This window comes from Coregonus clupeaformis, chromosome 3, assembly GCF_020615455.1.
Source record: "Coregonus clupeaformis isolate EN_2021a chromosome 3, ASM2061545v1, whole genome shotgun sequence".
NCBI classification, from domain to species: Eukaryota; Metazoa; Chordata; class Actinopteri; order Salmoniformes; family Salmonidae; genus Coregonus; species Coregonus clupeaformis.
The window spans coordinates 38002783-38146961 of record NC_059194.1 but is presented as its reverse complement, the minus strand read 5'-3'; the positions used below and the strand labels follow the sequence as shown (position 1 = coordinate 38146961).

The 144179-nt window shown below is 43.9% G+C and overlaps 1 pseudogene; it reads right to left on the bottom strand.

Moving 5' to 3' along the window:
- Window positions 1–63379: 63379 nt before the first annotated feature.
- Window positions 63380–124879, bottom strand: LOC121545559 (annotated as a pseudogene).
- Between the last annotated feature and the right edge of the window lie 19300 nt (window positions 124880–144179).

The following is a 144179-nucleotide window of genomic DNA, read 5'->3' as shown; positions in this document are numbered from 1 at the left end:
AATCTGTTACTACCCAACCCTGCTCATTCTTTCATAAATAAATAATTACTTAAACGTGTACATTGTCATTAAGTCCCCCTCAATTCGTCGGGGCATGGACTCTTTAAGGTGTCGAAAGCGTTCCACAGGGATACTGGCCCATGTTGACTCCAATTCTTCCCACAGTTGTCAAGTTGGCTTGATGTCCTTTGGGTGTTGAACCATTATCGATACACATGGGAAAAACCCAGCAGCACTGCAGTTATTGACACAAACCAGTGTGCCTGGCACATACTACCATACCCTGTTCAAAGGCACTTACATTTGCTCACCACCAGTCTCCACGTGTTCCTGCAGAGCCTTAAAGGAGCCTGACTGACGTGGTTCATGTGGCCTCTCTTGGTCATCCTGGAGCATCCGGTACACATGAGACTCCTCGATGGAGGACAGTGTTTTAACACTAGGGAGGGAGAGGAGACAGGACTTTTACCATATGGTACCTTTTTCTGGATATCCTCTGGCTTTCACTGTAATGTTATTTGCTTGAAATGTGAGCAGAGGTGGTTCCATTTGTAACTAAGTGATAGCAAACACACACACACACACACACACACACACACACACACACACACACACACACCACTCCTATGATTACCTTACAGGGACCAGTTCCTCTAGTGAGGCGATCTGAGCCAGCTGCTGAGCGGCTGAGACGTTGGCCGCAGAGTACAGGTTAATGGGAAAGTTATACTGAGCACTGGGAGCCAGGGGTTGGTCTAGGCCGAAGTTAGCAGACAGGGGAGGGGGAGAGGGTGACCACCATCTGATGGCCATTTCCCATCAGGTCATGCGGAGGAGGGCACTCGCTGAGGGTGGTGGTCAGTGATAGCAAAGCCAGAGGTAGTGCAAGGAAAAGGTCAGAAGGAACAGATTTGCCCAAAGAAGAGACAAAACAACACAGGAAAGAATGGAAAAGATGAAAGATGAGGATTGTTTTAGAGATATAGCAGCTAAAGTGGGATCCTAAATTATTGACACCCTTAATAAAGATGAGCAAAAATTACTGAATAAAATAAATGTGCTCTATTTTCATGTCATCCAACAAATGTGAACGCCTGGAGTTTGCTAAATTGGATTAGAACCGGTGCTTTGTTCAGATGACATGTAAATAGAGCTCTTTGGCCACGCACACCAGTGGTGGGTTTGGCGTTGAAATGAGAATGCATGAACAGAAAATAAGCCCATCCCTACTATAACATATGGTGGTGGAGCTTTGATGTAATGGGGCTATTTTGTTTCCACTGGTCCTAGGGCCCTTGTTAAGGTCAACGGCATCATGAACTTTACCCGGTACCAGGACATTTTAGGAAAAAACCTGGTTGCCTCTGCTAGGAGGCTGAACCTTGGTCGCAAGTGGATCTTACAGCAAGACAATAATCCCAAGCACACATAAAAACCCACAAAGACATTGATAATTGGCCATAAAATCAACATTTCAACAAGTCTCCGGACTTGTAACCACAGATGAAGGATATAAAGGATCTGGAAGGATTATGTATGGAGGAATGGTCTAAGATCCCTCCCAATGTGTTCTCCAACTCATAAAACATTTTAGAAAGGGCTCAGTGCCGTTATCCTCGCAAGGTGAGGTATTGAAAACAGGGGAGTAAATAATTTTGACCAAAATACATTACTTGTTGAACAAAAGCTCTTTCTCTGAGCAATTGCATTAGTATAAAATAATATCATTTCCAAATTTTCTTGCATACAATATAGCTCAGTATTTCAATAATGTATTTTATACAGTAATTTTTGCTCATCTTTCTCAAAGGTGTCAATAATTTCAGACCCCACTGTATATTGAAATATTCCACCCAAAATGTAAAGGTAAGGATAAGATAATTTACTCTATGACTGAATAATACTGCATCAGTAGGGATATTTTGAAAGTAGTGACCTGCTTTGGCCTGCAGGTATGAAGGGCTATTTTAGCTGTTCAGTAGTCTTATGGCTTGGGGGTAGAAGCTGTTAAGAAGCCTTTTGGACCTACATTTGGCGCTCCGGTACTGCTTGCCGTGCGGTAGCAGAGAGAACAGTCTATGACTAGGATGGCTGGAGTCTTTGACAATTTTTAGGGCCTTCCTCTGACTTGGGGTGACCACTACTTGGTCTCAGACCTGCAATATATATATATATATATATATATATATATAGAGAGAGAGAGATTCCATGGTCAGTCAAGCCACGATATAAAGCAGCCTTCCTTCCTGCCATGAAATAATAAATACAGATCAAACATCAGCCAGAGAGCAGGCTGCTTAGCATTTTGGCCCGACCATGACCTTGCTGCGATCGTAATTCACATCATCAGTTCAAGCATCTCTGACCCCACTCGACTCTCTCATACTGTAGAGTTTCATTAGGTTATGAATCAAAGAGATGGAATGCAGCACAGGCCTCTTGACTGAGCGCTGTGCACAAGGCAAACGCATGGAAACCATTCATAAAGGCCTAAAAAGCTCACTATAGCTCAGCCACTGACAGACCGTCTTTCCTACTACTTTTTATATTCTGTTAGGTTGACCATGGCTTGAAAGAAAGACAAATGAATAACTGCTAGATTTCTTAAGGTGTGTATCTACAGTGGGGGGAAAAAGTATTTAGTCAGCCACCAATTGTGCAAGTTCTCCCACTTAAAAAGATGAGAGAGGCCTGTAATTTTCATCATAGGTACACGTCAACTATGACAGACAAAATGAGATTTTTTTTCTCCAGAAAATCACATTGTAGGATTTTTAATGAATTTATTTGCAAATTATGGTGGAAAATAAGTATTTGGTCAATAACAAAAGTTTCTCAATACTTTGTTATATACCCTTTGTTGGCAATGACACAGATCAAATGTTTTCTGTAAGTCTTCATAAGGTTTTCACACACTGTTGCTGGTATTTTGGCCCATTCCTCCATGCAGATCTCCTCTAGAGCAGTGATGTTTTGGGGCTGTCGCTGGGCAACACGGACTTTCAACTCCCTCCAAAGATGTTCTATGGGGTTGAGATCTGGAGACTGGCTAGGCCACTCCAGGACCTTGAAATGCTTCTTACAAAGCCACTCCTTCGTTGCCCAGCCACGTTTCATCTTCAATGCCCTTGCTGATGGAAGGAGGTTTTCACTCAAAATCGCCCCAATCATTCATTCCTTTACACGGATCAGTCGTCCTGGTTCAATTTGTCTGTCATAGTTGACGTGTACCTATGATGAAGATTACAGGCCTCTCTCATCTTTTTAAGTGGGAGAACTTGCACAATTGGTGGCTGACTAAATACTTTTTTCCCCCACTGTATCTTTTTTTGTTGTTGTTGGTAGATCAGCTTAAATATTGCAGATAGATTGTTGCTTCCATCAATGTAACTGTCTGCATCATTTCCAATCCCCCATATATATTTTTTGAATATATATATATTTTATTTATATATATATTTTCCTTTATTATTTCCCCCTAAACCTACCACACCTACCCTAATTGCAGTAAACTAATGGACAACAACACTTAGGCTTCTACTTCCAGCTCATACATACTATATAAATTTTACGGACACAGTATATTTTACGTTATTTATCTTTTGTTTGATTTTACTCCCATCCTTCAGCTACCCTCAACCCCTCCCATCTATCTCTGAAGACCATCCTGTTTTTATTTCTATTTGCCATATATTTTTCAACTGTGCTGTTTGAAAAAGTTCTGAACCTACAGTATATACATTTTACGGACACAGTATATTTTACATTAGTTATCTTGTTATTTTTAATCCTACCCTTCAGCTCCACTCAACCCCTCCTATCTATGTCTGAACACCATCCAGTTTTTATTTGCCATATATTTTTCAACTGTGCTGTGATGTTTCACACAAGTTCTGAACCTTTCTATTCTCATAGTTTCTAAAGATTGTAAATTAAAGATAAACATTTTTGCAAAGAGTTGATCGATTGACTATGACTTTTCAAATCACCCAGCAGTGCTATTTGAAGAGTTAGCTCCAGACAATTCTTCAGCCATTCCTGAACCTGCGACCAAAAACAAGCTACATATGGACAGTACCAAAACAAATGATCCAATGATTCTATCTCTTCTAAGCAAAATCTGCAGAGTTGGGATGGTTGTATTCCACATATATATATAACATTCTATTGGTTGCAATTTTTTTAAATAATAATTTAAATTGAAAAACTCTCGTTTTGAATATGGTGTTGGTTTGCATATCAGTTCATAAACCATGTGCCATGGAATCAGTATATCGAAAATCTCTTCCCAACTATTTTGCAATCTATATGGCACAACTGTAAATGTTTTGGTCCTTAAATTAAACTGGTATACTTTTTTATTTATTCAACATTTTCTTTAACCAATTTTGGTATTTAATTTAGGGCCGACCGACAAGTTCCTTACTTTCTCCCCCTTCCACTGGCCTCTTCCATTTTTGCGGTAATGCTGCAATTAGTTGGTTATAATTTTGAGTAGAGCAGACATTTCCATATATTTTTTTTAGCTGCATGTGTGACATAACTCCACCAGTCCTATTTATGAAATAATTTACAAAGATTATACCATAAAAAATATTTATTTTGTAATATTTGTTCTGTCTTTTCTGGTGGATTAAACTGAAATTGCAACCAACTTTCTATGACTTCTTGTAAAAATAGCGATATTTTTTAGATTATTTCATTTTCAAATAACCGGAAGTGAGAGGCTGTAATCTGAGTAAAGGGAAAAAAGGCCATTCTTGAACATGGGGTGAGACAGTCTTACTAATCTGCTAGAGAACCAGTTCAGATTTAAGTATACCTTTTGTATGACTGAAGCCTTTAGTGAGAGGTCTAATGCTTTAATATTTAATAAATTCTGCCCTCCGAATTCATATTCATTAAATAAATAGGCCCGTTTAATTTTGTCTGGCTTACCATTCCAACTAAAATTGAATATTTTTTGCTCATATAATTAAAAAAACAAGTCGCTAGGTGTAGGCAAGGCCATAAGCAAATAGGTGAACTGGGATATGACTAAAGAGTTAACCAGGGTGAATTTTACACATATAGACAGGTATTTACCTTTCCATGGTAGCAAGATCTTATCTATATTTTCTAACTTTCTATTAAAATGTATTGTAGTGAGATCATATCTTTCTTTCGGGATATGAATACCGAGTATGTCCACTTCACCGTCAGACCATTTTATTGGTAAACTCCACGGTAATGTAAAAGTTGTATATTTTAGTGATCCAATATGTAATACAGTAAGTACATTTGTCATAATTTGGTTGTAATCCAGAGAGGTTAGAAAAATGCTCTAGTCCCTCTATGAGGCTGTAGAGGGATCCAAATTGTGGATTTAAAAGAAAACATGAATCATCAGCATATAATGACACCTTTGTTTTTAAACCCTGGATTTCTAGCCCCTTGACATTATTGTTGGATCTGATTTTAATAGCTAACATTTCGATGGCCATAATACATAAATATGCCGATAGTGGACAACCTTGTTTTACTCCTCTTGACAGTTTAATACTTTCTGAGAAGTAGCCATTATTTACTATTTTACACCTAGGGTTACTATACATAACCGTAACCCAAATTTTTTACCAGGGGCCATTATTCTCTTTGTAGTGCACCACTTTTCACCATAGCCCTAAGGGCCCTGGTCAAAAGGAATGCACTATAAAGGGAATAGGTGCCATTTGGGACGCAGGCCCAGTAGTTCTGCTCACCTACCGCTCAATCTTGAGGCCAAGTTGGTAGGTGGAGTCTTTGATCTTATTCTGGGCCTCACTGTGAGTCATCCCCTCTGTACTCACACCCTCTATGGTCAGGATGATGTCACCGGGGCACAGGTTGGCCAGCGAGGCTTTGCTGCCAGGAGTCACCTAGGGGGAATTCTGACCCAAGATAAGCACGCGTAAATGGAATGCTATTCCCTTTTTATGCAATTTTCTCTCTACGCATATTCTGACCTTGAACTTAAGCACGAGAATAGCAAGCTTTTCACCTGCTATTCATTTCGGGTGGAGATCAAAGAAATGAAGGTTTGTGGACACCCCTTCAAATTAGTGGATTCGGCTATGTCAGCCACACCCGTTTGCTGACAGGTGTATATAATCGACCACACAGCCATGCAATCTCCATAGACAAACATTGGCAGTAGAATGGCCCGTACTGAAGAGCTCAGTGACTTTCAACTTGGCATCGTCACATACTTTTGGCCATGTAGTGTAACTTGCAGAGATACAATTTGGAGACCCAAGCTATAGGCTTCTTAAGCCATGTGCAAATGATAGTAGGCTATGGCGCCAAACTTCTCGAGTTGATTTATGATTTCTAGAATGTTTTAATTAAATGCCCAGACTTTTCACAGTTTTTTTCTTTACAATTTGTATCGTGTTAAATATTTGCCACTATAGGTAGACACCGTCAGTTACACCCACATACATTTATAACTGTCACTTTATTTACATTCTGTGTGGGTGATGTGTCCATCACTGTGTGGTGTAAGACTACAGTACAGGGGATAGGGGTCTACACTATTGACAGCCTGCTGATCTAACTGCTGTGGCATCCACTCGGCCTCCAAGCCTAGAACCCCCCCTCTCTTTCTCTCTCTCTCTCTCTCTCTCTCTGACATCATCCCTCACTCCTCTCCTCCCTGGCCAGTGTCATTCCAGGTTCTTATCTCAACACTTCACCTTGAAGGTACCTCTCCACCTGCCCACACGTCCTTCTCACCGCCCCCTTCTCTCAATCCTTTTCCTCCCCTGTTTCTCTGTTGAAAAGGCAGATTAATGCAGACTGAGGTAATCTATCTGGCTATTTATGGTTGGATGATACAAACAACTCGATAACAGCTGTCCCCTTTACAGTATGTTCCTGTTTCATATTACTCCTAAATTGAACATGTAGTACAAGTCCTAACTGCAATAACCTGTATGATATTAGTAGCCCTGTGTCCCCCGTATCAGGTCACACAAGGCAGATTGCTGTCTGCTTGTGGTTTCTATAGCCAACGTTTATACCTGATTCTAACACGCAAACCTTTGTCCTGATCTTGTCCACATTCTGATTGTGCCCACATTTCTAGACAGGGTTAGGTGATTGAAAGACGCATTGTGATCTGATTGTGATCGTCAGGACAAGATCAGGACGATTAGGGTCAGGTATAAACCAGGCTTAACAGACATTTGGTATTACTGAGTGAGAATCAATCAGAGATGATTGCTGAGGGAATGGCTCCCACTGGATTTTAAATGGGCACAATGAATGCAGATCAGATTGTTCCCATGGAACCACTCTGGCAGGCACATGGTGATGCGTTAATGTGTTGTTTTGAATGGAAGAGCAAAGCTAGTCTGTGTCTTGGAACTCAGTGCCTCTTTACACCTCTCACACAGAGGAACGGCCATGACAGGACAGGGAAATAAGAGCCACGCAGGACTGGAGGGGCTTACAATACCTCAGCCACACACTCAATCTCAGTTACACACTAATACACGTACTCATAAATCACATAAACACTCATACTATTCAAATCGATACACAAAGGGCCCGATTCAGATTTCAGTCAGATTTCAGATAAGTAGACTTAACAATAAAACATGGGCTTAAGTCAACATTTTTTTAAACGTATCTCAAGTCTAAATAGGGCCTATACAGAACACAAACAGTAATACCAGTCATAAGCACACATTGTTACAACAGAAAAGCAGACATGCATACAGGGAGTACAAACAGAAGCAGACTATATGCAGTTTTATCACATACTGGAACACCTGTTTCCTGCGTAGACATAGGCATCAGTAATGGCTTTGAGAACGGTGTGAAAAGATAAACATGGTGACATATAGACCCAGAGGCACCTCTCAGAGAAAATGACTATACAAGTGAGGACATGCTACCCACATGAATATACCGCTACCAGCCAATTCCCAGCACCTTATGACCAATCATTTTCAGACAGATGGGGCTCATATTATGACACTTAAAGTGGAACTGACAGCGTTTTAACTACTTTGCAGATATGAAACAAACAGAATCATAGTATCAGTCAAAAATATACAATTCCCAGTTTATGCTACAAAACCAACTTCATAAGAGGTTTTCAAAATAGGTTCTATTTGACTCAACATTCCATGACGTACACTAAGACATTGTTGGCAGAATAGATGGATGCAGTTCAATGCATGATTAATATAATTCACCAATAAATATTGCTATCAGATTTTAAATCACAGCTGGCCTGGTACATTGGAGGATGTCATGTTATGTCATTGGAGGAGTGGGTGAGTCAATAGCTGCGACGTCATCTCTCAGGTGAGTGACTGACTTTTTCCCCTCATATTGTTTTTCGTTGGCAATACACAGCTAGCGATGCAGGTGTCATTTGGTTAGCTAGCAAGATCTTGAACGACTATTATCCAGTTAGTATATCTCTTGCGTTTGCAAATTCACTCTGGCTATCTACTATGATTTCGGAGCACTATTGTCTGAGTGTGCCAGAGCGTAGAATAACTGATGAATTTAGGAACGCGCAACACCGGCTGAATATGACCGGTGTCAGTAAACGTAGGCAAAAAAAAGTAATAGTTAGTCACGAACGCTCTAGATAACATGTAAACAGCCTAGCTAACCAGCTCTAATAGGGTGAGTAAAATGGTTAGAGTGAGGTGTTCTGTCATTTGTGTCTGGAAGTAGCTAGCTAGCTAGCAAGCTAGCCAACTTTAGCCACTTAGCTTGGGTGCTTGGTTGCAGGCAAGCTGCAGAAGGATGAGTAGTCTGCAATTCCCCATCATTTACAGTGGGGAAAAAAAGTATTTAGTCAGCCACTATTTGTGCAAGTTCTCCCACTTAAAAAGATGAGAGAGGCCTGTAATTTTCATCATAGGTACACGTCAACAATGAAAGACAAATTGAGGAAAAAAATTCCAGAAAATCACATTGTAGGATTCTTTATGAATTTATTTGCAAATTATGGTGGAAAATAAGTATTTGGTCACCTACAAACAAGCAAGATTTCTGGCTCTCACAGACCTGTAACTTCTTCTTTAAGAGGCTCCTCTGTCCTCCACTCGTTACCTGTATTAATGGCATCTGTTTGAACTTGTTATCAGTATAAAAGACACCTGTCCACAACCTCAAACAGTCACACTCCAAAGTCCACTATGGCCAAGACCAAAGAGCTGACAAAGGACACCAGAAACAAAAGTGTAGACCTGCACCAGGCTGGGAAGACTGAATCTGCAATAGGTAAGCAGCTTGGTTTGAAGAAATCAAATGTGGGAGCAATTATTAGGAAATGGAAGACATACAAGACCACTGATAATCTCCCTCGATCTGGGGCTCCACGCAAGATCTCACCCCGTAGGGTCAAAATGATCACAAGAACGGTGAGCAAAAATCCCAGAACCACACGGGGGGACCTAGTGAATGACCTGCAGAGAGCTGGGACCAAAGTAACAAAGCCTACCATCAGTAACATACTACGCCGCCAGGGACTCAAATCCTGCAGTGCAAGACGTGTCCGCCTGCTTAAGCCAGTACATGTCCAGGCCCGTCTGAAGTTTGCTAGAGTGCATTTGGATGATCCAGAAGAGGATTGGGAGAATGTCATATGGTCAGATGAAACCAAAATATAACTTTTTGGTAAAAACTCAACTCGTCGTGTTTGGAGGACAAAGAATGCTGAGTTGCAACCAAAGAACACCATACCTACTGTGAAGTATGGGGGTGGAAACATCATGCTTTGGGGCTATTTTTCTGCAAAGGGACCAGGACGACTGATCCGTGTAAAGGAAAGAATGAATGGGGCCATGTATCGTGAGATTTTGAGTGAAAACCTCCTTCCATCAGCAAGGGCATTGAAGATGAAACGTGGCTGGGTCTTTCAGCATGACAATGATCCCAAACACACCGCCCGGGCAACGAAGGAGTGGCTTCGTAAGAAGCATTTCAAGGTCCTTGAGTGGCCTAGCCAGTCTCCTGATCTCAACCCCATAGAAAATCTTTGGAGGGAGTTGAAAGTCCGTGTTGCCCAGCGACAGCCCCAAAACATCACTGCTCTAGAGGAGATCTGCATGGAGGAATGGGCCAAAATACCAGCAACAGTGTGTGAAAACCTTGTGAAGACTTACAGAAAACGTTTGACCTGTGTCATTGCCAACAAAGGGTATATAACAAAGTATTGAGAAACTTTTGTTATTGACCAAATACTTATTTTCCACCATAATTTGCAAATAAATTCATTAAAAATCCTACAATGTGATTTTCTGGAATTTTTTAACTCATTTTGTCTGTCATAGTTGACGTGTACCTATGATGAAAATTACAGGCCTCTCTCATCTTTTTAAGTGGGAGAACTTGCACAATTGTTGGCTGACTAAATACTTTTTTTCCCCACTGTATCAGTGCAATTTTGACGGCCAACTAGCTGAAAGGGTTTAAGAGGGTTTATCTAATGTTCCTTCATTAGATTTGAGCTCATCTTGCTCTGGCTAGCATTATTTTAGTGTATTTTGTGGCTTTTGGCGAATGCGTTTTAATGATCTAAAGTTGTGCTGTTGCAACTGCCTGTAAACACACAGTATAGTTCAAAGTTAATGATAGTAGGCCTTTGTGGCAAATGGCTTGTTTGAATAAAGGCCTACTGTAGCTCTGGTTGGCTATGGTGCACCTGTTCTGTGTAGACTCCGGTGCTGATAGACAGATGTTTTTATTAGGTTTTATTTACTGCAGTGTCTATTAATTGTCCAAACGCATGGCCGCTTTCCCACTCTATATTGCTATAGAATTTTCACAAATGCCTTGGTATATGTAATTCCCAAACGTTCTAAGAATTTATGAAAATGACCATAACTAAGTGCTCGCTTGTCAGAAAATGTTTTAAAAAGTGTAATATTCTTCCTGGAGTTCCTGAGGTGTATATGAACACATTTTATTTAGATTTAATGTTGCTAAAATGCTGTCAGTTCCTCTTCAAGCCCTGTTTATACCTGCCGTTAACATGTGTCCTTCGTCCTGATCTTGTCTTTTTACTAGGGCTGTCAAATGATTAAAATTTTTAATCAAATTAATCAGAATTTTCAGTGGATTAATCATGATTAATCACTATTTGCAATTACACCTGAATCCTAACCATTTTTTTTCTGAAATGCATACCAAAAGATAAATAACAGGACACAGATACATAATTTTCATATTATGTCTGTTTATTAACACAGCCAAATAATGGTGTTTTAAATCAAGCTGAAACATACTACACACCATAATATTTGTCTTTGTAATGTTCCATCACTTCCTCTTTGGCATTCCTCTTAACCAGGATGTACAATTTACAGTATTCAATTGAACAGAAAGCAATAAATGTAGTCAAATCATAACAGTGACCTACCACATTTTTGCACAATTTGAGTCATCTGTGGAAAAAAACATTTTCAATAAAACTTTTAAATCAAACCAAAGAACAATCTTTTACCTTTTCCTCCATTCTTTAATCCAGTTGCTCAAAAATCCAGTTGCTAACTACTATAACATGTTGCACTGAAACTGGTCTTTTTGTTTGAACATCACCTTTCAAATCTACTGAGCTTCATCATCTTTCAGCCAGTTGCTGAGGCAAACTAACTTGTTCACATTTTCTGAAAGTAAAGCTGACCTTTTCTTGTTCACAATGTGACCTGCAACTGAGAAAAGTCGTTCACAGGGAACAGTGGTTGCAGGAGTGGCTAGATATCAAATTATCTGAGGTTGATTTTGTTAATTGCCTGCAAACATTCAGCGTGGTCTGGCGCAAACCACTTGCTGAATCTGACGGCCCAGCAAACGCATGTTTGGCGTTGACATGGTACTTCAAGCTTGAACAGCTCCGGTGAAATTGAAACTCCTTCTTACAAATCTTGCAAATAACCTTGTACTTGTTAACTGTACCATCATCATTCTTTTTATATTTGAATCCGTCAATAGGCCCACTTTGCTCACCTTGCTCCATCTCGCCTCTAGCTCCCAACCACTTTCCTGACCTGAATAATTTGTCACACTGCGCATGCGTGAAATGCGTTAAAAAAATTGACGTAATTAACAGCAAACAACTAATTAACGTCGTTAACGCGCTATTTTTGACAGCCCTACTTTTTACACATAAGATCTAATCACAATCAGATCACAATGCGTCTTTTAAACGTCTACACTTGTCTAAAAATGTGGGCATAATCAGAATGTGGACAAAATCAGGACAAAGAATGCATGTTAGAACTAGGTATAACAGGGCTTCATAGTGTATCCCAAATGACACCATATTCCCTATATAGTGCACTACTTTTGAACAGAACCCTATCGGCCCTGGTCAAAAGTAGTGCACTATTAAATGAATAGGGTGACATTTGGGACACAACCCAACAGTATATAACCATGGTCTTCCGTTGCTTATCAGTTATTTTAGTATCAGCAATATACCAAATATGTACATTGTAGGGTTGTTGATTATAATATAGTTACAGCTGGGATTTGAGCAGTAACAACATTGTAACCTTAAGAATGTTCTTGTTGGTTGATGTAACAAACCTAATCAGCAGAGAAAACAATTAGGCATCATTGAAACATCCATGGTTAAAGGAACACTCCACCCCAAAACTATCTTTTGGTATTTGTTTCATTAGTCCATTGTTGATATAGTCCCAAAATGTTTTCAAGATATATAACTTTCAAAATACAGAAATATAGACGGTATGATGCATTGCATTATATGATGAAAAATGCATCATACTGGTTGTATTTCTGTATTTAGAAAGTTATATATCTTGGAAACTTGATTGCTGTCATGCAAATATTTTGGGACTAATGAAACAAATACCAAAAGATAGTTTTGGGGTTAAATTGTTTTTTAACATAAGACACAGTTGGCCTCAGTTGTAGATCACTATTGTATTTCCAGACCAGTACTATGCCATGGATATGCTTTCTGCTTGGTTTTGATCTTAATGAGAATTTAGGTTCTGGTCTTTAGAGGCTGGTTTTACTGACAGGCAGCCCAATTCTGATCTTTTTCCCACTAATTGGTCTTTGACCAATCACATCAGATATTTTCACCTCAGATATTTTTCAGAACTGATCTGATTAGTCAAAAGACCAATTAGTGAAACAAATTATTGCGCTGCCTGTGTAAACGCAGCCAGAGTGATGGTTAGCAGGAGCCTGTGTCATTATGGGTAATTTGGACGTTAAATGTCATATCTGTCTCTGACTCTGGACCACTCTTCTTTCCCATAGTTCCTGTTAAAGATAGCCAGCTAATTATTATTCAAAACCTCCAAGAAGTAGCATTGCAACACAATAGTAATAAGGACATGAACATTTGACCAAATTACTCTGGGTTACAATGCTGAGTTACATTATATACTATAATGACACTGGATGAGACCCAGATGCAGACACAGGAGGCGGATGGTTCGGTTCTCCGAATATTTATTAACAAAGGGGCAGGCAAAAAAAGGCCAGGTCGAGGGCAGGCAGAGGTTCGTAATCCAAGGCAAAGTCAAAAAGGGACGGAAACAGGAGACAAAGGGCTGTGAGACAGAGGTTTAATCTTAGACACATGGAAAGTGGGATGCATACAGAGGGTGCGGGGCAACAGAAGACAAACAGCAGTGGGTGGTGGGGGTTGGCAGAGACGAGGCAACGAAGAGTCGTCTCCAGGTCCTGATTGGCACGCTCCGACTGGCCGTTATATTGGGGATGAAACCCGGAGGACAAGCTGGCCGATGACCCAATCAGGGTGCAGAATGCCTTCCAGAACCTGGACGAGAACTGAGGACCACGATCGGAGAGCGTGTCAACCAGAAGTCCATGGATCCAGAAGACGTGCTGCACTATAAGCTGGGGCGTCTCCTTGGCTGAGGGCAACTTGGGAAGGGGAATGAAATGTGCAGCTTTGGAAAACCTATCCACAACCGTAAGGATGGTGGTGTTGCCATATGACGGGGGGAGACCAGTGACAAAGTCCAGGGATATATGGGACCAGGGGCGGTGAGGAACAGGGAGTGGTTGAAGAAGGCCAGCCGGAGCTTGCAGTCTTGTTCTGTGCGCACACAGTGCAGGCAGCGACGAATGCGGAGGTGTCAGGAACCATGGTGGGCCACCAAAAAGATTGTCGGATGAAATCCAGGTTTTGGGATGACAGGTAAGTTTAGCGGAATGAGCCCATTCCAGGACCGGGGACCGGGCCGAATCAGGGACGAACATCCGGTTTGGCGGCCCCCCCTGGGGTGCGCCTTGCAGACCAGGCTCTCGATACCCCAGACAAGTGTAGCTGCAAGACAGGAGGTAGGGAGGATGGTCTCTGGGTCAGAGGGTGTAGCCGTAGAACTATACAGGCGAGAGAGGGCATCAGGCTTAAGATTCTTGGACCCAGGGTGGTAGGATATGGTAAAATGGAACAGAGTGAATAACAGAGCCCAACGAGCCTGCCTTGGGTTGAGGCGTTTGGCGGTGCGAAGATATTCTAGATTCTTATGGTCATTCCACACTAAGAATGGGTGTTCTGTCCCTTCAAGCCAGTGCCTCCACTCCTCCAGGGCCATCTTGACCGCAAGAAGTTCCCGATTACCAACGTCATAGTTCCTATCAGCGGGATTAAGGCAATGGGACAGGAAAGCGCAGGGATGCAACATTTGGTCCTGGGCAGAACGTTGGGACAGAACAGCCCCCACTCCAACGTCCGAGGCATCGACTCCACCACGAACTGACGGGATGGGTCCGGATGGATTAGGATGGGGGCAGTGGTGAAACGATTCTTAAGATCCAAAAACGCCCGGTCAGCCGCTGGGGACCACGTGAACGGAACCTTGGGAGAGATGAGTGCAGAGAGGGTGGAAGCCAGGGTGCTGAAGCCCCAAATGAAGCGGCGGTAGAAATGTGCAAATTCCAGGATACGTTGCAGCTGCACTCTGGATGTGGGTTAGGGCCAATCCACCACCGCTCCCACCTTGTCAGGATCCATCTGAATGTTCCCTGCAGCGATGACGTATCCCAAAAAGGAGATAGTGGAGTGATGGAATTCACATTTCTCCGCTTTGACAAACAGCTGGTTCTCCAGGAGGCGCTGGAGGACTTGACGGACGTGGAGGACATGCTCTTGTGCCGAACGGGAAAAGATAAGGATGTTGTCGAGGTAGACGAACACAAACCAGTTTAACATGTCACGGAGCACATCGTTAAACAGGGCCTAGAACACTGTGGGAGCATTGGTCAGTCCGAACGGCATAACCAGGTACACGTAGTGTCCGCTAGCCGTGTTGAAGTCTGTCTTCTACTCGTCTCCTTCCCGTAGCCGTTCCAAAGGTCCAACTTCGAAATGTTACAGTGATGTCATTGAGGCCCCGGTAGTCGATACACGGGAGCAGGGTTTTGTCCTTTTTTTCCACAAAGAAGAACCCTGCGCCGGCAGGGGAGGCAGAAGGACGAATGCTCCCTGCAGCCAGAGAGTCCTTAATGTACTCCTCCATGGCCTTGGTCTCTGGGCCAGACAGGGAATAAAGCCGCCCCCAACGCGGTGTGGTGCCTGGGAGGAGATCAATAGCGCAATCGTAGGGACGTACTGTGAGTGACCCTGCCAATGGAGTGTCCGTCCAATGCTCTGGTGTCCATGGGAATAGAGAGGAGGTGTGTGGAGATACCCAGCTCAGATACCAGGTTAGCGTCCATGAAGCTCTCGTCAGCCCCAGAGTCAATGAGCACCCGGAGAGATTTAGACCGGTCATCCCACATCAGGATAGCATGGAGAGGAGTATGAGTAATGGGGGTTTGGAGTACTCGTACCTACAGATGAGCCTGGTCTTTTACTGGACAGGTGGATATATAATGTCCTGTAGTACCACAATACAGGCAACTGTTGGAGCTCAGCCTGCATAAACGTTCATTAGGAGACAATCTATCCCTGCCCAGCTGCATGGGCTCTGGAGGAGATGAGTCGCTAGTCCCCGATGATGCCCGAGGGAACTCGGGTGACTTTGGATTCTCACGGGAATGCAGGCATCGGGGACTTCTGGGGTTCTTCGGAGGCGAGGGAGAAACCGTGGACGAGCGAGTGTGGCCAAAACAGACCTCCTATTCCTCATGCGTTCCCGCAGGCACCCATTGATCCTTATGGTCAAGGCTATGAGGGAGTCGAGGTCCATGGTAACTCCCGAGCTGCGAGCTCGTATTTAATTTCCTCCGATAATCCATGACTCAACCAGGGACTCCAGGTTCCAGTCACTCTCGGTGGCCAACATGCGAAAGTCTACCGCGTAGTCTGCCACATTACGGAAGTCTTGACGTAGTTGAAGTAGCTTCCGAGCCGCCTCTCTCCCTGGTCATGGCGTTCCGCCAAGGTATGGAGTCCTTCCATAAGGTTCTGAAGTAGCTCCTTGTGTCTTCCAATGGTGGCTCCTTGCAGGCAGACAGCGTTGTGGAGCTGGTCCGAGTCTGCTGGGTCACTCATGGCCAGGTCGTACTATAACGACACAGGACGAGACCCAGATGCAGACACGAGGCGGATGGTTCAATTCTCAGAATATTTATTAACAAAGGGGCAGGCAAAAGGGCAGGTCGAGGACAGGCAGAGGTTCATAATCCAAGGCAGAGTAAAAAAGGGACAGAACGGCAGGCAGGGTCAGGGCAGGCAGAAAGGTCGGAACCGGGAAGACTAGAAAACAAGAACTAGAGAACTGGAGAAACGGGAAACATGCTGGTAAGACCTGACAAAACAAGATGAACTGGCAACAGACAGACAGAAAACGCAGGTACAGTTGAAGTCAGAAGTTTACATACACCTTAGCCAAACACATTTAAACTCAGTTTTTCACAATTCCTGACATTTAATCCTAGTAAAAAGTCAGTTAGGATCACCACTTTATTTTAAGAATGTGAAATGTCAGAATAATAGTAGCGAGAATTATTTCTTTCAGGTTTTATTTATTTCATCACATTCCCAGTGGGTCAGACATTTTCATACACTCAATTAGTATTTGGTAGCTGATATAGAAATTAAAATATATACAGGTTAAAAGTAATGACTAAATGTTCCACCCTTAAATATAGTTGTGAAATGTTCTTGTTTTAAGTATGATTAGTACTTTCTTAGTAGTGACTAATTATCACACTCCGAAACTGTGTGAGATGTGTTAGAATCTACTACCTGGTAATGTGTGAGTGTAGGATCAGTAAAGATTATGACATTGTGTTATTATTTAGCAATGTGAGTAGGAGTTAGACCGGACGGCGAAGAAGAAGGAGAACTGTTAAACATGGTGCAGAATATTGTGAGAACGGCGATAACTGAGGAATTTAGGGAGGAAAGAGACTATGATAAGAAAATGTATGTGTGTAAATGTGTATATGTGTGTGTATATGTGTGTGTATGTATGTGTGTGTGTGTGTGTGTATGTACAGTGGGGAGAACAAGTATTTGATACACATTGTATGATAAGTAATTAATTTGCATTTTATTGCATGACATAAGTATTTGATCACCTACCAACCAGTAAAAATTCCGGCTCTCACAGACCTGTTAGTTTTTCTTTAAGAAGCCCTCCTGTTCTCCACTCATTACCTGTATTAACTGCACCTGTTTTAACTCGTTACCTGTATAAAAGACACCTGTCCACACACTCAATCAAACAGACTCCAACCTCTCCACAATGGCCAAGACCAGAGAGCTGTGTAAGGACATCAGGGATAAAATTGTAGACCTGCACAAGGCTGGGATGGGCTACAGGACAATAGGCAAGCAGCTTGGTGAGAAGGCAACAACTGTTGCCGCAATTATTAGAAAATGGAAGAAGTTCAAGATGACGGTCAATCACACTTGGTCTGGGGCTCTATGCAAGATCTCACCTCGTGGGGCATCAATGATCGTGAGGAAGGTAAGGGATCAGCCCAGAACTACACGGCAGGACCTGGTCAATGACCTGAAGAGAGCTGGGACCACAGTCTCAAAGAAAACCATTAGTAACACACTACGCCGTCATGGATTAAAATCCTACAGCGCACGCAAGGTCCCCCTGCTCAAGCCAGCGCATGTCCAGGCCCGTCAATGACCATCTGGATGATCCAGAGGAGGAATGGGAGAAGGTCTTGTGGTCTGATGAGACAAAAATATAGCTTTTTGGTCTAAAATCCACTCGCCGTTGTGATGTCACGAGCGGCTACACAGCTTTCAGCGGGATTGCTCAAGTAGTGCAAGGAGACCAGGTTCAACCAAAACAAGGATTTTATTAAAGGTCTTGGGAAACTAACGAAAGTATAACACAATTCTGTTCTCTGGTGGCTCTTAAGGGTTAACAGTTCAGGGATGTCTCTTCCACATCCAAAATCATAACTCTCCCTCGCTCAAATAACTTTTCCCCAGTCTTACTGTATTCCACGTTGCAGCTAGTGGCCAACCCAGCAAAACGTCCTTCCAAATGTCCCACACGTATTTCCACAGGTGCATATATCCAAAGGTGAGTATTCCCCAAAGGTAAGTATCTCCAAATCCTTATATTCCTCATGGAAGTGGACGTGCAGCACTCTTGTCCTCCAGAGAGCCCAGCTTGGAGACCGTGTCTCTTCCCTTCAACAAACCTTCAGCTCATCAGCTCCTCATTTGTTTCAGCTGCGTGGGAAGATTGGCCATAGAGGGGTGGAGTTCCCGACCATACCAGCAGATGGACCCATAGCTGTCTGGGTTTGCAGCCACCTCAGGGGGATGTAACGTCCCTCCAGGACACAGCCTCTCGTGACATCACACATCCCCCTCCTCGGGACCGACGTCCTCGTCGGGGTAAAGGCAGCGAAGAAGGCATCACGCCGGGAGAGGGCGTCCGCATTGCCGTGGTGCTTGCCAGACTGCTCTCTCTTCAACTCCTCCAACTCTAGGACCAGGGACTCAGCCTCCTGTTGTCTCTCCTTGAGTTTCTTACTGAACGCATCAGCCTTGGTTTTAGCAGAGTTTAGCTTCTGTTGAGCAGCTTTCAGTTCCTTCTCTCTCTCTGCCTCCGCATTCTTCATCTTGTTCTCCAACACCTTGTACTTCTCCTCTGCCTTCTTCTGGACCTCCTTACTACTGCGCAGGGGTCTCCTCACACTCCTCGATGGTCCTGCGCAGCCTCTCCAGCTCCTCCTGTTGCTTAGGGAAGGAGCTCTGTTGGAGTTTAGCCTGGAGGATATCTAACTCTTCTGTCTTCATGTCTAACTGTTGCTTTAACAAACGATACCTCTCAGCGGTCCCCTTCAGACCAGACAGTTCTTTGTCCAGATTCTGTAGCTCCGTCTCTGTGTCGGTCTGGGCACCTGCCATCCCTATCAGAGCCCGGGCGGGAGTGAGTAACTCGGAGGATTGCACCGGAGCCTTCCCAGGATGAGTCTTGCCTCTCCGTTTCCGAGGTACTCGGGTTATCCTCTCCTGAGACTCTCTCCAGAGTGGGTAAAAGGCTGGGCAGTCTCGTCCAATTAGGACAGGGACGGGGAGGGAATCAACCACCCCCGCCGTCGTGTGTATGGTTCCCCGTGTGCTGGTCATTGTAAGTTCAGTAATGGGGTATTCTCTGGTGTCCCCATGGACACAGGAAACTGGGAGGACTTTCCCGGGGGTCAGACACGTTGGGCCCACCAAATCCTTACGCACCAGGGTGGCCCGGCTACCAGAATCCAGTAAGGCCTCCACATCATGGTGATTCACAGTTACCGGGCAGGTGGGGGGTCGATCTGGGCCGCCATCTACGACTCCCAAGAGCGAGGCAACACGGTGTGTGGGTGCTGAGCTGGAGGACTCCGCAGTGGGCATAGGTTCATCGGCTGGTTTCCCACACTGCCAGGAGATATGTCCCATCTCCCCACACCGGTAACACTGTCGAGTTTCCCCCTCCTGGTGTACTCTTCTTGGACCCGCCTGGTTTCTGGCTCCCCCTGGAGCCGGGATAAGTCCTGACGTGGCTGGGTTCGAGACCTTGGGGTCCTTTGGACGGGTTCTTCCCATTTGTGGTGGGGCCGCACTCCTGGGGTCTTTTCGGGAAGCATTCAGCATCTCCGCTGTGGCCTGGTACTTTTCCACAGCTTCCACGGTCAGATCAGCCGTGGTCAAGGCCTGTTGACTGATGAACCGTTTTGCCTCATAAGGCAGGGCGCGTAGGTAACGATCCACCACAACGGCCTCCACCACCGCCGCTGCTGTATTCCTCTGCGGATCCAGCCATTTCCTTGCGATTCGGACAAGTTCATGCATCTGCGCCCGAGGAGGTTGGTCTGGTTGGAAGGTCCAACTGTGAAAGCGCTGGGCCATACCAAACTTTGTGAGTCCATATCTGCTGAGGATCTCAGACTTCAGGGCATCATAGTCAGTAACCTGGTCAGGGCCCAGGTCCCGGACAGCATTCAGCGATTCCCCGGTTAGAAAGGGGGCTAACAGACCAACCCACTGTTGCTTGGGCCAGGCTTCCCTAGTGGCCGTGGCCTCAAATGCATGCAGGTATGCCTCAATGTCATCGGTAGCTCCCATCTTAGATATAAAGTCACTTGCCTTTATTGGGCGGGTATTTTGGACAACCATCTGTCTCTGCAACTGCAATTCCTCTGCCTTCAGAAGGTTGGCTTTCTTTTGCTCCTCCAAGAGAGCCACGTTTGCTTGCATCTGGGCTTGCTGGCCAGCAACAAGGGCTTTCAATATGTCCTCCATTTCAGTCGGCGGGGAGCCTACGGCCAGCTTGGAAAACTGGGTGATCAAACCTTCGGTATCCTCCTCTGACATGCACTATTAACGCTTGAGCGTGCCTGTATTCTCCACCATCTGTGATGTCACGAGCGGCTACACAGCTTTCAGCGGGATTGCTCAAGTAGTGCAAGGAGACCAGGTTCAACCAAAACAAGGATTTTATTAAAGGTCTTGGGAAACTAACGAAAGTATAACACAATTCTGTTCTCTGGTGGCTCTTAAGGGTTAACAGTTCAGGGATGTCTCTTCCACATCCAAAATCATAACTCTCCCTCGCTCAAATAACTTTTCCCCAGTCTTACTGTATTCCACGTTGCAGCTAGTGGCCAACCCAGCAAAACGTCCTTCCAAATGTCCCACACGTATTTCCACAGGTGCATATATCCAAAGGTGAGTATTCCCCAAAGGTAAGTATCTCCAAATCCTTATATTCCTCATGGAAGTGGACGTGCAGCACTCTTGTCCTCCAGAGAGCCCAGCTTGGAGACCGTGTCTCTTCCCTTCAACAAACCTTCAGCTCATCAGCTCCTCATTTGTTTCAGCTGCGTGGGAAGATTGGCCATAGAGGGGTGGAGTTCCCGACCATACCAGCAGATGGACCCATAGCTGTCTGGGTTTGCAGCCACCTCAGGGGGATGTAACGTCCCTCCAGGACACAGCCTCTCGTGACATCACACCGTGTTTGGAGGAAGAAGAAGGATGAGTACAACCCCAAGAACACCATCCCAACCGTGAAGCATGGAGGTGGAAACATCATTCTTTGGGGATGCTTTTCTGCAAAGGGGACAGGACGACTGCATCGCATTGAGGGGAGGATGGATGGGGCCATGTATCGCAAGATTTTGGCCAACAACCTCCTTCCCTGAGTAAGAGCATTGAAGATGGGTCGTGGCTGGGTCTTCCAGCATGACAACGACCTGAAACACACAGCCAGGGCAACTAAGGAGTTGCTCCGTAAGAAGCATCTCAAGGTCCCGGAGTGGCCTAGCCAGTCTCCAGACCTGAACCCAATAGAAAATCTTTGGAGGGAGCTGAAAGTCCGTATTGCCCAGCGACAGCCCCGAAACCTGAAGGATCTGGAGAAGGTCTGTATGGAGGAGTCGGCCAAAATCCCTGCTGCAGTGTGTGCAAACCTGGTCAAGACGTACAGGAAACGTATGATCTCTGTAATTGCAAACAAAGGTTTCTTTACCAAATATTAAGTTCTGCTTTTCTGATGTATCAAATACTCATGTCATGCAATAAAATGCAAATTAATTACTTAAAAATCATACAATGTGATTTTCTGGATTTTTGTTTTAGATTCCGGCACTCACAGTTGAAGTGTACCTATGATAAAAATGACAGACCTCTACATGCTTTGTAAATAGGAAAACCTGCAAAATCGGCAGTGTATCAAATACTTGTTCTCCCCACTGTATACAGGGAGGGGTGATTCCAAATGTTGTGTGAAACTGTTTTGAATTATTTGTTATATTGACTTGTTATATAGAAGAGGAGGCTATTTGGACAGTTAAGATCACTAGAAAAGAGGGAGAACCCATTTCTGTTGTATGAGACTGTCAGGAATTGTCAAGATTACATTTGAGGGGATAAATTCCTCTGTAACGGTATGAGATAATTCTGGGGGACTAGTCAAGACTACCTATACAGGAAGGGGTGATTCCAATTGTTGTGTGAAACTGTTTTGAATAACTTGTTATATAAAAAAGGTGGCTAAGGGATTTTTAACGGTACCAGCCATGGGAGGCAAATCCTCACAAGAGGTCACAGAATTTACTGGGGACGAGAAATACATGGAAATGCGAGACAAACGAAATGTGTATTATGGACCTAATTGAAAAAAAATTAATAATAATGCATGTAACTTGTGGTACTGCTCTAAATTAAACAGAAAAGATAGTAATTAAACTAGAGTCCATGATTAAACAAATGATTGTAAATTGTGGTAATGATCTAAAGAAACAGAAAAGAGAGGGCTAGATACAGCCAAGGTGTGGCCCTCTGAGTCTCGATTAGGCCTGGAGGGAAAATCCAGACAATTAGGTAGTGGTGGTGAGGGGAAAGGTGCCACAGCAGGCTGCCGTTTTGGAGTTTCCACCCCCTTACCAGAACCAAGGGGAAGCTGAGGGAGCTCAGAGGGGGGTTTAGGATAAGGCAAAGGAAGATAGTACAGCTGAGGTTCTAACAAAATTTTTGGAACAACAGCAGCAACCCAATTGGTCATTGCATAAATTAGAAAGAGAGAGAGAGAGACGGAAAGAGAAGGCTAAGAAAGTAACTAGAGTACTAGGATACAATAGGGGGGTCAAGGGACCGAAGGGTGGAAGACCCAGGTCCCTGAGGAGACTTGAACCCCACAACAAAAGTCCAGTTAGGAGCGGAGCTCAGGAGGGAGTCAGTATGAGTCAGGAGATGAGAGAGTAGGAGGGTGCCAGTACCCACTGATAGCCTTACCTAATCTATTGGCAGGGAATGAAGGGGCCCCAGCAACCTTAGATGTATACAGGCCATGAACACAGAGGAACATGGCCCGAGAGGTAGAAGGAATTACCCACCCCAAAACAGGAATAGTAAGGTTTGGGCTGCCGTTAGAGGGCAGTGGGTTTCAGGGGATGCCCAGAGGGCACTTTTGCCATGGGCCGATCACAGAGAGTATGTTGTGAAAATAACTGAATTGTGTAATAGCCTCAGAGAACATTACCATCATCATGCAGATTTCTCTAAAGTACATGAGTGTAAACAAGAGGATAGTGAGACTGTCAGCCAGTACTTAGAGAGGCTTAAAGATGTGTTTAATGCAAACAGTGGCATACCCGAGCCAGATCAGAGACAGGGGAATGATACGCCCTACCTAGCAATTAAAAATATAGCGTTCCTCAGTGGAATGAGACCAGAGATAAGCAGGACCATTAAAATACTTTGATAGGGTGGAGAAAAGCACAGAAACACATATTGAGGTTAAAAGGTATGCAGTTTACCAAGAGCAGATTGGGAGAGAAAAGAGGAGTAATAGAGACCTTAAGGGAGTGCCAACTCTCGGGGAGATAGTGAGGCCAGAAACAAAGGGGCAGTGTCCTGGAAATCACAGTCTATTTTGTTTTTTTCAGTTCTGCTGGGAGTATATTTGATGATGGGGATTTGTGTTGAATGAGAGGCTAGAGACTTCATAAAATAATAATTGGAATAATAATTATATATTAACTTGCTCACCCAAACGTAGACATACGTCATGGGTGAGAAAAATTGATATAATATTGTACAAAGCCAATTTAGGGTTTCCATTAAGGAACGTCAATCACTACATTGGATATTAATACTATGGAGATAAATTCAATATATGCTGGTCAACTACGGCATGTGGTTGGTGTTATTTGTAGCCTACTTAGAAAGGACAGTAACCTATATCTGCTGTATTCTAAACAATGACAGATTGGGGGTTTCATAAGAGGTGGCTATAATTTTAGTTGATAACAGAGGTAATTAGATTTGAGAAATGTTGAAAAGTAATGTTAGATGGAAAGTCAGCAATAGAGGATAGAGATTGTACAGGGTTTCCTGTGTGAAAAAAGTAATAGAAATTGGGTGATGAGAAATGTTGAATTGCATTGTTTAAGCAAGAATGGCATTAAATTCATGCTTTCTAGTTATGTGTATGCAAATATGTTATTTGTTTTTGGTGGTGTGTGGATAGAATGTACTAATGCCAGGATTTAGTAAACGAAGCAGAGAGATGTAGTGAGAGCAGTGAAAGGGATACCCCACCCTAAGACGGGGGTACACCAGTTCAGAAGAGATATGGAAGGGCTGACCGCCAGCTTTAAGCTGAATACAGGGGAACTAGAGAGGGCAGTCAGACAGATAGTGTTGAAGGACTGGGCGGCAGTAAGGGGAAACTGGGTTCCCGGAGATGGGAACTCGCCGGTGTTAGAGTGGGAAGAGAAAGGGGCTTATGGAGATAAATTGGCACAACTCTGTGATAATCTGAGAGAATATTATCACAGACATGCCGACTTCTCCAAAGTCCACGAGTGTAAGCAGGGAGACAGTGAGACTATTAGTCAATACCTAGAGAGACTGAGAGATGTGTTCAATGCAAACAGTGGATTTATTAAACAATTGTCATGGGCCTCTCACTCCACCGGGTTACCACCTTAATTTTCTTCCACTCTGCTCACCACTCTCTCTACTCAGCCTAACTAGCTCCACCTGTCCCTGCTCTGCTCTGCTCTAATTACTCTGCCAGCTGCGCTGCATTACCCACTACCTCTCCCAGTATTTAAGGCCCTGTCTTTCAGCTCTCCGGTGTCAGATCGTCTGCAAAGCTCACACCCGGAACCTGTTTGCTCGCGCTTCTGGCTCACCCTGGTTTTGTGACCCCGGACCTGCCTGTTTTTTGGATACTCTTCTGCCTCAGGAGATCCAGACCTGCTTCTGCCATTACGACTCCTGACTACTCTTCAATCCCGGTAACTCTGACCAGCCTTCTGCCTTGCTACTACGTATTTTGGATTTCCCTTGAACTGTACTGCTGCCTGGTTTCATTCCGCCCTGTTGTGTCTGTGTCTCCCCCCCAGGACTTCTGGACCACCCACCACCGGCTTCATAGGACGCATCGCTGCCACTGGGGGGCACAGACCCAGCGCATTGGACGGGATCCCTGTTACCCCTGGAGCCTTCATTCACTCCCTACTTCCCTTTTCCCTTAAGTTTAATAAACTTTCTGGTGTGACGCAATTGTGGTCCTCTGGTCGTCTGTCTGAATCGTGACAGTACGATCTGACCATTATGGACTCAGCGCACACTTTCCCCGACATGGAAACCGATGAGCATGAGCAGCAGTTCCAGCAGCAGCAACAACAACTCGCCATGATCATTCAACTCCTCACCAACCTTACCCCAGCCAGTCTGCCCACCAGCCCAGCCCCCGAGTTACCTGCCCCGGTCATTGCAGCCGCTGCTCCGGAACCCAAGATTGGAAACCCCGAGCGGTTCAACGGCGATTCAACCCAGGTCCGGCCATTCCTGACTAGCTGCCGACTTCAGTTCTCCTTGCAGCCAAGGACCTCCGCCTCTCTGACTCAACTCACACCCTGGCTGCTCTGGTGGATTCTGGCGCCGAAGCCAACATAATGGACATCAAGCTGGCACGCCAACTGGGACTGGAGAACCTCCGTTTGACACCTCCTATTCCTGCCCGGGCACTGGACGGACACTTACTCGGATCGGTCACTCATGTCACGGCCCCGGTCTCGATGGGTCTGTCCGGAAACCATCAAGAAACTATCCAGTTTCACCTGCTCCCCTCTCCAGGCCAACCCCTCATCCTGGGTTACCCATGGCTCCGCCCCGGCACAACCTCAGCTCGACTGGGTGACCGGGGTGATCAGGGAGTGGGGAGAGGACTGCCACCGTACCTGCCTGCTTGCTGCCGCACTACCCCTCGGCCAGTACCTACTAACTCCGCTCCTGACCTCTCCAATGTCCCAGAATGCTACCATGGTCTCAGAGAGGTGTTTAACAAAGCAAGAGCCACATCTCTGCCCCCTCACCGACCGTACGACTGTGCCATCGACCTCCTCCCTGGAACAGCTCCTCCAAGGGGTCGTCTTTATTCGTTGTCTGCTCCTGAAAGAAAGTCCATGGAGGACTACATCAATGGCTCTCTGTCCGCAGGATTAATCCGTTCATCTTCATCTCCTGCTGGTGCTGGCTTCTTCTTTGTGGGGAAGAAGGACGGATCTCTTCGCCCCTGCATCGACTACAGGGGACTCAACGACATCACAGTGAAAAACCGTTACCCTCTGCCTCTGCTCACCTCTGCTTTTGAGTTGCTCCAGGGAGCCACTGTTTTTACCAAGTTGGATCTCAGAAACGCTTACCACCTAGTGCGGATCCGGGAGGGAGATGAATGGAAAACCGCATTCAATACACCAACAGGCCACTACGAGTATCTGGTTATGCCTTTTGGCCTCACCAATGCTCCTGCTGTGTTCCAGGCTCTAGTGAATGATGTACTGCGGGACATGTTAAACAAGTTTGTCTTCGTTTACCTGGATGACATCTTAATTTACTCCAGAAACCTGTCTGAACACACCCGCCATGTCCAGCAAGTCCTTCATCGTCTTCTGGAGAATTCCCTCTACGCCAAGGCAGAGAAATGTGAGTTTCACGTCAAGACAGTGGCCTTCCTGGGGTACATAGTGGCAGAGGGAAGTATCCAAATGGATCCTGCCAAAGTATCAGCAGTCACTTCATGGCCAGTTCCGGAGAACAGAAAGAAGCTGCAACAGTTTCTGGGGTTTGCTAACTTCTATAGGAAGTTTATCCGGAACTACAGTACCGTTGCTGCCCCTCTCACTGCTCTAACCAGCACCAAGCAACCCTTCACCTGGACCCCAGCAGCCGACAAAGCCTTCAGTACCCTCAAGGTGAGGTTCACCTCCGCTCCCATCCTCCAGATGCCTGATGTGGACCGGCAATTCATTGTGGAGGTGGACGCCTCGGATGTGGGAGTTGGTGCTGTGATTTCTCAGTGGGCTGCGGAGGATAGGAAGCTCCATCCCTGTGCCTTTTTCTCACGTCGGTTGTCCCCCCTCTGAGTGCAATTACGACATAGGGAACCGTGAGCTGCTGGCTGTGAAGCTTGCCTTGGAGGAGTGGCGTCACTGGCTGGAGGGGTCCACCATTCCATTTCTCGTTTGGACCGATCATAAGAACTTGGAGTACATCCGCACGGCCAAACGGTTGAACTCCAGGCAGTCCCGCTGGGCCCTGTTCTTCACCAGGTTTAATTTCACTCTGTCATACCGGCCTGGATCACGCAACACCAAGCCAGACGCCCTCTCCCGTCAATTCCAGAAGGATGACACCCTCCAAGGACCCTGTGTCGATTCTGCCAAGTCCCTGCATCGTTGCAGCTCTGACCTGGGCTGTTGAGGAACAGGTGCTGGAGGCTCTCCGTAACCAGCCAGGTCCCAGCACTTGCCCAGCTGACCGCCTTTTTGTCCCCGAAGACCTGAGGTCCCAGGTCATTCAGTGGGGACATGACTCCCGCCTAGCTTGTCACCCTGGCTCCACCCGCACTTACAACCTGCTCGCCCAGAGGTTCTGGTGGCCCTCTCTGAGGAAGGATGTACGGGAATTCGTCCAAGCCTGCCCCATCTGCAACCAACACAAGTCGTCCTGCCAGCCCCCCAGCCGGATTGCTGCAGCCCCTGCCTGTGCCCAGACGTCCCTGGTCTCACATCGCCCTTGACTTTGTCACGGGGCTGCCCCCTTCAAGTGGCATGACCGTCATTCTCACCATCGTTGACCGTTTCAGCAAGATGGCACACTTCATTCCCCTCCCCAAGCTCCCAACCGCCAAGGAGACCGCCCAGGTGGTCCTGGAACACGTCTTCCGGATCCACGGACTGCCAAAGGATGTTGTTTCTGACCGTGGTCCACAATTCTCCTCCGCTTTTTGGAAGGAGTTCTGTCACCTGCTGGGAGCCACAGTCAGTCTGACTTCCGGATTCCATCCCCAATCCAATGGGCAGTCAGAGCGGGCTAATCAGGAGCTCGAGAAGGCACTGCGATGCATGACTTCACGCAACCCCCACTCCTGGTCGCAGCAATTGACATGGGTGGAGTACGCACACAATTCTCTGACCTGCTCTGCCATCGGTATGTCCCCTTTCCAATGTGTTTATGGATACCAGCCTCCTCTATTTGCCAGCCAGGAGGAGGAGGTTACTTGCCCATCTGCACTTGCTTTTGCCCGTCGATGTCGCCGCACCTGGTCACAAGCCCGAGCCACACTCCTCAGGTCCGTTGCCAGCTACACTACCGGGGCCAACCGTCGGAGAATTCCTGCTCCCACCTACCATGTTGGTCAAAGGGTGTGGTTGTCATCGAAGAACCTGCCACTCAGGGTGGAGTCGCAGAAGCTGGCACCTCGGTTCATTGGCCCATTCCCTATCATAAGAGTGATTAGCCCAACTGCTGTCCGGCTCCAACTGCCTAATTCCCTGAGGGTGCACCCCACTTTCCATGTGTCTAAGATTAAGCCCATCCATGAGAGTCCGCTGGTCCCTGCTGCGCCTGGTCCTCCTCCTCCACGGCTCGTCGATGGTGGTCTGGTTTACACCGTCCGCCGCCTGCTTCGGTCCAGACGGAGGGGTAGGGGTCTCCAGTACCTCATTGACTGGGAGGGCTATGGACCTGAGGAAAGGACCTGGGTGCCAGCTAGTCGGATTGTGGATAGGACTCTCATCACCGCTTTCCACCAACGGCATCCTGATCAACCTGCAATCCGTAGGGGCCGCCCCAGAGGGGTCCCTAACCGTCCGGCCCGCTCGGCTTCCTGTCCTGTGCCTGATCCTGTCTCGGGACCTGTCCCATCTCCCCGACCACGGCCCTCCGGCTTCCTCCGAGGATGAGGACGTTCCTCGGGACCGTTCGGAGGAGTTCTAGCCCTCCTCCGGCTCCCCTCCTCCCGCCCGGCGTGGTGTTGCTCTTGGGACTTCTGGGGCCGTCCCTTGGGGGGGGGGTTCTGTCATGGGCCTCTCACTCCACCGGGTTACCACCTTAATTTTCTTCCACTCTGCTCACCACTCTCTCTACTCAGCCTAACTAGCTCCACCTGTCCCTGCTCTGCTCTGCTCTAATTACTCTGCCAGCTGCGCTGCATTACCCACTACCTCTCCCAGTATTTAAGGCCCTGTCTTTCAGCTCTCCGGTGTCAGATCGTCTGCAAAGCTCACACCCGGAACCTGTTTGCTCGCGCTTCTGGCTCACCCTGGTTTTGTGACCCCGGACCTGCCTGTTTTTTGGATACTCTTCTGCCTCAGGAGATCCAGACCTGCTTCTGCCATTACGACTCCTGACTACTCTTCAATCCCGGTAACTCTGACCAGCCTTCTGCCTTGCTACTACGTATTTTGGATTTCCCTTGAACTGTACTGCTGCCTGGTTTCATTCCGCCCTGTTGTGTCTGTGTCTCCCCCCCCCCCCAGGACTTCTGGACCACCCACCACCGGCTTCATAGGACGCATCGCTGCCACTGGGGGGGGCACAGACCCAGCGCATTGGACGGGATCCCTGTTACCCCTGGAGCCTTCATTCACTCCCTACTTCCCTTTTCCCTTAAGTTTAATAAACTTTCTGGTGTGACGCAATTGTGGTCCTCTGGTCGTCTGTCTGAATCGTGACAACAATAGGTTTATATTTTAATAAATTAATGCAACAGGTTTAAATCAGTAGATTACCGGAATGTGGTTATGGGCTTGTTATTTATAGGTTTAGTGAATTTAATGAAACATGGAGTTATCCATGTGTTCTGAGGGGGGAGTTTTTAGTTTTTTGTTAGTTTTTTCTTTATTTCCCAGGACTGAGGAAAATCCCCTACAGTATATGTTAAGGGACAGTAGGAGACAACGTATCAAACATTTTTTTTAAATAGATACCTGGAATAAAATATCACTGCTTACTTATATGAAGTAAGGCATTACATTATATTGACAAATGAGTGAAATATGACATTAAGAAGGGTGACAGGAACATTATACGGGAAAACAGATATTTCCTATGTTCTTGATTATATTTTACATTTTGGCCATTTGGCAGACGCTCTTATCCGGTGCGACTTACAGTTGGTGAGTGTATATTTTTTCATACTGTAAGAAAGGAACAATCCTACGAGATAATGTCTGGCATAAGGATAAATTATTACATTTATTAAAGTCACTGTTTTGATATGCGGAAATATTGACACATTAAAACAATGTGTCAATAGGGGGGATAGGTTAGATGGTAGAGCAGGTTAGGAAACACTTTGTGGCCTATGGTATAACGAATTACAAAAATATATATATATATATATATATATATACAGTGGGGAAAAAAAGTATTTAGTCAGCCACCAATTGTGCAAGTTCTCCCACTTAAAAAGATGAGAGAGGCCTGTAATTTTCATCATAGGTACATGTCAACTATGACAGACAAATTGAGAAAAAAAAATCCAGAAAATCACATTGTAGGATTTTTAATGAATTTATTTGCAAATTATGGTGGAACTTTTGGGGGACTGCATCATCATGTTAACCATATTATGGATTAATCCAGGTCAACCTAAAACAGGGAAATGATGCACTGATTCGATCTCGTAGAAATACTGAAACCAAGAAAGACTATTGGGGGAATTATTATTTTAATAGTTAAAGTCAGATTAGGACAAGATGGGGGATTCAAGATACCAATCGACTTCTCCCATGAAGAGATAGGAGGTTTTGGGGGCTTTGGTAAGAAAGCTAGGTCCTAGAAGGTATGGTAAATACATTTGCACTGGGGAACGCTCATGTCCTTGGGCAAGGGTGTTTAAACATACCTGGGTAACATATTTTGAGAAAGGAATGGACGCAGCACACCGATGGGGAATTAAACAAACCCATGAAAAAGGTAAAACGGAACTGGTGATAACGGTAAAGTCAATTATGCAAGATGACATAGCAAGGAACTATTGGGTCTGTGTTGATGATGTCGAGGCAAATATATACAGTGGGGAGAACAAGTATTTGATACACTGCCGATTTTGCAGGTTTTCCTACTTACAAAGCATGTAGAGGTCTGTCATTTTTATCATAGGTACACTTCAACTGTGAGAGACGGAATCTAAAACAAAAATCCAGAAAATCACATTGTATGATTTTTAAGTAATTAATTAGCATATTATTGCATGACATAAGTATTTGATCACCTACCAACCAGTAAGATTTCCGGCTCTCACAGACCTGTTAGTTTTTCTTTAAGAAGCCCTCCTGTTCTCCACTCATTACCTGTATTAACTGCATCTGTTTGAACTCATTACCTGTATAAAAGACCCCTGTCCACACACTCAATCAAACAGACTCCAACCTCTCCACAATGGCCAAGACCAGAGAGCTGTGTAAGGACATCAGGGATAAAATTGTAGACCTGCACAAGGCTGGGATGGGCTACAGGACAATAGGCAAGCAGCTTGGTGAGAAGGCAACAACTGTTGGCGCAATTATTAGAAAATTGAAGAAGTTCAAGATGATGGTCAATCACCCTCGGTCTGGGGCTCCATGCAAGATCTCACCTCGTGGGGCATCAATGATCATGAGTAAGGTGAGGGATCAGCCCAGAACTACACGGCAGGACCTGGTCAATGACCTGAAGAGAGCTGGGACCACAGTCTCAAAGAAAACCATTAGTAACACACTACGCCGTCATGGATTAAAATCCTGCAGCGCACGCAAGGTCCCCCTGCTCAAGCCAGCGCATGTCCAGGCCCGTCTGAAGTTTGCCAATGACCATCTGGATGATCCAGAGGAGGAATGGGAGAAGGTCATGTGGTCTGATGAGACAAGAATAGTGCTTTTTGGTCTAAACTCCACTCGCCATGTTTGGAGGAAGAAGAAGGATGAGTACAACCCCAAGAACACCATCCCAACCGTGAAGCATGGAGGTAGAAACATCATTCTTTGGGGATGCTTTTCTGCAAAGGGGACAGGACGACTGCACCGTATTGAGGGGAGGATAGATGGGGCCATGTATCGCGAGATCTTGGCCAACAACCTCCTTCCCTCAGTAAGAGCATTGAAGATGGGTCGTGGCTGGGTCTTCCAGCATGACAACGATCCAAAACACACAGCCAGGGTAACTACGGAGTGGCTCCGTAAGAAGCATCTCAAGGTCCTGGAGTGGCCTAGCCAGTCTCCAGACCTGAACCCAATAGAACATCTTTAGAGGGAGCTGAAAGTCCGTATTGCCCAGCGACAGCCCCGAAACCTGAAGGATCTGGAGAAGGTCTGTATGTCTGAGGCTCAATTTTCAGGAGAGAAATGAATCTTCCACTCCCGAGACAGAACAGCAGGTAGATCTAATATTATCACCAGAGGTATCAAAAACTAGTCTAATACCCCTTGGAAGGCGTTCAGACCACCAAATAGCACTAAACCACCAAGGGTAGAATATTTCCTCTTGCAGGAAATGAACCAAGGAGAAGTAGAAGGAATTTCAAATGAGAACTTCTGGGTAAGGTGGATGAACTACACAGCTAGGGTGTTGGGTCAAACTAATTGTTATGCCTGTTCAACAGGTAGGCCAACCCTTCTAACTGCACCTATGCCTCAGACCATGTTCTCTTGTGTGATAGATTTGGGATCAAACCAAACCTCACCTAATTGTTCTGATATTAAAATAACCACTCTTAAAAAGGATAATACTAAGGCACCCCAATTCACCATGACCCCCGGAGATTATCAATGTAATAGACACCAAAGTAATGCGAAAGGGTTTACAACAACTTTTTTCTGGTGGGTTACAATTGATAAAAATGTTGACTGGATTAATTACATCTACAAAGGTTTGTTAATTAGACAGGGGATGCAGTGAAGAGAATCTCAGACCAACTACCCGCCACCTCACTCATGATCTGACAGAATAGTTTGGCTCTCTATATGCTTTTAGCAGAGAAGGGCGGATTTACAAGATGATGGGAGGTCATTGTTGTATGTTCATCCCCAACAATACAGCCCCAGATGGTACAGTAACTAGAGCACTGGCAGGTCTCACTGCATTAAGTAAAGAATGGGCTGAGAACTGGGGGTTGAATACGTCAATGACTGGTTGGTTTGATAACATGTTTGGAAAATGGAAAGCTATTGTTTCAACTGTTCTGGGTGCAGCTATAGCTTCTATGGGTATGTTTGTTCTTTGTGGATGTTGTCTTATTCCCTGTGTCTGAGGGTTGGTGAGCAAGGCGTTGGAGAATGCAGTTTCCCAACAGATGGTGAGATACGGCCCAATCCCGGACTTCGACCTAAGGAATTAAGAATATGACCTGCCAGGCTTGGTGGAGGACGACGACGATTCAGATAGTTTGAGACTGGATGAAACTTTTATTAGTTCTAATGTGTGAAGGTTGCAGTGAAAATCTAACGGAGAACTGTAACTGGATGTTTTCCTAGAACTATAAATCTCTAGTTTAAAAGTAATTGTAATGATTTTCTGTGTATTGAAGTGTGGATAATTTTTTTTATTTATGTATATATATATATATTTTTTTTTTTTTTTTGTATATATTTTGTTCTTTTTTTCTTTTTTTTGGAGGGGGGAATGGATCAGCTTAATATTGCTGATATATTGTATCTTCTATCAATGTAATTGTCTGCATCACTTCCAATCCCCCATGTTTTTTTTATTTTTTAAATGTTTTTATATATATACTCCCATTTATTACTTTTCAACCCCACCATCCTTTCCCTACTTGGAGTAAATTAGTGAACAACAATGCCCAGGCCTCTACTTCCGGTCTATACTCACTATCTACACCTTATGGACAGAGTTACTTTTACAATAATTATATTATTTATATATATATATTGTGATGCCACGAGAGGCTACCGCTTCCAGCGGGGTTGCCCAAGTAGTGCAAGGAGTCCAGGTTCAACCAAAACAAGGATTTTTATTCAAGGTCTTCGGCAACTAACGAAATTATAACACAATTCTCTTCTCTTCCAAACCCACTCTTCAGACCGTGTCTCTTCCACATCCAAAATCATAACTCTCCCTCGCTCAAATAACTTTTCCCCAGTCTTACTGTCTTCCACGTTGCAGCTAGTGGCCAACCCAGCAAAACGTCCTTCCAAATGTCCCACACGTATTTCCACCGGTGCATATATCCAAAGGTGAGTATTTCCCCAAAGGTAAGTATCTCCAAATCCTTATATTCCTCCTGGAAGTGGACGTGCAGCACTCTTGTCCTCCAGAGAGCCCAGCTTGGAGACTGTGTCTCTTCCCTTCCCAAACCTTCAGCTCATCAGCTCCTGATTGGTTTCAGCTGCGTGGGAAGATTGGCCATAGAGGGTTGGAGTTCCCGACCATACCAGCAGATGGAGCCATAGCTGTCTGGGTTTGCAGCCATCTCAGGGGGATGTAACGTCCCTCCAGAACACAGCCTCTCGTGACATCACACATCCCCCTCCTCGGGACCGACGTCCTCGTCGGGGTAAAGGCAGCGAAGAAGGCATCACGCCGGGAGAGGGCGTCCGCATTGCCGTGGTGCTTGCCAGCCTGCTCTCTCTTCAACTCCTCCACCTCTAGGACCAGGGACTCAGCCTCCTGTTGTCTCTCCTTGAGTTTCTTACTGAACGCATCAGCCTTGGTTTTAGCAGAGTTTAGCTTCTGTTGAGCAGCTTTCAGTTCCTTCTCTCTCTCTGCCTCCGCATTCTTCATCTTGTTCTCCAACACCTTGTACTTCTCCTCTGCCTTCTTCTGGACCTCCTTACTACTGCGCAGGGTCTCCTCACACTCCTCGATGGTCCTGCGCAGCCTCTCCAGCTCCTCCTGTTGCTTATGGAAGGAGCTCTGTTGGAGTTTAGCCTGGAGGATATCTAACTCTTCTGTCTTCATGTCTAACTGTTGCTTTAACAAACGATACCTCTCAGCGGTCCCCTTCAGACCAGACAGTTCTTTGTCCAGATTCTGTAGCTCCGTCTCTGTGTCGGTCTGGGCACCTGCCATCCCTATCAGAGCCCGGGGCGGGAGTGAGTAATTCGGAGGATTGCACCGGAGCCTTCCCAGGATGAGTTTTGCCTCTCCGTTTCCGAGGTACTCGGGTTATCCTCTCCTGAGACTCTCTCCAGAGTGGGTAAAAGGCTGGGCAGTCTCGTCCAATTAGGACAGGGACGGGGAGGGAATCAACCACCCCCGCCGTCGTGTGTATGGTTCCCCGTGTGCTGGTCATTGTAAGTTCAGTAATGGGGTATTCTCTGGTGTCCCCATGGACACAGGAAACTGGGAGGACTTTCCCCGGGGGTCAGACACGTTGGGCCCACCAAATCCTTACGCACCAGGGTGGCCCGGCTACCAGAATCCAGTAAGGCCTCCACATCATGGTGATTCACAGTTACCGGGCAGGTGGGGGTCGATCTGGGCCGCCATCTACGACTCCCAAGAGCGAGGCAAAACGGTGTGTGGGTGCTGAGCTGGAGGACTCCGCAGTGGGCATAGGTTCATCGGCTGGTTTCCCACACTGCCAGGAGATATGTCCCATCTCCCCACACCGGTAACACTGTCGAGTTTCCCCCTCCTGGTGTACTCTTCTTGGACCCGCCTGGTTTCTGGCTCCCCCTGGAGCCGGGATAAGTCCTGACGTGGCTGGGTTCGAGACCTTGGGGTCCTTTGGACGGGTTCTTCCCATTTGGGGTGGGGCCGCACTCCTGGGGTCTTTTCGGGAAGCATTCAGCATCTCCGCTGTGGCCTGGTACTTTTCCACAGCTTCCACGGTCAGATCAGCCGTGGTCAAGGCCTGTTGACTGATGAACCGTTTTGCCTCATAAGGCAGGGCGCGTAGGTAACGATCCACCACAACGGCCTCCACCACCGCCGCTGCTGTATTCCTCTGCGGATCCAGCCATTTCCCTTGCGATTCGGACAAGTTCATGCATCTGCGCCCGAGGAGGTTGGTCTGGTTGGAAGGTCCAGCCGTGAAAGCGCTGGGCCATACCAAACTTTGTGAGTCCATATCTGCTGAGGATCTCAGACTTCAGGGCATCATAGTCAGTAACCTGGTCAGGGCCCAGGTCCCGGACAGCATTCAGCGATTCCCCCGGTTAGAAAGGGGGCTAACAGACCAACCCACTGTTGCTTGGGCCAGGCTTCCCTAGTGGCCGTGGCCTCAAATGCATGCAGGTATGCCTCAATGTCATCGGTAGCTCCCATCTTAGATATAAAGTCACTTGCCTTTATTGGGCGGGTATTTTGGACAACCCTCTGTCTCTGCAACTGCAATTCCTCTGCCTTCAGAAGGTTGGCTTTCTTTTGCTCCTCCAAGAGAGCCACGTTTGCTTGCATCTGGGCTTGCTGGCCAGCAACAAGGGCTTTCAATATGTCCTCCATTTCAGTCGGCGGGGAGCCTACGGCCAACTTGGAAAACTGGGTGATCAAACCTTCGGTATCCTCCTCTGACATGCACTATTAACGCTTGAGCGTGCCCGTATTCTCCACCATCTGTGATGCCACGAGAGGCTACCGCTTCCAGCGGGGTTGCCCAAGTAGTGCAAGGAGTCCAGGTTCAACCAAAACAAGGATTTTTATTCAAGGTCTTCGGCAACTAACGAAATTATAACACAATTCTCTTCTCTTCCAAACCCACTCTTCAGACCGTGTCTCTTCCACATCCAAAATCATAACTCTCCCTCGCTCAAATAACTTTTCCCCAGTCTTACTGTCTTCCACGTTGCAGCTAGTGGCCAACCCAGCAAAACGTCCTTCCAAATGTCCCACACGTATTTCCACCGGTGCATATATCCAAAGGTGAGTATTTCCCCAAAGGTAAGTATCTCCAAATCCTTATATTCCTCCTGGAAGTGGACGTGCAGCACTCTTGTCCTCCAGAGAGCCCAGCTTGGAGACTGTGTCTCTTCCCTTCCCAAACCTTCAGCTCATCAGCTCCTGATTGGTTTCAGCTGCGTGGGAAGATTGGCCATAGAGGGTTGGAGTTCCCGACCATACCAGCAGATGGAGCCATAGCTGTCTGGGTTTGCAGCCATCTCAGGGGGATGTAACGTCCCTCCAGAACACAGCCTCTCGTGACATCACAATATATATATATATATATATATTTTTTTTATTTTTTTATTTTTTAATTTTGCTCCTGAACTTCTTCTACTCTCAACCTCTCCGATCATTTTCATGATGTCCATCCGGTTTGCTTCTATATGCCATATCTTTCTAACTGTGCTCTTTCCCAAAAGCTCCCAACATACAACCTATATACTTATTATGGACACAGTATGCTTTACATTATTAGCTATCTTTGTTATTATTGTTATTATTTGTTATTATTTGTTGTTATTTGTTATTAGTCCCATCATTCAACTCTATTCAATACCTCCCATCTATCTCTTAACACCATCCATATAGGATTTCTATTTGCCATATATATTTCAACCGTACTGTGATGTTTTACAAAAGTTCTGAACCTTTCTATTCTCATTGCTTCAACAGATTGTGAATTAAAAATAAACAGTTTTGCTAAAAGTATTATTATATTATTGATTGATTGACTATGACTTTTCAGATCACCCAGTAATGCTATCTGCAAGGTTAGTTCCAGGTAAATATTGCAATCCTTTAGCCATTCCTGGACCTGTGTCCAAAAACAAGCTACAAATGGACAGAACCAAAACAAATGATCCAATGATTCCGTCTCTTCACAGCAAAATCTGCAGAGCTGGGAAGATTGTATCCCCCATATAAATAACATTCTATTGGTAGCAAGAATTGTATATAATAATTTAAATTGAAAGATTCTAATTTTTTGAATCCGGTGTCGTTTTGCGTGTCAGTTCATAAACACTATGCCATGGGATCGGTACATCAAAGATCTCTTCCCCAACTATTTTGCAATCTATATGGGACGGCTGTCAATCCTTTGGTCCTTAAGTGAAACTGATATATTTTTTTATTTATCACAGTTTTCCTTAACCAATTATGTTCTTTAATGCAAGGCCGACAGACAAGTTCCTTACTTTCTCCCCCTTCCACTTTCCTCTTCCATTTTTGCGGTAAGGCTGCAATTATTTGGTTGTAATTTTGGGTAGAGCAGACATTTCCATATGTTTTTGTTAGCTGCATGTGGGTCATAACTCCACCAGTCCTACCGATGATATCATTTACGAAGATTATAACTTTTTTAAACATTCTGTCAAAAATAAAGGTTTTTTGTCAATTAGTATATTTGAATTTAACCACAATATTTGTTGCATTATTTGTTCTGTCGTTTCTGGAGGATTAAATTGATATTGCAACCAACTTTCTATGGCTTGTTTTAGAAATAGTGACATTTGGGAGATTATTTCCTTTTCAAATAACTGAAAGTGAGAGGTTGTAATCTGAATAAAGGGAAAAAGGCCTTTCTTGAACATTGGGTGAGACAATCTTACTAATTTGCTTGAGAACCAGTTCGGATTTAAGTATAACTTTTTGTATGACTGAAGCCTTTAGTGATAGGTCTAATGCTTTAATATTTAATAATTTCTGTCCTCCGAATTCATATTCATTATATAAATATGCTCTTTTAATTTTGTCTGGCTTGCCGTTCCAAATAAAATGGAATATTTTTTTCTCATATAATTTAAAAAACTGTTCGCTAGGCGTAGGCAAGACCATAAGCAAATAGGTAAACTGGGATAATACTAATGAGTTAATCAGGGTGATTTTTCCACAAATTGACAGGTATTTTCCTTTCCATGGTAGTAAGATCTTATCTAGTTTTGCTAATTTTCTATTAAAATGTATTGAAGTGAGATCATTTATTTCCTTTGGGATATGTATTCCGAGTATATCCACATCACCATCAGACCATTTTATTGGTAAACTACATGGTAATGTAAAAATTGTATTTTTAGTGATCCAATACGTAATATAGTACATTTGTCATAATTTGGTTGTAATCCAGAGAGGTTAGAAAATGTATCTAGATCCTCTATGAGGCTGTGGAGGGATTCTAGTTGTGGATTTAAAAAAAAACATGAATCATCAGCGTACAATGACACCTTTGTTTTTAAGCCCTGTATTTCTAATCCTCTGATATTATTATTGGATCTGATTTTAATAGCTAACATCTCGATGGCCACAATAAATAGATATGCCGATAGTGGACAACCTTGTTTCACTCCTCTTGACAGTTTAAAACTTTCGGAGAAATAGCCATTATTTACTATTTTACACCTAGGGTTACTATACATGATTTTGACCCATTTTATAAGAGATTCTCCAAAATTGAAATGCTCCAGGCATTTATATATAAACCCCAGTCGAACTTTATCAAATGCCTTTTCAAGTCTGCTATGAATAGCAGGCCTGGTTTCCCATATTTTCCATAGTGTTCTAATGTTTCCAATACTTGCCTTATATTATCTCCAATGTATCTTCCATGTAAAAAACCTGTCTGATTAGAATGAATAATATCTGACAATACCTTTTTAATTCTATGCGCTATACATTTTGCTAGGATTTTTGCATCACAACACTGAAGTGTAAGGGGCCTCCAATTTTGTAAATGGACTGGATCTTTATATTTTCCACTTGTATCCTGTTTCAGTAATAATGAGATCAGTCCTTCTTCTTGAGTGTCAGATAATCTACCATTTACATAGGAGTGGTTAAAACATGCTAATAACGGTCCTCTTAGTATATCAAAAAGGTTTGGTATACCTCGACTGGTATGCCATCCAACCCTGGAGTTTTCCCAGACTTAAAGTCTTTAATTGCATCCAGAAGTTCCTCCTCTGTAATTTCACCTTCACATGAGTCTTTCTGTGTGGCTGTTAATTTGACATTATCAATAGAAAAAAATCTCTACAATTAGCTTCAGTTAGAGGAGATGGAGGCGACTGAAAAGAAAACATATGCTTAAAGTACTTTGTTTCTTCCTTCAAAATGTCATTTGGTGAATTATGGGTGACTCCGTCAATTGTAACCAGTTTCATTAAGTTCTTTTTGGTAGCATTCCTATGTTGAAGATTAAAAAAGAATTTTGTGCATTTTTCCCCATATTCCATCCAGTTTGCTTTATTTTTATAATATATTACACTTGATCTTTCTTGAATAAGTTTCTCCATTTCTTTTTGTTTTTCCTCTAATTTATTCTGAGCCTCTATGTTACAGTTTTTATTGCCATCTATCTGTTCTGTTAGACTTTCTATTTCCTTTCTTAGTATAAACTCTTTTGACCTAAATTGCTTTTGTTTTCGAGATGAGTACTGAATTGCATGGCCTCTAAAGGCACATTTAAAGGTGTCCCATACAATAAGGGGGATTCGCTGTACCTATGTTATGTTGGAAAAAAATCAGTTATAAATTCCTTTGTTCTAATTATAAATAAATTATCATCCAATAGGCTTTGATTAAATTTCCAATATCCTCGCCCACGTGGAAATTCAGTAAGAGTAATGTATATGCCTATTATATGATGGTCTGACCGCATTCTGTCCCCTATCAACACTTTTTTTTACTTTTGGTGCCAACGAGAATGAGATAAGAAAGAAGTCAAGACGACTAGCTTGATTCAGTCTCCGCCATGTATATCTCACTAGATCAGTATATTTAAGCCTCCATATATCTACTAGTTCTAATGTATCCATGACATTCACAATTTCCTTAAGAGCATGTGGGTGATTGTTTGTGGTGTGATTTCCTTTACGGTCCATTGAGCTATTTAAAACAGTATTATAATCCCCCACCATAATAATATTGTCTTGAGTTGCTTGCAGGCTTGATAATTTATTATATATATTGTCAAAGAATTGTGGATCATCATTATTTGGTCCGTAAAGGTTAAGGAGCCATATCTGTTTATGGTCCAATAACATATTTAAAATAATCCATCTACCTTGTGTATCTATTTGTACAATTTGCACATTCGGATCGAAATTACTATTAATTAATATCATCACCCCTTTTGAATTTCTTTGCCCATGGGAGAAGTATATTTCCCCCCATTCTTTTTTCCACGCTACTTCATCTCGAATTGTTGAATGAGTTTCCTGTATACAATAGATATTATATTCCTTCTCTTTGAGCCATGTAAATATTGTTATTCTTTTGTTATTATCAGCTAAGCCATTACAATTATAACTGGCTATACTTATTTCACCATACACCATAATGAGATACAAGTTTCAAGTCTATTTATCATTATATATGTTTGTAAATTTACCAATAAAAAATAGCGTAATGATTGAGTGTCCATATAGCTGTACCGTGATATTTGCATTGCTACGGAGTAACCCTTCAATTGTTCTCCACTAATTCCCCCGCTAAAGCCCCTCCCCATCCCAAGTTGAGCCGTCATCCCAGTGATCAGCATCCCACCCACGTCCCTCCGTCTCCCTAAGGCCCCGAGAGGCCAGGACCCATCCATCGAAAACAGCATATAGTGCCACCCACAAACAGAAGCAGATTAACCGCCAAAAGCATTTCCAATGCTTTCACCTCTATATATATATCTCTATATAACTATTTTTAAAAAAAATTATGCATATCCTATTTTCCATCATTATCAATTAATATGCGTAATAATGTCGGCAGTTCACGCGTAGGATTCTAACATATAACCCGGATTGCCATTGTATTACATTTAATTAATTGACAAGCAATTATTATCCCAGCAAATAATTCCCGCGGTCCATCCCATACCCCCTCCCCCAACATCCCCACCCCCCACAACAGATGCCAGACAAGCACACACGCACATACTCACATACTCCAACACACTCCAACCCCCCTCCACAGTCCACCATAAAAACAGATACTCAACAGCTTTTATATCCCAGAGCCCAACTCGAGAAATAACTTGATCTACGAGTGCACATACAGTTAAAGCTGAATGAGAAAGCATGCAGATTGAGTAGAAATTTATAACAATGTGAGATTTGATTAATCTACTTAATCTATGTCAAGTCCTAGGTGATGGAGATCAGATCACCCTCTTCACCTGAGACACAAACACTCTGATCCCCTGTTGTAACCATTTTCCCAAGCATCTCCATGCGATCAGACCTTTGATTATTTTGTGCCACCTGGGCTACAATGATAAACCCCCTCTCTGATTGTCCGAGTGTGACCCCCTCCCCCCATGGGTTACTGCAGCCAGTGTTGCCAGCACTGCCACTACCTGGGTGGGCGTACCCCCACCGGAATCCCCACCGGCTAGGTAAAAGGTCGTCAAGGTTCTCATTAGCAGCTTTGAGAATTTCCTTGTATATTATGCTCTCCCATCAGGGGGCTCTGGCTTTGTAGGACCAACCCTGCCAGGCAGGCTCAGAATCTTGAGGGGGCGGTGCTGCTCAAGTAGGTCTCTGACCGTATTTATTTCTCTGTTTAGGCTGCATATTCACAGCAGGTCCATAAAAGAGATGGGAACTTCTCTTTGGTGTATGGGTCGCTCAGGTGGGTGTCCAGGTTATAGGGTTAGGGATCTTTCCATCATGATAGGACAATGAAAAATTAGATTAGATGTATACTATATTTAAAAATGTATATCCCTCATCTACACAAAATTGAAAGCTCTCTCTCTGTACCCCTGCTCATAGACCCCCGGTCGGCTCTGGGATATGCAACCATTTCCCCTCTCACTCACTTAACGCAGCACCTTTTGAAACACAAAAATGCACACCACATGGTTGACTGGGGAAGAAATGGGCCGAGCGTGCAAACGCACCCGCATCCACATCTGCCGCAAGGGGGAAAGGACGCCAGAGAGAACACAGGACCAACCACAACAACCATCCGCCAAAACAACAACCTCCCGCCAAAAAGGCCATGTTCTAATTATTTGTATTTAAATATGTATTATTCTGCTTGTTATATCGTTTTATCCTTTTATAAAATACTATACTTACTATAAATGTTATTTAATATTACAATCCCTATCATTGCTAGTATCAGGTGCTCCAATATTTGACTCCTCTAAGTGTGGATAATTTAGTCAAAAGGGGGATTGAAATAGAAATTAAAATATATACAGGTTAAAAGTAATGACTAAATGTTCCACCCTTAAATATAGTTGTGAAATGTTCTTGTTTTAAGTATGATTAGTACTTTCTTAGTAGTGACTAATTATTACACTCCGAAACTGTGTGAGATGTGTTAGAATCTACTACCTGGTAATGTGTGAGTGTAGGACCAGTAAAGATTGTGACATTGTGTTACTATTTAGCAATGTGAGTAGGAGTTAGACCGGATGGCGAAGAAGAAGGAGAACTGTTAAACATGGTGCAGAATATAGTGAGAACGGCGATAACTGAGGAGTTTAGGGAGGAGAGAGACTATGATAAGAAAATGTATGTGTGTATATGTGTATATGTGTGTGTATATGTGTGTGTATGTATGTGTGTGTGTGTGTATGTATGTGTGTGTGTGTGTGTATGTGTGTGTGTGTGTGTGAACTGATGGTCAGGAGAGCAGTTTTAAAGTGGAAAACTACAGCCCGCCTACAGAGGGGTGGGATTTTCGTATGACGTGTGTGTATAAAAATATTGTACGACCATTTTGTGGCAGAATTCTCAATGAATAAAGGCCTGACTATGCAGACCGGGACTCTGAAATAGTTTGTTAAATAATTCTCATAACAATAGCATTGCCTTTAAATTGTTTAACTTGGGTCAAACATTTCGGGTAGCCTTCCACAAGCTTCCCACAATAAAATGGGTGAATTTTGGCCCATTCCTCCTGACAGAGCTGGTGTAACAGCCAGGTTTGTAGGCCTCCTTGCTCACACACGCTTTTTCAGTTCTTCCCACACATTTTCTATAGGATTGAGGTCAGGGCTTTGTGATGGCCACTCCAATACATTGACTTTGTTGTCCTTAAGCCATTTTGCCACAACTTGACGGCTGCATGGTCTCTTTGTGTTTATACTTGTGTACTATTGTTTGTACAGATGAACGTGGTACCTTCAGGCGTTTGGAAATTGCTCCCAAGGATGAACCAGACTGGTGGAGGTCTACACATTTTTTTTTGAGGTCTTGGCTGATTTTTTTTACATTTTCCCATGATGTCAAGCAATGAGGCATTGAGTTTGAAGGTAGGCCTTGAAATACATCCACCGGTACACCTCCAGTTGACTCAAATTATGTCAATTAGCCTATCAGAAGCTTCTAAAGCCATGACATCATTTTCTGGATTATTCCAAGCTGTTTAAAGGCACTATCAACTTAGTTAATGTAAACTTCTGACCCCACTGGAATTGTGATAGAGTGAATTATAAGTGAAATAATCTGTCTGTAAACAATTGTTGGAAAAATTACTTGTGTCATGCACAAAGTAGAAGTCCTAACCGACTTGCCAAACCATTAGTTTGTTAACAGGACATTTGTGGAGTGGTTGAAAAACGAGTTTTAATGACTCCAACCTAAGTATATGTAAACTTCCGACTTCAACTGTATAAATACACAGGGGATTATGGGAAAATAGGAGACCCCTGGTGGGGGGTGGAGACAAGCACAAGAAAGGTGAAACAGATCAGGGTGTGACATATACCAACAGTCCTGATAATATTTCAAATATTAGCCAGAACAAGAAAGTGAAGCTCAATGATTGTCCTGACCGGATCATATACAGTCAGCAGGAATGCTGGAGGAAGTATTCTCCAAGTTTTAATGAGAGTGCACATCAAGTAATAAGGCCTCTTAAGTAAGCATGTCACCCCCTCATCGTAGCTCTAGTCAGTAACTACAAATGGCACACTATTCCCTACATAGGGGCCGATTCTGACATGAGTTAAGCTCGCGTACATGGAACATTATTCCCTTTTTATGCACTTTTCTCTCTGTGCGTATTCTGACCTTGAATTTAAGCATGTGAATGGCATGCTATTCACCCGCTATTTGTTCGGGGTGGAGATCTAAGAAATTAAGGTGTGGCGGAGGTGTGTCTACAGATAAGCCGTATTCTGACCTTGACTTAATTCCCCACAACTTTCAGGATGAATCAAACCACTGTATTTTTTATTCATCAATATATTTTGTTCGTAAAGGCTCTCCAAAACAGTTTTTTATGATTCATACATACATAATTTTCCCCCCTCATCAACACAATACCCCATAATGACTATGGAAAACAGGTTTTTAGAAATATTTGAAAAATTATGCAAAATTAAAAACAGAAATACCTTATTTACATAACTATTCAGACCTTTTGATATGAAACTCGAAATTGAGCTCCGGTGCATCCTGTTTCCATTGATCAGCCTTGAGATGTTTCTACAACTTGACTGGAGTCCACCTGTGGTAAATTCAATTGATTGGACATGATTTGGAAAGGTGCACACCTGTCTATATAAGGTCCCAGAGTTGACAGTGCATGTCAGAGCAAAAACCAAGCCATGAGGTCAAAGGAATTGTCCGTAGAGCTCCAAGACAGGATTGTGTCGAGGCACAGATCTGGGCAAGGGTACCAAAACATTTCCGCAGCATTGAATGTCCCCAAGAACACGGTGGCCTCCATCATTCTTAAATGGAAGAAGTTTGGAACCAACAAAAATCTTCCTAGTGCTGGCCGCCCGGCCAAACTGAGCCATCGGGGGAGAAGGGCCTTGGTCACCTCCCTGATTCACGCAATCTTCTCTGAACAGTTGATGTTGAGATGTGTCTGTTACTTGAACTCTGTGAAACAATTATATGGGCTGAAATCTGATGTGCAGTTAACTCTAATGAACTTTATCCTCTGCAGCAGAGGTAACTCTGGGTCTTCCTTTCCTGTGGCGGTCCTCATGAGAGCCAGTTTCATCATAGCGCTTGATGGTTTTTGCGTCTGCACTTGAAGAAACTTTCAAAGTTCTTGACATTTTCCGTATTGACTGACCTTCGTATTGACTGACTGTCGTTTCTCTTTGCTTATTTGAGCTGTTCTTGACATAATATGGACTTGGTCTTTTTTTTGCAAATAGGGCTATCTTCTGTATACCACCCCTACCTTGCACAACACAACTGATTGGCTCAAACATATTAAGAAGGAAATAAATTCCACAAATTAACTTTTAACAAGGCACACCTGTTAATTGAATTGCATTCCAGGTGACTACCTCATGAAGCTGGTTGAGAGAATGCCAAGAGTGTGCAAAGCTGTCATCAAGGCAAAGGGTGGCTTCTTTAAAGAATCTTAAATATCAAATATATTTTTGGTTACTACATGATTCCATATGTGTTATTCCATAGTTTTGATGTCTTCACTATTATTCTACAACGTGGAAAATAGTAAACATAATGAGTAGGTGTGTCCAAACTTTTGACTGGTATTGTATGTACAATTTGTTTATGATGTTGACCTGAATGTGAGGTCTACATAATGTTTGTACACTCAGTGCATGTCTGTCGATAGATGACAACCTTTCGTAGCCATTTATCAAAATTATTTCAGTAGACGGCCAACACAGCACATTTGGCTTAAATCTACTTGAAAATCTATGGCAAGACCTGAAAATGGTTGTCTCAAAATTATCAACAACCAAATGTTGCGCAATCCAGGTGTGGAAAGCTCTTAGAGAGACTTACTCAGAAAGACTCACAGTTGTAATCACTGCCAAAGGTGCTTGTACAAAGTGTTGACTCTGGGGTGTGAATACTTTTGTGAATGAGATATTTCAGTATTTCATTTTCAATAAATGTGCCAAATCTTCTAAAAACATCACTTTGTCATTATGGGGTATTGTGTGTAGATGGGTGAGAATTTTTATTTTTTAATCCATTTTGAATTAATGCTGTAACACTACAAAATGTGGAATAAGTCAAGGGGAATTAATACTTTCTGAAGGCTGTAAACAGCTGTACATTTTTTGAAAATATATTCCAACGATTTAGATGGTCAAATGATTATTCAGTGCTTGTTTTCTCACATAATCTGAAATTGAGCGAACAGTGTAGAATTTGAGCAACCAGGAAATTAGCGATTTCCACTAGATAAAACAGCCACAAAGTCAGAACAGCTTTCCCAGTTTGACATCAGATGCCGCTCCGGTGGGAGAAATTAATAGGCGAATATCATAGCCAATCACAACACTGGCGTGTAAGTAATACTTTGAAACACTATCATTCCACTATTAGCTGCATATATATTATGGACATTTTCTGAAATTACAATGCAAAAATTATTTAAAAAATCCTGTGTAAGCAACTTTAAAGGACAGTTTTCTCCTTCATTTCACTCTTTAAAAAAATACATTTTGCTTGTCCAGTGCCATATTCATTTAACTAATTTAACACAAGCCATATGTTTTCATTTCAGTCGCCTCCATCTCCTCTAACTGAAGCTAATTGTAGAGATTTTTTTTTCTATTGATAATGTAAAATTAACAGCCAAACAGAAAGACTCATGTGAAGGTGAAAGTACAGAAGAGGAACTTCTGGATGCAATTAAAGACTTTAAGTCTGGGAAAACTCCAGGGTTGGATGGCATACCAGTCGAAGTATACCAAACCTTTTTTGATATACTAAGAGGACCGCTATTAGCATGTTTTAACCACTCCTATGTAAATGATAGATTATCTGACACTCAAGAAGAAGGTCTGATCTCATTATTACTGAAACAGCATACAAGTGGAAAATATAAAGATCCAGTCCATTAAAAAAATTGGAGGCCCCTTACACTTCAGTGTTGTGATGCAAAGATTCTAGCAAAATGTATAGCGCATAGAATTAAAAAGGTATTGTCGGATATTATTCATTCTAATCAGACAGGTTTTTTACATGGAAGATACATTGGAGATAATATAAGGTAAGTTTTGGAAACAATAAAACATTATGGAAAATCAGAGAAACCAGGCCTGCTATTTATAGCAGACTTCGAAAAGGCATTTGATAAAGTACGACTGGGGTTTATATATAAATGCCTGGAGCATTTCAATTTAGGTGAATCTCTTATAGTCTCTGTCGCAGCCGGCCGCGACCGGGAGACCCATGGGGCGGCGCACAATTGGCCCAGCGTCGTCCAGGGTAAGGGAGGGAATGGCCGGCAGGGATGTAGGTCAGTTGATAGAGCATGGCGTTTGCAACGCCAGGGTTGTGGGTTCGTTTCCCACGGGGGGCCAGTATAAAAAAAGATATGTATTCACTAACTGTAAGTCGCTCTGGATAAGAGCGTCTGCTAAATGACTAAAATGTAAATGTAAATGTTATAAAATGGGTCAAAATCATGTATAGTAACCCTAGGTGTAAAATAGTAAATAATGGCTATTTCTCAGAAAGTTTTAAACTGTCAAGAGGAGTGAAACAAGGTTGTCCACTATCGGCATATCTATTTATTGTGGCCATCGAGATGTTAGCTATTAAAATCAGATCCAACAATAATATCAGGGGATTAGAAATCCAGGGTTTAAAAACAAAGGTGTCATTGTACGCTGATGATTCATGTTTTCTTTTAAATCCACAACTAGAATCACTCCACAGCCTCATAGAGGATCTAGATACATGTTCTAACCTCTCTGGATTACAACCAAATTATGACAAATGTACTATATTATGTATTGGATCAATAAAAAATACAATTTTTACATTGCCATGTAGTTTACCAATAAAATGGTCTCATGGTGATGTGGATATACTCGGAATACATATCCCACAGGAAATAAATGACCTCTCTTCAATAAATTATAAAAGAAAGTTAGCAAAAATAGATAAGATCTTGCTACCATGGAAAGGTGGGTGCCTGTCAATTTGTGGAAAAATCACCCTGATTAACTCTTTAGTATTATCCCAGTTTACCTATTTGCTTATGGTCTTGGCTACGCCTAGCGAATAGTTTTTTAAATTATATGAAGAAAAAAAAATTCATTCAATTTCAATTCAAAATCAATTTTATTTGGAACGGCAAGCCAGACAAAATTAAACGGGCCTATTTATATAATGAATATGAATTCGGAGGACAGAAATTATTAAATATTAAGGCATTAGACCTATCACTAAAAGCTTCAGTCATACAAAAGTTATACTTAAATCCGAACTGGTTCTCTAGCAAATTAGTAAGATTGTGTCATGAACCCTGCATACTGAGTCGGTTCCTGCTTGTGTTGCCATTTTTCTGCTCGGAATCTCCAGTTTCCTGAGGGTTCGTGAACGCTCCCGGCCTGGTTGCCGGGCGACGTTGCTAGGCGGGAGATCTCCCGATTAACCGCACCTGCATCTCATCAGCGGTCCGCACACCTGGTCCTGATCATCACCCTTCTTAAGCCCTGACCTGACATCCATTCCCTGCCGGATCGTTAGCCATGAACATCAATCTCCCGGAACCTTCACCCAACCCCTGCCTGGTTGTCGGCGGCTGCCGAGCCATTCTTGGATCTGCCACTGCACCTCCACCAACTCATCTCCGCCGCCCGCTCTGTCCCCTGGATTATTCTACATCGTTTGTTGAATCTGTTAAATAAATACACACCTTCGTTTCAACTCACCTTGTCCTGGTCTGCTTCTGGGTTCTGGCTTAGTAAACCGTGACAGAACGATCCGGCCAGAAATGAACCCAGCGGACCTGGACTCTGTTCGCCATGCCATTACCCATCAGGAGAAGATGTTGGGACAACATAGCACGGCACTACAGGAGATAGCATTGTCCGTTCGGAACCTTTCTACCAGTCTGACAAAGATCCAGGCTCAGCTCAGTGTGCCGGTGGAGAATCCACGACCGGTTTCCCCCATCTCGCCTGCCGCTTCTGGAGCTGTGCCCTTCCGTGAGCCCAAGGTTCCGACGCCTGATAAATATGAGGGGGAGATGGGAAGATGCCGTTCTTTCCTTATGCAGTGTGGATTAGTGTTCGATCTACATCCCCACTCTTATGCTACAGACAAGGCTAGGATAGCCTTTGTCATTGAGTTGCTGCGTGGTCGAGCTCTGGAGTGGGCTTCAGCCGTTTGGGAACGACAGGACACCTGCATGGCTTCATACCAGGAGTTCACGGCCGAGATGAGGAAGCTATTTGACCATCCCGTCCGAGGTATGGACGCAGCTAGGCGCCTGTTTTCGCTTCGCCAAGGAACTCGCAGCGTTGCCTACTTCGTGATCGAGTTCAGGACTTTGGCTGTGGAGAGTGGGTGGAATGAGGAGTCTCTGCAAGCAGCCTTTTACCAGGGGCTGTCGGAGCAGCTCAAGGATGAGTTGATCTCCTATCCGGAGCCTAGTGACCTGGACAGCTTGGTAGCCTTGTCTATTCGGGTGGATAACAGAGTTCGAGAGAGAAGGAGGGAGAAGCAATGGGGCCCGTCCAATCAATCAGCTTCTCAGTTCCCAGTCGGGTCAGGGGGTGGACCAGAATACGTCGATCATTGTCCACCACACAGGATTAGTGGAGAGGTCCTGCCTCCAGATTCTGAACCCATGCAAGTGGGGCGGCACGGGTTAACCAAGGAGGAGCGCCAACATAGACGTAAGACCAACTGCTGCCTCTACTGTGGTAGTTCGGGACATTACATCTCCACTTGTTCCCGGCGGTCGTCAAACTGCTCGGCTCGCTAAAGTTGGGAGGACTTTTAGCAAGCCAGTTTCAACCTCTCAATACCTCTGTCAGACCCCGTTTCCCGGCTACCCTCATGAACAGGAATCAGAGTTTAGCGATTAACTCTTTTGTCGATTCAGGTGCCGATGGAAGCTTTATTGATGCCGAAGTGGTGGAACAGCTGGGGCTTTCCAAGGAGCGATTACCGGAAGCCATTGAAGCTACCACTCTGAACGGCAGTAGTCTGGCACGTATCACGATGAGGACTGAACCGGTTAAGATGCTGTTGTCAGGGAATCACTCTGAGGTGATCTCATTCTTCATTCTGCCTTCTTCCCATGTTCCTCTGGTCCTTGGATACCCCTGGCTGAAAGAACACAATCCCACGTTCGATTGGGTGACTGGCAAGGTAACTAGTTGGAGCCTTCATTGTCATGCTAACTGCCTCAAGACTACCTGTTCCCATTCTGTTCCCAGTCAGGTGATTGAGGCTAAACCCCCAGATTTGTCCCTGGTTCCCGAGACATATCACGATTTGGGGGAAGTGTTCAGTAAGCAGAGGGCTCTGTCACTCCCTCCCCACCGACCATATGATTGTGCCATAAACCTGTTCCCTGGAGCTGTCTATCCCAAGGGACAGTTATACAGCATCTCCCGACCTGACTAGCTGCTGGTCTCATTCATCCCTCGTCATCACCCCTGGGGGCAGGATTCTTCTTTGTGGGTAAGAAGGATGGCTCTCTTCGACCGTGTATTGATTATCGGGGGTTAAATGATATCACGGTCAAGAACAAGTATCCCCTGCCTTTGATGAGCTCTGCCTTCGACTCCTTACAGGGTGCTACTGTGTTCACCAAGCTAGACCTACGCAATGCGTATCACCTGGTCCGGATCAGAGAGGGGGACGAGTGGTTGACAGGTTTCAATACACCGATGGGTCACTTCGAGTATCAGGTGATGCCGTTTGGACTGACCAATGCTCCAGCAGTGTTCCATAGTATGGTGAATGATGTCCTGAGAGATATGATCGGTCTCTTTGTGTTTGTTTACCTGGATGACATTCTTATCTTCTCGAAAGGAACCTTCCAGCCACGTCCAGCATGTCAGGCAGGTTCTGCAGCGATTGTTGGAGAATCGCCTGTTCGTGAAGGCCGAGAAGTGCGAATTTCACGCCCACACTACATCCTTCCTCGGGTACATCATCTCCAGGGGAGAGATTAGGATGGACCAGGAGAAGGTTAGGGCGGTTCTGGAATGGGCCCAGCCCGGTACGAGATTGCAGCTCCAGAGGTTTCTGGGGTTTGCGAATTTCTATCGCAGATTCATCCGGGATTACAGCCGTGTGGCCGCTCCTTTAACTGCCCTGACTTCCAGTACCAGGACCTTCAGTTGGAATCCTGAGGCGGACCGAGCGTTCCTGGATTTGAAGAGGCGATTCACCAACGCACCGATTCTCTCTCAACCTGACACGGCCCGTCAGTTCGTCGTGGAAGTGGATGCGTCTGATGTGGGGGTTGGCGCCATCCTGTCCCAGCGATGCTCCACTGACGGGAAACTCCATCCCTGCGCCTACTACTCTCGTCGTCTTTCGTCTGCGGAGAGGAACTACGATGTGGGTAACCGGGAGCTTCTCGCGGTGAAGCTTGCCTTGGAGGAGTGGCGCCACTGGTTGGAGGGGGCGGAGCAACCGTTTATTGTCTGGACCGACCACAAGAATCTTGCTTACGTGCAATCGGCTAGACGTCTCAACTCCCGGCTTTGTTTTTAGGACGCTTTAATTTTTCCCTGACGTTCCGACCTGGGTCTAAGAACGGCAAGGTGGACGCCTTGTCCCGGATGTTCTCCAAGACGGAGGAGAGTGGGGCCAAGACCGAGACGATTCTTCCCCGGAACTGTGTCGTGGGAGCAGTTATGTGGAGGATTGAGGAGGAGGTTATGGCGGCCCTTCGGACGCAGCCCGGTCCCGGTAACGGTCCACCCGGTCGTTTGTTTGTGCCTGAGTCGGTTCATTCTGCTGTCCTCCAATGGTCCCATGCCAGCAAGATGGCTTGTCACCCTGGCGTGGCTCGGACGATGGCGTTACTTCGCAGACGATTTTGGTGGCCGGCCATGGGAGAAGATACTCGGAGGTTTGTTGCTGCCTGTCCAGTGTGTGCGCAGAATAAGAGTGCCAACCGCCCAGCTCTGGACTACTTCACCCCCTCCCTATTCCCCGGCGACCATGGTCGCATCTGGCCCTGGACTTTGTCACTGGGTTGCCCTCTTCTGAGGGGAACACGGTCATTCTGACTATCGTGGACAGATTCAGCAAGTTCGCCCACTTTGTGCCCATATCCAAGCTTCCCTCGGCCTCTGAGACGTCCGAGATCCTAGTTAGGGAGGTTTTCAGGGTCCACGGGTTGCCCAGTGACATAGTTTCCGACCGTGGCCCTCAGTTTACCTCTGCTGTCTGGAAGTCTTTCTGTTTGGCCATTGGAGCTACAGTTTTCACCCCCAATCTAATGGTCAGGCGGAGAGAGCCAACCAGAAGATGGAATCCACGCTACGCTGCCTTGTCTCCTCCAACCCCACCTCCTGGGTCTCTCAGTTGCCTTGGGTTGAGTATGCCCACAATACTCTCCCTACATCTGCCACTGGGATGTCTCCCTTCCAGTGCCTGTATGGCTACCAACCTCCCTTGTTTCCTTCTCAGGAGAAGGATCTCTCAGTGCCCTCTGTTCAGGCCCACATTCGTCGTTGCCACTGGACCTGGCATCGGGCCAGAAAGGCCCTCCTTAGAGTTTCTGACCGGTATCAGCTCCAGGCGAATCGTCGCCGATTCCCGCCCCACCTATACCATCGGAGATAGGGTCTGGTTGGCCACACGGGATCTTCCTCTGCGGACTGAGTCTAAGAAACTGTCACCGAAGTTCATTGGTCCGTTTGTGGTGGAGAAGGTGATCAATCCTGTTGCGGTTCGACTCAAGTTACCTAGAACGCTCAGAGTCCATCCCACCTTTCATGTCTCCTGCCTCAAGCCTGTTCTCCTCAGTCCTCTGTTACCCCCTCCGCCTCCTCCTCCTCCCCCTCGGATGATCGGAGGTGGTCCTGCCTACACGGTGCGCCGCGTTATGGATTCCAGACGGCGGGGCTGGGGTTTCCAGTATCTCGTGGACTGGGAGCGGTATGGTCCTGAAGAGAGGAGTTGGATTCCTCGGCGCCAGATCCTTGATGCTGACCTCCTTCGTGACTTCTACCGCCTCCATCCTGGCGCTCCGGGTAGTCCGCCCGGTGGCGTTCGTCGGAGGGGGGGTACTGTCATGAACCCCGCATCCTGAGTCGGTTCCTGCCTGTGTTGCCATTTTTCTGCTCGGAATCTCCAGTTTCCTGAGGGTTCGTGAACGCTCCCGGCGACGTTGCTAGGCGGGAGATCTCCCGATTAACCGCACCTGCATCTCATCAGCGGTCCGCACACATGGTCCTGATCATCACCCTTCTTAAGCCCTGACCTGACATCCGTTCCCTGCCGGATCGTTAGCCATGAACATCAATCTCCCGGAACCTTCACCCAACCCCTGCCTGGTTGTCGGCGGCTGCCGAGCCATTCTTGGATCTGCCACTGCACCTCCACCAACTCATCTCCGCCGCCCACACTGTCCCCTGGATTATTCTACATCGTTTGTTGAATCTGTTAAATAAATACTCACCTTCGTTTCAACTCACCTTGTCCTGGTCTGCTTCTGGGTTCTGGCTTAGTAAACCGTGACAGATTGTCTCACCCTTTGTTCAAGAATCGCATTTTTCCCTTTATTCAGATTACAACCACTCACTTTCAGTTATTTGAAAAGGAAATCATCTCCCAGATATCACTATTTCTAAAACAAGCCATAGAAAGTTGGTTGCAATTTCAATTTAATCCTCCAGAAACTACAGAACAAATAATGCAACAAATATTGTGGTTAAACTCAAATATACTAATTGACAAAAAAACTTTTTTTTTGACAAAATGTTTTAAAAAGGTATAGTCTTTGTAAATGATATCATCGGTAGGACTGGTGGAGATATTTCACACATGCAGCTAACAAAAACATATGGAAATGTCTGCTCTACCCAAAATTACAACCAAATAATTGCAGCCTTACCGCAAAAATCGAAGAGGAAAGTGGAAGGAGGAGAAAGTAAGGAACTTGTCTGTCGGCCTTGCATTAAAGAACATAATTGGTTAAGGAAAACTGTGATAAATAAAAAGGTATATCAGTTTCATTTAAGGACTAAAGGATTGACAGCCGTCCCATATAGATTGCAAAATAGTTGGGAAGAGATTTTTGACGTACCGATCCCATGGCATAGTGTTTATGAACTGATATGCAAAACTACACCGGATTCATAACTTAGAATCTTTCAATTTAAATTATTATATACAATTCTTGCTACCAATAGAATGTTATTTATATGGGGGATACAATCTTCCCAGCTCTGCAGATTTTGCTGCGAAGAGACAGAATCATTAGATCATTTGTTTTGGTACTGTCCATTTGTAGCTTGTTTTTGGACACAGGTCCAGGAATGGCTAAAGGATTGCAATATTTACCTGGAGCTAACCCTGCAGATAGCACTACTGGATGATCTGAAAAGTCATAGTCAATCGATCAATAACATAATAATACTATTAGCAAAAATGTTTATTTTCAATTCACAATCTGTAGAAACAATTAGAATAGAAAGGTTCAGAACTTTTGTAAGACATCACAGTACAGTTGAAATATATATGTCAAATATAAATCCTATATGGATGGTGTTAAAAGATAGATGGGAGGTGTTGAATGGAATTGAAGGATGGGACTAATAACAACTAACAACAAACAATAACAAGATAACTAATAATGTAGGCACGCTGTGTCCATAATAAGTGTATGGGTTGTAGGTTGGGAGCTTTTGTGAAGGAGCACAGTTAGAAAGATATGGCATATAGAAGAAAACCGGATGGACATCATGAAAATGTTGTATATATATGTATATGTATGTATGTGTGTATGTATATATATATATATATATATATATGTATATATATATATATATATATATATATATATATACACAGTGGGGGAAAAAAGTATTTAGTCAGCCACCAATTGTGCAAGTTCTCCCACTTAAAAAGATGAGCGAGGCCTGTAATTTTCATCATAGGTGCACGTCAACTATGACAGACAAAATGAGAAGAAAAGAATCCAGAAAATCACATTGTAGGATTTTTAATAAATTTATTAGCAAATTATTGTGGGAAATAAGTATTTGGTTAATAACAAAAGTTTCTCAATACTTTTTATATACCCTTTGTTGGCAATGACACAGGTCAAACGTTTTCTGTAAGTCTTCACAAGGTTTTCACACACTGTTGCTGGTATTTTGGCCCATTCCTCCATGCAGATCTCCTCTAGAGCAGTGATGTTTTGGGGCTGTCGCTGGGCAACACGGACTTTCAACTCCCTCCAAAGATGTTCTATGGGGTTGAGATCTGGAGACTGGCTAGGCCACTCCAGGACCTTGAAATGCTTCTTACGAAGCCACTCCTTCGTTGCCCGGGCGGTGTGTTTGGGATCATTGTCATGCTGAAAGACCCAGCCACGTTTCATCTTCAATGCCCTTGCTGATGGAAGGAGGTTTTCACTCAAAATCTCACGATACATGGCCCCATTCATTCTTTCCTTTACACGGATCAGTCGTCCTGGTCCCTTTGCAGAAAAACAGCCCGAAAGCATGATGTTTCCACCCCCATGCTTCACAGTAGGTATGGTGTTCTTTGGATGTAACTCAGCATTCTTTGTCCTTCAAACACGACGAGTTGAGTTTTTACCAAAAAGTTATATTTTGGTTTCATCTGACCATATGACATTCTCCCAATCCTCTTCTGGATCATCCAAATGCACTCAGGGCCTGGACATGTACTGGCTTAAGCAGGGGGACACGTCTGGGACTGCAGGATTTGAGTCCCTGGCGGCGTAGTGTGTTACTGATGGTAGGCTTTGTTACTTTGGTCCCAGCTCTCTGCAGGTAATTCACTAGGTCCCCCCGTGTGGTTCTGGGATTTTTGCTCACCGTTCTTGTGATCAGTTTGACCCCACGGGGTGAGATCTTGCGTGGAGCCCCAGATCGAGGTAGATTATCAGTGGTCTTGTATGTCTTCCATTTCCTAATAATTGCTCCCACAGTTGATTTCTTCAAACCAAGCTGCTTACCTATTGCAGATTCAGTCTTCCCAGCCTGGTGCAGGTCTACAATTTAGTTTCTGGTGTCCTTTGACAGCTCTTTGGTCTTGGCCATAGTGGAGTTTGGAGTGTGACTGTTTGAGGTTGTGGACAGGTGTCTTTTATACTGATAACAAGTTCAAACAGGTGCCATTAATACAGGTAACGAGTGGAGGACAAAGGAGCCGCTTAAAGAAGTTGTTACAGGTCTGTGAGAGCCAGAAATCTTACTTGTTTGTAGGTGACCAAATACTTATTTTCCACCATAATTTGCAAATAAATTCATTAAAAATCCTACAATGTGATTTTCTGGATTTTTTTTCCTCAATTTGTCTGTCATAGTTGACGTGTACCTATGATGAAAGTGACAGGCCTCTCTCATCTTTTTAAGTGGGAGAACTTGCACAATTGGTGGCTGACTAAATACCTTTTTTCCCCACTGTATATATATATATATATATATATATATATATATAAACATGGGGGTTTGGAAGTGATGCAGTGTCACGATCGTCGTATTGAATAGACCAAGGCGCAGCGTGATGAACGAACATGGTAACTTTATTATCTTTAGTGATAATAGAAACAACAAGAAACAAAACAAGAAACGACTCGTGAAGTCCACGGTAACAATGACCAACACGGAACAAGAACCCACAAACACAAAGGGAAAACAGACAGTTTAAATATGGCTCCCAATCAGAGACAACCAACGACAGCTGACACTCGTTGCCTCTGATTGGGAGTCACTCTAGCCAACATAGAAATAAACACAACAGAATGAACACACTCTGGCTCAACATATGGAGTCCCAGAGCCAGGGTGTGACAGTACCCCCCCTAAAGGCGCGGACTGCGACCGCGTCTCAACTTGAACAAAACAGGGGAGGGCTGGGTGGGCATACCTCCTCGGCGGCGGTTCTGGCTCCGGCCTTGCCCACCACCCTCCAATAAACCCCCCATAGCGCCCCTGGTCCAGTCTGGCCCCGCTGGCTGGAGCTGAACTGGACTTAGCAGGAGCGGTTCGCTTCAGCTCCGTAGTGGAGCAGTTGACCGGTACCTTATCAGGCACCGGTGACCCAGGCACGGGTTGTGCTGGACTGACGACGCGCACCCCTGGCTAGGTGCGTGGAGGAGGAACGGGCCTTACCAGGCTGACGACGCGCACCCCTGGCTTGGTGCGTGGAGGAGGAACGGGCCTTACCAGGCTGACGACGTACACCGTAGGCTTGGTGCGTGGAGCAGGGACAGGCCGGACTGGGCTGGCGATGCACACCGTAGGCTAGGTGCGTGGAGCAGGGACAGGCCGGACTGGGCTGGCGACGCACAACTTAGGCTTGGTGCGTGGAGCAGGGACAGGCCGGACTGGGCTGGCGACGCACACCGTACACTTGTTGCGAGGGGCCGGAACAGGCCGGACCGTACTGGGGACACACACCACTGGCTCTACCTCGGGATCTGGAACGGGCCGGACCGGACTGGTAACACACCCCAGTACCTCACGCCGTGCCTCTACACCTTCCTTCCCTACTTTGACCAGTGGCCCCCGTAATCTGGTGGCCTTCTGAATCCGCCCCTTTTCTGCCTCCGTCAGCCCCGTCGTCCATGCCGTGTGCCCCCCCCTAAAAATTTTCTGGGGTTGCCTCTCGCCTGTCCGACGTTGACACTGCTGACGCCGCTGCTCCTCTCTCGCCAGGGCCTTAATCCTAGCCCATGGCCCTTTTCCCCCGAGCATGTCCTCCCAGGACCACACTTTGCCCACCTGGGCCATCGCCAACCTCTCCATCTCCTTTCCCGGCGCTTCCTCCCATGTCCAGTCCAAGATCTGCCCCTGGACACGCTTCTTGGTCCTTGTATGGTGGGTTCTTCTGTCACGATCGTCGTAGGGAATAGACCAAGGCGCAGCGTGATGAACGAACATGGTAACTTTATTATCTTTAGTGATAATAGAAACAACAATCAACAAAACAACAAACGACTCGTAACGTCCTCGGTAACAAAGACCAAACCAACTGGAACAAGAACCCACAAACACAAAGGGAAAACAGACAGTTTAAATATGGCTCCCAATCAGAGACAACCAACGACAGCTGACACTCGTTGCCTCTGATTGGGAGTCACTCTAGCCAACATAGAAATAAACACAACTAGAACTACCAACATAGGAATCTAACACATAGAATGAACACACCCTGGCTCAACATATAGAGTCCCAGAACCAGGGTGTGACATGCAGACAATTACATTGATGGAAGTTACAATCTATCTGCAATATTAAGCTGATCTACCCCCCAAAAAAAAAAAATAATAATAAATAAATAAATAAATACCCAAGCCCATTCAATAAATAACTGCTGTCATGCAGGGATTCTTGAAGAGAAACTACATACACTACCGGTCAAAAGTTTTAGAACACCTACTCATTCAAGGGTTTTTATTTTTTAAAACTATTTTCTGCATTGTAGAATAATAGTGAAGACATCAAAACTATAAAATAACACATGGAATCATGGAGTAACCAAAAAAGTGTTAAACAAATCAAAATATATTATATATTTGAGATTCTTCAAATAGTCACCCTTTGCCTTGATGACAGCTTTTCACACTCTTGGCATTCTCTCAACCAGCTTCACCTGGAATGATTTTCCAACAGTCTTGAAGGAGTTCCCACATATGCTGAGCACTTGTTGGCTGCTCTTCCTTCACTCTGCGGTCCAACTCATCCCAAACCATCTAAATTTGGTTGAGGTCGGGGGATTGTGGAGGCCAGGTCATCTGATGCAGCACTACATCACTCTCCTTCTTGGTAAAGTAGCCCTTACACAGCCTGGAAGTGTGTTGGGTCATTGTCCTGTTGAAAGACAAATTATAGTCCCACTAAGCCCAAACCAGATGGGATGGTGTATCGCTGCAGAATGCTGTGGTAGCCATGCTGGTTAAGTGTCCCTTGAATTCTAAATAAATCACAGACAGTGTCACAAGCAAAGCACCCTCACACCATAACACCTCCTCCTCCATGCTTTACGGTGGGAAATACACATGCGGAGATCATCCGTTAACCCACACTGCGTCTCACAAAGACACGGCGGTTGGAACCAAAAATCTCAAATTTGGACTCAGACCTAAGGACACATTTCCATCGGTCTAATGTCCATTGCTCGTGTTTCTTGGCCCAAGCAAGTCTCTTCTTCTTATTGGTGTCCTTTAGTAGTGTTTTCTTTGCAGCAATTCGACCGTGAAGGCCTGATTCACACAGTCCCCTATGAACAGTTGATGTTGAGATGTGTCTGTTACTTGAACTCTATGAAGCATTTATTTTGGCTGCAATTTCTGAGGCTGGTAACTCTAATGAACTTATCGTCTGCAGTAGAGGTAAGTCTGGGTCTTCCATTCCTGTGGCGGTCCTCATGAGAGCCAGTTTCATCATAGCGCTTGATGGTTTTTGCGACTGCACTTGAAGAAACGTTCAAAGTTCTTGAAATGTTCAGTATTGCCTGACCTTCATGTCTTAAAGTAATGATGGACTGTCGTTTCTCTTTGCTTATTTGAGCAGTTTTTGCCATAATATTGACTTGGTCTTTTACCAAATAGGGCTATCTTGTGTATACCCACCCTACCTTGTCACAACTGATTGGCTCAAACGCATTAAGAAGGAAAGAAATTGCACGAATTCACTTTTAACAAGGCACACCTGTTAATTGAAATGCATTCCAGGTGACTGCCTAATGAAGCTGGTTGTTAGAATGTCAAGAGTGTGCAAAGCTCTCATCAAGGCAAAGGGTGGCTATTTGAAGAATCTCAAATATAAAATATATTTTGATTTGTTTAACACTTTTTTGGTTACTACGTGATTGCATACAGTGAGGGAAAAAAGTATTTCATCCCCTGCTGATTTTGTACGTTTGCCCACTGACAAAGACATGACCAGTCTATAATTTTAATGGTAGGTTTATTTGAACAGTGAGAGACAGAATAACAACAAAAACATCCAGAAAAACGCATGTCAAAAATGTTATAAATTGATTTTGCATTTTAATGAGGAAAATAAGTATTTGACCCCTCTGCAAACATGACTTAGTACTTGGTGGCAAAACCCTTGTTGGCAATCACAGCGGTCAGACGTTTCTTGTAGTTGGCCACCAGGTTTGCACACATCTCAGGAGGGATTTTGTCCCACTCCTCTTTGCAGATCTTCTCCAAGTCATTAAGGTTTCGAGGCTGACGTTTGGCAACTGGAACCTTCAGCTCCCTCCACAGATTTCCTATGGGATTAAGGTCTGGAGACTGGCTAGGCCACTCCAGGACCTTAATGTGCTTCTTCTTGAGCCACTCCTTTGTTGCCTTGGCCGTGTGTTTTGGGTCATTGTCATGCTGGAATACCCATCCATGACCCATTTTCAATGCCCTGACTGAGGGAAGGAGGTTCTCACCCAAGATTTGACGGTACATGGCCCCGTCCATCGTCCCTTTGATGTGGTGAAGTTGTCCTGTCCCCTTAGCAGAAAAACACCCCCAAAGCATAATGTTTCCACCTCCATGTTTGACGGTGGGGATGGTGTTCTTGGGGTCATAGGCAGCATTCCTCCTCCTCCAAACACGGCGAGTTGAGTTGATACCAAAGAGCTCCATTTTGGTCTCATCTGACCACAACACTTTCTCCCAGTTCTTCTCTGAATCATTCAGATGTTCATTGGCAAACTTCAGACGGCCTGGATATGTGCTTTCTTGAGCAGGGGGACCTTGCGGGCGCTGCAGGATTTCAGTCCTTCACGGCGTAGTGTGTTACCAATTGTTTTCTTGGTGACTATGGTCCAGCTGCCTTGAGATCATTGACAAGATCCTCCCGTGTAGTTCTGGGCTGATTCCTCACCGTTCTCATGATCATTGCAACTCCACGAGTTGAGATCTTGCATGGAGCCCCAGGCAGAGGGAGATTGACAGGTCTTTTTGTGTTTCTTCCATTTACGAATAATTGCACCATCTGTTGTCACCTTCTCACCAAGCTGCTTGGCGATGGTCTTGTAGCCCATTCCAGCCTTGTGTAGGTCTACAATCTTGTCCCTGACATCCTTGGAGAGCTCTTTGGTCTTGGCCATGGTGGAGAGTTTGGAATCTGATTGATTGATTGCTTCTGTGGACAGGTGTCTTTTATACAGGTAACAAACTGAGATTAGGAGCACTCCCTTTAAGAGTGTGCTCCTAATCTCAGCTCGTTACCTGTATAAAAGACACCTGGGAGCCAGAAATCTTTCTGATTGAGAGGGGGTCAAATACTTATTTCCCTCATTAAAATGCAAATCAATTTATAACATTTTTGACATTCGTTTTTCTGGATTTTTTTGTTGTTATTCTGTCTCTCACTGTTCAAATACACCTACCATTAAAATTATAGACTGATCATTTCTTTCTCATTTGGAAAACGTACAAAATTAGCAGGTGATCAATTACTTTTTTCCCTCATTGTATATGTTATTTCATAGTTTTGATGTCTTCACTATTATTCTACAATGTAGAAAATAGTAAAAAAATATAGAAAAACCCTTGAGTGACTAGGTGTTCTAAAACTTTTGACCGGTAGTGTAGTATAACATTCTGACATCTTTTATCACTCTACCCTAGTTGTCAAAAGAAGACATTGCATCTATTAAAATGTCTTGTCCAATTACATAGAATTATTCTCTTTCCTTTTATTAATACTTATAGGAATGTCTGAAAAGAAAAACAAAACCATAGTCAATACACATTAGCTCCAGTCAGACCTAACTGCACTAACAACGTGCATATTGCAAGAGCAGCAACACTCTGTCCAAAGCCATGTGTTAACGGATGTGTTTAGGGGGAACCCTATTGCCAGGTATAAAACTAACACAGCAACACTCTCTGTCATCTCTCTCTGCCTGCCTGTGCAGATCCAAGCTCAGGTCCTGTGCACTCTATCTAACTGTATGAAACAAGAAGACAACCCCTCTCCAAAAGGTTAACAGCACTTTTTTCTGGGTATTTAAGTATTTTCAAATGCACAGCCCAAAACAATTACTTTTATTTGAGTATTTGAATGGTTACTTGTAAAAAACAAATTGTTGGCCAAAATTAAGAGGATTTTAAAATACTTATTTCAAATACTATATTCAAGTACCTGGGTAAACACATGGGAGTGTATTTGAGTCAGTGTATTTACATTTTTCAAATACTTTCCAAGTGTATTTCCAAATACATTAAAATGTTCAACTACTTGTCTTTTCAAATAAAATATATCTGAATACTTACTTCGAATGTACAGTATGTGAAAGTCATTGAGATATTTGAGATATTTGTCACTTCTCTTCTCATGACTGGAACACTACGTAGTTCAGCGGGTACCCTCCGGGAATAGTTTTTAAAAAATGAAAATGGCTAGTCATAGCTGAAGGTGATGTTTTTGTGTAAAATGTGCGTTCTGAATATATTGGTAATTCACCCACCGTAGTATACAACCACTGCAGTTATGCTGGACATCATGAATTCCACACGAAAAGATTAGAGCCGCTTCACATAGTTTCCAGGAAAGGTTCCAAAAAACTTGTTTCTTCTGGATATGCCTTGAAAAATAAGAAACATATAATGGTATTAAAGCAAATATTATGTCAATGATGTTGTTTGTTGCAAGCATTTTGAGTGGGGTATGAGGTTGAGGTTTGGTTTCATCGGACAATGACTGAGGATACGTGCCTATTGACACATCTAAATAAAGGACAACTTCCATAGAGGACTGATTTGTTTACTGAGTCTCAATTCAAGCCCAGGGACTCCATCTGTTGGCAGCAGCTAAGTAGTACAAATTCGAAATTATCTGAACGATTGGCAGAACAGGGGTGGATAATGGACATGCAGAGAGCCCCTACAAAGGAATTATTGTACATTTAATGTCTTTATCTTTTTGATAGAGGGAATAAATACAATGTCGGACTTACCTACAAACCAGCCATCGTCACACCTCTCCATCACATCAACAACGTCTCCTTCCTTGAGCTCCAACTCATCCTCATTACGAGGAGCATAGTTATACAGGACCTGGAACCTACATAACTCTAATCAGTGAGGACTATACAGTCACATCATCAGATTCATTTACACATCCTTACTACTTACTACAAATTAGACACTTTGAATCAGACAGCTTTAGAGCTTTACGTAGCTTTAACGGTCAAGTTGGGAAAACAAATTGTCATGGAAATAGGAGATAGACTTACGGTTCTCCACCACAATTCAGGGCATCTTGGGTAAATGCTGGCCGCTGAGAAGAGAAAGAGAGAAGAGAGATGCAGTGATATACAGTAGGCATGTCATGTTTGTATCTGTCTTCTTCTCCCTCTGTAGTATGTTTTACCACCATCAGCATCCATCACTGTAGCAACAATGTGCCAGAGCTTACGCAACACCATCTTTGCTTTAATGTGCAACAAAGATGCTACAACCACAATGCTGACAAGGAGCTGAAGGGAATTTGGGGGCTAAGGCTGCCTTTCTGGCTATGGGAGGTACACAGTGTTTATGCTGTGTACACAGGAAACAGTATTCAACATCCCTCAGAGCAAGAGACAGAATAGAAAGACAAAGACCAACCAAGCATTTTAGATCCTACCATTCATTCCTAACATCCACATATACTATTCCACAGCACACAAGCCTAATCCCAGATCTGGTTGTGCTCTTGCCAACTACATTGCTCAATGGCAAGACAATGAGTGACAATGAGTTGTCATGATAGCACAAACAGACTGGCACTCAGGCTAACACAAGCCATCCTAGCAAGCAGTAAGTCCACAATGATTGACTGTTTTCCTCATACACTAACAGGTTTGGCAGACAATTCTGAGTCAAAAGGGGGAGTCCATTCCATTCTTATGAATTCAACTGTCAGTCGGTCAATGGGTCATGCAGCAAAACCACAGACGATGCACCACACACTATGTCTGCATCCCAAAAGGCACCCTATTCCCTATATGTACTGTAGTGCACTACCTTTGACAAGGGCCCATAGGGCTGGTCAAAAGTACTGCACTATATAAGGAATAGGGTGTCATTTGGGACACAAACCTTTGCCACAGGGAAAAAGGTACCAATCTACCCACACAATGCCAAGCTGCAACGCACACTGGACAGACTGTCAGGCATTTAAGTTGAAGTTATCCCTATGGTGTTTGTTGACATGATTAGCATGGTTCTGTTTACAGCGGGCCATTCTTAACATATCTATCGGCTCCTAGATATTCATTTCTTTTTTAGAGGTTGTATTTTTACTGACCATACAGTGCATTCGTAAAGTATTCGGACCCCTGGACTTTTTCCACATTTTGTTACGTTACAGCCTTATTCTAAAATTGATTAAATTGTTTTTCTACCTCTTCAATCTATACACAATACCCCATAATGACAGATCAAAAACAGGTTTTTAGAAAATGTTGCCAATGTATTGAAAATAAAAAACTGATATCACATTTACATAAGTATTCAGACCCTTTACTCAGTACTTTGTTGAAGCACCTTTGGCAGTGATTACAGCCTTGAGTCTTCTTGGGTATGACGCTACAAGCTTGGCACACCTGTATTTGGGGAGTTTATCCCATTCTTCTCTGCAGATCCTCTCATGCTCATACTCTGTCAGGTTGGATGGGGAGCGTCGCTGCACAGCTATTTTCAGGTCTCTCCAGAGATGTTCAATTGGGGCCACTCAAGGACATTCAGAGACTTGTCCCGAAGCCACTCCTGCGTTGTCTTGGCTGTGTGCTTAGGGTCGTTTTCCTGTTGGAAGGTGAACCTTCGCCCTAGTCTGAGATCCTGAGCTCTCCAGAGCAGGTTTTCATCAAGAATCTCTCTGTACTTTGCTCCATTCATCCCTCGATCCTGACTAGTCTCCCAATCCTTGCCACTGAAAAGCATCCCCACAGCATGATGCTGCCACCACCATCCTTCACCGTAGGGATGGTATTGGCCAGGTGATGACCGGTGCCTGGTTTCTTCCAGACGTGACGCTTGGCATTCAGGCCAAAGAGTTCAATCTTGGTTTCATCAGACCAGAGAATCTTGTTTCTCATGGTCTGAGAGTCCTTTAGGTGCCATTTGGCAAACTCCAAGTGGGCTGTCATTTGCCTTTTACTGAGGAGTGGCTTCTGTCTGACCACTCTACCATAAAGGCCTGATTGGTGGAGTGCTGCAGAGATGGTTGTCCTTCTTGAAGGTTCTCCCATCTCCACAGAGGAACTCTGGAGCTCTGTCAGAGTGACCATCAGGTTCTTGATCACCTCCCTGATCAAGGCCTTTCTCCCATGATTGCTCAGATTGGCCGGGCGGCCAGCTCTAGGAAGAGTCTTGGGGTTCCAAACTTCTTCCATTTAAGTATGATGGAAGCCACTGTGTTCTTGGGGACCTTCAATGCTGCAGAAATGTGTTGGTACCCTTCTCCAGATCTGTGCCTCGACACAATCCTGTCGTGGAGCACTACAGACAATTCTTTCGACCTCAAGGCTTGGTTTTGGCTCTGACATGCACTGTCAACTGTGGGACCTTATGTAGACAGGTGTGTGCCTTTCCATGTTAAATCAATTGAATTGACCACAGGTGTACTCCAATTTCGAGTCCCATAGCAAAGGGTCTGAATACTTATGTAAATAAGGTATTTATGTTTTATTTTTAATAATTTTGAAAACATTGCTAAAAACCTGTTTTCACTTTGTCATTATGGGGTATTGTGTGTAGATTGATGAGGATTTGTATTGATTTAATCTATTTTAGAATAAGGCTGTAATGTAACAAAATGTGGAAAAAGTCAAGGGGTTCTGAATACTTTCCTTGCAAAAGTATTCATCCCCCTTGGTGTTTTCCTATTTTGTTGCATTACAACCTGTAATTTAAAGGGATTTTTTTTGGGATTTCATGTAATGGACATACACAAAATAGTCCAAATTGGTGAAGTGAAATTAAAATAAATAACTTGTTTCAACAAATTATAGAAAATAAATAAAGGAAATGTGGTGCGTGCATATGTATTCACCCCCTTTGCTATTAAGCCCCTAAATAAGATCTGGTGCAACCAATTACCTTCAGAAGTCACATAATTAGTTAAATAAAGTCCACCTGTGTGCAATCTAAGTGTCACATGATCTGTCACATGATCTCAGTATATATAAACCTGTTCTGAAAGGACCCAGAGTCTGCAACACCGCTAAGCAAGGGGCACCACCAAGCAAGCAGCACCATGAAGACCAAGGAGCTCTCCAAACAGGTCAAGGACAAAGTTGTGGAGAAGTACAGATCAGGGTTGGGTTATAAAAATATCAGAAACTTTGAACATCTCACAGAGCACCATTAAATCCATTATTAAAAAATGGAAATAATATGGCACCACAACAAACCTGCCAAGAGAGGGCCGCCCACCAAAACCCACAGACCAGGCAAGTAGGACATTAATCAGAGAGGCAACAAAGAGACCAAAGATGAACCTGAAGGAGCTGCAAAGCTCCACAGCGGAGATTGGAGTTTCTGTCCATATGACCACTTTAAGCCATACACTCCACAGAGCTGGGCTTTACGGTTTAGTGGCCAGAAAATAGCCAATGCTTAAAGAAAAAAATAAGCAACCATGTTTGGTGTTCGCCAAAACCATGTGGGAGACTCCCCAAACATATGGAACTAAAATTGAGCTTTTTGGCCATCAAGGAAAACACTATGTCTGGCGCAAACCCAACACCTCTCATCACCCCGAAGAACACAATCCCCACAGTGAAGCATGGTGGTGGCAGCATCATGCTGTGGGGAATACAGGGAAATTCTTGAGGGAAACCTGTTTCAGTCTTCTAGAGATGTGAGACTGGGACGGAGGTTCACCTTACAGCAGGACAATGACCCCAAGCATACTGCTAAAGCAACACTTGAGTGGTTTAAGGGGAAACATTTAAATATCTTGGAATGGCCTAGTCGAAGCACAGACCTCAATCCAATTGAGAATCTGTGGTACGACTTAAAGATTGCTGTACATCAGCAGAACCAATCCAACTTGAAGGAGCTGGAGCAGTTTTGCCTTGAAGAATGGGCAAGACTCCCAGTGGCTAGATGTGCCAAGCTTATGGAGATATACCCCAAGAGACTTGTAGCTGTAATTGCTGCAAAAGGTGGCTCTACAAAGTATTGACTTTGGGGGGGTGAATAGTTATGCACGCTCCAGTTTTCTTTTTTTTGGTCTTATTTCTTGTTTGTTTCACAATAAAAAATATTTTGCATCTTCAAAGTGGTAGGCATGTTGTGTAAATCAAATGATACAAAACCCCCAACAATCAATTTTAATTCCAGGTTGTAAGGCAATAAAATAGGAAAAATGCCAAGGGGGTTGAATACTTTCGCAAGCCACTGTATGTATGAGAGTTTGTATATATGTGGTAGCTATGTTTCAGAAATATGGACTCAGGGATACATGATCTTCTAAGAGAGAACTCAGTTTCATAGTACTCCAAATGTACGATGATATCACACAAAGTGCATAGCGGGTAGCAGCCCTACCCTATGAGATGGTGAATAGCTCTAGACTCTATTGGGCGATCCACAGGACCTCCTAGACATCACAGGGCTACGAGGGGGTTTACCCACAATAACAACTTCACGCTTTACAGGCTGAAAGAACCAGAACCAGGGGATACAATCAGAAGAGTACTCACACATACACTCTCATCACACTGATCACGCACATGCATACGCGCACGCGCACGCGCATGCGCACGCACACACACATACACACACACACACACACACACACACACACACACACACACACACACACACACACACACACACACACACACACACACACACAGAGGCTGACAAACAAACACTCACAGAAAAGGACATAGCAGGGGATTACCAGGCAACAACTGGGGAACCAAATCTGGCATCAAAGTTGAGACTATTTCTATTATATTACAGTTGAAGTCAGAAGTTTACATACACTTAGGTTGGAGTCATTAAAACTCATTTTTCAACCACTCCACAAATTTCTTGTTAACAAACTATAGTAATTTTTCCAACAATAGTTTATTTCACTTATAATTGACTGTATCACAATTCCAGTGGGTCAGAAGTTTACATACACTAAGTTGACTGTGCCTTTAAACAGCTTGGAAAATTCCAGAAAATGATGTAGCTAATAGGCTAATAGGCTAATTGACATCATTTGAGTCAATTGAAGGTGTACCTGTGGATGAATTTCAAGACCTACCTTCAAACTCAGTGCCTCTTTGCTTGACATCATGGGAAAATCAAAAGAAATCATCCAAGACGTCAGAAAAACAATTGTAGACCTCCACAAGTCTGGTTCATCCTTGGGAGCAATTTCCAAACGCCTGAAGGTACCACTTTCATCTGTACAATCAATAGTACGCAAGTATAAACACCATGGGACCACACAGCCGTCATACCGCTCAGGAAGGAGACGCGTTCTGTCTCTTAGAGATGAACGTACTTTGGTGCGAAAAGTGCAAATCAATCCCAGAACAACAGCAAAGGACCTTGTGAAGATGCTGGAGGAAACAGGTGCAAAAGTATCTATATCCACAGTAAAACGAGTCCTATATCGACATAACCTGAAAGGCTGCTCATCAAGGAAGAAGCCACTGCTCCAAACCGCCATAAAAAAGCCAGACTACGGTTTGCAACTGCACATGGGGACAAAGATCGTACTTTTTGGAGAAATGTCCTCTGGTCTGATGAAACAAAAATAGAACTGTTTGGCCATAATGACCATCGTTATGTTTGGAGGAAAAAGGGGACTCTTGCAAGCCGACGAACACCATCCCAACCGTGAAGCACGGGGTGGCAGCAGCATGCTGTGAGGGTGCTTTGCTGCAGGAGGGACTGGTGCATTTCACAAAATAGATGGCATCATGAGGAAGGAAAAGTATGTGGATATATTGAAGCAACATCTCAAGACATCAGTCAGGAAGTTAAAGCTTGGTCGCAAATGGGTCTTCCAAATGGACAATGACCCCAAGCATACTTCCAAAGTTGTGGCAAAATGGCTTAAGGACAACAATGTCAAGGTATTGGAGTGGCCATCACAAAGCCCTGACCTCAATCCTATAGAAAAAGCGTGTGCGAGCAAGGAGGCCTACAAACCTGACTCCGTTACACCAGCTCTGTCAGGAGGAATGGGCCAAAATTCACCCAACTTATTGTGGGAAGCTTGTGGAAGGCTACCCGAAACATTTGACCCAAGTTAAACAATTTAAAGGCAATGCTACCAAATACTAATTGAGTGTATGTAAACTTCTGACCCACTGGGAATGTGATGAAAGAAATAAAAGCTGAAATAAATCATTCTCTCTACTATTATTCTGACATTTCACATTCTTATAATAAGGTGGTGATCCTAACTGACCTAAAACAGGGAAATCTTACTATGATTAAATGTCAGGAATTGTAAAAATCTGAGTTTAAATGTAATTGGCTAAGGTGTATGTAAACTTCCGACTTCAACTGTATATTGGGTGTTAAAGCAGATCACATCTATCTTACTGTGTAACTGATACGTTTTAAATGTAATCATCTACAGTATATTTGGTGTTCTCTGTCTCCCAGCTCTGAGTAAAGCAGCAGTATGTTTAGGCCGTCTGCCAGGGCTGAGACAGGAAAGCTTATAAAGGTCGTTTAGGGACAGTAAGAGTCAAATCTCTGCTAGGAGGAAACTGGCATGAGACCAGGAGACAAGTGTAAATAACAGAGTCCAAGTATACGAGGATCTCTGGGAGCCATGTTACTTATCAAGACTACATCTGATTAATGATCTGTTTTCAAACATACAGTGATTCATTTATCTAGACTAAGCACATTACAATAGTACTGTAGCATAATGCTGTATCTACGAACCAACCAATAGCAGTACTGACAAAAGAAGACAGTGTGAAGTAAAGTGAACTAAATCCTAAAGACAGTAACAGGTTAGTCCACAGAAAATAGGGTAAAGTAAGGTTTAAAGGAGTAGTCAGTAGTTATAACAGTCTGTTATTGTTAAAGAGGAGAATTGGGGGAAGGGGAGGGGTTAGTTGTCACAACATGATGTCACACAGGCACCTTTCCACTGGGCAGAAACTGAATCAACATTGCTTCCACGTCATTTCAACCCCCACAATCAATGTGATGATGTTGAATCAACGTGGAAAACTAATTGGATTTGCAAAAAGTCATCAAGGGCATTTCGTCTTTTTTTCAGGCAACTTTTAACCTAAATCTAAAGACTGTGAAATGTTTTGTTAATATTACGTTGAATTCACGTTAGTTGATAACTCAACCAAATGTAAATCAAAACTAGACTTTGAACTGACATCTGTGCCCAGTGGGTTATCTTTACCTTGACATTGGGGGACCTAGGCTCCAGGCGGGGGTATTGTTTGTTGTAGGGAGGGGGAGAGTGTGCCATCCACAGCAGTGGAGGGGTGGTGCAGGGGGAGACGAGGGGAGACAAGGGTTTGGGCGAGGTGGACGACGTGGGGAGGGTGGAGGTGGTGAACTGCTGGGGGGGACGGGAGGAGAGGCGCACAGAGGCCCCATGAGAAACATCGGCCTGGTGACAGAGACCAAAAGAAAAAGTGTGTTACAGGCTACGCAGACACACAGAAGACACACACACAAACACCATCTTATTTGTTATTTGCTGTCCCGCTGTTTGAAGTCAAACCTTTAAAAAATAAGAAATGCAGAACAAAGCACACCTACTTGAAATAAGGCTTTGAATAAATAATCTGAGGCAAACAAACCAGACATAATAATCTGGATAACCAGACAAACAATAATCTGTTTGTTGTAACAAATGTGGCTACACTAGGGCTCTTTGGAAAAAAGTTCAAATTTAAAATAATTAATGTAGGGTTAGTGGAAGCAAGCATGTTTTACCAGCAGAGTTAGGTTAGGACACACGGGTCACACCAGACATACGGTACATCACACTGGGAGGGCTTTACCTTGCCCTGTTCTGCCCAGTCTCTACACACAGTGGTAAAAGTATTATAAGGTGGGGCCATCTTCCTGCTCTCAACAGGCTCCTCCTCTATGAAGGGCTTGGGTAGCTCCTCCTCTGGCACTTGTCTGTAAAACACTTCCCCCTGGGAAGAACAGTCCCCCTTAGATTGGTCGCCCCCCGGAATGATGGACACCAGCTCCTCACAGAGGTCATCTTCCTGTTCCTGGTCCACTTCCTGGTCTTTAGTGGAGTCCTCCATAAACGGATTCATCTCTTTAACGGAGAGGCTGTCCTCCATAGAGATAAACTGATTAAGCTCTATTTTGTTTTTGCGTTGAGAAAGGTGGTCGGTGTGAGCAGGGTGGTCACTTTGAGACAGGGGGTAGCTTTGAGATGGGTGGTCACTGTGAGAGGTGCAGTCGCTGGGCTTGTACACCAACTGATTGATGGGACTGCAGATCTTTGGGGAGTAGGGCGACAGGGCCATTGGGTTTGGGTCTGAGAGTCGACAAAACTGTTTCTCCACTGGATTGTCTGAGAGGGGGTACAACTGTTTCTCCTGTTGTGAGTCTATAATGGGCTTGATACTGGTGTTGTTCTGAATCTGAGACAAGTCGACCACGCTGCCATACTTGGGACTTCCAAACATGGGAGAGGTGCCATTGGGTTTGGGTGTCCTCCTCAATGAGTTGAAGGAGATGCTGCCAGATGTGGTGTGGCGGGAGGGCAGCAGGGATGGGCTGGGTTCTGGGGAGCAGGGGTATGTGGGAGTCTTTGGAGAGATGATGGGGATGAAGTGGCCCTCTCTGAGGAAAGGGGTGAGGTTGCGTGATGTTGAGGGGACGGTCCCCAGGGTGGGTGCTGGGGAGGTGGATACCAGGTGGAGGCTGGGGGCTGGATAGGGGGAGGAGGACACAATGGTGCTGAGGGCCTCCAGGTCAGCTAGCAGGCTGCTGTTAGGGTAAGGGGGAGGAGTGGGGGCCGGAGTGATGGAAGGAGGCAGGCCCAGGATCAGGTTGATCCAATCATTGGTGATGGCCTGCAGGTGGGTGCTGTGGGAGGGGGATGGGGACAGGGAGGAGCGAGGTTTCCTGAAGGAGGGGGAGGGCGAAGGAGAACTGAAGCGAAGGTGAGTGGATGAAAGCTTGGGAGAGAAAGAGAGAGACAGTACAGAAACATATGGCTGAATAGAAACTGAGGGGAATGGCCAGGTGAGAAATGTATAGGTTAGAGACGATTGTCGTTTCTTAAATTGACACATAAAGAGATGGGTGCTAAAGATACAACGGTGTCACAGCCAGAGGCTTTACCTGGTATACAGTGTGACTAAACTAACACAGCCAAAACAAGTGCTAGCTAGCCTGCCCTGTTGTCGCCAAGTCTGTGGATGAAGTGTGAAATGTGAACTGGGCCTGGCACATCTCATTAGAGCAGCAGCAGCTGGTAGCTTGCCCACCCACAGAGGTCTCTATTAGGCACGTTAATGGAAACCAAGGCTTCCACAATGAATGTCATAGAACATTTTAGAACAATGCTTGTTCTTCTTGCTTGCCATCCCAAATACCCCCGCTCAACATATGGCCTGCCCTTGGAAACACACAGTACCAGTCAAAAGTTTGGACACATTACTCTTTCAAGGGTTTTCATTTATTTGTACTCTTTTCTACATTGTAGAATAATAGTGAAGACATCTCAACCAGCTTCACCTGGAATGCTTTTCCAAAAGTCTTGAAGGAGTTCCCACATATGCTGAGCACTTGTTGGCTGCTTTTCCTTCACTCTGCCGTCCAACTCATCCCAAACCATCTCAATTGGGTTGAGGTCGGGGGATTGTGGAGGCCAGGTCATCTGATGCAGCACTCCATCTCTCTCCTTCTTGGTAAAATAGCCCTTACACAGCCTGGAGGTGTGTTGGGTCATTGTCCTGTTAAAAAAACAAATGACAATCACACTAAGCCCAAACCAAATGGGATGGCATATCGCAGCAGAATGCTGTGGTAGCCATGCTGGTTAAGTGTGCTTTGAATTCTAAATAAATCACAGATAGTGTCACCAGCAAAGCACCCCCACACCATAACACCTCCTCCTTCATGCTTTACAGTGGGAAATACACATGCGGAGATCATCCGTTCACCCACACCGTGTCTCACAAAGTAACAGGGCGGTTGGAACCAAAAATCTTCCAATTTGGACTCCAGGCCAAAGGACACATTTCCACCGGTCTAATGTTCATTGCTCGTGTTTCTTGGCCCAAGCAGGTCTCTTCTTCTTATTGGTGTCCTTTAGTAGTGGTTTCTTTGCAGGAAAATCAACCATGAAGGCCTGATTCACACAGTCCCCTCTGAACAGTTGATGTTGAGATGTGTCTGTGAGTTGAACTCTGTGAAGCATTTATTTGGGCTGCATTTTCTGAGGCTGGTAACTCTAATGAACTTATCCTCTGCAGCAGAGGTAACTCTGGGTCTTCCATTCCTGTGGCGGTCCTCATGAGAGCCAGTTTCATCATAGCGCTGGATGGTTTTTGCGACTGCACTTGAAGAAACGTTCAAAATTCTTGAAATGTTCCGTATTGACTGACCTTCATGTCTTAAAGTGATGATGGACTGTCATTTCTCTTTGCTTATTTGAGCTGTTCTTGCCATAATATGGACTTGGTCTTTTGCCAAATAGGGCTATCTTCTGTATACCACCCCTACCTTGTCACAACACAACTGATTGGCTCAGACGCATTAAGAAGGAAAGAAATTCCACAAATTAACTTTTAAGAAGGAACACCTGTTAATTGAAATGCATTCCAGGTGACTACCTTATGAAGCTGGTTGAGAGAATGCCAAGAGTGTGCATGCTGTCATCAAGGCAAAGGGTGGCTATCTCAAATATAAAATAAATGTTGATTTGTTTAACACTTTTTTGGTTACTACATGATTCCATATGTGTTATTTCATAGTTTTGATGTCTTCACTATTATTCTACAATGTAAAAAATAGTAAAAATAAAGAAAAACCCTGGAATGAGTAGGTGTGTCCAACATTTTGACTGGTAGTGTAGATAAACTCTTAGGAAGTCACTGTGTGTGTACTGTGTATGTAATGTGTGTGTAGTGTGTACTGTGTGGGTTTGTCCAGGCTTGAGTTAGACTAAACCATACCGATTGGTGGCTGGTGTAAGAAACCCGATTTAACCAAAGCCCATGGTTTACCCATGCTCATGTGAGAGAGGGATCAGGCCTTAAAATGGAATTACATCTCAAGGGCAATTCAGTTTATCTCCCTGGCAGGCAAAGCTGTAACTGTGGCTAATCTAGAGAAGACATGAGCTTGAGGGCCTTTTGTTGTCTCTGGCACAGATTCAACAGAGATAGGGCTAATCCCATAGACAGACCAATTCTGTCCTAAGCGTTTCCTATTGTCACGCTAGGAGAGCTCCCCAATGCAATATAAGCATAACTGGACAGCCGAGAAGAACAACCATAGTTCAAAAAAGTTCTAACTTTGACAAAGTACTCTACTACACTTATTCAAAGCCAATCACTTCCTAAAAGACATATACAGTATATTAATTCATAAAACGGTAGATTGTAAATGCCAGGTGGACATATTGTGTGCCTCCCAAATGGCACTACTGGGAAAAAGTAATGCACTATACAGTGAATAGGGTGCTATTTGGGGTGCAGCCATGGTCTAGTAGTCAGGGGGTCATGTTATTTGGGGTCATCTTACCTTGGCCAAGCCCACAGGGTTTATCCTGTCAGCGGATAGGCTCTGAGGTAAAGAGGAAGGTTCTGGGTAGTGGTGGGTGGGGTTCTTGGCGGCGGGGGACTTCTCGACGTAGGACATGGGGAAGATGCCCTGCTTGTTGCTCTCTGGGATCTTCCCCTCATACCAGTTCTGGTCCACCTGCCTCAGCAGAATCACCCTCTCACCCTGTCATACACACACAGGCAGACACACAAAGGTAGAAATCTGTTTAATTCTAGACACTGAGGGGATGGGAATTATATACAACCCACTAGGCACACACTGGTTGAATCAACATTGTTCCCACGTCATTTCATTGAAATTACACTGAACCAACGTAGAATAGACATTTAATTGATGTCTGTGCCCAGTGGGAAAGTCTCACTATTTGACAGTCAAAGTTATGCAGCGACAACGGAGAGACTCTTGCCTTTTTCAGTGAGAGCTCCACATTGGTGTCAGCATTGAAGTTGTAGCGAGCCACTGCTTCACCAATCTCTCTGACCTGGGCTGGCGTGGGAAGTCTGGCTGGCTGGTGCTTCTTAAAGACAGGGATTTTCTAAAGAAAAAGAGAGAAAGATGGGCTGTGGGATTAGGATAAGGGACAAATATAAACTCAAAGTTATTCAATACTGTGCATTGAAAACTCACATTGAGACAGCCAGTAGAAGCGAGAGGAGAGAAAAGAGGAAGAGATGAGAATGAAAGAGGAGAGATGAGAGGGCCGACATTAACCTCCACATAGGAGATGGGGAAGATCCCAACCAGTCCATGGTGCTCTCCTTCATACCAGTTGTTGTCGATCGGTCTGATGATGTACACCATCTTCCCCTTCCTGAATGTCAGCTCCCTGCACAACACCTCAACCATTAGCATCATGTCTGAGGAATGTGTCATTGTTGTATTCATCTGAAATATTCATTTTGTATTGCATTTGATCTATACTTACTTCACCGTCTGTGCCTTGAAGTCATATACGGCTCTGGCTGACTGTTCCTGTTGAGGGCATGGAAAGGAACAATCAATCATGACATCTATCAGTGGTTCAGCGCAATTGTACAGTACAAGTGTTGAATATAATCAGAGACCAAATACACATGTTGTTGGCTTTACCTCTCTGACATCAGGGGTGTGGCGGCTCCCATCAGTGTAGGAGTGACTCCTGGAGGGTTCCTGGTCTGTGAGAGGGAGAGAGGGCCACAGTGAGTAACAGAGAGGAACAGTCCTTACAGACACTAAACATGCAAAGGAGGAGTCAGTGGCAAGGGGATGAGAGGAACAACAGGAGGTCTCATAACAAAATAATTTATACTGAACAAAAATATAAACGCAACATGTAAAGTGTTGGTCCCTTTTTTCATGAGCTGAAATGTTCCATATGCACAAAAAACATATTTCTCTCAAATGTTGTGCAGAAATGTGTTTACCTCCCTTGTTAGTGAGCATTACTCCTTTGCCAAGATAATCCATCCACCTGACAGGTGTGACATATCAAGAAGCTGATTAAACAGCATGATCATTACACAGGTGCACCTTGTGCTGGGGACAATAAAAGGCCACTCTAAAATGTGCAGTTTTGTCACACAACACAATGCCACAGATGTCTCAAGTTTTGAGGGAGCGTGCAATTGGCATGCTGACTGCAGGAATGTCCACCAGAGCTGTTGCCAGAGAATTGAATGTTAATTTCTCTACCATAAGCCGCCTCCAATGTTGTTTTCGAGAATTTGGCAGTACGTCCAACCGGCCTCGCAACCACAGACCACGTGTAACCATGCGAGCCCAGGACCTCCACATCTGGCTTCTTCACCTGAGACCAGCCACCCGGACAGCTGATGAAACTGAAGAGTATTTCTGTCTGTAATAAAGCCCTTTTGTGGGGAAAAACTAATTCTGATTGGCTGGGCCTGCTCCCCAGTGGGTGGGCCTGGCTCCCAAGTGGGTGGGCCTATGCCCTCCAGGCCCACCAATGGCTGCGCCCCTGCCCAGTCATATGAAATCCATAGATTAGGGCCTAATACATTTATTTAAATTGACTGATTTCCTAATATGTACTGTAACTCAGTAAAATCGTTGAAATTGTTGCATGTTGTGTTTATATTTTTGATCAGTATAGATTAATCAAAAGTAATCATAACAAAACAAAAAAAATGGATCTAACCTACTGTATGGTATGGGTACAGACTTTAGAAAATATAGAGCCATGTCCTGTTCTATTCTGTATTCCTTACAGTGCTCTTTAAGGTCAGTAGACCTGTGTCTACCTATATATGTAAGAAATAGGGTACCATTTGGGACGCAACCCAGGTCCATCACTATGAAGTCATCAGAGGTGAATCCCATACTACATACAGTGGGGAAAATAAGTATTTAGTCAGCCACCAATTGTGCAAGTTCTCCCACTTAAAAAGATGAGAGAGGCCTGTAATTTTCATCATAGGTACACGTCAACTATGACAGACAAAATGAGAAAGAAAAATCCAGAAAATCACATTGTAGGATTTTTTATGAATTTATTTGCAAATTATGGTGGAAAATAAGTATTTGGTCACCTACAAACAAGCAAGATTTCTGGCTCTCACAGACCTGTAACTTCTTCTTTAAGAGGCTCCTCTGTCCTCCACTCTTTACCTGTATTAATCACACCTGTTTGAACTTGTTATCAGTATAAAATACACCTGTCCACAACCTCAAACAGTCACACTCCAAACTCCACTATGGCCAAGACCAAAGAGCTGTCAAAGGACACCAGAAACAAAATTGTAGACCTGCACCAGGCTGGGAAGACTGAATCTGCAATAGGTAAGCAGCTTGGTTTGAAGAAATCAACTGTGGGAGCAATTATTAGGAAATGGAAGACATATAAGACCACTGATAATCTCCCTCGATCTGGGGCTCCACGCAAGATCTCACCCCGTGGGGTCAAAATGATCACAAGAACGGTGAGCAAAAATCCCAGAACCACACCTAGTGAATGACCTGCAGAGAGCTGGGACCAAAGTAACAAAGCCTACCATCAGTAACACACTACACTGCCAGGGACTCAAATCCTGCAGTGCCAGACGTGTCCCCTGCTTAAGCCAGTACATGTCCAGGCCCGTCTGAAGTTTGCTAGAGTGCATTTGGATGATCCAGAAGAGGATTGGGAGAATGTCATATGGTCAGATGAAACCAAAATATAACTTTTTGGTAAAAACTAAACTCGTCGTGTTTGGAGGACAAAGAATGCTGAGTTGCATCCAAAGAACACCATACCTACTGTGAAGCATGGGGGTGGAAACATCATGCTTTGGGGCTGTTTTTCTGCAAAGGGACCAGGACGACTGATCCGTGTAAAGGAAAGAATGAATGGGGCCCTGTATCGTGAGATTTTGAGTGAAAACCTCCTTCCATCAGCAAGGGCATTGAAGATGAAACGTGGCTGGGTCTTTCGGCATGACAATGATCCCAAACACACCGCCCGGGCAACGAAGGAGTGGCTTCGTAAGAAGCATTTCAAGGTCCTGGAGTGGCCTAGCCAGTCACCAGATCTCAACCCCATAGAAAATCTTTGGAGGGAGTTGAAAGTCCGTGTTGCCCAGCGACAGCCCCAAAACATCACTGCTCTAGAGGAGATCTGCATGGAGGAATGGGCCAAAATACCAGCAACAGTGTGTGAAAACCTTGTGAAGACTTACAGAAAACATTTGACCTGTGTCATTGCCAACAAAGGGTATATAACAAAGTATTGAGAAACTTTTGATATTGACCAAATACTTATTTTCCACCATAATTTGCAAATAAATTCATAAAAAATCCTACAATGTGATTTTCTGGATTTTTCTTTCTCATTTTGTCTGTCATAGTTGACGTGTACCTATGATGAAAATTACAGGCCTCTCTCATCTTTTTAAGTGGGAGAACTTGCACAATTGGTGGCTGACTAAATACTTTTTTCCCCCACTGTATCCAGTTATGTTGATGCACAGTATTTTCAGTAGCGAGCCTGTCACTTGCACCGTTTGTATTTGTATTTATTATGGATCCCCATTACTCTTCCTGGGGTCCAGCAAAATTAAGGCAGTTATACAATTTTACATTACATTCACAACAGATTTTACAACACATTAAGTGTGTGCCCTCAGGCCCCTACTCTACTACCACATATCTACAACACAAAATCCATCTGTACATGTGTGTATAGTGTGTATGTTATCGTGTATGTGTATGCATGTTTCTGTGCCTGTGTTTGTGTCTCTTCACCGTTCATCTCAATGACTCAAAACCTCCATCGAAACAAGAACATTTATATCCAGCAGGCAGACAGTACAACTAGACACCCAGGATGGAGAACAAGTATTTTTACTACAGTTTAGCTCTGGGTGCTGATGTGGTCTTGGTGGGGACTACTGCTGGACAATCTCTCTCTGCTTGGGATAGTTTGTTAAGTATACTTGACTCAGTGGTCCTGCAAATGGAGTTTCAATCATCAACCCAACAGCTATTTGATAGACATAATCTGCGCTGTGCCAAGACCACAGACAGGATACAGAGAGAAATAATCCTCCTACGTGCTATAAAGCAGCCACACAGATCGATATATCCATCTCTCCTCTGAGGAAAAACAGATGCACATTGTAGGAGAGGAGTATCTGTCTCTGTCTCTCCCCATACCAACATCCCACAGAACCCTTTTTAGACTGCCCACCTCAGCTGCTCTCAAGTCATGTCCCCTGCTATTTCTAATTAGCAGAATCTTTTAAAAACGAGACACAGACACACAAATGCATCTCTATAGAGTAGAGGGGGAGAGGGGGAGACAGGGTTCCTGTAGTGGGCATGTTTACTGAGCTGTGGACATAAACACTCACGCACGCAAATGCCTAAACACGCACACACACACTCACTCAAACAAATATAGACCTGTATGTATACATAAATGTACTGAATCTGTTAGTCATCCGACATCATACATGCTGAAGAAAACATCAAATAATGATGGCAAAATAACCAACACCAATATGACAAAAAAGTAATAACCTGCAAAGGATGAACACAATACAGAGTTTGGGGAGTTGGATGACTTGCTGGAGGGGAATCATGCATCCCGGACATTCCAGGAGATGGAACCACCGACAGATCACTACTCAAGCACAACTCCCACAAGACATGGGTGGAAAATGGTAGTGGTGCAGGTGACAGGAAAGAACTCAAAACTACACAATGACCAACAGGGTGAGAAAGAGGTGGGTCGGGGAGCATGGGGGGCTGGTGGATGTGTATATGAGGACCATCCACCTTCGTAGAAGTCTTCTTCACATACATGGCTGTTGTTGTTAGGGTCCATGTGATGGTATGAGGCACTGTGTGAGAGGCGGCTGTACTCGGGCTGGTAGCAGGCTGGGCTGGGTATGCCGTCAGGCTGAGGGGGGTAAGGCTGCTCCTGCTCCAGGCTCTTGGGCCCAGGGATGGGGCTGCGGCCCCGGCTGGGGCTGCCTCTGCACAGGGCCCTGAGGGAGGAACTCCTCTCCGGGATGTCTGGCAGCAGCTCGGCCAGGAGCCTGTGGAGAATGCTGTTGTCGGGCAGGCTCACCGTCCTCCTCTTGGCCCGGATGTGTTCATAGATTTCCCTCAGGGCCTCGTCAAGCACCTCGTACATGGAGCTCTTACAGCAGGGCGGGGGCCTGCTTCGGGTGGAGGCGGCCTGCCTGTGGCTGTGGGGAGGGGAGCCCCTCTTCCTCCTGAACGGTACGGGACTCACCAGGAAGGCCAGCTTGGACTGGACTGAGTCTGGGTCCTTGGCTGCCAGCTGCTTGGCCCTCTAGTGTTTGAGCATGGTGATGAAGCGTGTATAGGAGGCAGGGCATCAGCCCTTACAGTTGCTGACCAGGTGTTTTTGGTGGTTATGGTTATGATGACAGTGGTGGTAGTGATGGTGGCCTGAGCCATAAGCAGCACTCCACCAATCAGGCCTTTATGGTAGAGTGGCCAGACGGAAACCACTCCTCAGTAAAAGGCACATGACAGCCCGCTTGGAGTTTGCCAAAAGGCACCTAAAGGATTCAGACCATGAGAAACAAGATTCTCTGTTCTGATGAAACCAAGATTGAACTCTTTGGCCTGAATGCCAAGCGTCATGTCTGGAGGAAACCTGGCACCATACCTACGGTGAAGCATGGTGGTGGCAACATCATGATGTGGGGATGTTTTTCAGCAACAGGGACTGGGAGACTAGTCAGGATCGAGGGAAAAATGAACGGAGCAAAGTACAGAGAGCTCCTGATGAAAACCTGCTCCAGAGCGTTCAGGATCTCAGAATGGGGCGAAGGTTCACCTTCAATCAGGACAACGACCCTAAGCACACAGCCAAGACAAGGCAGGCGTGGCTTCGGGACAAGTCTCTGAATGTCCTTGAGTGGCCCAGCCAGAGCCCAGACTTGAACCCGATCGAACATCTCTGGAGCAACCTGAAAATAGCTGTGTAGCGACACTCCCCATCCAACCTGACAGAGCTTGAGAGGATCTGCAGAGAAGAATGTGAGAAACTCGCCAAATACAGCTGTGCCAAGCTTGTAGCGTCATACCCAAGAAGACTCAGGGCTGTAATCACTGCCAAAGGTGCTTCAACAAAGTACTGAGTAAAGGGTCTGAATACTAATGTAAATGTGATATCACTTTTTTTTTTTTATAAATTAGAAAAAATTAAAAAGAAACGGTTTTTGCTTTGTCTTTATGGGGTATTGTGTGTAGATTGATGAGGGGGAAAAAACAATTTAATAAATTTTAGAATAAGGCTGTAACGTAACAAAATGTTGAAAAAGTCATGGGGTCTGAATACTTTCCGAATGTACTGTAAGTATTTTCTCAGCTCTAACACACTAGTGAGGTTTAGAGGTGTATGTGTGTGTTGCTGGGCCCTACCTTTAGCTCTGGAGTGGGATGCAGGGGAGGAGCTTGCCACATGCTTGCGGAGGCCGCTGCTGTTATTGCTGCTGCGTGGGGGTTCAGAGGGCCGTCCTGAGGAGCTGGGGATGCTGCTCAGACAGCTGCTACGGGGGGGTTTTACAGGCCAGGAGGCTGGGCCGTGGCTAGTGGTGGTGGGCCCTGACAGGCTACTGGTCAGGTTGGTACTTCTGGGCGGCTCCACCGGCCAGACTGGGTGTCCATGGCTATGACTAGTGCTCCTAGGGGGCGCAATGGGCCAGGAGGCTGGGCCCTGGTGACTAGCTGGCCCTGACAGGCTGCTTGATGTACTCTGGCTGGTGGTCAGGCTGCTAGCTTGTCTGGGCTGCTCGGCCGCTGGCTCTGACTTCCTCCTCTTCCTGTAGTCACTGGCTGAGCTGTGGACCCAGAGAGATAGGTGAAGTCCTGAGTCTGTCACTGTTAGATGTCCTGAATTACAAACATCCCTTGTGCTTTGCTGGAAAAAAATGACATCCATTGTGGTATGGGTCAGATTGACCTGCACAGTTTAAACACACTCAAGACATTCAAAGAATCAAGTAACAACAGCCAAAACATTATTTTGTACACTCCAGCTTATATCAGCAATCCAATGTATGCATGCAAGTCAATCTGATCCAGTGGCTTCCAGTTCTCTTGAAACACACAGCTCCCCTCCAAGTCGGTCATGTCCAGTACAATCTTCTCTATTTCTTGGGGTAAAAAGAGCTCAAAAGCTGATTGTATATCATGGACTCGAGTGACAGCAAATCGTGTAGGCCCTGGAACAATTTTGATTACATTGGAAGCTGACAGTCTACCTTGACTTCGTTGTGGTGACGGTGACCATTCTATATTACCATCTTTAGACTTCCATGTCCTCTCTTCTCTGGATGATGGTTGTTGCATGCTCTCTCTCTCATCTGATGGAGGGGATGGTAAGGCATACTCCTCCTCTGAATCCTCTTCGACAAAGAAAAATTCACAGTCTGGATAATCAACAACATTGTCCTCTATCTCTGAAATGTCCTCTGTCTCTGAAACCTCTTCTTCTATTTCACTGTCACAGTCCAGAATTTGTGATAAGGCTTCATTGACTGAAAATCATTTGGAGCTCATTTTTGAGTGTCAGAGATCTGCTGCTATTGCACTAAGAAGGAGAAGCTTGGGAAAGCTCCTTTTCACCAAAACATAATTATAAATGTGCAACCAGAACCAGTCAAAACAAAATACATCAAAGACACTTGTTTATTTTGGACCTGTGCAAATATCTATACACATGAAGCCTCTGGTCAAAATGACCCACAACATCATGTTTATATTAGGGCTGTCAAAAATAGCGGCGTTAACGACGTTAATTAGTTGTTTGCTGTTAATTACGTCAATTTTTTTTAACGCATTTCACGCATGCGCAGTGTGACAAATTATTCAGGTCAGGAAAGTGGTTGGGAGCTAGAGCGAGATGGAGCAAGGTGAGCAAAGTGGGCCTATTGACGGATTCAAATATAAAAAGAATGATGATGGTACAGTTAACAAGTACAAGGTTATTTGCAAGATTTGTAAGGAGTTTCAATTTCACCGGAGCTGTTCAAGCTTGAAGTACCATGTCAACGCCAAACATGCGTTTGCTGGGCCGTCAGATTCAGCAAGTGGTTTGCGCCAGACCACGCTGAATGTTTGCAGGCAATTAACAAAATCAACCTCAGATAATTTGACCAACACAATAGCAAAATGGATTGCAAAGGATTGTAGACCCATTAGCATTGTAGAAGACTCAGGTTTCCTTGATGTTTTGCAAGTGGCGTCTCAAGGCTCATTCTATAAGCCACCGTCAAGAGCCACAGTTATGAAGAAAATCCACGAGCTCTATGAAAACGAAAAAAGAAAAAAGGAAAGAGGTCTTGGCTCAAGTAAATCATATCGCCCTGACAGGAGACCATTGGACATCAGTGAGTAACAACAATTACCTCGGGAGTAACTGCACATTTAATCAGTGACACGTGGGAACTGGAAGTCTTTTGCGCTGACTATATTAAAAACTGAGGAGCGTCATTTTGCGGAGGCTTGTAAAGAACAGTTCCTGTCTGTTGCACGTGAGTGGGACATCGTATGCATTTCAGAAAAAAATGGTTAGGATTCAGGTGTAATTGCAAATAGTGATTAATCATGATTAATCCACTGAAAATTCTGATTAATTTGATTAAAAATTTTAATCATTTGACAGCCCTAGTTTATATACAAAATCTACACAGACATTCCACAACACATCAGTGTGTCCACATTTTGCAGTTAGGTTCATGACCCTAAATGAGGAAAAGTCATTTAATTTCATGGAGTAAAAGAGAGATTAACTAGTATTTTAGACTACTCAAAAGTGGAAATGGGTCAAGTTGACCCGCAACATAATAGGAGGGTTAAATCAAGATCAAAACAGATCTAAATTACTTACATTTTTTATTTTTTTTTATACATCATCAACTTCAGTTTAGTGTTATTTTGCCCCACAACAACATGCCCGATAACGGGTCTTTAAAATGACCAGTAGTCCACTCACAAGCCAATCCTCCCCATGGGATGAAACATAACTCTCCAGTATGAAGCTGTGAAAGTGAGCCTCATCAACAACTCTTCTTCAGCTAACAGTTGGCTGCTGGCTGTACACATACAATTACAGTAGGCTATAAACCACATGAGGTTGGTGGCACCTTAATTGGGGAGGAGGGGCTCGTCGTAATGGCTGGAGCGGAATTAGTGGAATGGTATCAAATATATCAAACACACTCCATTCCAGCAATTATTATGAGCCGTCCTCCCCTCAGCAGCCTCCGTTGCTATAAACAGTGGTGTAGTGGTGCCTAGAGAAGTGGCTCTACTCTAATTTTGCCTAAAATTTCCTAAACAGCCCGCCGGGTGAAGGAAAGGTGTCCTGTGGAAAAAGTTATGTGAGAAACAGTGACATACAATCTGAATGACCTAAAATGATCAATCCCATATTGGTCTTTCACAGTCAGGCCAACCCAAGCTGTACTGTGCAAGTAAGATAATAGTAGGCCTGCTATTGAAACAGATAAATGAGGCTGTCAACTGAGTCAGAAATTCTAAGGTTTCAGATTTGTCCTTTTTCTTTCAGGTTTTTGCTCCCAAAGTCTCACAAAAACAAAAAAACAAAAAAACGTGGATGTTCTAAGTGCATAACACTGCTTAAACCACATCAATAGACCACTTTTGAGGTCTAGAAAATCTAAGAGATTGTTTTGTATAGTTCAAATCAAATCAAATGTATTGGTCACATACACATGGTTAGCAGATGTTTGTGCTTCTAGTTCCGACAGTGCAGCAATATCTAGCAAGTAATATCTAACAGTTCCACAACAAATACCTAATACACACAAATCTAAGTAAAGGAATGGAATAAGAATATATAAATATATGGATGAGCAATGACGTTATCAGAGTGGCATAGGCTAAGATGCAATAGATAGTATAGAATAGAATACAGTATATACATATGAGATGGGTAATAAAATATATGTAAACATTATTAAGATAGTATAGAATACAGCACATACATATGAGATGGGTAATGCAAGATATGTAAACCATATTAAAGTGGCATTATTAAAGTGACTAGTGTTCCATTTATTAAAGTGGCCAGTGATTTTCAAGTCTGTTTGTAGGCAGCAGCCTCTCTGTGCTAGTGATGGCTGTTTAACAGTCTGATGGACTTGAGATAGAAGCAATTTTTCAGTCTCTCGGTCCCAGCTTTGTTGCACCTGTACTGACCTCGCCTTCTGGATGATAGCGGGGTGAACAGGCAGTGGCTTGGGTGGTAATTGTCCTTGATTATCTTTTTGGCCTTCCTGTGACATCGGGTGCTGTAGGTGTCCTGGAGGGCAGGTAGTTTGCCCCCGGTGATGCGCTGTGCAGACTGCACCACCCTCTGGAGAGCCCTGCGGTTGTGGGCGGTGCAGTTGCCGTACCAGGCGGTGATACAATCAATTGTGCATCTGTAAAAGTTTGTGAGGGTTTTAGGTGACAGGCCAAATTTATTCAGCCTCCTAAGGTTGAAGAGATGCTGTTACGCCTTCTTTACCACACTGTCTGTGTGGGTGGACCATTTCAGTTTGTCAGTGATATGTATGCAGAGCAACTTAAAACTTTACACCTTCTCCACTGCTGTCCCGTCGATGTGGATAGGGGGGTACTCCCTCTGCTGTTTCCTGAAGTCCACGATCATCTCCTTTGTTTTGTTGACGTTGAGTGAGAGGTTATTTTCCTGACACCACACTCCGAGAGCTAAACATTCTGATCTGTTACATCAGCCTTATTAATTGATACAGCGTATACCTCCACTACAATACTTCGATACGCATGTGGGGATTTAAAAGTTAGTATTAGCAAAGTCCATTGAAGAATAAGTGGGTATACGGCGTATACCCTCCACTACACCACTGGCTATAATGTGTTATACAGTCCGCCCACTTGGAAGACAGGGAGTTGTGAGCTGTGAGGAGTCATGACAAGTGTGGATGGCCCTGGTGGGTCACAGTGGACAGGGTGGCTGTGGGGGGGGGGCTGAGATTCATGGCTTAGTTGACAGCACTCAAGGACACGGTTATTCCAGCTGTCCCACTCAAGGCACACCGCTCCATATATACACCAAGTAAGGTGCTGCCTGACCAACTTCACATAAAGCAAAGAATCTGGGCCATTTGGCTTTAGATGTGTCTCACAATTATTTGCTATAGACTGTTATAAAATCAATGGTAGTTTAATAGAGAGGGAAGTATCTGGCTTACCTTGATGGCCTGTCTGTGTTCCTGTCTGCAGAGGCTTGTTGGAAGGAACTCTGAAAGAGAGCAGAGAGCAGCTTGAATGCCCAGTGAACAGACAGACTGAAAACAAACAACAGAGCTCCTTCAGAAACATACTATACAGAGCACCCTCTGAGAACACAAGGCTTGCATGGGATAAGTGACAGGCTTTGCTGGATGACAACAAACCACCCCTCAATCCAACTTTGGACACATCCCTGAAATACTGAATTAATCACACTCCAACGTCAACCTATACATTCTTAGTTTGATTCTGTCATGATGAAAAGCTGGGTTTCTTTCCTTGTCAAAAACCAAGAGCGATGATTTACTTACGAGAGTTTCAATGTCGAACAAGGCAGGGAACTCCTTGTACGCCTGGCTGGAGAAGATGACCATTCCCCCTGCTTCTGAGGCAGCAGCCCTGTAATAGTTAATTTGTAGCCTCTCTCTCTCTGCCCAACAGAGCCCCGCTCATTTTTTTAACCCTCTTTAAAAGTAGCTCTGATGCCTGGTGCCAGGAATGCAGTGTCGCTGTGACAGATTGGTGACCGGTAAACATAAATACTGTTCTAGTGACAGCTACCTCACAGGCAAGCACGTCATTGGACGGCTAGGACCCCACATCTATCTCAGGTCCAGGAAGTTCTTTCTATGTATGGTTGATTATACAACATCCTAGCCTGGTCCCAGATCTGTTTGTGCTCTTGACAAATCCATTGCTCATTGTCAGCCAAACATGGCATGACAATGAGTTGGAATGAAAGCACAAACAGACGGGCTCTCGGATTAACATAATACTACCTCCAGCTATAACTTCTATTATAACTTCCTCCCAATAATAAAATAGACTATTCATCATATAATGCATTTAATGACCATGTAAATGAGGCTGGTGATTTGGACGGAGTCAGGCGCAGGAGGGTAAATCACAGAATAAATTGTTTATTCGGTAAGACAGCGGTATGCAGCAATGCGTAAAACACTCCAGTGAATCCCTCTGGGTGCTGGGGTGTGGGTGGCTGGATCCGGTCGCTCAGCTGGTCCCAAAGGGTCAGGTCCTCTCCTCTACAGATGTTGGACGACCTGGAGAACCCGATCCATCGCTTCGCCCAAGCTGGCTAGCATGTTGGAATGCTCCCGGACCCACTCCATGACTCCAGGCATATTCCCGTCTCCAGCTGACTCCATGCTGTCAGGTGTGTGATTCTGTGGCGGGTGATTTGGACGGAGTCAGGCGCAGGAGGGTAAATCAAAGAATAAATGGTTTATTCGGTAAGACAGCGGTACGCAGCAATGCTTAAAACACTCCAGTGCAGTATTACGGCACACTGGAGACAACAAGGCACACAAAATACAATATAGCTCCACCGAGCTATAGTAACCTCCACAATAAACAATCACACACAAAGACGAAGGGGGCAGAGGGAATACTTATACAGGTACTGATGAGGGGATATGAACCAGGTGTGTGTAATAAACAAGACAAAACAAATGGAACGATGAGATGAGGAGCGGCAGTGGCTAGAAGGCTGGTGACGACGAACGCCGAAGCCTGCCCGAACAAGGAGAGGAGGCAGCTTCGGAGGAAGTCATGACAGTTGTATTATTTGAGATGAGTGTGTAACTTAATATAGTTTATTATCGTGCAATAGCTACTTTACAAAGTGTGAGATACAAAACAACTGGAGATGCTACAGAGAACAGAAAATTCTGTATAAAGTTATATTCACCACACTGTGTGTGGTACTGATATTGTATATAGCAAATCGACAATGTACCTAGTGTGGGGTCTGAAATTATTGGCATGCTTGATAAAGATGAGCAAAAAATACTATAAAATAAATGATACAGAAACTGCGCTATATTGTATGCAAGAAATTGGGAAATTATATTATTTTATACTAATACAATTGCTTAGAGAAAGAGATTTTCTCAGAGCAATAGAATTAGTATAAAATAATATAATTTTCTACTTTTTTGTAGCATACAATATAGCTCAGTATTTGTATCATTTATTTTATACAGTCTTCTTGCTCTTTGTCAAGGGTGCCAATAATTTCGATCCCCACTGTATGTACTGTAGTTCTTTCCCCATAACTGACATTTCAAAAAACTCCTACTTCACAGTCTTCAACCCTAAAAGTCATACCATGGATCATTTAGCTATTTGATTTAGAATTGTAGGACCCCTGTAAGTATATATACAGTACCAGTCAAAAGTTTGGACACACCTACTCATTCAAGGGTTTTTCTTTATTTTTTACTATTTTCTACATTGTAGAATAATACTATGAAATAACACATAGGGAATGATGTAGTAACCAAAAAAGTGTAAAACAAATTTGCACACTCTTGGTATTCACTCAACCAGCTTCACCTGGAATGCTTTTCCAACAGTCTTGAAGGAATTCCCACATATGCTGAGCACTTGTTGGCTGCTTTTCCTTCCCTCGGTCGTCCGACTCATCCCACACCATCTCAATTGGGTTGAGGTCGGGGGATTGTGGAGGCCAGGTCATCTGATGCAGCACTCCATCACTCTCCTTCTTGGTAAAATAGCCCTTACACAGCCTGGAGGTGTGTTGGGTCATTGTCCTGTTGAGAAACAAATGATAGTCCCAATAGGCCCAAGCCAGATGGGATGGCGTATCACTGCAGAATGCTGTGGTAGCCATGCTGGTTAAGTGTGCCTTGAATTCTAAATAAATCACAGACAGTGTCACCAGTAAAGCACCCTCACACCATAACACCTCCTTCTCCACGCTTTATGGTGGGATCTACACATGCAGAGATCATCCGTTCAACCACACCGCGAAAATAGTAAAAATTAAGAAAAACCCATGAATGAGTAGGTGTGTCCAAAGTGGTAGTGTATATACAGTGGGGAAAAAAAAGTATTTAGTCAGCCACCAATTGTGCAAGTTCTCCCACTTAAAAAGATGAGAGAGGCCTGTAATTTTCATCATAGGTACACGTCAACTATGACAGACAAATTGAGAAAAAAAATCCAGAAAATCCCATTGTAGGATTTTTAATGAATTTATTTGCAAATTATGGTGGAAAATAAGTATTTGGTCACCTACAAACAATCAAGATTTCTGGCTCTCACAGACCTGTAACTTCTTCTTTAAGAGGCTCCACTGTCCTCCACTCGTTACCTGTATTAATGGCACCTGTTTGAACTTGTTATTAGTATAAAAGACACCTGTCCACAACCTCAAACAGTCACACTCCAAACTCCACAATGGCCAAGACCAAAGAGCTGTCAAAGGACACCAAAAACAAAATTGTAGACCTGCACCAGGCTGGGAAGACTGAATCTGCAATAGGTAAGCAGCTTGGTTTGAAGAAATCAACTGTGGGAGCAATTATTAGGAAATGGAAGACATACAAGACCACTGATAATCTCCCTCGATCTGGGGCTCCATGCAAGATCTCACCCCGTGGGGTCAAAATGATCACAAGAACGGTGAGCAAAAATCACAGAACCACACAGGGGGACCTAGTGAATGACCTGCAGAGAGCTGGGACCAAAGTAACAAAGCCTACCATCAGAAACACACTACGCCGCCAGGGACACAAATCCTGCAGTGCCAGACGTGTCCCCCTGCTTAAGCCAGTACATGTCCAGGCCCGTCTGAAGTGCATTTGGATGATCCAGAAGAGGATTGGGAGAATGTCATATGGTCAGATGAAACCAAAATATAACTTTTTGGTAAAAACTCAACTCGTCATGTTTGGAGGACAAAGAATGCTGAGTTGCATCCAAAGAACACCATACCTACTGTGAAGCATGGGGGTGGAAACATCATGCTTTGGGGCTGTTTTTCTGCAAAGGGACCAGGACAACTGATCCATGTAAAGGAAAGAATGAATGGGGCCATGTATCGTGAGATTTTGAGTGAAAACCTCCTTCCATCAGCAAGGGCATTGAAGATGAAACGTGGCTGGGTCTTTCAGCATGACAATGATCCCAAACACACCGCCCGGGCAACGAAGGAGTGGCTTCGTAAGAAGCATTTCAAGGTCCTGGAGTGGCCTAGCCAGTCTCCAGATCTCAGCCCCATAGAAAATCTTTGGAGGGAGTTGAAAGTCTGTGTTGCCCTGCGACAGCCCCAAAACATCACTGCTCTAGAGGAGATCTGCATGGAGGAATGGGCCAAAATACCAGCAACAGTGTGTGAAAACCTTGTGAAGACTTACAGAAAATGTTTGACCTGTGTCATTGCCAACAAAGGGTATATAACAAAGTATTGAGAAACTTTTGTTATTGACCAAATACTTATTTTCCACCATCATTTGCCAATAAATTCATTAAAAATCCTACAATGTGATTTTCTGGAATTTTTTTTCTCATTTTGTCTGTCATAGTTGACGTGTACCTATAATGAAAATTACAGGCCTCTCTCCTCTTTTTAAGTGGGAGAACTTGCACAATTGGTGGCTGACTAAATACTTTTTTCCCCCACTGTATATATATATATATATATATATTTTATGAATCATTGAATTTGGCCTTACTGCTATTAGCCCATTGAAAAGCATTGAATAACACATTCATACATGGCAAAACAGATAGTAAAATAATAAATCAAAAGGAAGTATTTTTTGAAATGTTGGTGCTATATCTGAGAGATACAAGAAAGCTTTGCAAAAAAAATTGTTTAACTCCTCTCTTGCTTCAAAAAAAGAAATGTTGGGGCTAGTTTTCAGACCTTTTAGGAGGGGTTTGGGTGCTCATGCAGGAACTTTTAGTTTGACCTGGCAACCCTGGTGAAACTGGATATTTAATATGATATTGTAGGAAACATGATCCCATAAAGGTCTCTGTCTGAGCCTTTTGAACCAACGCTTGCTTATTTTTTCTTGCTAAGATATACAGTATAAGCTATACACATTATTGAACGATATAATTCAACACTTCAAAAGCAAACATGGCAGTTGACATCTGTTGACAATGGCTGTTGCCTCCAACTAACTTGCCCGTTAAACTACTGCTATGAAGCAATGACATTACAATGAAACGCTATGAAAATGAAAAACAAAACAAAACTCTGGGGAGTAAAGGAGATGTTCAGCTCTCCCTGAGAGCAGATTCAGTGCCAGTTGGGGCACTGCTACTGATGTAACACTCCAAATAGATATAGTAGGGGCTGAATAACAGGCCTGCAGTGGGTGACATGGTGTTTACCTCAACTATATAATCCAGACGTTTTTTTAGGAGGCTGAACCCAGAGGCAGAGGATGAGGAGGAGGAAGAGGAGGCAGGGGCGTCATGAGAAGGAACGTGTGGAGAGAGTTACATGGTTAAAGAACAGAGGATCTGAGAAGTGCACATATTCACACTCACACACTCACCCGTGCATCTACACCACTCGTGGGTACACAAATAAATAAATGGTTGTATAGAATTATGTTTTTAGAAATGTTTACAAATTTATTAAAAATGAAGAGCTGAAATATCTTGAGTCAATAACGTATTTTACCCCTTTGTTATGGTAAGAAGGTATGATAAGTTCACGAGTAAAAATTAGCTTAACAAGTCACATAATAAATTGCATGGACTCACTGTGTGCAATAATAGTGTTTAACATGATTTTTTTTATAACTACCTCATCTCCGTACCCCACACATACAATTATATGTAAGGTCCCTCAGTCGAGCAGTGAATATCAAACACAGATTCAACCATAAAGACCAGGGAGGTTTTCCAATGCCTCACAAAGAAGAGCACCTATTGGTAGATGGGTAAAATAAAAAAGTAGACATTGAATATCCCTTTGCACATGGTGAAGTTATTAAATACACTTTGGATGGTGTATCAATACACCCAGTCACTACAAATATACAGGCGTTCTTCCGAACTCAGTTGCCGGAGAGGAAAGAACCCGCTCAGGGATTTCACCATGAGGCCAATGGTGACTTCAAAACAGTTACAGAGTTTAATGGCTGTGATAGGAGAAAACTGGGGATGGATCAACAACATTGTAGTTACTCCACAATACTAACCTAAATGACAGAGTGAAAAGAAGGAAGTCTCCACAGAATAAACATATTCCAAAACATGCATCCTTGTCACGATCATCGGGAACAGAGGACCAAGGCGCAGCGTTGAATGCAAACATACTTATTTATTGAAAGATAACACGAACAAAAACAACAAAACGATAACGTGACGTCCTTAGATCAAACACAACCTACTTGGAACAAGATCCCACAACCACTGTGGGAAAACAGCCTGTCTAAATGTGGTTCCCAATCAGAGACAACGAGCAACAGCTGACACTCGTTGCCTCTGATTGAGAACCACTCTGGCCAACATAGAAATACTTAAACTAGAATGGAAAACACATGAAAACTCACACCCTGGCTCAACATACTAGAGTCCCCAGAGCCAGGGCGTGACAGTACCCCCCCCCCCCCAAAGGCGCGAACTCCGACCGCGCCAACCAAACACCACAGGGGAGGGACCGGGTGGGCACTCCGCCTTGGCGGCGGATCCGGCTCCGGGCATGATCCCCACTCCCTCTCTAACCCCCCAAAGTACCCCTGGTCCGGTCTGGCCCTGCTGGCCGGAGCTGGACTGAACACTGGTGGAGCGGATTGCTCTAGCTCCGGCGTGGAGCAGCTGACCGGTACCGGACCAGGCACCGGTGGAACAGGCACAGGCTGTGCTGGACTGACGACGCACACCACTGGCTTGGTGTGGGGAGCAGGAACAGGCCGAGCCGGGCTGGCGACGTGCACCATAGGCTTGGTGCGGGGAGCAGGAGCGGGCCGGACCGGGCTGACGAAGCGCACCACTGACTTGGTGCAGAGAGCAGGAATGGACCGGGCCGGGCTGGCGACACGCACCACTGACTTGGTGCGTGGAGCAGGAACAGGTCGGGCCGGGTTGGCGACGCGCACCATAGGCTTGGTGCGGGGAGCAGGAACGGGCCGGACCGGCTGACGAACGCACCACTGACTTGGTGCGGGGAGCAGGAACGGGCCGGACCGGGCTGATCAAAGCGCACCACTGACTTGGTGCGGGAGCAGAGCGGGCCGGGCCGGGCTGGCGACGCGCACCATAGGCTTGGTGCGGGGAGCAGGAACAGGCCGGGCCGGGCTGGCGAAGCACACCATAGGCTTGGTGCGGGGAGCAGGAACAGGCCGGGCCGGGCTGACGACACGTACCACAGGCTCGATGCGAGGAACAGGAACAGGCCGGACCGTACTGGGGACACACACCACTGGCCCTACGCAGGGATCAGGAACGGGCCGGACCGGACACACCCCAGTACCTCTTCCCGTGCCTCTACACTTTCCCTCTCCTCTGTGACCAGTGGCCCCCTTAACCTGGCGGCCTCCTCTGCAAACCCGCTGGACCGCTCCATCGCGGCCTCCTGCTGCCCCGTCGTCCACGGCGTGAGCCCCCCATAAAACATTTCTGGGTGTCTCTCCTCCCCGTGGACCAAGCCTCCCTATCTCTCGCCAGACTCTTCCTCCACTGCTCCAAAGTCCAACCACTCTGCTCTTCATTTGGCTTGACCCAGTCGAGACTCTTCCTCCACTGCTCCCAAGTCCACCCTCTCTGCTCTTCACTAGGCTTGACCCAGTCGAGGTTGCCACGGAGATCCGCTAGCGATTCCCCTGGCGATGGCTCCTGGACACGCTGCTTGGTGCAGTTTTGGTGGGATCTTCTGTCACGATCATCGGGAACAGAGGACCAAGGCGCAGCGTTGAATGCAAACATACTTATTTATTGAAAGATAACACAAACAAAAACAACAAAACGATAACGTGACGTCCTTAGATCAAACACAACCTACTTGGAACAAGATCCCACAACCACTGTGGGAAAACAGCCTGTCTAAATGTGGTTCCCAATCAGAGACAACCAGCAACAGCTGACACTCGTTGCCTCTGATTGAGAACCACTCTGGCCAACATAGAAATACTTAAACTAGAATGGAAAACACATGAAAACTCACACCCTGGCTCAACATACTAGAGTCCCCAGAGCCAGGGCGTGACAATCCTGTTTGGAATAAGGCACTAAAGTAAAATGGCCATAAATGTGGCAAAGAAATTAACTTTATATCCTGAATACAAAGAGTTACGTTTGGGGCAAACCCAACACAACACATCACTGAGTACCACTTTTCACATTTTCAAGCATGGTGGTGGCAAGGACTAGGGAGTTTTTAGGAAAAAAATTAATGGAATAGAGCTAAGCACAGGAAAACCTGGTTCAGTCTGCTATCCATCAGACACTGGGAGACAAATTCACCTTTCAGCAGGACAATAACTTAGAACACAAGTTCAAATATACTGGAGTTGCTTACCAAGACAACATTGAATGTTCCTGAGTGGCCTAATTACAGTTTTGATTTAAATCGTCTTGAAAACTTATGGCAAGACTTGAAAATCGCTGTCTACCAATGATCAACAACCAACTTGACAAAGCTTGAAGAATTTTAATAAGAATAATGTGCAAATATTGTACAATCCAGGTGTGCAAAGCTGTTAGAGACTTACCCAGAAAGATCACTGCCAAAGGTGATTCTAACATGTATTGACTCAGGGGTGTGAATACTTATGTAAATTAGATATTTCTGTATTTCGTTTTTTCAATAAATTTGCAAAAATTTCTAAAAACATGTTTTCACTTTGTCATTATGGGGTATTGTGTGGAGATGTGTGAGAAGAAAATAAATGTAATCCATTTTGAATTTAGGTTGTAACACAACAAAATGTGGAATACGTCAAGGGGTATGAATACTTTCTGAAGGCACTGTACTGTATATGGGCCCAGACACCAATATTGGAATGCGGCTGATCGGCAAGGAACTCAATATACGGACATAGAGCCGTGACCATGCAAATGTACTCGCCTGCATCCAATCTTCATTAGCCACAAGCCCACCTCACTAACCTGAATCCAATTGCTTCATCAACCACCCTCATAGTATTTAAACTACATATTTCTTTACTCCTTGTACTTCTGCCTAACAGGTTATTAATCAAACTACCAGGGTGTTTACAAACACTACAGGAACAAGATCATCCACATGTATAAATCACATTTTTACTAATACTGTAGAACTTTGTTCTAAAGCTGTATCCGTACCCATTTGATGCAGTGATCACAATATAGTGGCTATATCCAGGAAAGACAAAGTTCAAACAGTTGGGCCTAAAATAGTGTATAAGAGATCATTTAAAAGATTTTGCTGTGACTCATATGTGGATGATGTAAAAAATATTTGTTGGTCTGATGTGATTAATAAGGAGCATCCGGATGCTGCACTTGATGAATTTATGAAATTGCTTCTTCCGAATTATTGATAAATATGCACCTGTTAGGAAACTGACTGTTAGAACTGTTAAGGCTCCATGGATTGATGAGGAATTGAAAAACTGTATGGTTGAAAGAGATGGGGCAAAAGGAGTGGATAATAAGTCTGGCTGCACATCTGACTGGTTGACTTACTGCAAATTGAGAAATTATGTGACTAAACACTACAAAAAGAAGAAGAAACTGTATTATGAAGCCAAGATCAATGATATAAAGAATTATGGAAAAAAACTTTGGAGTACTTTAAATGAAATTATGGGTAGAAAGACAAATTCAACTCAATCTTTCATCTAATCAGATGGCTTATTCATCACAAAACCATTTGATGTTGGCAGTTATTTTAATGATTACTTCATTGGCAAAGTGGGCAAACTTAGGCAGGAAATGCCAACAATGAACAGTGAGCCATCGTATTCATGCATAAAAAAAAACAAATAATGAAAGAAAAGCATTGCAAGTTTGAATTTTGTAAATTTAGTGTGGGAGAGGTTGAAAAAGTATTGTTATCGATCAATAATGTCAAACCTCCTGGCATTGACAACTTAGATGGAAAGCTACTGAGGATGGTAGCTGACTCTATAGCCACTCCTATCTGTCATATCTTTAATCTGAGCCTAGAGGAAAGTCTTTGTCCTCAGGCCTGGAGGGAAGCCAAAGTAATTCTGCTACCCAAGAATAGTAAAGCGGCCTTTACTGGTTGTAACAGTAGACCTATAAATTTGCTGCCAGCTCTTAGCAAACTGTTGGAAAAAATGGTGTTTGACCAAATACAATGCTATTTCTCTGTAAACAAATGAACAGCTGTTATGTGAATTTTTTCATCTCAATGGTTGAACTCAACTATTTCAGTGTCTCTGTGCGTCTCCCAAAAGGATCAAGAAACGGACATAGTCCCGGTCTGCATAGTCAGAGATCTTTATTCATTGAGATTTCTGCCCCTCTGTAGGCGGGCTGTAGTTTTCCACTTTAAAACTGCTCTCCTGACCATCAGTTCACACACACACATACACACACACACACATGCATACACACACACATGCATACACACACATATACACATGTACACACATACATTTTCTTATCATAGTCTCTCTCCTCCTTAAATTCCTCAGTTATCGCCGTTCTCACAATATTCTGCACCATGTTTAACAGTTCTCCTTCTTCTTCGCCGTCCGGTCTAACTCCTACTCACATTGCTAAATAGTAACACAATGTTATAATCTTTACTGGTCCTACACTCACACATTAGCAGGTAGTAGATTCTAACACATCTCACACAGTTTCGGAGTATAATAATTAGTCACTACTAAGAAAGTACTAATCATACTTAAAACAAGAACATTTCACAACTATATTTAAGGGTGGAACATTTAGTCATTACTTTTAACCTGTATATATTTTAATTTCTATATCAACAACAGACTTTCAACATGCTTATAGGGAAAGGCACTCAACATGTACTGCACTGACACAAATTACTGATGATTGGTTGAAAGAAACTGATAATAAGAAGATTGTGGGAGCTGTACTGTTAGATTTCAGTGCAGCCTTTGATATTATTGACCATAACCTGTTGTTGAAAAAACGTATGTGTTATGGCTTTTCAACCTCTGCCATATTGTGGATTCAGAGCTATCTGTCTAATAGAACTCAAATAGTTTTCTTTAATGGAAGCTTCTCTAATGTCAAACATGTAAAGTGTGGTGTACCACAGGGCAGCTCTCTAGGCCCTCTACTCTTTTCTATTTTTACCAATGACCTGCCACTGGCATTAAACAAAGCATGTGGGTCCATCATGGTCAAAACATATAGATTCAATGGTTGTAAAGATGGGGAGAGGTCTGTCCGTAATAAAGAGATGCTCTGCTTTTTTGACAACACACTCCAAAAAGCAAGTTCTGCAGGCTCTACTTTTGTCTAATCTTGATTATTGTCCAGTCGTGTGGTCCAGTGCTGCAAGGAAAGACCTAGTTAAGCTGCAGCTGGCCCAAAACAGAGCGGCACGTCTTCAATCAATCAATCAATCAATTTTATTTTATATAGCCCTTCTTACATCAGCTAATATCTCGAAGTGCTGTACAGAAACCCAGCCTAAAACCCCAAACAGCTAGTAATGCAGGTGTAGAAGCACGGTGGCTAGGAAAAACTCCCTAGAAAGGCCAAAACCTAGGAAGAAACCTAGAGAGGAACCAGGCTATGAGGGGTGGCCAGTCCTCTTCTGGCTGTGCCGGGTGGAGATTATAACAGAACCATGCCAAGATGTTCAAAAATGTTCATAAGTGACAAGCATGGTCAAATAATAATCAGGAATAAATCTCAGTTGGCTTTTCATAGCCGATCATTAAGAGTTGAAAACAGCAGGTCTGGGACAGGTAGGGGTTCCATAACCGCAGGCAGAACAGTTGAAACTGGAATAGCAGCAAGGCCAGGCGGACTGGGGACAGCAAGGAGTCACCACGGCCGGTAGTCCCGACGTATGGTCCTAGGGCTCAGGTCTCTCAGTTGGCTTTTCATGCCGATCATTAAGAGTTGAAAACAGCAGGTCTGGGACAGGTAGGGGTTTCGTAACCGCAGGCAGAACAGTTGAAACTGGAATAGCAGCAAGGCCAGGCGGACTGGGGACAGCAAGGTGTCAGCATGCCCGGTAGTCCTGACGTATGGTCCTAGGGGCTCAGGTTCTCAGAGAGAAAGAGAGAGCGAGAGAATTAGAGAGAGCATACTTAAATTCACACAGGACACTGGATAAGACAGGAGAAGTACTCCAGGTATAACCAACTAACCCCAGCCCCCGACACATAAACTACTGCAGCATAAATACTGGAGGCTGAGACAGGAGCGGTCCGGAGACACTGTGGCCCCATCCGAAGAAACCCCCGGACAGGGCCAAACAGGAAGGATATAACCCCACCCACTCTGCCAAAGCACAGCCCCCGCACCACTAGAGGGATATCCTCAACCACCAACTTACAATCCTGAGACAAGGCCGAGTATAGCCCACAAAGGTCTCCACCACAGCACAAACCAAGGGGGGGGGCGCCAACCCAGACAGGAAGATCACGTCAGTAACTCAACCCACTCAAGTGACGCACCCCTCCCAGGGACGGCATGAAAGAGCACCAGCAAGCCAGTGACTCAGCCCCTGTAACAGGGTTAGAGGCAGAGAACCCCAGTGGAGAGAGAGGAACCGGCCTGGCAGAGACAGCAAGGGCTGTTCGTTGCTCCAGAGCCTTTCCGTTCACCTTCACACTCCTGGGCCAGACTACACTCAATCATATGACCTACTGAAGAGATAAGTCTTCAGTAAAGACTTAAAGGTTGAGACCGAGTCTGCGTCTCTCACATGGGTAGGCAAACTGTTCCATAAAAATGGAGATCTATAGGAGAAAGCCCTTCCTCCCGCTGTTTGCTTAGAAATTCTAGGGACAATTAGGAGGCCTGCGTCTTGTGACCGTAGCGTACGTATTGGTATGTACGGCAGGACCAACTCGGAAAGATAGGTAGGAGCAAGCCCATGTAACGCTTTATAGGTTAACAGTAAAACCTTGAAATCAGCCCTTGCCTTAACAGGAAGCCAGTGTAGGAAGCTAGCACTGGAGTAATATGATCAAATTTCTTGGTTCTAGTCAGGATTCTAGCAGCCGTATTTAGCACTAACTGAAGTTTATTTAGTGCTTTATCCGGGTAGCCGGAAAGTAGAGCATTGCAGTAGTCTAACCTAGAAGTAACAAATGCATGGATTAATTTTTCTGCATCATTTTTGGACAGAAAATTTCTGATTTTTGCAATGTTACGTAGATGGAAAAAAGCTGTCCTTGAAACAGTCTTGATATGTTCGTCAAAAGAGAGATCAGGGTCAAGAGTAACGCCGAGGTCCTTCACAGTTTTATTTGAGACGACTTTACAACCATCAAGATGAATTGTCAGATTTAACAGAAGATCTCTTTGTTTCTTGGGACCTAGAACAAGCATCTCTGTTTTGTCCGAGTTTAAAAGTAGAAAGTTTTCAGCCATCCACTTCCTTATGTCTGAAACACAGGCTTCTAGCGAGGGCAATTTTGGGGGCTTCACCATGTTTCATTGAAATGTACAGCTGTGTGTCATCCGCATAGCAGTGAAAGTTAACATTATGTTTTCGAATAACATCCCCAAGAGGTAAAATATATAGTGAAAACAATAGTGGTCCTAAAACGGAACCTTGAGGAACACCGAAATGTACAGTTGATTTGTCGGAGGACAGACCATTCACAGAGACAAACTGATATCTTTCCGACAGGTAAGATCTAAACCAGGCCAGAACTTGTCAGTGTAGACCAATTTGGGTTTCCAGTCTCTCCAAAAGAATGTGGTGATCGATAGTGTCAAAGGCAGCACTAAGGTCTAGTAGCACGAGGACAGATGCAGAGCCTCGGTCTGACGCCATTAAAAGGTCATTTACCACCTTCACAAGTGCAGTCTCAGTGCTATGATGGGGTCTAAAACCAGACTGAAGCATTTCCTATACATTGTTTGTCTTCAGAAAGGCAGTGAGTTGCTGCGCAACAGCTTTTTCTAAAATTTTTGAGAGGAATGGAAGATTCGATATAGGCCGATAGTTTTTTATATTTTCCGGGTCAAGGTTTGGCTTTTTCAAGAGAGGCTTTATCACTGCCACTTTTAGTGAGTTTGGTACACATCCGGTGGATAGAGAGCTGTTTATTATGTTCAACATAGGAGGGCCAAGCACAGGAAGCAGCTCCTTCAGCAGTTTAGTAGGAATAGGATCCAGTATGCAGCTTGAAGGTTTAGAGGCCATGATTATTTTCATCATTGTGTCAAGAGATATAGTACTAAAACACTTAAGTGTCTCTCCCGATCCCAGGCCCTCGCAGAGCTGTGCAGATCCAGGACAGCTAAGCCCTGGAGGAATACGCAGATTCAAAGAGGAGTCCGTAATTTGCTTTCTAATGGTCATGATCTTTTCCTCAAAGAAGTTCATGAATTTATTACTGCTGAAGTGAAAGCCATCCTCTCTTGGGGAATGCTGCTTTTTAGTTAGCTTTGCAACAGTATCAAAAAGAAATTTTGGATTGTTCTTATTTTCCTCGATTAAGTTGGAAAAGTAGGATGATCGAGCAGCAGTGAGGGCTCTTCGGTACTGCACGGTACTGTCTTTCCAAGCTAGTCGGAAGACTTCCAGTTTGGTGTGGCGCCATTTCCGTTCCAATTTCCTGGAAGCTTGCTTCAAAGCTCGGGTATTTTCTGTATACCAGGGAGCTAGTTTCTTATGACAAATGTTTTTCGTTTTTAGGGGTGCAACTGCATCTAGGGTATTGCGCAAGGTTAAATTGAGTTCCTCAGTTAAGTGGTTAACTGATTTTTGTCCTCTGACGTCCTTGGGTAGGCAGAAGGAGTCTGGAAGGGCATCAAGGAATTTTTGTGTTGTCTGAGAATTTATAGCACGACTTTTGATGCTCCTTGGTTGGGGTCTTGCTCTTCATTGTAATCTGAGGGCTGATATAAATACTATGCATGCCAGTCGCTCTTGGCTAAGAGTTGAGGAGAGACTGACTGCATCACTTCTTCTTTTTATAAGAAACATTAATGTGTTGAAAATTCCAAATTGTTACACACAGCTCTGACACACACACTTACCCCACCAGACATGCCACCAGGGGTCTTTTCACAGTCCCCAAATCCAGAACAAATTCAAGAAAGCGTACAGTATTATATAGAGCCATTATTACATGGAACTCCGTTCCATCTCATATTGCTCAAATAAACAGCAAACCTGGTTTCAAAAAACAGATAAAGCAACACCTCACAGCACAACGCCTCTCCCCTATTTGACCTAGATAGTTTGTGTGTATGTATTGATATGTAGGCTACGTATGCCTATAAAAGTGTGTTTATGTAGTTCTGTCCTTGAGCTGTTCTTGTCTATTAATGTTCTGTATTATGTCATGTTTCGTGTTTTGTGTGGACCCCAGGAAGAGTAGCTGCTGCTTTTGCAACAGCTAATGGGGATCCTAATAAAATACCAAATACCAAAATACCAAACAGTCCATACTGCAGTTCATGCTGAGCCATTGACCATCGCTCGGCCGGGGTCGGCCAACCATTTGTTGCAACTGGCCCATGCTGGTACCACCGGTTCCCGCATGTCGGCTACTTTGTGCTGCTGCCTGCTTGCCTATTCTCTGCTCCATGGTTTGTACCCAGTTTTCTTAACAACGAAAGATAAAGCAAAACACCGCTACCAGCGGCCCCTCTCACGTTCTTGGCCACTATTACCCCTCCCCCTTCACCTTCTCGGCCACTATCACCCTCCCCCCTCCTCCCTCACTGCTCCTCTCACCTTCTCTGCAACTATCACCCCTCCCCCTCGCCGCTCTGTTCGCCTTCTCTACAACTATCAACCCTGGCCGCTCCTCTTGCCTTCTCTAGCAGCGTGTGATTATCAGATATGTTTTTTTCTCTCTACTGCTTCATCAAAACTCCGTGGTGCAGCAGTAAGTCGTTAGCTTTAGTAGCCTATAATCAGTTGGAATACCAGGTTCACATCATGCTTGTCTTCAAGTTGACTATTTTTCAAAAAAATTGAATCTATGGCATTATTTAGGATGCTTAAGACAGAAGCTTATACTATACTAATTAAAACAAATTATTTGAACAACAGTGCAGAAAGTGTGGTTTCACATAAAACAATTTTCAAAATAGTGTGTCTTCAACAGGATTCGACCTCATATCCCTGAATGTTCCATAGTTCCCTATTCTACCTGCTAAGCTGAAACCTTTTGTACAAAATCCTTACTATATTTGTAAGTACGGTGTCCAGTAGAGGTATGTGTTTGAAAGCAGCTTGGAATTGAAGAAAGCACTGGAACCACGGCGAAATCAGTGGGATCTCACATTTTGCAACACACGGTTTGAAAAAGCACATCATCAAAATAAGCTTTGGACGTCATTGATGACATACTTCTGATAAAGTGATACACGCATTAGCACAATGCATCGAAGTTAGCTACTTTGCGATTTCAACGCATGCCTCGGAGCTCCGGTATCAAACGTAACGTCACTACTTTCGTCTTCTCTGTGATTTACCCCCTCCCTCCCCGAGTCCACGGTGCATGCCTCCACAGTGCACCTCCCGCCTCCACTGTGCACATCCCGCGTCCACAGCGCACCTCCACGTTGGCCCTCCACGGCGCGTCTCCACGGTGCACCTCCTGCCTCCACGGCGCCACTGCCTCCATGGTGCACCTGCCACCTTCACAGTGCCCCTCCCGCCTTCCCTGCGGCCCCTCGCCTTCTGGCAGTTCCCAGCTCCTCCAGATGAGCCATTCCGGCATCCGCTACCTGTACCCTTCGTCTGCCTGGACCATTTTGGGGGCAACCAACTTTAGCCTTTGTGTGAGTATTAACACTCATTTGACCAAATGGTAATCCATTGAAAGATACACCAAACTGGGAAATAAACCCACAGTTACGAAGGCAACCCCCGAGCAAGATGATGCTAAAGATGGCGATGACAGAGCTTCAGAGCTAGCTCCAGAGGATAACCTGGCAAAAGATATTCACCAGCTCCTGGAAGAACTACCATAGGAGAAAAACTAACATACTGCACCTCCCTCTACATTTCTACCTTTCCCTGCACTTTCCTTACACTACCTTCTCGCCCCTTACTCTCCCTTCGGCTCTTTCACCTCCTCCATGCCAAACGCACCACCTGCCACTCGACCATCTGCCAAACACTTCAACCAGGTCGAATGACTCTGCTCATTCACCAAAATTAAACTAGGCCAGTCCAACTTGGCGCCCTACTAGAGCAATGGCACCTTACATGGACCAAACCTGGAACTCCTGAACTTCTGCCCTGCACTCCACACCTCCAGGTTCCCTTCTCGCAGCCTGCTACACTGGCCCAGATGGAACCGAGCTTTCTGCCTCCACCACACATAAATCACATGGCCTTCCTCACATGTGTCTCACCACGTGGAGACGGAACAGAGCCTCCCGCTTCCACCGTAAGGCCATCATATGGCTTTCCCCACGTGTCTCACTACACCGAGACGGAACAGCGCCTCCCGCTTCCACCATAGGGCCATCACATGGCCTTCCCAACAGTGTCTCGCCACGTTGAGATGGAACAGAGCCTCCCGCTTCCACAGTACCGCCATCACATAGCCTCCCCCACACGTGTCTTGCCACACTGTGACGAAACAGAGCTTCCACTTCCACCGCACAGCCATTACATGGCCCCCACATGGTTCTCGCCTACGCCGATACGGACCAGATCCCCCCGCTCCACCAGGCAGCCATCACAGAGCCTTCCCCACACATGCTTTGCCCACCCCAGAATGGTGCTTAACCTCCTGCATGCGCCCATCTTCTCTCTAAAAGTTGGGACCACACTCCCATTCAGTGTCTCCATACAGTGTCTCCACACAGCGACTCAACTCGGACCTGACCAATGGTGACTCGGACTTGGACCAGTGGCAACGTGTTGTCAGAATTCTCTTTCCTGCATAACATGCTAGCTGCATTACCTAGCTAGACTTCATAATTTACTACACATTACCAATGTAGCTTTAAATTATTAGACCACAGCTTTAGCACTACCAAGGGACTCTGGACTCAACTTGTACAGGACTCGGACGTGAACACCAGGGACTTGGGACTCAACCTCGAGGTTCAGTGATTTCACTACATCATTGCTCCCACGTCATCCCCACAGCCATCGCATGACTTTCTTCACGTCGAGATTGGACAGAGCCTCCTCCCACGGCCTTCCACAAATGCGCCCCACCCACCCGGAGACAGGACTAAGGCTCCTGCATGCACCTTCTTTCTAGCAGCCGGCCGAAGCTCCTGCTTCCACCTCATACCCACATACCTTGCTGCATGAGCTACTCCAATGCTGAGCCCAGACTGGGCCTCCTACCCTCGCTCATCTTCTCTCCTGCAGCCAGGACTCAGCTCCCATCTTCACCCCACAGCCATGGTCCTCCGAGCCCCGACCCTGCACCCTCTGTTGCTGTTGACCGGGCCTTCTGCAGCTTGATCCTTTTTGGGGGGTCCACTTCCTATCCTACGTCACGTATGCCCACCAGCACCTCCACTCATACTACAAGACCATCAGGACATACCTCAGCTGCCTCCAATTCACACAGAACACATTCCTACCAAGGGGCATCTCTATGAGGTGGACGGTAGCCTAGAGAAGTGTTGGGACAGTAATTGAAAGGTTGCTTGTTCGAATCCCAGAGCTGGCAAGGTGGGGGCAGCTCAACCTCGGGCCACGACAGGTGGTGCTCCTGCCAGCAAGAGGGCCAGCACAACCTTAGTCTACATCTGGTGGTTGGCCCTGCCAGCAGTCTCAGCCCAACCACAGTTCACGATTGGGATCTGATCCTGCCGGGACAACCATCCCCAACTACCATCCCCGACTACCAACTACTAGCCCTTCCGATGTGTCAGATGGCGCCAGAAGCCTATCTCATGAAGTGTAGTTTATAACTCAGTTTATTGAGGTTACGCTGTGAAAAGAGTGCCCTGCCTCCCTACCATTATATATTACTTAGTACATTTTTGCAATTGTTTTTCCAATGTTTTTGAAGGCTGAGATGATTCCCAATGAGTGTTGCTGCAGTGCATTCAGGCTCTGTTCCTCATTGACAATCATCTCAGCCTTCAGAAACAGGAAATGTAAAATACACTTCTTGCAAGCAATAACAGTCTGAACTGCAATGTTATTTGTCCGAAGTCTCTTTCAAGCGAGCTTTGAGGTAAAATTGGAATGCAGCCAGAGAAGGAACTGCATTTATTTTTACCTTTCTTTAACTAGGCAAGTCAGTTAAGAACACATTTTTATTTACAATGACAGCCTACACCGGCCAAACCCGGACAACGCAGGGCCAATTGTGCGACGCCCTATGGGACTCCCAATCACGGCCAGTTGTGATACAGCCTGGAATCGAACCAGGGGGTCTGTAGTGACGCCTCAAGCACTGAGATGCAGTGCCTTAGACCGCTGCGCCACTCGGGCACCGACATTCATATTGGTACGCGGCTATTGGAATGTGGCTGATCTGCAAGGAACACTATATACAGTGGGGAGAACAAGTATTTGATACACTGCCGAATTTGCAGGTTTTCCTACTTACAAAGCATGTAGAGGTCTGTAATTATTGTCATAGGTACACTTCAACTGTGAGAGACGGAATCCAGAAAATTGTATGATTTTTAAGTAATTAATTTGCATTTTATTGCATGACATAAGTATTTGATCACCTACCAACCAGTAAGAATTCCGGCTCTCACAGACCTGTTAGTTTTTCTTTAAGAAGCCCTCCTGTTCTCCACTCATTACCTGTATTAACTGCACCTGTTTGAACTCGTTTCCTGTATAAAAGACACCTGTCCACACACTCAATCAAACAGACTCCAACCTCTCCACAATAGCCAAGACCAGAAAGCTGTGTAAGGACATCAGGGATAAAATTGTAGACCTGCACAAGGCTGGGATGGGCTACAGGACAATAGGCAAGCAGCTTGGTGAGAAGGCAACAACTGTTGGCGTAATTATTAGAAAATGGAAGAAATTCAAGATGACGGTCAATCACCCTCGGTCTGGGGCTCCATGCAAGATCTCACCTCGTGGGGCATCAATGATCATGAGGAAGGTGAGGGATCAGCCCAGAACTACACGGCAGGACCTGGTCAATGACCTGAAGAGAGCTGGGACCACAGTCTCAAAGAAAACCATTAGTAACACACTATGCCGTCATGGATTAAAATCCTGCAGCGCACGCAAGGTCCCCCTGCTCAAGCCAGCGCATGTCCAGTCCCGTCTGAAGTTTGCCAATGACCATCTGGATAATCCAGAGGAGGAATGGGAGAAGGACATGTGGTCTGATGAGACAAAAATAGAGCTTTTTGGTCTAAACTCCACTCGCCGTGTTTGGAGGAAGAAGAAGGATGAGTACAACCCCAAGAACACCATCCCAACCGTGAAGCATGGAGGTGGAAACATCATTCTTTGGGGATGCTTTTCTGCAAAGGGGACAGGACGACTGCACTGTATTGAGGGGATGATGGATGGGGCCATGTATTGCGAGATCTTGGCCAACAACCTCTTTCCCTCAGTAAGAGCATTGAAGATGGGTCATGGCTGGGTCTTCCAGCATGACAACGACCCGAAACACACAGTCAGGGCAACTAAGGAGTGGCTCCGTAAGAAGCATTTCAAGGTCTTGGAGTGGCCTAGCCAGTCTCCAGACCTGAACCGAATAGAAAATCTTTGGAGGGAGCTGAAAGTCCGTATTGCCCAGCGACAGCCCCGAAACCTGAAGGATCTGGAGAAGGTCTGTATGGAGGAGTGAGCCAAAATCCCTGCTGCAGTGTGTGCAAACCTGGTCAAGACCTACAGGAAACGTATGATCTCTGTAATTGCAAACAAAGGTTTCTGTACCAAATATTAAGTTCTGCTTTTCTGATGTATCAAATACTTATGTCATGCAATAAAATGCAAATTAATTACTTAAAAATCATACAATGTGATTTTCTGTCTCTCACAGTTGAAGTGTACCTATGATGAAAATTACAGACCTCTACATGCTTTGTAAGTAGGAAAACCTGCAAAATCGGCAGTGTATCAAATACTTGTTCTCCCCACTGTATGTCATAGGGCCGTGACCATGCCAATTTGGTAATCTGCATCCAATCTTCATTAGCCACAAGCCCACCTGAAACCCAGACGGTCTCCCCATCGAGTCACCCTGCATGCTTCCTGCACAATGGCGGTCACAGTCAACCCTGGTACACAACCAGAGGCTGGCCCCCCAGCACAACCTCGGCTTACGGCCGGGGGTTGACCCCGCCAGCAGGCTCAGCACAACCTCAGCCCACGACTGGGGGCTGATCCTGCCGGAAGGACAGCTACCAACCTCAGTCCATGACTGGGGGCTGTCTTCCCCGACTACCATCCACGCCACAACCCTCATACCAAACTTTACCAACTACTACCCCCCTTCCGACATGTTCGTCAGATGGCGAGAAGCCAAACTTGTGAAACTCAGCTAATGAGGAGAACCCTGCAGGGCACATGGTCTGCTGCTGAAACAGTCCACTGCTAATTACCTGCTGGGAATAATTATATCAACAAAGGTCATATAGAATAATTCCAATGTTATGAGTTCAGTGGCGACTGATTTGTCTAACCTGTCTCTCCTGCTCCAGAATGGAGGATTTCCCAGGTTCATAGTCGAAAATGCTCCTGGGTTCTGCACGGTATTTTCTGGTGTCCACCTTTCTGTCAGGGGGTCCATATTTATTTATTGTTAGAGCAGGGTCACAAATCAGATACAGAGACATTTGATTAGGTAGTGGAGCGCTTGTAATTTTGATTGTTCTACCAAAAAAAATAACCTTTTATTGTCACCCACCAGAGATAGAGTTGAAGTCGGAAGTTTGCATACACCTTAGCCAAATACATTTAAACTCAGTTTTTCACAATTCCTGACATTTAATCCTAGTCAAAATTCCCTGTCTTAGGTCAGTTAGGATCACCACTTTATTTTAAGAATGTGAAATGTCCGAATAATAGTAGAGAGAATCATTTATTTCAGCTTTTATTTATTTCATCACATTCCCAGTGGGTCAGAAGCTTACATACACTCAATTAGTATTTGGTAGCATTGCCTTTAAATTGTTTACCTTGGGTCAAACGTTTCGGGTAGCCTTCCACCAGCTTCCCACAATAAGTTAGGTGAATTTTGGCCCATTTCTCCTAACAGAGCTGGTGTAACTGAATCAGGTTTGTAGGCCTCCTTGCTCGCGCACGCTTTTTCAGTTCTGCCCACACATTTTCTATAGGATTGAGGTCAGGGCTTTGTGATGGCCACTCCAATACTTTGACTTTGTTGTCCTTAAGCCATTTTGCCACAACTTTGGAAGTATGCTTGGGGTCATTGTCCATTTGGAAGACCCATTTGCGACCAAGCTTTAACTTCTTGACTGATGTCTTGAGATGTTGCTTCAATATATCCACATAATTTTCCTTCCTCATGATGCCATCTATTTTGTGAAGTGCACCAGTCCCTCCTGCAGCCAAGCACCCCCACAGCATGATGCTGCCACCCCCGTGCTTCACGGTTGGGATGGTGTTCTTCGCCTTGCAAGCCACCCCCTTTTTCCTCCAAACATAACGATGGTCATTATGGCCAAACAGTTCTATTTTTGTTTCATAAGACCAGAGGATATTTCTCCAAAATGTACGATCTTTGTCCCCATGTGCAGTTGCAAACCGTAGTCTGGATTTTTTATGGCAGTTTTGGAGCAGTGGCTTCTTCCTTGCTGAGCGGCCTTTCAGGTTATGTTGATATAGGACTCATTTTACTGTGGATATAGATACTTCTGTACCTGTTTCCTCCAGCATCTTCACAAGGTCCTTTGCGTTGTTCTAGGATTGATTTGCACTTTTCGCACAAAAGTATGTTAATCTCTAGGAGACAGAACACTTCCTTCCTGAGCGGTATGATGGCTGCGTGGTCCCATGGTGTTTATACTTGCGTACTATTGTTTGTACAGATGAACGTGGTACCTTCTGGTGTTTGGAAATTGCTCCCAAGGATGAACCAGACTTGTGGAGGTCTACAATTCTGTTTCTGAGGTCTTGGCTGATTTCTTTTGATTTTCCCATGATGTCAAGAAAAGAGGCACTGAGTTTGAAGGTAGGTCTTGAAATACATCCACAGGTACACCTCCAATTGACTCAAATGATGTCAATTAGCCTATCCGAAGCTTCTAAAGCCATGACATAATTTTCTGGAATTTTCCAAGCTGTTTAAAGGCACAGTCAACTTAGTGTATGTAAACTTCTGACCCACTGGAATTGTGAAACAGTGAATTATAAGTGAAATAATCTGTCTGTAAACAATTGTTGGAAAAATTACTTTTGTCATGCACAAAGTAGCCGACTTGACAAAACAATAGTTTGTTAACAAGAAATTTTTGGAGTGGTTGAAAAACTGGTTTTAATGACTCCAACCTAAGTGTATGTAAACTTCCGACTTCAACTGTAGGTGCGGTGAAATGTGTTGTTTTACAGGGTTAGCCAAAGTAGTATGGCACCCCTGGAGCAAATTAGAGTTAAGTGCTGTTAGCAGTTGATGTTATTCTTCAATAACACAGACCCCAAAGCAAATCAGGGGGAGAAAAATATAATTATTCAACGAGATCAAATCATAGTTGTTATGCTGGGAAGTAGATGCTAGATGTTCATTATTCCCTGTTCTCAATGTTTCTCCACTGAACAAAGAGACAGGATGCAGTTTATAGCCTCAAGCCTAGCATGTGGCTGACCAATTAGAATTCTTTGCAATAAAATTGGGCTACTGGCCAAACCCCAAAGTATCCTGTTTCAGGCTCAATATATAGACCATTTGGACCAATGAAAACTTGCCAAATGTATCTTTGAATCACCGATTGGAACCCCTAGAAAGATTCTAAACAGATGTTGAACTGAAAAACAACTACCTTAACCTCTATTGACCACTAGTCCTCTATTGACCACTAGTTCTCTATTGACCACTAGTCCTCTGCGTTGTGTGTATTTCTCTTCTAATATTCTTACAGTGCCTTGCTCAAGGGCACATCGACTGATTTTTTACCTTGTATTCAAACCAGCGACCTTTCAGTTACTGGCCCAAAGCTCTAACCACTAGGCTCCCTGCCGCCCAAAAGTTACCATGCATGCTGCCAAATCATTTCAATAGCCATCTTAGGGTTCTATTCAATCTGTATCGCTGAAGTTCAGCATTACATCATTATTTAAATTTAAAGGCAATGTTCCAGCGTTAGCGGAGACTGCATTCATGGTAAACACTGCATATGTCGGCTGAATCAGACATTACCTTTACATTTCTATCGTGCAATCTGTAATGCTACAGAGATACAGTTTGAATAGAGCCCTTAGTTTTAAAATAAATGTATTTTACGTATCTACTGTGCCTCTGTGTATCGTGCCTCTGTCCCTTTCGCGCTCCCTGTCTCGAACCCGTGCTGATGACGGAATGGGAGGGGGTGTTGGGGGCACGGGTGAGGGTGAGAGTAAGGAATTTGTGTTCTGGAAGACGTTGCACGTGCCGTTGTCTAACACTCTCTTGGTCATTGGCCGGTACGTGCGGGTCTTGGTCGGAGGATGGGCCTGCAATGACTTGGCTGGCCGATAGTCTGGGGCTGAGAGACGATGATTATCTGTAATAACAACAGATGCATGTGACAGAGGCATCCAACAAATGCAATTCAAAATGTAGGAATGAACTCAAAGGTCAAATTTGTATCACATATGTATCTCTATCATATTCCAGACACTCAGCACTCTTGAGTTATAATATGTGTGATTCATGTGATGAAACATTTAATAAATACATCTCTTACCAGTATTCACTCCTGTGTGGGTGGTATGATAGGCGTCCGTATGTTCATATTCTGTGTAAAACACCCAAGTATGATGATTAGTAGTGCACTCCAACTCATCAGCAATGACTCTTTGTTTTTCTTAAGCTGGTCTCTTTGTAAGAATATTCTTTGTAAGAAGTCAAAGATAATGGTAACACTCTCTATGTGTAATGCATTATGATTTATTACAGGCATTTAAGTATTTCTATAGGCTGCTATAAGGAGCCAACTGCTCATGGGTTTTTCTATAAATAATGGGGTCAATGTGTGACATTGGGATCAAAATGTCAAAGTGGTTTGAAACAGTAATAAAAGTGAATAACTCCACCTGTACAAAAACATAGGCCTAGGACTATATATCCTTTAAGCAGGGTTCATACAGACATTGGAAAGAACATTTAAAGGTCTTTCAGGGACTTTTTCAAGCACTTAATTTTCATTTTCAAGGACCTCAATGTTGTACAACTGTATAATTTATATAATTGTATATACAGTGCCTTCAGAAAGTATTGACACACTGAACTTAAGATTGATGTTTTGTCAGTGATCTACACAAAATACCCCATAATGTTAAAGTGGAATAATGTTTTCATATTTTTGACAAATTACTAAAAAATTAAAACCTGAAATGTCTTAAGTCAATTAGTATTCAACCCCATGTTTTGGCAAGCCTAAATAAGTTCAGGAGAAAAATGTGCTTAACATGTCACGTAAGTTGCATGTACTCACTCTGTGTGCAATAACAGTCTTTACATTTTTTTTTAAATAACTACTTCATCTCTGTACCCTAACACATACAATTATCTGTAAGGACCCTTAGTCAAGCAGTGCATTTCAAACACAGATTTAACCACAAAGAACAGGGAGGTTTAATTACACTTTAGATGGTGTATCAATACAAAGCATTATGTTTGGGGCAAATCCAACACAAATCCAACCACTCTTCATATTTTCAAGCATGGTGGTGGCTGCATCATCTTATGGGTATGCTTGTCATCGGCAAGGACTAGATAGTTTTTTTGGGAGTTGATGAAAATAAACGGAATAGAGCTAAGCACAGGCTTAATCCTTAATCCTAATCCTCGTTCAGTCTGCTTTCCAACAGACACAGGGAGACAAATTCCCCTTTCAGCAGGACAATAACCTAAAACAAGGCCAAATATACACTGGTGTTGCTTACCAAGACGACATTGAATGTTCCTGAGTGGCCTAGTTACAGTTTTGACTTAAATCGACTTGTAAATCTATGGGAAGACAATGGGTGTCTAGCAATGATCAACAACCAACTTGACAGTGCTTGAAGAATTCAAAAATAATAACTAATAATAATAACAGCTTTGCACACCTGGACAATCCAGGTGTGCAAAGCTGTTAGAGACTAACACAGAAAGACTCACAGCAATAATCATTTCCAAAAATGTTTCTAACATGTATATTTTATTACCTTTATTTAACTAGGCAAGTCAGTTAAGAACAAATTCTAATGGACTCCCAAACACAGGCAGATTGTGATACAGCCTGGAATCGAACAAGGGTCTTTAGTGACGCCTCTAGCACTGAGATACAGTGCCTTAGACCGCTGCGCCACTCGGGAGGGATGTGAATACTTATGTAAATGAGATATTTCTGTATTTCATCTTCAATACGTTTGCTAACAGAAAAAAACGAAACATGTTTTCACCTATTCATTATGGAGTATTGTGTGTAGATGGTGGGAGAAAAACATTGATGTAATCCATTTTGAATTCAGGCTGTAACACAACAAAATGTGCAATAAGTCAAGGGGCATGAATACTTTCTGAAGACACTGTATAGGGCCTAATATAGCCCCCTTAAAAAGCATGCAAAAAGCATCAAAATGGTAGGCCATTACCACTCTAAAAATTGCAATTTTGTTTTAGGCCTTGCCAATGCATTGATATTCAAGTTATTATTATATTCTAAAATATGTGAGAATAATGTGGACATTGCCTGACAACTAAATGTAAGATTTCCCCATTTCAACCAGTTTGCACTAATGGAAAGCTTCTACAGAATGTGAATATTGAAAAATAGATTGGATGCATGGCGATTTTTCTTAATCTCACAGTTTGAATGTCACCATCGTTGTTTTTATAATGAGAAAGTGACCAAAAATCAGGTTCCTTTTTTAATGGAAGGATTTGTATGGAAAGCCAAGTTGAAGCCAACATTAGATGTTGTCGTACTCATAATAACCACACGAACAGAATAGCGCAACACCCTTCAATTGAAGCAGTGGGAAACATACGAAAGTGACCACATCTCTCACAAAATAAAATCTAAAATGAAATCACAGATAATTGTAAGGGAGCAGGAGAACTTGGCTACAATAATTACAATGACTTTTCAAGCACCAAATTGAGGAAATGTCTGATTTTCAAGGTAGGCCTATTCCAGTCCTTGAATTTCTGAGCTCCAAATTCAAGTTCAAGTAGGCTACTTCAAGCCCCTTATATTGTTTAAAATTGCAGGTGTTACAGGGAAAACAAAATGTATTTGTCATGTTATTTCATTACCAGATCATATTGTGAATAAGCCCAATAGGCTATGTAATTTGTTGTCATTATATCCAGAATAACTAATAGGGTTAGGGTTAGTTGGGTGTTGCACAATAGTCTTTCCTACACAATTGTGCACAGTAGACTCAGTGTCCAATCTGAGGTACAAAAACATGAAAACATGTACACATTACTGATAGAAGAATTTGGTAATGACTAATTATTAATGACTAATTATTACACCCTGAAACTGTGTAAAAAGTGTTAGAATCATAAGACTATAATCTGATAATATGTGTAGCTTAGTTAGAAGTACAATGAGGCAGTCAGAATATTGTGAGAACGGCGATAACTAAAAAATGCAGCCTGCCTGAGCAGGGAGTAGACTATGATAAGAACATGTGTGTGTGTGTGTGTGTGTGTGTGTGTGACCTGCTGGTCAGGAGAGCAGAGGAAAACATGAGCTAAACCCATGTACAGTGGAAAAATACAGCCCGCCTAAAGCAGGGTGGGATTTTTGTATGAAGTGTGTGTATAAAAGATGGACTCTGAAAATGTGATAACAGAATTCTCTGGGCAGAATTCTCTGAATAAAGACCTGGCTATTGCACTGAGGCTCTGTCCGTTTCTTGATCCAAAAGCCTTACAACCTTTTGGGAGACGCACAGAGACACTGAAATAGTTAGTTAATAAATTATCTTAACAGCTTGGTACTTTCGAGCCGGATTCCAATACCTGCCTCTGTCATTCCAGGTAACTCTGAAAACCGTAAATTCGTAAATAGAAAGACCTGCCCTTTGGCATTAAGGGTTCAATAACACAGGCCAGAGAACACCTGATAATGACAGAGACGGTGACGGAATCCAACCTACATTGAATCTCAGCTGCAAGGATAAGGTCAGTAGCCTTTATTCATTAGTGAAATGTTGGTGGGTCCGTAACGATTCACGGTAATAGGCCATTACCAAAATAAACTAAAGGTGAGACAGTCAATAGACCACTAAAGGTGAGACAGTCAATAGACCACTAAAGGTGAGACAGTCAATAGACCACTACTACATAAACAGAAAGGGGTGATTCCAGGTGTTGTGTGAAGCCGTTAAGAGAAGAGGGAGAACCCATTCCTGTTGTATGAGACTGTCAGGAATTGTCAAAATTACATTTGAGGGGATAAATTCCTCTGTAACGGTATGAGATAATTCTGGGGGACTAGTCAAGACTACATAAACAGAAAGGGGTGATTCCAGGTGTTGTGTGAATGTGATATGAAAGTCGTATGAATATGGGAATGTTCGAACTCCAAGAGGGGAGCCACATTTTTATATACGTCGATGATATACTGATAGCAAACCCCTCAGAGGAGGGGTGTAAAAAGGATACTCTCCAGTTGTTAACCTTTATGGCAGGACAAGGACACAAGGTCAGTAAAAAGGAACTACAACTCTGGCAGAAAGAGGTAATTTATTTAGGTCACACGATAACGCAGGATGGGAGAACCCTAAACTTGTCAAGAAAAACGGCAATATTAGAAGCTCCTAAACCTCTGAATAAGAAACAAATGATGAGCTTTTTGGGAATGATTAATTACTGTCGAGCATGTATTCCCCATTATGCGTTACACACTGGAAAATTGAGTGATCTGATCTATGGAAATGCTATGGCAGCACATGATAAAATAATTTGGAATAACGAGGCTGATTTGCAATTTGAGGAAATTAAGCAATTATTGACCTCTTCAACGGTGCTGGCGTTTCCTAGATATGATAGACCATTTACTCAAACTGTGGATTGTAGAGAGGGATACATGACATCAGTACTGACACAAAAACATGGGGAAAAAAATAAACCGGTTGCATATTTTTCTTCAAGACTTGATGAGGTGGCTCAAGCAATGCCTGTCTGTTTGCAATCAGTTGTGGCAGCTGCTAATGCAGTGCAGGATTCAGCTTCAATTGTACTATACCATGATCTAACCTTAAAAGTTCCACATGCAGTATCAATTCTGCTATTGGAACACAAGATGGCGTACATGTCACCAGCACGACACCAATCTTGTATGATAGTATTGCTGAACATGCCAAATCTCAGACCCGTCGCCAGACCTCAGTCTTAAGGGGGGCATATGAAATGCATGGGAGGGCAGGGCACAATTGTTATTAGCCTACAGTACATATAATTAATAATAAATTCCCTCAAGTGGGGGGGCACAAGCATTTTTGGGGGCGGGCCCGTCCCCCTATGGCCCGCCCATAGCGACGGGTGTGCCAAATCTAACTATTGAACGATGTACAACATTGAATCCTGCAACATTAGTTCCTGTTGTAAATTATGGTAGTCCCCATAACTGTATTGAATAAACTGAAAAAATAGTACTACCCAGGCCTGACTTAACAGACTTAGCTATACCATGTTGTGAAGTAACAATGTTTGTTGATGGATCTTCTAGGAAGAATCCTGATGGCACCAATGCAACTGGTTATGCTGTGGTGACAGAGAACGAGGTTCTAGCTGCTGAACCCTTGCCAAGAAACTACTCTGCCCAGCAGGCAGAGATAGTGGCATTAACAAAAGCATGCCAACTGGGTAAAGGGAAGGTTATAACTATCTATACCGAGAGTGCATACGCCTTTAATACTGTACATGTCTTTGCTGCCCAGTGGAAGAATAGAGGAATGGTTACGACTTCGGGTAAACCAATTACACATGCAGAGTTGATTCTTGACCTCCTAGATGCAGTACTATTACCAAAAAAGCTCGCAATATGTAAGTGCGAGGCGCATACTACAGGGAAGGATCGTATTACTTTGGGTAATGCGATAGCACATGAGGACAGGAGAGAAGGTGTGTTATCTTAAATGGGAGATGAGACGAGGGTACAATAGGGGGGTCAAGGGACCGAAGGGTGGAAGACCCAGGTCCCTGAGAAGACTTGAACCCCACAACAAAAGTCCAGTTAGTAGAGAGGAACAGGAGGATTCAGAGCTAAGCTCAGGAGGGAGTCAGTATGAGTCAGGAGATGAGAGAGTAGGAGGGGGCCGGTATCCAATGATAGCCTTACCCAATGCATTAGCAGTGGCTAAGGGAGCCCCGGCGTCCTTAGATGTATACAGGGCATGGACCCAGAGAAATGTGGTCAGAGTCGTAGAAGGGGTGGAGTAGAAATTCAGGAGAGATATGGAAGGGCTCACTGCAAGTTTTAAGTTAAACACAGGGGAACTGGAAAGAGCAGTGAGACAGATAGTGGTAGGAAAGGATTGGGCAGCTGTGAAGGGAGACTGGACCCCAGGAAGGGGGGACAGAGTTATTTTACAGTGGGCCGTAGATGGAGAGTATCGAGATAAACTTCATCAACTACGTAACAATCTTAGAGATTACTACCATAGACATGCTGATTTTTCTAAAATCCATGAGTGCAAACAGGTAGCAGATGGGCAGTATAAATGAGAGACTAGAGATTTCATAAAATAATAATTGGAAGAATAATTATATATTGACTTGCTCACCCAAACATAGATATACGTCATGGGTGAGAAAAGAGATTGTCCTAGCAACACATAGCAGTTAGTATAACAGAGTAGTTTAAGTTGCAGCTCTGGGAACAGATGTTTTGTTTGTTTTGACTAAAAGTGAAAAATAATTGGTTATCTGTTAAAGTAATGTTAGATGGAAAGTCAGCAATAGAGGATAGAGATTGTACAGGGTTTCCTGTGTGAAAAAAGTAATAGAAATTGGGTGATGAGAAATGTTGAATTGCATTGTTTAAGCAAGAATGGTATTAAATTAATGCGTTCTAGTTATGTGTATGCAAATATGTTATTCGTTTTTGGTGGTGTGTGGATAGAATTTACTAATGCCAGGATTTAGTAAACGAAGCAGAGGGTAATGTAAAGCGGATGTCTGAATAGTTTGTTTATACAACAGTGAGTTATGCAGACAGTTCATATTGAACAATGGGAGATTGTTTTTACTATTAGGCTGATGACGTAGTAAACATTTTTCGTAGGTTCTGGATTTATTAAACAATAGGTTTATATTTTAATAAATTAATGCAACAGGTTTAAATCAGTAGATTACCGGAAGGTGGTTATGGGCTTGTTATTTATAGGTTTAGTGAATTTAATGAAACGTGGAGTTATCCGATGTGTTCTGAGGGGGAGTTTTTAGTTTTTAGTTTTTTCCCAGGAATGAGGGAAATAATAATAATAATAATGGTATGCCATTTAGCAGACGCTCTTATCCTGAGCGACTTACAGTTGGTGAGTGCATACATTTTCATACTGTAAAGAAAGGGGCAATCCTACGAGATAATGTCTGGCATAAGGATTAATTATTACATTTATTAAAGTCACTGTTTTGATATGCGGAAATATTGACACATGGGTAAAGCAATGTGTCAATAGGGGGGATGGTAGAGCAGGTTAGATGGTAGAGCAGGTTAGGAAACACTTGTGGCCTATGGTATAACGAATTACAAAAAAAAAAAGTTTGGGTTACAGATGTGTCATCTGTGCACAGAATAATCATCAAGATAGACAGAGAGCACCCCAGGGGGAATATCCCCCTGGCAAAATATCCAGTCCAGCAATTGGAAATTGATTTTATAGAGTTATCACGGAGTGAAAGGAAGAAATTGGGTACAATGTCTACAGATAGTATTAATGACGATTAGGGTAACACCAGATAAATCGGGTTGTCCCCCTTTGAGAAAGTGTTTGGAAAACCTTACAGAATGCCACAGTTGGCAGGTCCAGAACAGGCAGACATATAACTAGAGAATACACTAGCAGAACACATGAGAAAATTGTTCGTTAACCATACCCGTATGTCTAAGAATTTGTGTCCTACAGGAGAATTAAAGGAGAAGGTGACTCATAGTATACAACCTGGAGACTGGGTGTGGATCCAATCGTTGAGGAAAAAGGATTGAAAGCAGTCACGCTGGGAGGGACCATACCAAGTCCTATTGGTAACTGCCTTCGTTATAAGAATAGCTGAGAGAGCCACTTGGGTCCACATTACCCACTGCAAAAAGATAGGCCCACATACCAACACCGTTGGACACACACAGAGTTAAAGAGAAGAACTGAACCACTAGGGTTTGGGGGTAAACTCTGTTAACGAAGAAACCCTACCCCTACCTTTCATCACTGTGGGGTGTTCCTAGAGGTGTGGGTATGGGGAAGTACCAGGCAGGTGGGTCAGGGACATGATTGGGATGGCGGTTTTTGGGATTTTGGGGGACTCTGAGCAGCATCATCGTGTTAACCATATTATGGATTAACCCAGGTCAACCTAAACAGGGAAATGATGAACAAAATAATACCAAGACACTGATTCGATCTCATAGAAATACTGAAACCAAGAAAGACTATTGGGGGAATTATTATTTTATAGTTAAAGTCAGTTTAGGACTAGATGGGGGATTCAAGATACCATTCGACTTCTCCCATGAAGAGATAGGAGGTTTTGGGGGCTTTGGTAAGAAGGGGGCGTGTACAAGAAAGTTAGGTCCTAGAAGGTATGGTAAATAAAAATGTTGACTGGATTAATTACATCTACAAAGGTTTGTTAATTAGACAAGGGATGCAGTAAAGGGAATCTCAGACCAACTATCTGCCACCTCACTCATGATCTGGCAGAATAGGTTGGCTCTCTATATGCTTTTAGCAGAGAAGGGCAGAGTTTGCAAGATGGTGGGAGGTCATTGTTGTACGTTTATCCCCAACAATACAGCCCCAGATGGTACAGTAACTAGAGCACTGGTGTGAAGAATGGGCTGAGACCTCGGGGGTGAATACATCAATGACTGGACGGTTTGATGAAATGTTTGGTAAATGGAAAACTATTGTTGCAACTATTCTGGGTGCAGCTATAGCTTGTATGGGTATGCTTGTTCTTTGTGGATGTTGTCTTATTCCCTGTGTCAGAGGGTTGGTGAGCAAGGCGTTGGAGAAAGCAGTGACCTCTGGGCCCATTCCCTACTCAGACCGATGGAATGACGACCTATATCCTCCCGCTCTAGTGGAAGATGCAGAAGATTTCATTCCTGATGAACCTGTATTAAATGAGACAATTTTTGATGTTTAGTATAGTATCTTTTCAATGAAAGTTATAGTGAAAAATCCTAACAAGGAGAGTGAGTTATGGTTGGAAGTAAAATTTGGTAGCAATGCAAGACAAATTGTGTTATTATAGTGTGTTTTGTACTAGTGATTCATTTTATATGCAAATCAACGTATATGCTTCAATGTGTGTGATTCATTTCTATAACAACATATATTTTAAATAATAATAATATGCCATTTAGCAGACGCTTTTATCCAAAGCGACTTACAGTCATGCGTGCATACATTTTTGTGTATGGGTGGTCCCGGGGATCGAACCCACTACCCTGGCGTTACAAGCGCCGTGCTCTACCAGCTGAGCTACAGAGGACTATTTTGTGAGTATGTGTGTAATATTTAGTTAAAGGGTGGATTGATAGAAGAATTTGGTAATGACTAATTATTAATGACTACTTATTACACCCTGAAACTGTGTGAAAAGTGTTAGAATCATAAGACTATAATCTGATAATATGTGTAGCTTAGTTAGAAGTACAATGAGGCAGTCAGAATATTGTGAGAACGGCGATAACTATAAAATGCAGCCTGCCCGAGCAGGGAGTAGACTATGATAAGAACGTGTGTGTGTGTGTGTGTGTGTGTGTGTGTATGTGTGTGTGTGTATGTGTGTGTGAATGTGTATGTGTGTGTGTGTGTGTGTGACCTGCTGGTCAGGAGAGCAGAGGAAAACATGAGCTAAACCCATGTACAGTGGAATAATACAGCCCGCCTAAAGGTGGGATTTTTTGTATGACGTGTGTGTATAAAAGATGGACTCTGAAAATGTGATAACAGAATTCTCTGGGCAGAATTCTCTGAATAAAGACCTGGCTATTGCCCTGAGGCTCTGTCCGTTTCTTGATCCAAAAGCCTTACAACCTTTTGGGAGACGCACAGAGACACTGAAATAGTTAGTTAATAAATTATCTTAACAATTACCTTGATTCTTTATCTTTTAAATCTAACAAGACTCTGTTGTAAATTAAGCAGACAACAACAGATGATCAACATCAGTTCGCTAGGGATATTAGATCCAACGTGGATCCAGGCACAACTGTCTTCACCGGCGTAACGAAGACACCAACATATTCTGGACATTCCTTTTCAACACCCTTTTTCCAGCACTTGGGCTGTTGCATCGCATGCGCTATCACAACAGCTGTTCATCACTTGACTGTCATTCGGAAAATTCCTTCCTAGATCAGATGATGATGTGTGAAAATATCACGGCGTAACTAATCAGCTGGACACCAATGCGCATCCAACAAGGCCCTGTGTAGCTCAGTTGGTAGAGCATGGCGCTTGCAACGCCAGGGTTGTGGGTTCGTTTCCCACGGGGGGCCAGTATAAAAATGTATGCACTCAATAACTGTAAGTCGCTCTGGATAAGAGCGTCTGCTAAATGACTTAAATGTATTATGCATACTTATTGAATAACCACATTAATGACATTATCGATTTAGGTTTTAAGTATCAAGGTAAAGTGACTCTTTCTGTTAGAAGCATTCGATTTTGCAATCACATTTATTATTTGGGATTTGTGTGCCCATGAAAACTGTTTTCACCCCGTAACATAAGGAGACACAAAATGTTACGTAGTTACAATGTATTTCTGAGATCTCTATACAAAAAACTTACCGACAGGTAGATCCAGGATTCTTACAGGGTTCAAGTTCAATTTGATATAACAACAACTTACACTGCCATAAATGCAAGGACAGAAAAGTAATGTTTTATGTTACATGATTTTGGACAAATCCATCAAGACACCAACCACGATAAAACATTTGTATTGAATTTAATTTAATATAGCTATGATCCCCACTTATATCTTAATGTAATGACATGAAAACAATTGGCAGATTATTATCAATGACTTATCAACAGCTGTAACAAGTTGTCCAGTATAGGAAATCCTCAATGGTACCCTAGCTTATAAAAAGACCCTCGTAACATACACTACCGGTCAAAAGTTTTAGAACACCTACTCATTCAAGGGCTTTTCTGTATTTTTACTATTTTCTACATTGTAGAATAATAGTGAAGACATCAAAACTATGAAATAACACATATGAAATCATGTAGTAACCAAAAAAGTGTTAAACAAATCAAAATATATTTTCAAATAGCCACCCTTTGCCTTGATGACAGCTTTGCACACACTTGGCATTCTCTCAGCCAGCTTCATGAGGTAGTCACCTGGAATGCATTTCAATTAACATATGTGCATTGTTAAAAGTTAATTTGATTGAGCCAATCAGTTTTGTTGTGAGAAGGTATGGGGGTTATACAGAAGATAGCCCTATTTGGTAAAAGACCAAGTCCATATTATGGCAAGAACAGCTCAAATAAGCAAAGAGAAATGACAGTCCATCATTACTTTAAGACATTAAGGTCAGTTAATACGGAACATTTCAAGAACTTTAAACGTTTCTTCAAGTGAAGTCGCAAAAACCATCAAGCGCTATGATGAAACTGGCTCTCATGAGGACCGCCACAGGAATGGAAGACCCAGAGTTACGTCTGCTGCAGAGGATATGTTCATTAGAGTTACCAGCCTCAGAAACTGCAGCCCATATAAACGCTTCACAGAGTTCAAGTAACAGACACATCTCAACATCAACTGTTCAGAGGAGACTGTTTGAATCAGGAATTAATGGTTGAATTGCTCCAAAGAAACCACTACTAAAGGACACCAATAAGAAGAACAGACTTGCTTGAGCCAAGAAACACGAGCAATGGACATTAGACCGGTGAAAATTTGTCCTTTGGTCTGGAGTCCAAATTGGAGATTTTTGGTTCCAACCGTCGTGTCTTTGTGAGACGCGGTGTCGGTGAACGGATGATCTCTGCATGTGTACTTCCCACCGTAAAGCATGGAGGAGGAGGTGTTATGGTGTGGGGGTGCTTTGCTGGTGACACTGTCTGTGATTTATTTAGAATTCAAGGCACACTTAACCAGCATGGCTACCACAGCCTTCTGCAGCGATACGCCATCCCATCTGGTTTGGGCTTATTGGGACTATCATTTGTTTTTCAACAGGACAATGACCCAACACACCTCCAGACTGTGTAAGGGCTATTTTCTCAAAAAGGAGAGTGATGGAGTGCTGCATCAGATGACCTGGCCTCCACAATCCCCCAACCTCAACCAAATTGAGAGGGTTTGGGATGAGTCGGACCGCGGAGTGAAGGAAAAGCAGCCAACAAGTGCTCAGCATATGTGGGAACTCCTTCAAGACTGTTGGAAAAGCATTCCAGGTGAAGCTGGTTGAGAGAATGCCAAGAGTGTGCAAAGCTGTCATCAAGGCAAACGGTGGCTATTTGAAGAATCTCAGATATAAAATATATTTTGATTTGTTTAACACTTTTTTGGTTACTACATGATTCCATATGTGTCATTTCATTGTTTTGATGTCTTCACTATTATTCTACAATGTAGAAAATAGTAAAAAATAAAGAGAAACCCTTGGATGAGTAGGTGTTCTAAAACTGTTGACCGGTAGTGTATCTTCCAGTGCAATACGGGTGTTACAGAAGGCACCACCAATGATTCATGCACAGGTGTTGCTGAGATAATGAGAAAATATTAAGCTTACGGATGCATGCCATTGTTGTCAACGTGTGTGATCCTGTGACCTGTGTAATCCCTGTGAGGTCAATGCTAGCTGGCTCTCATTATGCAGGAACTGCACTGTCAGATTCCCAGTAATTTCTCTCTCTCTCTCTCTCTCTCTCTCTCTCTCTCTCTCTCTCTCTCTCTCTCTCTCTCTCTCTCTCTCTCTCTCTCTCTCTCTCTCTCTCGATGTATGTAGTTCAATGTCAAAGTAGCAAAAATAAAGTCTGCACCATTTATCATTTAGTGTTCCTTCTCCTCAGGGACTTTGAGGTGCATCCATGCTGGTCAAGTGGACAGATATGGAAATAGATACGTAGGTAGTGTAGTTATTGTGGAAATGAGCTCTTACCTGGTTTGTATACCATGTGAATCTGCTTGAACATCGACTTATACCAGTCCTTTGGTCTGTCCACAGTCTTTAAGAAAAACATACAACACTGCACCATTTTAACAACAACAAAAAAATCTAAAACTACTGAGGTGAGGACACAAACACACTCACAGTATACACACATACACTTGGTATACATATAAATACATACACATGGTATACATATACATGTAGTACATCAGGTTATCATTACAAAGCGAGATATAGAATGCGTCTTAAATGACCCGCTCTTCCCTATATAGTATCCAAATCCATAGGAAGTAGTGATCACAATATATTAGCCATATCTAGGAAAACCAAAGTTCGAAAGGCTGGGCCTAATATAGTTCATAAGAGGTCATACAATACGTTTTGTAGTGATTCTTGTGTTGATGATGTAAAATAATATTTTCTGTTCTGTGGTGTGTATTGAGAAGCAACCAGACGCTGCACTTGACACATTTATGAAATTACTTATTCCAGTTACTAATAAGCACGCACCCATTAAGAAAATGACTGTAAAAACGGTTAGATCCCCTTGGATTGATGAGGAATTGAAAAGTTGCATGGTTGAGAGGGATGAGGCAAAAGGTATGGCAAATAAGTCTGGCAGCCCAACTGATTGGCAAACATACTGAAAATTAAGAAATGATGTGACTAAACTAATCAAAATTAAAAATAAACTATACTATGAAACAAAAATAAATGATATAAAGAATGACAGTAAAAAGCTTTGGAACACCTTAAATGACATTTTTTATTTTACCTTAATTTATCTAGGCAAGTCAGTTAAGAAAACATTCTTATTTACAATGACGGCCTACACCGGCCAAACCCGGATGACCCTGGGCCAATTTTGCGCCGCCCTATGGGACTCCCAATCACGGCCGGTTGTGATACAGCCTGGAATCAAACCAGGGGGTCTGTAGTGACGCCTCAAGCACTGAGATGCAGTGCCTTAGACCGCAGTGCCTTAGATTTCACAGTAAACAAATTGACAACAGATTTTCAGCAGGCTTATAGGGAAGGACATTACATTTAAGTCATTTAGCAGATGCTCTTATCCAGAGCGACTTACAGTTAGTGAATGCATACATGTATTTTTATTTTTTATACTGGCCCCCCGTGGGAAACGAACCCACATCCCTGCCGGCCAAACCCTCCCCTACCTTGGACGACACTGGACCAATTGTGCACCCCCCATGGGTCTCCCGGTCGCAGCCGGCTGCGACAGAGCCTGGACTCGAACCAGGATCTCTAGTGGCACAGCTAGCACTGTGATGCAGTGCCTTAGACCACTGCGCCACTCGGGAGTCATTCAACAAGCACAGCACTTACACAAATGACTGATGATTGGCTGAGAGAAACTGATGATAAAACGATTGTGGCTTTTGACATTATCGATCATAGTCTGTTGCTGGAAAAACGTAAGTGTTATGGCTTTACACCCCCTGCTATAATGAGGATAAAGAGTTACCTGTCAAACAGAACACAGAGGGTGTTCTTTAATGGAAGCCTCTCACACATAATCCAGGAAAAATCAGGAATTCCCCAGGGTAGCTGTTTAGGCCCCTTACTTTTTTCAATCATTACTAACGACATGCTTTGAGTAAAGCCAGTGGGTCTATGTATGCAGATGACTCAACACTATACACGTCAGCTACTACAGCAACTGAAATGACTGCAACACTTAACAAAGAGCTGAAGTTAGTTTCGGGAATGGGTGGCAAGAAAAAGTTAGTCCTAAATATTTCCAAAACTAAAAGCATTGTATTTGGGACAAATCATTCACTAAACCCTAAACCTGAACTTCATCTCGTAATGAATAGTGTGGAAATTGAGCAAGTTGAGGTGACTAAACTGCTTGGAATAACCCTGGATTGTAAACTGTCATGATCAAAATGGGTGGCAAGAATAAGTTAGTCCTAAATATTTCCAAAACTAAAATAATTGTATTTGGGACAAATAATTCACTGAACCCTAAACCTGAACTACATCTGGTAATGAATAGTGTGGAAATTGAACAAGTTGAGGTGACTGAACTGCTTGGAGTAACCCTGGATTGTAAACTGTCATGGTCAAAACATATTGATACAACAGTAGCTAAGATGGGGAGAAGTCTGTCCGTAATAAAGCGCTGTTCTGCCTTCTTAACAACACTATCAACAAGGCAGGTCCTACAGGCCCTAGCTTTGTCACACCTAGACTACTGTTCAGTAATGTGGTCAGGTGCCACAAAGAGGAACTTAGGAAACTTGCAGTTGGCTCAGAACAGGGCAGCACGGCTGGCCCTTAAAAGTACACAGAGAGCTAACATTAATGACATGCATGTCAGTCTCTCATGGGTCAAAGTGGAAGCGAGATTGACTTCATCACTACTTGTTTTTGTAAGAGGCTGAATGTACCGAGCTGTCTGTTTAAAATACTAGCACACAGCTCGGACACCCATGCATACTCCACAAGACATGCCACCAGAGGTTTCTTCACAGTCCCCAAGTCCAGAACAGACTATGGGAGGTGCACAGTACTACATAGAGCCATGACTACATGGAACTATATTCTACATCAGGTAACTGATGTAAGCAGTAGAATCACATTTGAAAAAACAGGTAAAAATGCACCTTATGGAACAACAGGGACAGTGAACAGACACACACAAAGGTACAGATACATGCATACGCATTCATTGTGATATTGTTGTATGGTGTATTATAGATATGTAGTGGTGTAATAATGTTATATGATGTACTGTTTTATCTTTTGTTTTATATGTAAAGTATGTGCTTTAATATGTTTGGACCCCAGGAAGAGTAGCTGCTGCCTTGGCAGCAGCTAATGTGGATCCTATACAAATATAGTGCACTACTTTTTATCAGGGCCCTGGTCAAAAGTAGAAACCTATGTAGGGAATAGGGTGCCATTTGGGAAGCAGGCATAGTGATTGGCTGCAGGCTGGCCAATGAAGCGGACCTCAGTTGGCCTGCTTTTTTCCAGGGATATATAAAACACAGCAGGGACAGAAAAGCAATTCCGCCTCACACAATACAGTGCAGGGGCGGCCAGGCCCAGATGGCCTGCATTGATTGGAGATTAGGAACACAGTCACAATTTATAAGGCCACGGCATTCCCAACGGGAGCCAGGATGTAAACAAAACACTATAAAGTTTTACATTTTGTGTTTTAAACCAACATGAGCCTCTATTCATTCAGCAAAAATCTCACCCACATCATGAAAATGCATAACAATAAATATAGCCTGAATAGTAAAACCAAGCAGTGGGGGTAATAAAATAGGCGTATAGCAGCCCCACAAGCCCCAAGCTCTAGTCTAATAGTACCGACGGTCTGCTTCCCAAATGGTAAACTATTCCCTACATAGTGCACTACTTTTGACCAGAGCCCCATGCACCCTGGTCAAAAGTAGTGCACTATAGGAATAGGGTGTCATTTGCGATGCAACCTTTGTCCACTCACCGTTCTTTTTGAACCCCCTTTTTCTCCCCAATTTCGATCTTGTCTCATCGCTGCAACTCCCCAACGGGCTCGGGAGGCGCGCTGACCTCGGTCGTCAGGTGAACGTACGGTCACCATGGGGATGAAATCGTCTATACACTTATTGATGAAGACGTTATGTTTGCAATTTCGTTCATACTGTTGAACCGGCATTTGAGTTGTGTGTTTGCAATATCAATAGTCTCTTATCTCTGGTATATCTTGGCATGCATCATTTAAGACTAACTTTAAATTGTTTGCAGCGCAATGGACATATAATGCACAATGTCTCAGGAAAGACTGTCTGGGTTGTCAAAACTTAGTATAGAAAACATTTGGGCCCGCAACCTAGGCATACAGGCCACGGTGAAAACATTAGCACACAAAAATGCAAGGCGACACAGTTGCATACTGTAGCTCCTATAACCCTCCACAGAGAAAAAAAGAGAGACAAGCACAGACAGAGCTTATTTCTAAGAGAAAAAAGAGAAAAACAGACTGACTCAGAGAGTGGAATACTATAAAATTTTCATAAATAGCAGCTAAATAGCAGCTTAATACTGTATATAGTCCATTGTAGCTCAGTTGGTAGAGCATGGCGCTTGCAACGCCAGGGTTGTGGGTTCGTTTCCCACGGGGGGGCAGTATGAAAATGTATGCACTCACTAACTGTAAGTCGCTATGGATAAGAGCGCCTGCTAAATGACTAAAATGTAAATATAGCTTTAGATATTAGGCTACACTGCATAATGAAATAATCCCTAGTAAGCTAGTGTTTTAAAGGTGGACGTAGTGTATTATTTGACATAAATACACTGGTTTTACGCACCACAACTATCTATCCAAGCTGGGAGCGAGCGCGAGGACGGCTTATGTCAAGCAGGTTCATGTAAGCTATATAGGACAGTTGTATTTTCTAAAAAAAATAATCTATTGGTAGCTGATTAGTATGCTGTTGCATCGGAAATTAATTGTACAATCTGCTTAGTTGGAATTTCCAACTGAACAAGCATCAGCATTGCGACACCATGTATAGCTTTGTGAAACATTAGGCTTAACATGAGAAAATAAAGAACAAATAGGCTTACCAATAAACATTTATCCATTAGCTAAAGCAAACCTATAGGCTAACGCATCACCGGGGGCAGACTGCCTGCCCTAAAGGACATCTACAGCTCCCAGTGTTACAGGAAGGTCAAAAAGATCATGAAGGACCTCAGCCACCCGAGCCACGGCCTGTTCACCGCGTTACCATCTAAAAGGGGGAGACAGTGTAAGCTGGGACAGAGAGACTAAAAATCAGCTTATATATCCAGGCCATCAGGCTGTTAAATAGTCACCATTAGCCGGCCTCCACCCAGTACCTTGCCCTGAACTTTAGTCACTGTTACTAGCCGGCTACCACCTGGTACTCAACCATGCATCTTAGAGACTGCTGCTCTATGTACATAGTCATTGAACACTGGTTATTTAAATAATGTTTACATACAGTACTGTTTTACCCACTTCATATGTACATACTGTATTCTAGTCAAGGCTCATCCTATATAACTACTGCTGTACACACCTTTTCTATTCATACAGTATACTGTCCGTAATGTCTATACACACCATCATATTAATATATTTATATTCCGGAATCTGACATTGCTCGTTCAAATGTTTCTATATTTCTTAATTTCTTTCTTTTTATTTTTGGGGATTTTAGTGTATTGTTTTGTATTGTTAGGTATTACTGCACTGTTGGAGCTGGAAACATAAGCATTTCGCTACACCCGTGATAACATCTGCAAAATATGTGTATGCGACCAATACTATTTTATTTTATTTTGATTTACATGCCCTAGCACCAAAGAAAGCCTATCATCTATTAAATACGCAGCCGCATAGACATGTAGAAAGTTCAGCACCATGGACAGCGATCGGTAGTCTATACTTTATGAGTATCCAGAGAAACTGCGTTACACCAGTGATGTTGTTAAGGTTACTTTTGTAAGTATTGAACCAGACAATATTGCAACATGAAATATAATGATAAATTAAGGTGTAATACAGCTTCAATATTATTTTACTTGGGAGGAATTGTTGAATTTGTTAAGTTGGGAGGTTGTTTCCGAATAGCTTACGCAAATCTATTATTCTCTGTAAATGGAAAACGTATGACAAATTATCCATATGACAAATGTTTTGATAGGGTATTAGCATAAACATTTTTTATTTCTATAATCTTTCTAGTCCGTGTAAACTACATAACTAACTGAAATCCAGAACCGGGTTGACGTTGTTCCTATGAGCCTGGAAAATATCACTAATGCCATTCTCAAATTCTATTTGACAGTTATTAGCATACCTGTCTCTGGTAACTCTGTCGTGCTAGGTTCCCTTGACATCTGACGTTACGGGGTTGCGCGTCTCCGAGCCGAACGGGCAGCAGTTGAAAGTCGGGACTAGGACAAGCTTTTTCATGATGGTCCAGGTACAGACACCGCAGAGAAACGGACCTGCAGGCCCCATAGTCCATGGAGTGTTTGTTAAAAATAATGTCTCTAACACTGAGAAAAAGTTGTATTCAGACCCCTTGACTTTTCCACATTTCGTTACGTTACAGCCTTATTCTAAAATTGATTACATTTATTTTTTCCCTCATCAATCTACACACAATACCTCATATTGTATTTGGGGAGTTTCTCCCATTTTTCTCTGCAGATCCTCTCAAGCTCTGTCAGTTTGGATGGGGAGCGTCGCTGCACAGCTATTTTCAAGTCTCTTTAGAGATGTTCGAACGGGTTCAAATCCGGGCTCTGGCTGGGCCACTCAAGGACATTCAGAGACTTGTCCTGAAGCAACTCCTGTGTTGTCTTGGCTGTGTGCTTAGGATCGTTGTCCTGTTGTAAGGTAAACCTTCACCCCAGTCTGAGGTACTGAGTGCTCTGGAGCAGGTTTTCATCAAGGATCTCTCTGTATTTTGCTCCGTTCATCTTTCTCTCGATCCTGACTAGTCTCCCAGTCCCCATGCTTCACCGTAGGGATGGTGCCAGGTTTCCAATTGTCATACTTGAGTAAAAGTATAGATACCTTAATAGAAAGTTACTCTAGTAAAAGTGTAAGTCGGCCAGTAAAATACTACTTGAGTAAAAGTCTAAAAGTATTTGTTTTTAAATATACTTAAGTATCAAAGGTAAATGCAATTGCTCAAATATGATTAAGTAACAAAAGTAAAAGTAAAAGTATAAATCATTTAAAATTCCTTATATTAAGCAAAGCAGACGGCACCATTTTCTTGTTTTTTAAATGTATGGATAGCCAGGGGCACACTCCCACACTCAGACATTATTTACAAAATGTTTATTTGTGTTTAATGAGTCCGCCAGGCCAGAGACAGTAGGGATGACCATGTGTTCTCTTGATCAGTGCTTGAATTTGACCATTTTCCTGTCCTGCTTATCATTCAAAATGTAACGAGTACTTTTGGTTGTCAGGGGAAATGTATGAAGTAAAAAGTACAATATTTTCTTTAGGAATGAAGTGAAGTATAAGTAGTCAAAAATATAAATAGTAGAGTAAAGTACAGATACCCCAAAAAACTACTTAAGTAGTACTTTTAAGTATTTTTACTTAAGTACTTTACACCACTGGCCACGCCCACGGACCTTCGTTTCTTCTCTGCCATGAGTCTGGATCTGAGTACCTCCCCAATGAATTCTAGAATGGAATTTTCATTCTAGACCGTCTGATTGGTCCCAGAAACCAATGGGTTGGGCCAAAGCCAGAACAGAAATGTGTCATTGGCTTTGATACTCTGATTGGTTATAGATGATCCAATCGCTGATGACTTTGTTTTGTACAACACCCCTCATTTTGACCCCTCATCACCACAATCAACTTCAATGATGGCAGTCTCAGACTGAAGTATGTAGTGAACGATAGAGCAGTGGAAGAATTCTGTTTGAGTCATCAGGCAAGTGATGTTAAGCTCGAAGAGTTTGATCAATTGTATTTTAGTGACATCTGGTGGAAAGAATATACAATTACAGAGTCATACAGTCCACTTTTCACTCAATGTGCATGGTCCTTAGTCATTTTAGTCAGGGAGATAACTTGATATACAAGCAAGATATGTAGGCCTATACATTTGCACAATGAAATAACAAGTATAGCAGCACCTGACATAATGATAGAGCTCAGAGTACAAAATCATCTTGACAGAAATAGTAAGCTCAGGGGTACAATACGACACAATAGACTGCTTTGACAGCAGTGGTCACTCAATTAAGAGCAAACCAGATATGGAGCAGCAGAATTCTCACAACGAGTGTTGATCAAGCCCTCTGAAATCAATGTCCTATTGTTGCCTCACACAAAGGCTTGGGAGAAAACGTCTCCATTTCAATTAGTTGGGCCCTTCTGCGCCCATGCTGGTGCTGAATGTTTGATGAGCCTGTGTCCACTTGGTCGGCTGGGTGCTGGGCTGGTTTGGTGTTTGCTCTCCCACTGGGCACACACTGGTTGAATCAATGTTGTTTCCACGTCATTTCAGTGAAATTACGTTGAACCAATGTGGAATAGACGTTGAATTGACATCTGTGCCCAGTGGGCTGTGAGGGAAACATGAGCTGGCTGGGATGCCCGCCTTCCTCTTTGACCTCCACCAACCGTTAAAGTCGCCCGCATCACTCTCTCACACTACTTAGTTTTCCTTTTCCCATCCGTACTACATGGAAGTGTTTTTGTTTACGTTTACTAGGGGGTGGTAGTGCCTTGTGTTGTAAGTATACAGGATGCTCCCACTCTCTCACATTGAAGTTCAGTTTAATTCATTTTGCAGAAATGAAGCATTTTCCAACACATCTTTTACTCTGTGCATTTATCATTTTTATGAATGAGCTATAAAAATGATTACGACGCACAGTCTTATGGTGCTGCTAGTCTCACTTCCCAGGGGGAGATAAAGATAGCAAGGTGTAGTTTCTCCACATGACCGCTCAACTGAACCACAGGTGGGACTCAACTGTGGTGTGGGAGATGGAGGTAAAGAGAGAGAAGAAAGGAGAAGAGGGGGTGGAGAAAAGGACAAATAAGGAAAGAGAGAGAGACATGTGTGGATAGCAGGTGTTGCTATGGGATGGAGAGGGATTCGAGGAGAAAGATAGAGAGGGAGGGAGAGAGATTATTGTAACCAGAAATGAGCTAAACCTAACCCAGCTGGTGACTAAGCAACACAGCCCAACGCTAAAGAGCCTTCAAAGTCAACTCTGATTGATCTTATTCTAATGAATAGACCAGATAAATGTTTCTACTGGTGTCTTAACACCAAGACATTAGTGACCATTGCCCTGTTTGTGTTAGAGATGTGAGATTACAAAAATGTAAGCTTTGTGTCATCAAAGAGGAACTTTAAAAACTTCAGTGAACAGGCTTTTTTTTAACATTATTTTTTATTTTAGTGACCTTGATTGTATTTACATTTACATTTACATTTACGTCATTTAGCAGACACTCTTATCCAGAGCGACTTACAAATAGGTGCATTCACCCTATAGCCAGTGGGATAACCACTTTACAATATCTTCTTTCCACTCCTCTCCTCTTTTGACCTCACCCTCTCACCGAGCTCCCAGGTCGGCAGGGAGTTTAGTTTTCTTCCATTTCCGCTCCGCTGCCCGGAGCTCTGTTCTGTGAGCTCGCAATGAGTCATCAAGCCACGGAGCTGGAGGGGAGGACCGAGCCGGCCGGGAGGATAGGGGACACAGAGAGTCAAAGGATGCAGAAAGGGAGGAGAGGAGGGTTGAGGAGGCAGAATCAGGAGATTGGAGGGAGAAGGATTTAGCAGAGGGAAGAGATGATAGGATGGAAGAGGAGAGAGTAGTGGGAGAGAGAGAGCGAAGGTTGCGGCGGCGCATTACCATCTGTGTAGGGGCAGAGTGAGTAGTGTTGGAGGAGAGCGAGAGAGAAAAGGATACAAAGTAGTGGTCGGAGACATGGAGGGGAGTTGCAGTGAGATTAGTAGAAGAGCAGCATCTAGTAAAGATGAGGTCAAGCGTATTGCCTGCCTTGTGAGTAGGGGGGACGGTGAGAGGGTGAGGTCAAAAGAGGAGAGGAGTGGAAAGAAGGAGGCAGAGAGAAATGAGTCAAATGTAGACGTAGGGAGGTTGAAATCCCCCAAAACTGTGAGGGGTGAGCCATCCTCAGGAAAGGAACTTATCAAGGCGTCAAGCTCATTGATGAACTCTCCAAGGGAACCTGGAGGCGATAGATGACAAGGATATTAAGCTTAAATGGGCTAGTGACTGTGACAGCATGGAATTCAAATGAGGAGATAGACAGATGGGTTAGGGGAAAAATTTAGAATGTCCACTTGGGAGAGATGAGGATTCCTGTGCCACCACCCCTCTGACCAGATGCTCTCGGGGTATGCGAGAACACATGGTCAGACGAGGAGAGAGCAGTAGGAGTAGCAGTGTTTTCAGTGGTAATCCATGTTTCCGTCAGCGCCAGGAAGTCGAGGGACTGGAGGGTAGCAGTCCTTGAACCTGATTAACTTTCAGCCTTTTTTCCAGATGTCTTCAATACTATTGTGTGTAACGTAGATGCAGGGAGTCAGGAAGCAGGTGCAGATGGTGAGTTGAATAATAACGAACATGGAGAGTTGCAAAACAAGAGACGCGTCTGGACATGAAAACTGAACCAATACTGCCTGAAGAGTGATGCTAGGGACTGCTAGATAAAGGGGAAGTAGTCAGGGTAGTCCAGGTGTGCCTCATGATGAGGTGCAGGTGTGCGAAATGAGGTCTGCCAGGTGTGCGTAATGTGGTGACGTGACTTATATGAATATGTATGACTGTTATTTATCGAATCAACTAACTATGTTTAATTGTCACTCGATTAAATTAATCATGTAACAATTAACTCATTAGGAATTTGGGGCACCATGGAAGAAGTTGTTTAACGAGTCACCATCTCCCGAATTAAACTCTTAAAATATATATATGTTACATATCGATAACAGTCACTTATTAAATAATTACCTCTTATCAGTCTCATTCTGAACGTCGCATAATCCTTGAACCTGCAAGAACCCTAACTTTATTGATGAATCAGCAATACACAAATTGGCTTAGTTATTTATTTACTAACTAACTAAATAATAACACAATACAAACACACACACACACATAGGTTATTGATTACTAACGCAATACAATGAAAACAGGTCCCTAGTGGACTGGACTAACAATAGCATGAATGCTTGGGTAGAAGGAGGGTCAGAGTGGAAGGGAGAGACAGAGTGTCACGCTCTGGTTCCGGGACTTGGTATTTTAGCCAGAGTGTGTTAAGTATTGTTGTGTTTGGGTTGGTTGGGTGGTTATTGGTTGTTTCTGTGTTTGGTTGAGTGACTCCCAATCAGTGGTAACGAGTGTCAGCTGTCGGCTCGTTATCTCTGATTGGGAGCCATATTTAAACTGTCATTGTTCACCTTGGGGTGGTGGGTTTTTGTTCCTGTTTAGTCATTGTCACTATTGGACTTCACATTCGTCGCTTTGGTTTGTTGTTTTTGGTTGCTTTAAGTAAATAAAGTCAACATGTTCTTTTCACTCGCTGCGCCTTGGTCTCCTTCACTCCTCGACGAACGTGACACAGAGATTCAAACTATCGTGGTTACTTTGGAAACTACGCTCACAGAAATACAAATGCTTAAAACCCCACTAATGGCTCATTCGGATTAGAAATGCAACAAGAATGTATGTGTAGCTGTCCTCGATAGTTGAGTTAATGATGTAGGACTCTGGTTTGCCCACCAGAGATCCCAATGTCCTTGGTAACGTTTCTGGTCGTAGTGGTGGTTAGAATGCTTCACGTCTGCTGGTCTGAGGTGAATTTCGTCACGAGGGGTTTTATACTTGAGTAGGAAAGGGGGCGTTTCATCATGTTTGTGCTCATCTGGGCGTGGCCACTGACTGAGAACAAATCAATAAGGAAACAATCATCTCATCTAGAATTCTAAAGAGTATTATTATACTTAGTCATTCATTTTATACAACAATTAGATGCAAACCTCATAACTGGGAAGTGTACACCCCCAGAGATACAGGTATGTTGTTCCACCGTCTTTAATGACATCGCAACATAGTAACAAATTTGACATGATTGTTCTTTAAGTCAACCATTTCCCACATTCTTTGAAGTATGAATATTGTTTCATTATCCACTTTTGGTTGTTGGAGTCTTGGCAGGAAGACTTCCTTTGTTTCACAAGGAAATTCCCTCTCCCAAAACTGCATGGCATGGAAAAGAGAGTTTTTGCAAGGAATTTACGACTAGTCATAAAACTGGCCGCCAGGAGAGGGGGTGTTAAAACCTTTGCCTAGCCGGCATCTTTGATCCTCAACCCATGAGGGCAAGTCATGACAGTCATGATGGGTTGCCTGGACCGGTGGTTAGTAAACCGGCGACATCGAGTGCCGGTGCGGGAGAGCGGGAGTAGACGTGACAGTGTGGATAATCATGCTCCATTAAAAAAACAAGGGTTAAAGGTAGGTCGAATGCGTGCTACACTCCAGAATCATCAGAAGTCATTCATTAAAAAAATGATGCTTGGGTCAAGGCCAGGAACACAGGCTTAGGCCCGGACTGACAAGCTTTTAAGCAACTGAGGAATCATTGTGTAAGACAAATCAGAAAGGCTAAATCTGGATATTCTGTAACCGCTCTTTCAGATTGTAATGGGAACCCGGCTAAATTCTTGAAAACTGTAAAATCCCTGAAGAGTTCTACCTCCTCATCTCTGCCATAACAAATTCAGACACTGGCCTCATTACGGAAAAAATGCCTCCGTTCATGCATTTAATCACCATTTTATTTCAGCGGGCTCTCTCTTTAAAAATAACTTCTGAGCCTATTCTCAATGATATTTGTCTGGATGCTGATAGGGGAAACTTGCTGAATGATCAGAGAAATTACAGTTAAGGCTTTTCTTTTACGGTATTTATAGAAAATGAATTCCTGGATGTTTTGTTAGCAATAGAAAACAGAAAATCCACAGCGCCGACCAATTAGATCCCGGTCTGCTTAAGTGTGCGGCGCCCATCATTGTTGGCTCAATAACCCACATCTTTAATTTAACATTGTTATCAGGAAATATTCCAAAAGTATGGAAATCAGCTGTTAATATTTAGGTGGATGCTTACAATTGTCCTACTTCCACACGTGTGAATTGGAAATGAGTGTTTTGCATATCCCACTCCCCCTGAGACAGTGGGGTCAGAGCCAGGGGTCAGCTTTTATTGACAGCGATCCTGTGGCAATTAGGGTTAAGTGCCTTGCTCAAAAGCATATCGACCAATTTTTCCCTTGTCAGCTTGGGGATCTAAACCAGCTACCTTTCGGTTACTAGCCCAATGCTCCTAACCACTAGGCTACCTACTGGGGATCTTAATAATTAGCGCCTCATTTCTAGGTTTCCTTTTCTAGCTCAGATTCTTGAATCCTTGGTAAATGTACAACTTTGCTATTTTTTATCTGAGAAATGTATTTTGAATTGTAAACCAATCAGGGTTTAGGCCTGGGCATTGCACTATTACAGCAACCCCTTTAGTTGTAAATTATCTTGTCAATGCTTTATACACTAAAATGTTGGACCTGTCAAAAGCTTTTGATTTTGTTGATCATGCTATTTTATTGAATAAGTTGTCATCGATAGGCCTGAGGTCTGACTCCTGTTCATGGTTTCATGATTATCTTAGTGACAGAACTCAGGCCATCATCATTGATGGGGTCTGAATTTCTTGAAGTACATAAAGGTGTACCACAGAGGTCGATTATGGGACCTGTTCTTTTTTTACTATTTATATAAACACCATTGGTCAATCTGTTAAGAACTGTAAACTTAATCTATATGCCGATGATAGTATTATGTATGCTATTGCCTCAACTATTGATCTGACTGTGTCAAAACTACAATCAGATTTTATAGCTATGCAGAAATCCCTTGCTGATTTTAAACTTGTGCTTTAATACGGGCAAAGCGAAATACATGTTGTTTTCAAACTTTCTTAACCCTCCCGTTGTCCTAGGGTCAAAATGACCCGCCACTGTGTTGAACCAACTTTATTTAATTCTTATATTTTTTTGATCATTTGTGAGAAGGAGGCAGTGATACTTTCTTTAAAGTCTAACTGCCTCCTTCTCACAAATTATCCCCAAAATATAAAAATTAAATAAAGTTGGTTCAACACAGTGGTGGGTCATTTTGACCCTAGGACAACGGGAGGGTTATTAAGAATGTTTCAGAATAACTATATGTTCACTCATTAGATGGTTCTCCAATTGAACGTGTTCCCGCATATAAATACTTAGGCATTTGGTTTGATATTTATTTGACGTTTAAAAAACATTTAGATGAGTTGGTTAAGAAGCTAAGATTTGAAGTTGGCTTTTTCTACAGAAAGATCATGCCTTTCTCTAAGCAGTAGGAAGCAGATTATTCAGTCAACCTTTTTATCAGTTCTTGATTATGGTGATATTATTTATCAAAGTGCTGCTGCTACTACTCTTAACCCTTTGTTTTGTTACAGGTGACAGTGTTGATACTCATCACTGCATCCTGTATCAAAAGGTTGGCTGGACTTCTCTAAAGACCCGTAGATCTCTACATTACTCCCTTACTGTTTACAAGGCTCTACTTCATAATCTTCCATCTTATCTAACTTTGTTGTTGAAGTATAGACAGCTGTATAGACAGCTGTTGAAGTATAAACAGCTGTTTACAGGATTGGTTAACTCTTGAGGTTCCTATGGTCTCCACCGAGCTAGGTGAATCTGCTTTTAGTTTTAATGCACTGTATTGCTGGTACAAAATTCTAACTACAGTTCATCTTCATGTTCTGGTGCCATTCGGGCAATTTAAAGTATTGATTGAGGACTTATTTGTGGAGGAATGTAACTGTTTTTCTGTGTGATTTGTGACAACCACAAACCATGTGTAATGACGCCAACCCTGGACCTCCAAACCCGGCTTCTTCACCTGCGGGATCGTCTGAGACAAACCACCCGGACAGCTGATGAACCTGAGGAGTATTTCTGTCTGTAATGAAGACCTTTTGTGGGGAAAAACTTATTCTGATTGGCTGGGCCAGGCTCCCCAGTGGGTGGGCCTATGCCCTCACGTTCATTTAAATTGACTGATTTCCTTATATGAACTGTAACTCTTTAAAATCGTTGAAATTGTTGCATGTTGCATCAATATTTTTGTTCAGTAATATACAGTACATTTGGAAGGTATTCAGACCCCTTGACTTTTCCCACATTTTGTTACTTTACAGCCTTATTCTAAAATTGATTAAATTGCCCCCCCCCCCCCACCCCAATCAATCTACACATAATGCCCCATAATGACAAAGCAAAAACTTTTGTTTAGACATTTTTGCAAATGTATAAAAAATTATAAACTTAAATATGACATTTACATAAGTATTCAGACCCTTTCCTCAGTACTTCGTTGAAGCACCTTTGTCAGCAATTACAGCCTCGAGTCTTGACGCTACAAGCTTGGCACAAATGTATTTGGGGAGTTTCTCCCATTCTTCTCTGCAGATCAGGTCTCTCCAGAGAAGTTCTCTGAGGTTCAAGTCCAGGCTCTGGCAGGGCCACTCAAGGATATTCAGAGACTTGTCCCAAAGCCACTCCTGCGTTGTCTTGGCTGTGTGCTTAGGGTCGTGGTCCTGTTGGAAGGTGAACCATCGCCTCAGTTTGAGGTCCTGAATGCTCTGGAGCAGGTTTTCATCAAGGACCTCTCTGTACTTTGCTAAGTTTTTCTTTGCCTCAATCCTGACTAGTCTCCCAGTACCTGCCGCAGAAAAACATCCCCACAGCATGATGCTGCCACCAATATGGTTCACCTCCATACGTGACACTTGGCATTCAGGCCAAAGAGTTCAATATTGGTTTCATCACACCAGATAATCTTGTTTCTCATGATCTGATAGTCTTTAGGTGCCTTTTGGCAAACTCCAAGCGGGCTGTCATGTGCCTTTTACTGAGGAGTGGCTTCCGTCTGGCCACTCTCCAATATATGCCTGATTGGTGGAGTGCTGCAGAGATGGTTGTCCTTCTAGAAGGTTCTCCCATCTCCACAGAGGAACTCTAGAGCTCAGTCAGAGTGACCATCGGGTTCTTGGTCACCTCCCTGACCAAGGACCTTCTTCCCCGATTGCTCAGTTTGGCCGGGCAACCAGCTCTAGGAAGAGTATTGGTTGTTCCAAACTTCTTCCATTTAAGAATGATGGAGGCCACTGTGTTCTTGGGGACCTTCAATGCTGCAGAAATGTTTTGGTACCCTTCTCCAGATTTGTGCCTCGACACAATCCTGTCTCGGAGTTCTATGGACAATTACTTCAACCTCATGGCTTGGTTTTTGCTCTGACATGCACTGTCAACTGTGGGACCTTATATAGACAGGTGTGTACCTTTCCAAATAATGTCCAATCAATTGAATTTACCACAGGTGGACTCCAATCAAGTTGTAGAAACATCTCAAGGAGGATCAATGGAAACAGGATGCACCTGAGCTCAAATTTGAGTCTCATAGCAAAGAGTCTGAATACTTATGTAAATAAGGTATTTCTGTTTTTTATTTGTAATACATTTGCAAACATTTCTAGAAACCTGTTTTCGCTTTGTCATTATGGGGTATTGTGTGTAGATTGATGAGGAATTGTCACGATCGTCGGGAACAGAGGACCAATGCGCAGCGTTATTTGCGAACATGCTTTTATTTATGATTACACGAACAAAATAACAAAATCGAGACGTGACGTCCAAAGGTGCAAAACACAAACCTACACAGGAACAAGATCCCACACCCCACTGTGGCAAACAGACTGAATAAATATGGTTCCCAATCAGAGACAACCAGCAACAGCTGACACTAGTTGCCTCTGATTGAGAACCACTTTGGCCAACCTAGAAACACAACAACTAGAATCGACAAAGGAAACTCACACCCTGGCTCAACATACAAGTGTCCCCAGAGCCAGGGCGTGACAGTACCCCCCCTAAAGGCGCGGACTCCGACCGCGCCAACCAAATACCACAGGGGAGGGACCGGGTGGGCACTCCGCCTTGGCGGCGGATCTGGCTCCGGGCATGATCCCCACTCCCTCTCTAACCCCCCAAAGTACCCCTGGTCCGGTCTGGCCCTACTGGCCGGAGCTGGACCGAACACTGGTGGAGCGGATTGCTCCAGCTCCGGCGTGGAGCAGCTGACCGGTGCCGGACCAGGCACCGGTGGAACAGGCACGGGCCGTGCCGGACTGACGACGCGCACCACTGGCTTGGTGCGGGGAGCAGGAACAGGCCGGGCCGGGCTGGCGACGCGCACCCCTGGCTTGGTGCGTGGAGCAGGAACTGGCCGGGCCGGGCTGGCGACGCGCACCCCTGGCTTGGTGTGTGGAGCAGGAACTGGCCGGGCCGGGCTGGCGACGCGCACCACTGGCTTGGTGCGGGGTGCAGGAACTGGCCGGGCCTGGCTGGCGACGCGCACCATTGGCTTGGTGCGGGGAGCAGGAACAGGCCGGACCGGGCTGGCGATGCGCACCATTGGCTTGGTGCGGGGAGCAGGAACAGGCCGGACCGGGCTGGCGACGCGCACCATTGGCTTGGTGCGGGGAGCAGGAACAGGCCGGACCGGGCTGGCGACGCGCACCACAGGCTCGATGCGAGGGACAGGAACAAGCCGGACCGTACTGGGGACACACACCACAGGCTCGATGCGAGGGACAGGAACAAGCCGGACCGTACTGGGGACACACACCACAGGCTCGATGCGAGGGACAGGAAAAAGCCGGACCGTACTGGGGACACACACCACTGGCCCTACGCGGGGATCAGGAACGGGCCGGACCGGACTGGTAACACACCCCAGTACCTCTCGCCGTGCCTCTACACTTTCCTTCCCCTTTAATACCAGTGGCCCCCGTAACCTGGCGGCCTCCTCTGCCAACCCGTCGTCCACGGCGTGAGCCCCCCCCTAAAAAATGTCTGGGCGGCTCTCCTCTTGGACCAGGCCTCCATGTCTCTAGCCAGACACTCACTCCACTGCTTCAAAGTCCAACCTCTCTGCTCTTCACTTGGCTTGGCCCAGTCGAGACTCTTACTCCACTGCTCCAAAGTCCAACCTCTCTGCTCTTCACTTGGCTTGACCCAGTCGAGGTTGCAACGGAGATCCGCTAGAGATTCCCCTGGCGATGGCTCCTGGACACGCTGCTTGGTCCAGTTTTGGTGGGATCTTCTGTCACGATCGTCGTATACAGAGGACCAAGGCGCAGCATTATTTGCGAACATGCTTTTATTATTGATACACGAACAAAATAACAAAAACGATACGTGACGTCCAAAGGTGCAAAACACAAACCTACAACAGGAACAAGATCCCACACCCCACTGTGGCAAACAGACTGAATAAATATGGGTCCCAATCAGAGACAACCAGCAACAGCTGACACTAGTTGCCTCTGATTGAGAACCACTTTGGCCAACCTAGAAACACAACAACTAGAATCGACAAAGGAAACTCACACCCTGGCTCAACATACAAGTGTCCCCAGAGCCAGGGCGTGACAGGAATAAGGCTGTAACGTAACAAAATGTGGAAAAAGTCAAGGGGTTTGATTGCTTTCCGAAGGCACTGTATATTAATTTTCAGTGCCAAAACAGGGTCTGTTATGCAGCTAGTAGAATAATATATATAGAGCAGTGGAGGCTGCTGAGGGGAGGATGGCTCATAATAATGTCTGGAACGGAGCAAATGGAATGGCATAAAACCATGTGTTTGATGTATTTGATATCATTCCACTAATTCTGCTCCAGTCATTACCACAAGCCCGTCCTCCCCAATTAAGGTCAAGAAGCCGGATATGGAGGTCCTGGGCTGGAGTGGTTACATGTGGTCTGCGGTTGTGAGGCCGGTTGGACGTACTGCCAAATTCTTTAAAATGACATTGGAGGTGGCTTATGGTAGAGAAATTAACATTAAATTCTCTGGCAACAGCTCTGTTGGACATTTCTGCAGTCAGCATGCCAATTGTAAGCTCCCTTAAAACATGAGACATCTGTTGTGTGACAAAACTGCACATTTTAGAGTGCCTTTTATTGTCCCCAGCACAAGATGGACCTGTGTAATGATCATGCTGTTTAATCATTGTGGTGTCGAGACAACGATGCTGACATGCTGTGATGACAAGAAATTCGCTGACACTGTCCTTGATTATAATGGTTTATTACATCAAAGATTACAGTATCAATTTACAGACTCCTGCAGAAATCCGGAGAACAACTGACCCAATCTCTAATATGTTACTCTCCCGTCCTTTGTTCAAAACATGGTATTTATATCCTATGTAACATAAGATAGTTGGTTTTTGATAGACCAATCCCTGGCCTCCACATATCTCCAAATGTCCTCTATTCCAAGAAGCCTATGTAGTAATGCTTTCCAAATGTTTCAGCAAAGCAGAGTAAAGTTCATCTATCACACCATTTGCAAATGTCAGCCAAAATTATAAACTGTTTAGATACTACATATTTCCCCCCTTCGAGACTAACTAAGTCTTGAAAACAAAAATAATAGGATTATGACAAATAACAAGTTTTGTTCTTGAGTAACTTTAGCAATAAACCAACATTTATGGAGAGTAAACACATTTTTATATAGACACATTTTTGTGTGGAGTGTAAATAAATTGTTATGGAGTGTAAGAGTGAAAAACCTGTCTGGCAGCTTTCATTCCAAATATCCATCAATCAATCAAGACAGGAAAATTCTCTCACGGCCCCTCTGCCCCAGGCGACCACCTAAGTACTCCAGATCAATTTATAAATCTTTATCAAT